The sequence below is a fragment of the Electrophorus electricus genome, chromosome 11, assembly GCF_041902795.1.
Source record: "Electrophorus electricus isolate QZ-2024a chromosome 11, ASM4190279v1, whole genome shotgun sequence".
Lineage (NCBI taxonomy): Eukaryota > Metazoa > Chordata > Actinopteri > Gymnotiformes > Gymnotidae > Electrophorus > Electrophorus electricus.
In genome coordinates, this window is record NC_137507.1 from 14,940,859 (window position 1) to 15,056,859 (window position 116,001).

At 38.2% G+C, this 116,001-nt stretch overlaps 2 protein-coding genes across 9 annotated transcripts; one reads left to right on the top strand and one right to left on the bottom strand.

The window, feature by feature from the left end:
- The first annotated feature begins 48,678 nt into the window (after nt 1-48,678).
- LOC113573532 (xylosyl- and glucuronyltransferase LARGE1) lies at nt 48,679-102,114 on the top strand. Of its 7 annotated transcripts, none has more exons than XM_081722642.1 (17): nt 48,679-49,187; nt 49,330-49,390; nt 51,938-52,019; nt 54,757-54,948; nt 63,206-63,510; nt 65,401-65,483; nt 67,622-67,745; nt 67,880-68,051; nt 87,913-88,017; nt 89,382-89,494; nt 91,347-91,472; nt 91,987-92,142; nt 94,396-94,559; nt 97,859-98,137; nt 98,334-98,480; nt 99,072-99,267; nt 100,155-102,114. In XM_081722642.1, the coding sequence occupies exons 4-17, from the start codon at nt 54,843-54,845 to the stop codon at nt 100,350-100,352; spliced, it is 2,274 nt and encodes a 757-aa protein (XP_081578768.1). In that variant the 5' UTR covers nt 48,679-49,187; nt 49,330-49,390; nt 51,938-52,019; nt 54,757-54,842; the 3' UTR covers nt 100,353-102,114. The 7 variants fall into 7 exon arrangements, with proteins under 7 accessions (XP_081578768.1, XP_026859647.2, XP_026859648.2 ...); XM_081722644.1 differs by having other exon boundaries at nt 48,686-48,811; XM_027003846.3 differs by having other exon boundaries at nt 48,679-49,390.
- On the bottom strand, nt 94,812-114,406 carry LOC113573568 (stimulated by retinoic acid gene 8 protein homolog). 2 transcript variants are annotated; one of them, XM_081722645.1, is made up of 9 exons: nt 114,300-114,406; nt 113,822-113,990; nt 110,388-110,463; nt 110,199-110,277; nt 109,810-109,929; nt 109,381-109,648; nt 108,552-108,613; nt 106,736-106,847; nt 94,812-94,930 (listed from the first exon to the last, which is right to left on the bottom strand). In XM_081722645.1, exons 2-9 carry the CDS (start codon nt 113,978-113,980, stop codon nt 94,889-94,891), a joined length of 918 nt encoding a protein of 305 aa, XP_081578771.1. In that variant the 5' UTR covers nt 113,981-113,990; nt 114,300-114,406; the 3' UTR covers nt 94,812-94,888. The 2 variants fall into 2 exon arrangements, with proteins under 2 accessions (XP_081578771.1, XP_026859709.3); XM_027003908.3 differs by lacking the exon at nt 94,812-94,930 and adding an exon at nt 103,917-104,187.
- Between the last annotated feature and the right edge of the window lie 1,595 nt (nt 114,407-116,001).

Sequence of the window (116,001 nt, forward strand, 5' to 3'; positions counted from 1 at the left end):
GACCTCACCAACACACTGTCTGGTGGACAGCTTGAACAACTACAGCCGTGTAAACAAAACATGGTGAAAATTGTCAAAATGCAAAGCATCTCTTACTGACCTTTAAATCAGTTATTTTCTAGAGAGCAATAATCTTTATGTCAGCACACCAATAATATGGGAAAAAAACGCCTAGTTGTCCATCTCTAATCCTATAGTACAACCCGCAGAATTTATGGTCTTTTCAAGCAGCTGTAGAGACAGATCTGTCATTACTCCTTTTGGAAACAGGTCAAATTTGTCAACTAACTTTGCGAGAAGCTACAGTATGATGCCACTTTAAACATGTAATCAGGGTGAGGGTGTACCTTCAGAATCCTGTCAAAGGGTAGGTTTAGAGTAATGTCACATCTATTCAATCATCTCCATGAAGTAGTTTCTTCTCTAAGAAGTACTGGATGGGAAAGGGAGGTGTGTGCCTTTCTCCATTGCTGGGTACCTCTCTACCTTTTTTTTAAAGCACTTAGAACTGTGTAGTGATGCACAACTGGTAATTTAACAAGATGTGTGATAAATTTCACCTGCCATCCCTCTAACCCATACAGTGTAAGGCCCTTGGCAGTCTACTGAGCACCAGTTCAGGCACTGATACAACAGAGTTGACCTGGATGTCAATGAGCATGCTGACTATGGACATGCTGATACTAAAGGACTTTTATTTGGGCCCTCAAATATTCCTCCGTGGCAGCATAAGCAGTCATTAATCATTTTTGCCATGGATTTACTGAAAAGGTATGTCACTTCATTGTGCACCTTGACAACAGTAACACTACTGCTTGGGTATAAGGATGCAGTCAGACAGCAAAGCTTCAACAGAGGATTGAGGTTTGAGCTCTCAGTTGATCTGTGTCTGAAAGACCTGTCCAGTGCTTGCTTCAATGTTTGCTAGGGCTGTCCTCCCAATCCTCAGCTCTCTGGGGTATGGCAACCAATGACTTATTCACTAATTGTTTAAACATGTATTGTACCAAAATATACATCCACTAGGATATATATTTGTAGTGGAGATGAAGTTTTAGATGAGGAGTTTGAAGTAGCTTCATAGAGCATACCCTCTCTACTAGTTTAGATAGAAACCTTGTATCCAAAAGAGACAGCTAAAGAGTAAAACAAACTGAGGTTGTTGTGAGACCAGTCCGTAGGGACAGAACTGGGCAGATGGGCTTCCTGCTTTCTCGTGAAGCTTCTCACAGGAGAACTGTTTAGATGTTATTGGATGTGACAGAATGAGTGAACCACTGAGACACTAAAGCACACACACAAAGAGCTCAACAGGGTAGAAATCAAGTGTTGCTGACTTGTGCTGTGAATTTTTTCATGTTATCCTGACTTTAAATTCATCTTGATTTTGAGTCTCCTTGCATTAGTGTATGTAATTAATGCAAGTAACTAACAATGCATAGTATTTTCAGATAATTAAATAATGACCTTTTTACCATAACAATGATTTTAAAAGACGTTTTTAGCAGGCCTAGAGGTGACTGAAGAAATCCATTTACAAGTGGTCCCCTTTTAAACCTGATGTTGAATAATGCCCTCTCTACTGAGTAAGCCAAAGCAATTGTTATATCTGTCAATATTAGTGAATTGATTGAATTTACATGGGGAAAAATATACAAAGAGTAGATAAATCTAGAATGGCAGGATCCTAGTGTGAGTCATTTATCATAGGGGATGTAAGTGGTGGAATCACTTTCAGCATCAAAGTAGGAGGAACAAGACAATCTCAGAAAGCAACTGCAGCAAGTTCCAATGTCCACAGCAAGAAGATAAACAGATCACAGTGATGGATGAGGGAGAGAGGAAGGGAGAGAGAGCTAAAAGGATGAGTTTGTGCTTTACCAATGGTTCGGAGGGCACAGCAATGTTAAAACTTGAATCTACATACAGGATATTTACCCTAACAATCATATTGATCTTAGGGATGTTTCTGCACGCCCCCAAAAAACAAACAAAAACATGTCAATAAAATGTGAGAAAATCCATATATTCTAATCACTCTGGTTACCATAGCTTGAAATGTGTGCTGGATACTTATGTACACAAAATGGGTTGTCAGTTGCTATTTTGTGTATATGAATGTTCATTGACATTTTAGAGATTCGTTGCCATGTCTGAAAATATGAGGGAAAAAAGGTTTGTTCCCTGAAAACTTTAAATGTAGCTGCAGCTCAAAGTGCATCCAAGTACACAAGTACACAAAAGCAGGGTGAGTGCTGCTTCCATTAGACAGCCCCAAGGGATCTCAGATTATTTGGCCAATGGTTTTTGTGTGTTGTGTTGTGAGGGTCTGGGGGAGTCTGTGAAATGTTTTTTGGTGGTTTGATTTCTCCAGGAGAACTGTGAGTTTATGAGACAGACACAATGATTGTCTTCTCTCTCTCTCTCTCTCTCTCTCTCTCTCTCTCTCTCTCTCTCTCCCCAAAGTCACAAACAGCCTTTTTTCATGGCTTGTGATATTTGTAGAGGTGAAGAAAAGCCACCTTTTCTTCAGATTAGTGCCTCTGTCAGTAAAACCAGCTTAAGCCTTTCAGTGCTCAGGAAATTGATTGAATAATGTTCACATTCCTCAAGGCATGCTGTGCATCACCACACTGTCCTGACTGTTAATTGGAAAACTCATGCCTGGCCACAGTGGGTTTGATATCGCACCACATTGCTGTTGAAAATGTTGAAAAGCTTCTCAGAGTGGAAAAATTAACCAACATTGCTGGATGTTAATCTACTTTGTACATATGTATCAAGCTACAATGTGGAATACATTTTTTTTGTCAAAGGAAACACAATCCAAGAGTACATTTGTATATTTTTAATACCAAGAAAATATTCACATATGATGCTTTTTCATATTCTATCAATGATTCTATAAAGATCTACTAAGTCTTACAGCATGGTGGCACAGGACAGTGAATGGTATAGCAACAGGAAAGAGAGTGACCTTACAGCATAGTGGCACAGGACAGTACAGCAACAGGGAAGAGAGGAACCTTGAATTTCTATATTCCTAGTGACAGTACAGCCAGTCGTGTCCTTAGGGTACGCTGGCCACAGATAGAAAATAGTACATCTGCAACCTAAGTCTCAACTGTTGGCTGCACTTCTGGACTGCTAAATAGTGCCTGCCCCTGGAGGTGGAATGTTACATGTCTTGATAGGTGTTTCTATGTACCCAACAGGTGTTTGTGATGTGTTGTATCGTAATGGAGTGTTTCATTTTACTGAGACTTCCACTGCATTGAGCACACATTTATGGTCATTCTCCATCCATCATTCAGTCAAGGCAGCACAGTGCTTATCCATGTCCCTGTTAGCATTGCCATCAACCCACTGTGCTCTAGGCTGGAAGGGGAAAGGTCGTGGATCGGTCTTCCAGACACAGCTTAGGCCTTTTAGACTTGAGACTAAAAAGGATTTATAATCCACAATTCCCGATGACAGTGGAATTTAGTCCCAAACATTTCTTGTTCTTGGGACAGCTTTATAGCTTGGGAAACAAAGGAAATGATGGCTCTGAGCAAACTGAGTGGGAAAACATTGAGATTTATGGACACTTCCGTCTCAGCCCTGTGGGACTGGATCAATCTTAATTAAGAGTTCAATTCCTTTTAGCTCCTTATCTCTCATGTGCTTTATCAACCACCCACTAGGGCTTTGGAGTCTCTCTACATGTTCTGTTGTAACTGATACGCAAGAATCATAAGAATTTGGTATTCATTTTATGGAGTTTTGGTGCATATATTGTTTCACATTAAACATTAAAGCCCTGTTTTTAACACAATATTGCAATTTTTTTTATATCATTGAAGGAATGGGGTTTGCTTATTTTTTAAATTTTTGTTTTAGTAATAACTGAGTATTTTAATATGTTTTTGGTTTAGGAGTGAAATATGTACACTTCATTAAAAAATTCCACCAACATCTGTAAACACATGTTGGTTTCAGAAGCAAAGGGCAGCTCAGCAGGTTGGAGATGAGTCATCTCTTCGAGTCATCTCTAAGTTAGGTTTGACAGTCTCCCCTTGCTGTAGAAGACCGCTTGCGTGTTGTGGGCTGCTGGAAAGGCTGCTGCAACCACTGTCCTGCTGGGAAGCTCATGCTGCGGCTGGCTTCAGGAGCCAGATCACAGGGCCCTCTCTCCTCTCTGGGTGCAATGCAGCTGGCACAGGACCACATCTCAGTTCCTCTACATGATCTCTGTGTACTCCTCTCCATTCCCTTCGTGTCTTACTTAGTGCATAGGAAGGAAGGAAACGTGAATGGTGAATTGTATATTTTATAATGTCGGTGTAGAAGAAGTGTCAGAGAATTACATTTTTCTGCAATGAGCACAATGTTTTATTCAGTCAACATAACAGCAAAGAGTCTAAAAAGAGTCTATAGCTTTTCTTACAATAAATGTGTTTAAAATTTCAGATGAAATACAAATAGTAAGGGCACCACTGTTATATTTTACACCCCAAAAGAAAATGACAAAAACCTTCAAAGGCATTTTCTGAGACCCATTACCTCCCCTTCTAAGTCCTGTTCCTTTCTTATGCTTCTTGAACTACTTGAAACGTGTCTGATTTGAAGGAGGAGTTTGCAAAATAAAAGGTGAGTTGAATGCGAAATCAAGTGAGTAGTGGCACATCCCTACCTCCTGAGGTTTGCACAGATTTTTCTGTGCAACAGAAAAGGTGAACTGCTCTTCAGTAGGGACCTGATGACCTAACAGGTAGACATTATAAGCATCTCCTACATATTGGACAAGCATGTACAAGTTATGCTTATAAAAACCCAAAGAGGTTCTCCAGGGCAGTCTATCAATAAGAGTGTGTACCAGGGAACATTAGAGATTGCTGTGGGCTTCAGGGTCTGCTGAACAAAATCGATGAAATATAAGGTTGGGTACGTGTGTGTGTGGTGTGTGGCCAGTTTAATGCATTACTATAAGTGACTTATGGTCTAAAAACCTTTATAGTTGCATGAATAATCTCTATGTATATGCCCTGGGCATTCTTATACTTACAACAGCTTTCATAACACAGCCTAAGGATGCCTATGATTACACCTCCATCCTTTCAGTAATTTAGTATCATATTATTAATGTTTCATTTTTCTCTCTGGCTTTAGGGAGCTGTCTGAGATTGAGGCACAGCCAGTGTTAAGAGATCTTCTATGTCTGTTCACACCTCTGTTTCCTGCACCTACGGCAGTCAGAATGTGTATTAGTTGACAGCGATATTGACCATATATACACACATGAACAATGGATTATGAACTTGGTAAGCTTTGACCAAGGTGCAAATAAAACAAAGACTAAGTATCCATGATGCCCCAGAAAGCTCAAGCAACTCAGAAAGAAGACAAGGCCTAGCCATAATGTAAGGCTAACTGTTATATATGTCTACATACCTTGTGCTTTCTGCAGTTAATGGTTTATTATTAAACATAATTTTAAGTCAAAGCCATCACTTGATCCGTAGGAGAGTCCAACATTTGCCATCAAGCTCAATTCCCCGAACTGAATTTGAAGTGTATCTGTAAATTCTGACATATGGTTAGAGTGTCCAGCAAAATACAGTGTTTTGCATCTGAAATAATTTAATGCAGTTTAAAATACTTTTAAACTGTCTTGTTCTTGATTTGCAGAGTTTGGGGTCAAAGATGTGCTTATCCTGAGTCAAAACTCAAAACATATTCAGTCAAACATAACTTAATATTGAGTGATGTTTTGTACATCTTAAAAGATATTGCTGTTTAGATGGTACAGATTGAGATTATAGTGGCAGTGAAGTGAAAGAGGAGACATCTGCATCCTAATCTGCCCAAGACAGATGTGATTAGCAATAAAACAATAAAAACTGACAGACACAAGGCAGAGTAAGACCACAGCTTTGTTAAGGTCAGTGTGGAAGCAAGGAAGCAAGTTTTACTGGGGGCCCATGTGGGCTTTTTTTTTTTTACTATTTAAAGCAATAGTATTATTGTCCTCTGTGTTATAAAACAAATAGCAATGGAATGATAGTTACGGGATGACAGCAATACTATTTTATGATAGAATTTCAGGTCCTGATGTAAATAACTGGTCAACAAGATTTTGTAAATAAAAATAGTATTTTTGCACAGTGGATCCAAATATATTTTCAGATTTTCTCTATGACCAGTAGTTTCTGTATATCATTTTGTATAGGATAGAAAAGAGGTACCAAGGAAAGTGGAGTTCCTCTATGTTGACAGATTATTGCTCAGCACTGAAGAGGGATGTTCTCACCGAAGAGGCCAAATATCATATACTGTAGATTTTAGAAGTATGTTTATACATAGTTTAAGTGTAATAACATCTGTACTGTATTAATGCATAAGTAATATATACTTATAGTAAAACTTAATTGCCCTGCACATAAAAATGATGTCTGATAGAAAACAAATTGTAGATCAGCATAAAAGTACTATAAGGTCTACCTCAAAGTGTGAAAATATTTAAAAGAGTAATAAGTAGATTTCAGTTTAAACTTTACTAATTTTTAACTTTGAAACTATCTTTATTGAGGGTTATTGATGTTAAATATAATGTGTCGATTAGAAGTAGAGACTCGGTTTTATGACGACTGTGTGTGAATAAGAAGCTTTTCAGATGAAGTAAACACTGGAGCAGATGGTGGTGTGCTAGTGGGATTCTGCTAATCATTGATTATCATTGCTAGCGGGATGCAGAATAATTAGAATTGTTTATCAGGGCCTACTATTCACTAAGATAATAAGCATTGTTTATATGCCACTCAAATAACAGAAAGAAAGAAACAGCTTGTCTTAACTGACAATATTTCCACAGTGCATACTTATTCAAATGAATTGAATGGAATGTCTAAAAAGCATTTACTCACTAAAGATAAAAACTACACCACTTTCTTTTGAATTCAACAAATGCTGGTATTATAGCCTTAAATGTATGCATCATTATTTAGTTATAAAATTTGATTCAGTTACAACAGTGAGCAGACATTTTTCCTGTAACTTGGCTGAGCAAAGATCTATAATAGACCACTATGTTAATTCTGATCATCCACACAATGCATAAGCAGTCTTCCTGAGCACCAACCATGTGCATGATGACAAAGGATGAAATAGCTTACACTTAGTTTAACATATACTGCAGGAAGATTAAGTACTGTAACGTTGTGATACAAGTTAAATATGAAAGCATAAATTATGTATAAAAACTTGATGAATATTAATGGTAATATATGCCCATTGGACACAAATAGCTCGCATTTCATGATCTTCCATTAACTTTAATTAAATTCTTTAACATGCTATAACTGGCCATAGGATGCAATGCCTGGAATGGCCATCTTAAACGAGCCACAGAGCAGTCAGGATGAAAAGGGCCAGAGATCTTTGCACAAGTTTGACATTGCATGCTAAAATATAGTGCAAGCCTAGTAAATAATAATCCACATTGTCACCATCTGTAATGCAACGCTGGTGGGAAGGGATCCATGTGCAAGGTGTATAGAGAGTGAATGGAAACAAAACACTACGCCAAAAGATGGAAACTGAGAGAACAGGTTAGGGTCAAAATTGATGGAAGTGACAGAATGAGGAAAGGTACCAAAATGCTTTTCTAAAAACCTTATGAAAAAGTAAACCAGGTACAGACACATTTGGGAATCCTTAGGACTAGGGACCTTAATGGAAGGCTTGGTATGCAGGCACAAGGCAAATAATACTTCACAATGAGACAAAAGGAAAATCAGCTTTATATGGGGAATTAATCAATGAGGGAACATATGAATATAATTAACATGCAAACAAGGCGGATCGGCGTAAGCATGGTGACTAGCATTCAAGGACTGGGTAACTTGAAAATGTGATACAAAGAAACTAAAATTAAAGTGTTCTAAAAAGCATGTTGTAGCATTTATTCTATTTCTCTGAGCACAACAGAGAAGAAGCACTGTTATCTGACCTATTTGGGGACTTAGTAAACAGAGATACACAAACACACACACACTTACTTGTACCTAAAAACATACCTAGAATATGGGTCTCTAGATCAGGTAGAATGTGAAATGTTAACATTCTGAAGGTTTTTTTTTTTTTTTTTTGTAGGCTATTTCAAGTGGTATCAGAGATGCCTGGCTTCATCTGCCAAAACCACAAGGCATATAAATTATAATTAATGCCATTAGAGGAGAAAACATTAGAATAATATATTGACATTTATGATCAAAAATAATCATTGCTATAGTGGTAATGCTGGTATTTAATGATTTGGTGTTGCAGATATTAAAATTGCACTAAATATTAAGGAAACCTGAAACAGTGTACTGCACTATTATGTATGAAGTGAGCCATATCACGTCCATTCATTCTGTGTTTTGATTGTTTAGCAACATTTTGTAAACCCAGAATTCTAGGCAAAACCTTTTTTTTAATACAGAAAGCTTATTTTACACTTTTTTTGATGCACTGTTTTCATCACTAAGGAAATGTCTAATGACATGTATCTTGCAGGTGCCAAGTAATTGCTAATTATGGCCTAGTTACTTTGAAGTGACGCTGACAGTATAATTGCTCTTCTACTCTAGCGCCTGAAGAGATGGCCTCATTTTGTAAAGAACAAAGGACAACAGTACTTTGCAACATGAGATCAAAAAAAAGGCCTCCAGCTTTTGATGGATTCCATGTGAATAAATGCCTTTAGAAATATGAAAAACCAACATTTGATTATTAAACTGGTGGCTAAGGACTCAGAGAGCACAGTGACTGACATAAATGCTACAGAGAGTTTGTACATGGCCTGTCAATCTGCATGCCATTCCTGAACTGATTCATAAACATGCCACAAATGAACAATGAAGACATCTCTTTAACCCCTCCAATTTAGAGTGATGGCACAATCACAGCAATGGTAGAAGGCAGACTTGGGCGGTAAGAGTCTCTACACAGAAACATGTCTCGTGCACAGTTCTCTCCAACTCTAAAGTGTTTGCAGTAAAGCCATCACACGCCTCCCAGGCTGCTTCAAAGTGCTCCGCAGGGATGCTCACGAGGAGCACTAGACATACGGGTATTATTTGCTTTTGACGTTCAGCTCTGTGACAGCATCTTTCTTTCATGACATGCATGGTTGTTTTGTTCTAAATGGGTCACCAAAGACACCCTCATGATGTCTAATTGCCTAATTGTGCAGATAGATCTATCCACTTACACTCCATCAATGTATCTCCCCTTGGGCTCTTTCACTTAGTGGCCCATAGATGCAATGATCACTCAGAAAGGCTAGTGGTAGTTTATGCTCTAAAACACAATTGTACTGGCTGTCTATATGAAATTCCTTTTTCTATTATGAAAGGGAAACATGTACAGTACAGAATCACTGAGGTGAGAGAGGAGGAATTAGAAGGAGAGAATATATACATATGTTATTTGAAGAAGAAGAAGAAGAAGAAGAAGAAGAAGAAGACTGCTATATCTGTCTGTCTCTCTTTTCTTCCTCTCTCACTCTTTCTTTCTCTCCCCTTCAAGCTCTGAACTAACATCTATGTCATTATATGTCCTTTTAACCAAATATGGGTAACAGCAACAGATCTCATGCTACTTAAGGGATCGTTTACTCTGTCAGCTGCATATTTAGCCACTGATGAAGAGCATGACTGGGTTATTCAAACTAACTGACTTCATTAGAAACATTGATCTCCCTATACTATACCAGATTGTCGTTTATGGAAATCTTATCTATGTGGCGGCCTGGGGAACTGTGGTTCATGACCCCTACTAAAACATGGTAATAATCATCTTATTATTGCTCTCTTTTCATCTAACTATACTTTAATTTAGTTAGGGCTCGCATCACCTCTGCAAGCCTTTTCCACCTCAAAATCTTAAAGCCATAGAGATATGTGTGTATGTGTGTACTACATATAAAGTGCACATACACACATATCCCACCCGCACACACACACCCACACTCACAAAATACATTCAATTTCACAATCCTATTACTTCTGCCCCTTCATCTGATGCCCTTCATGAAATGTGGATGAGGACACTTGGGAACTGGGACTGTGTTTTATGTCCACACTCAAGAGGATCAGTTAGGGCAATATTCATGTAATGTTTGGCTCTGGCTCATCTCAGTGTGATGACTCATCTTTCATCAGGAACTCTGACACTCAAGCACAGCTGCACATATGCATTGTTTCAATCTTTGGCAGTCTGCCAGACACAAATGCTCTCTTTGCCTTTCCCACCATATCTGTAAAAGAAATAACTACACGAAACAAATCCCTTATTGTGTAGTAAAAACCACCCTGGTCTCAGTCATAGTTCAATAGTTTCATAATGTAAGAAAATTGGTCTGTGACTTCTTCAGAGCACGAGGAACATCCTCTTAGCATGAGTTCCTAAACAGCCCTGACTTTAAAGCCTCCCTCCACACAAATCTGCCGGTAAAGGTAATTTTAGTACTCGGTAAATCAGCGCCAGGGTTCCTGACACCACCTGCAGGACATGTAAGAGAGCAGAATTGTTCCTCATTTTGGACATTAGTCTGAGGTTTCACTCCTTAGGAGGTGTGCAATAAAAATGAATGTGTGAATGCATGTTGATCTGCTGCCATAATGCACCCCACAGACATCTTAATAGCCACTGGATTTAAACAGACCGCATTATGCCTCATGGAGAGTGAAAAGTCTTCAGTTATTCAACTGTGAAGTCAGACAGTATCATGGTTTAGAATAAAAGGACAACATTTAAATATTCTCCGCATGGACTGCTACAGACATTTATAGAACCGTTTGTTTGATCAACTACAAGGGAGCGCTCCATGATACTCAGTGATAGTTAAATGCAATGCCCTTTGTAACCTGTTTAGAATGTTTACTCACTACTCAGGTTGATCAGTTCTTAGATTCCTGCATAATTTATGCATACATAATTTTAATTACATCTTTAAATAAAAGTATTTATTAATTTATTTAATTTCTGCACATAAGTGAAATATGTGTAATTGAATATTGTATTCTAAAATAAACAACACTAACTTCATTCTGTCCTGACTGGGTGGCTCTCAGTAAGGTCATTCATTGCCAATTCTAGCAGTTATTCATAAAGGTCCTCATAACATTCTGCATCAAACATTCTCCTCATAGATTTCAAATATAGTCATCTCATCTCCTGCTCTTATTTTTGATAATTCACAGCAGATATCAATATACAGTAATCAGTCAGGAAGAAAATGTTCAGAAACTTAGTCATTTATGTTTGATAGTGATATGAATTACATTTATCAGCTCGTATTGTTCATATAACCTCACAGCAACATCTTGGATGATTCTTAGTGCCAACATGTGGGATTCCTGATAGGTATCCTGTGTTTTATTATTCTTTCCATGTTCCCTTTGCCAACTGTCCAGTGCTGTAAATCCCTGTGTCACAGGGGCAAAGGCTTTTTCATCTTTTCTATTACTTCTGAATCCTACTGTCCAGAGGAGTGAATCATAAGATATTATATTTCATATCCTATATTCCCAACAACTATGACTTATGATGAAGTAATATGCAGACTCAGTCATCCAGTGTTGACAGAGAGGGAGTAGAGAGATGTGTATTGAGCAAAGGCAGCAGTGCTGTCATTGTATATACAGCAGACTGCACTTCAGTGCCAAATCAACCTACTAGACGCTATCATTCACAATACTAACGAAGATTTTATATGCAATATGCAATAGCTTTCTATCTCAGACAGCTTATGTATGAATAGTTCTGCCCTGATACTTGAATGCATATCCTGGTCCTGGTTACTCCTGTTCAGTGCAGCAAGGTGACCTTGTAGACTGGCAGGCAGATGTGAGCAGATCCAGAATTGCTGTTTAATCAGTGGCAACAACAGGCCAGCATTGAATGTTGCTTAACAAGACCCCCTTACATATTTCTAAGGAAGTCCCTTAGCCTAACCTTGAGGATTGGAATCTTTCATTAGCTAAAGCTATCCTTGCACTGTTATTATAGATAAAGAAGCAGGGTTGTTGAGGTTTTCCTGTTGCCTGGTCTGAACCTATTATCCAGTATAGTTGAACAACTATGTTGTGGAAATTGTGCCAGTTGTTCAGCATAGCTTTGAAGTCTTTGCCAGAAGATGATGAGGCAAGAATGTCCAGTGGTCTCATGTTTAATAAGTATTTGGTATCAGTATTGTACACTTGCACTGTTGTACAAGCTCCCCTAGGCAAACAGGCCTCTCATCCATTCACCATAAGATTCATGCTGCACCTGACAGCAGAGCATTTACACAGAGACACTGGTCATAGATTACCTACACTCAAATTATATTCACATTCTTTCATAACTGAATCATTGAATGCATTATGCTGTACGAATAAGAAATTTGAAATTTTGACATTTTGATATTTTTAAATCTTGAGAACTACGCTCTTCTTCGAGTGCATTCTTAATTCCTGTATGAACAGGAACACTGTGAAGTCACTATGGCAATTTATGGCCACAGTCTGATTTGCTTGTGTCTTGTTGATCTGTGCCACAATGAATAGCTCCCAAAACGTAACACTTATACAACAAGGTTCTATAATTGAGCAATTATAAAGGGTGTCTCTGTACTGTGTTTATTTTAATTGTGCCCATAGCCAAGAAAATGACAGATAGGAATTCCAAATAGAAAGGGAGAATTGAGAGGAGGAAATTTGGAAGCCTGTAAGACAAAGAAACCACCTTGGAATTGAGAGTTGAGGATTATCAGCTCATTATCAGAGTGTCGGCCTGGATGCACCATCATCAATCTCCTTATGCCAGCACGCTCTTTCTCCTCTTCTAAATTCCTCCCCCTCAGAAATGGCCTCATCTATCTTGGATGTGTCAACCAGGGTGCAGTAAAATGACCAGGCTCCTGATAGCCCAGGGCATAAGACTGAACACATAGAGACCTTATGGTTTGGGAGTACAGGATGCTGACTTTGACATTATGACTGGCATAATGACCAGAGATTGTTGATACTAATTCTGTCGTATATGTTACTTAAAACCTGAATTAAGTATGTTCTACTGTAGAGTGGATATTTATATCCCTCTACACTGGGTAATATTTCCTGCTGTGGGTGTAAATTGTTCTTATCAACATGCTGGCGTATTGAGGGTGTAACACCAGGGAGCCAAAGCCGATACCACATTTTCATTAGGCTGATTGTGCCTGGTTAGGAGAGAGATTTAGACTTCTTAAAAACAGGATGGGGTGCAATAAAGGTTTTGTGTTTATGCACTGGAGAGCTGCAGTAAGACTATCATTTAAGGTGTTTTATGTTCTGTGTGCTATACACCAATAAAGCTCTGCCTCTTCACCTGCATTGGTCTCTGAGTGCATGTTGCGATTACAGCATTGCAAAAGAAAGAGAAAAGAAAAAGAAGAAAGAAAGAAAAAGAAAGAATGAAAAATAATCAAAGGGCAAAGTGGGGCAAAACAGCACTTGAACTATTTTATACTTTCCTCAGACTAGGCAAAATCTATTTAAGGGCTCAAGCATAGTAAAATATCAATTAGAGCGTATGCTTGTTCTGTAGGTTTTTAGGTAGTACTATTGTGAATGATTTCATGATTTCAAGGATCAAATATTAATCTAAAAATGACCCAGTGGTCACATTTGGAAAAATACTGAATATCTACACTTTCCCAAGCATTGTGTCTCTGTGTGTGTGTGGGTGTGTGTGTGTGGGTGTGTGTGTGTGTGCACGCGTGTGTGTGTGTGTGTGTGTGTGTGTGTGTGTGTTTTTATGCAAGCATGTGTGTGTACATATTGTTGACTCAGTCTACCTTGAAATCTATAGTCTAGGGTTGATCAGCACAGACAGCCTGACTGTGAATTGTGGCTTTAATCAGGTTAAAAGTCTTGTAATGTAACCCCTGGCTTTGGAGAAATAGGCATCTGAAATCTCCTGCTGCTGCTTTTGTTTTTAGCTGCAGTGACATTCACCATGCCTTTGCTTGGTAATTGTAATGTGCAATTCTATTTGCAAAATAAATTATCTTATTGATTCATCTTAATTTTTGTATTTCCCTTGTCCACTTTTCATTGCTTGAACTTTTGGAATAATGTGTTATGTTTTAAACACAGATTCATAGTTTATTTCATTTTACTCAAAAGAATAAAAAGTATATTTGATACTTTATATATATAAAAATGCCTCATTCTTATTTTCTACCGTCTCCTGAGTTTCTCAATCCAGCTCATAGGAACCCTGAGCAAGACCAGGTTTTTATTCTACTTCACCTCCATACACACCATGGCCAGGTAATGAAGAGCTCTGCAGTACTTGGTTCATGTATATGGCAACCTGAAACAGAACAAAAAGCTGTAATGGCTGAAGATCCCTGAGGACTGGATTGAGAACCTTTGGTCTACCTCAGTGTTAATTTATTCCACAAATAACATGCTGCAGACTGTCTGTTTAGATTGATTATCCCATTTCGTTCTAACTCTAATTCCTTGTTATCTCCTGTACTGAGTGGATGCCTGCAGCACAGAAACACTTAATTGTGCTCTAATGGGACAATAACGTCCAAGGAAAATGCTTATGTCTGACAGCAATACAAGAACGCACTCTTCATCTAGGCTCCTCAATTCCTAATTAACATAATAATCACACATACTGACCTTTAAAGATAGCTTTATTCCTACTTGATCTGAGGCTGTATTTACCAACTTTTTACAGCAGATCTGGTACAATGCAGAACAATAAATTTTTCTCTGTTGCACAGTGTAACCCATACAGTTAATGCATTCTCTTCTATTGGGAACCAAGAGCTAGTCTTACTTGTGCCAGGGCCCTGGGTTCCAAAGAGAGCAACTATGTATCTCTGACTTGTCAGAAAGGACAACAGAGCTCCTCATTAATCAGTAAATAATAATAATAATAATAACTTTATTTATATAATGCCTTTCATACTGTAACATGGAACAAGCAGAGGCAGGATGCGAACACTGAGTTGAGTGACATTTATTTAAGGCAAGTAAACAATCCTGTTACAATCCTTAGTGCTACAACAGTCCATGGTGGAAAGGGCAGAGTAGTGAGACACAGAAAAAAAAACAACAGGAATGCATAACAGACACAAAGCTAAACAAAGACGAACATGGAGCAGTGTATTGAGGCACAACAAAGGATGCAGAACACAGGGAGGAAGGAAGAATGATCAGTAAAGATGAGTAGCAAACATGGAGTATATATACACAAAACGATAAGGGCAAACAAGAAACAGGTGGACTGAATCTAAGGTGGGAATGCTTTCCAAGAAAATAGGACAATTTTCAATAAAATCCAAATTTCTCCATCCAACCAGTAAGCTTTATATCCACCAGTTGTACTATGTGTTAAATTGGAGTTGAACAGAGTTAGTGCTCTCTTACAATCTGTTCAAGAGTGTAGCTTAAAAAAGAAATTGTTAGCAGGCTTCACAAATACCAGACAAGTTTGTGTGAGAGCATTCACCCTTATGGACTGTGCTTGCCAGTATAACAGTGGATTTATCTTTAACTAACAAACAAGGAAATTGGCAAATATGAATAAAAAATGGTTCATAAAAACAATATCCTGTTCCACAGATGACTTATAGTACAATGTCTCAAAAGCCAGGGTTTTAAAAAGATTTAAAAGAATATATTTATCCCTCTCTGCAAGCTACTCAGTATGGACTTGTGAGATTCTCTGCTGTCTTCCCAGCAGTCACTTTTCACTTACTGATGCTATGTGGTTTGGTGAGAACCCGTCCTCCTCCAGGGCCAAATGTAAAGAATGGGCCGGTCCATTAAAACTCTGAAGACAGGCACTGCTCACAAAATTGACTAGTCAATTAAGACTTTCTGTCTCAAAATGATAACACACAGACAGGGGAACAGGTGGAGGGAGAGGGGGGACACCTCTATAAGTCTAGGTTGCCCATGAATGCATTACAGGTCTTTTCCTTATTTGAGATTGACACAGAGTAATGTGATGAGAAAGTTTGTCATTTGGATACTCCATGTGGCTGTATTCTATCACTAAACAGCCGGTAAAGCTTATGTTTACCTTGTAGACTTCAGGATCTTTTATGTGCTAAGAATGCTACATGATAAAATGGAGAAAATTGGGGTATAAAAATTTGCCTCTTCTGAATTCTTCATAGTTTAAATGGAGTATTTAAAAATGCCTATTCTGAATTCTACAATTTTTCTTTTCAAATGGATAACAAGTGAAAGGTGACACTGTAACCGCCATGAGTCTTTAGTTATCTCATTTGAATTTCAAAGTGCTGGATTGTAAAAAAAAAAAAAAAAAAAAAAAAAAAAGATCACTGTCCCATTACATTTGGAGCTCTCCACCTTTGACAGTTCTTATAAACTATATTATTGTGACTGAGGATAAGAAATTAACTCCACATTGATTTAGTTAAACTAGAAAAAGGGAAAGTCCCATTAACGTCATTATTGTACACTAGATTATTTTAACAGACCTTAAAGTAGATTTATGGGTTGGATTTACAGTAAGTATGTTTTATGATACCTATAATTCAACTCTAGAAACAGTCATGGTGATGGGAGGTTCATTATTAGATGTTATAGACTCAAGATAACATCACTGGGATTTGGAGTAGTGAGAAGCAGATTATTAGTTTCAGTTGCAAATTGTTACTTTTAAATGTAAAAGTAAAGTGTTCACAGTTCTAGCATGAAGAAAATCTCTGCATAAGCATAAGAGATCGATAATTCCATGCATACAGAATTATCTATATAGGAGAAACAAAGCAATAGAAAACAGGCCTCATCTTAAATCAGGCCTCTTCAATTTCCTTTCAAACCAGATATGCTTGGTTAATTAAATCAGTGCTCTGTTAATTGCTACATGATTCATAGAGCTAGACATCTTCACCTACACACCTATCATGGCGGAATCTTTATGGCCTAGGACATACCTGATGGACTATTGTGTGTAGGGAAGTACAGTATTGTAGGATGTAGGAAGGTACAGTATTGTAGGATGTAGGAAGGTACAGTAATGCTTGACTGGATGCTCAAAAAAAAGTAATGCTGTATAGCATTCTAGATCTTGATAAACACTTCTGCTTTAAGATGTCTTTCTATAATTAGCTTGCCTTAGGTTACAGGAGTTTCTCATATGGGACAGCCCTGTTTTAGGGAAACACATAGCCATTTACACTAATTAGATGTCTTTGTGTAAAGGACCAATTAGACTGTTTAACATCAGTATAATCTCTGCTCTTGCAGGTAAAAGCACAAAAAAGGTCAAACAATAGAATGGCCTGTACCACCATTACTACACAATAGAAAATCTGCATTACTGTGATGCATGGATCCCTTGAAAACAACTGCATTACTGTGAAGCATGGATGTTGTTTCAGCCATTTGAATGCATCCCATGGGATATCTTTCTTCAGCTATCTTTCAATGCCATGACAAGCACGTGAAGGCAGGGAGTAAGGAGGGTGCAGGAGAGGAAGTGTCAAATAGAGTACATAAAATGGCAATGCACATCCTTTTTTTTTTTTTTTTTTTTTTTGCTAATGTCATCCAAATTATTATGGCTGTCACTGCAGATTATGATTCACTAAGGGCTGTTATTGCTGATTTGTTGTGAGAGTGCTTGTAATGTCCCTTTAGTGTTTTCAATAAGTAGTCTTTGCACCTAGGAACTATTCAAACCCTCCCTATTAGACAGACATCATTCAGCCGCATTTCTTGTTACAGACAGGCTGCTGCAGACATGCTCCAGGCTTCAATTCCAGACAGAGGCAATTACCCCTCCCCACTTCAAAGATATTTCTGGGAATAGGCAAAAGGTCTTCAGAAACGGTACCAAGAGTAAAAAAAATACAGAGTGAGAAAGATGCACACAAAGGGATAGACATACATATTCAGAAAGAAGAGTGCAAGTGTCTGAAGAGAAGGTGATAGGAAAGATAAAACATTCTCTATGAATCCAACTGACCGAATTCCTACAGCTCCCAAAGGTCTCACTTAGGAATCTATAGAGTGCAGCATGTGCAATTCAATAAACAGATATTTATGGATGGGCGGATACATTACTGTACAGATAATGCTTGGATTTGGACAAAATCTAACCAATACAATAGCCTATTTGGGTGTTGACTGCCAATGTGCAGCTTTATCTCAGCTAGAAAGTTGGCTGTTCTGCATGACATCATTCATCTCAGGAGAGCTACTGACTAGAACGTGCAGATTTCTCTATTTTCCTTGGAAAACAGCTATATAAACTGATCCAAGAGATAAAACCCCATATCAACACAATTATCGTTTCATTTATTAAAACATACTTGCCACGTACCTGTAAATTTCATATTTTAAAAAAGCTAGCCAGAGAACTTCAGGATCTACAGCTAAAAAACTGCTTTGCCATTGCATTTCATTGATATACAATTGTGTTGTTATTGAGTACCAAACAGCAGGCTTTTGCCATATTCTGTGGTGCCAGCAGCTCTATCCAATTCAATTTTATATGCTCTGGTGAGCTGATATATATTGATTTATTTGGAGACATGGGCATCATGAGGTGGAAGACTTCCAGCCAATCTTCAAGTACAACATGCTCTTTAAGCCCTGCTCTTTACTTTCTTGCCAAACACCTTGTTGGCTCCCCGACTAACTGGCAAACCTTTCTCCGCATTCAAATGCAGTAGCAGTCAGGCACACACTTCGTCCCATCTGCACTCCGCTGATAAGTTCTCTAAATCCATCCATTTCACCATCAAATGACATAATCCCAGATGGCTTGAGAGAAGAGATATTACTTATTGTTTACCATGTGGTGGACTGCAGACAAGCCTTTTTTTTTTTTTTTTCATGAGCTTGAACATGTGTTTAGGGGCATGTTGGAGATCTGGCATGAACGAAAGCTGTTTTAGACCTATGGCCAGATGGTCCTCCCAGCAGTACTTAATAAAAGCATATATATGTCTGTTTCCTGATCGTTAAATAGATAAGTTATGTGTTATGAAAGATGTGGATAATGTATAAATACAATGGTAAATTTAAGGGAGTGACCAAACCTAAATCCCCCTCCTTCTAGTAGATAAGCTTTCTTCTTAAGAAGAAATAGTGTATAATAAAAATGTGTCACAGTAATGTCGCAATAAAACTGTGAATTAAATGACAAATTGTGAAAACTTTTTAATGGATTACCATTATGTAAATATTATATATGTTAGCCATAATCTCAGTTATTTTTAGCATTTTTACAAACTTGGTTAAAGAAGGTGTGGTAGTCATTTTATCTACTCACAACCCATCTTCTCTAATATTTTTTATAATTAAGTTGTTTCATACGTTTAAGGACTACACTGATGACCTACACTGAATACAGAAGACACCAATTATGTTGGTACAGCAGACTGACACCAATTTCCACACATGGCCACCAGAAATATGGTTGCCATATGTCAGAATTATAGTTTAATCTAACATATCACTCTCAAGTACTCAGTGTCTTAACATAACTTTAGCTATTCATTTGCAATTTTAATTAGGGTTCCAACCACAGTGTATGTATGTGTCAAGGGGACACTGTAACTGGTCTTTAATTCCTGAGATGGGAGTCCAAATTATTCTTGATTTGGTCCAAACATGGAAGTATTACAGGATCAGGGCAGAGTCACTAACTTTCCCTATTCAATGGGATTTGCTCACTGATGGATGTACATGTGAAAGTATGGGTCTTGGATGCTAATACCTTCTCAGGGATTAAGGAAGTGCCAGTAATCTGAGTGACAAATGCCATGTGACTAAGAACACTAATAAAATTATGCATAATAGCTCTGCTTTGCTGGTGGTGCTGTGGAAGCTCTATACTCATGCTTAAACTATGACATAATGGAAAGAAATTTGGTTTGGGGTTTTATGCTATTCTATGCAGCCCTTGTAACAAACGATCACTGGAAAATAATTACTATAATAAAAATAAACAATGAGATAATAAAGGTTTTACTGTTAGACCACAAAAAATATTTAGCTCTGAATCGTCAACACTTTTGGCAAATCCTTTCCAAACCTGACACACACACAGCATGTGATTGAGTTGGCATATCGATTTTAAGGAACATTGGCCAATAGGGGGTGGTATAACATGAAACTAAGCATATCAAAACAGAATAAAACTCAAGCACACTATCCCACCCCTGACTTGACATTCATGTGTGGTATATCACTGTGTCAGTGTGTAATTTTTTTTTTTTTTAAAAAGGTCACGTAGCATGTATGTAGCTAACTCTTTCCGAACAGTTCACAACAGTTCATGAACTACCAAGTTAATTATTGCCAGACGTTTCTCACATTTTGGTCCGTGTATTGTGCTCCCTGCAATAGCTTATGAATGTTAAATGTTAACACTGTTAAATGACTTTTATTCCTGCCTCACCATTCATAGAGTTAAGTCTTCTCTTAAGTATCTGTCTATTCCTTCAACGCAGACAGACAGATTAATTTTGATGAGGTAATGCATGTTTTTAACATTTATGTCAAGTCATGTGTTTACTTTATTTTTAAAATGTAGTCTATGTTTTTACTTTAAGAGACATTTCCAGCAATGTCAACACCTACTGGACATGCATGGCTACCTACTGGAGCCTAAAAACATGTCTGAACACACTTCCCATGAACAGTGATTTTGTCACAATTCTGTGTCAATTCTATTTTAAGGTATGATTTGTGGTTTTTTAAGGTATGTTTTGTAAAAATGTTTTCTAGCCTGCCCTTATGTAGACAGCAAAGAGACGTGCTGCATTTAGGAAGGTGTTTGATGCAGATCGAAACAGATTTTTTTCTTTGCTTCAGGATCCTCATGCACGTGAAATGTAAACAGAGACTCTCTCAAGGACGTTCCCTATCTCAAAAGATCCACTTTTGATATGTTGTGTTCACAAAGCATGGAGTGCAATTAGAGGGGATAATATATAATCTTCTTTTAAATTAAAAAAACATTTGTGTAATTAACCAACTGACCCCAGCTAATTTCCTATCTATAACAACTCTGCAATGTAAATTGTGCAGAACTATGTTAACACCGTACTGAGAATGAACCATGCTGAAATGAAAGTAAGAATATTTAATAATTTAATAATTTAAATGTCAGTAGGTTTGTTTGTATTTTAAAATCATAATACATCTAAAACTATACTGATCTGTGCCATGTATATTTTACTTTGACATGACAGTGAATTGCTTGAACCATTTTTTGGAAAAATCTTTTTATCTAAGTTTTCATCTATCTGACAAAGAAACATTGTTAACTGAACCATCATATATTAGAAACAGCTCTACAAAAAGTTTAATGTCTTTGTGAATCCAAAGTACATAAAAATTTCATTACTGTTCCTTAATGGCCTTCAGACTCTCATGAACTTCGTAAGTGAGAACATAAGCATTAGTCAGGAGGAAGTTGGGGAATGGAGTAATTCCAATCAGTATTGTACAGCTTCCTCATCAAGGGTCAGAATAATTACCCTTTATATTAAGACCACTCATGCAAATATCTTCATAGTTATATTATTTATATGTTAAAATGTTTGTTTTTTGTTTTGTTTTGTTTTTTATAGTATATAAAAACAGAGAGAAATAGAACTTTTTGGACAGAGGCCCTTCATCACTTCTGCAAGCAAAGTGTTTCATATATATATATATATATATATATATATATATATATATATATATATATATATATATATATATATATATATATATATATATATATATAGTGTGTGTGTGTGTGTGTGTGTGTGTGTGTGTGTGTGTGTGTGTGTATTCTTAACAGTTTTCTTGTCTTTTAAATTTAATTCAGTATTTGGATGTAAACATGACTCATTGCTTTTTTAATGAGTGGGCTTGAGTGTGGCAGCTGGCTTATCAACAAAAAGTTCATTTTGCGGAGTGAGACAAAGAGAACACAATACACAATGCATATCACTGAAGTCATTTATCATAGACTATATTTATTTAACTTATAACATATTGCCTTGGGTCTCTAATCTCTGGGCACCTCCATCTTCTGAGGTAAGTGAAGAACTCTATTAATCTTTCCTTCCTGGTGGAGAAATGGAAAGGGCAGTACATTTCCAAGTGTGACTCTCTGTCAAGCAGCCAGCAGCATTGATTTTGAGTTGATGGTATTGTCTGAGCATATGCAACACTATATAGAAAGAAGCTAGCTCAGTTTGAAGAAGGGTAAGTATTTTATAAATATAAATCGTTTGCTTCTAGCAAATCAAACACTCATGTGGGAGTAACAAGGTAGAATTTAATGTCGTCAGTCATGCCTTCTGATTTGCTACATATAGCTCCATGGTGAGATTTAACTAGGTCTAGAGAGCAATATGGGATTCCACAAGGAACAAGGTTTGGTGGGTGGTGAGATAGTGGCTGAAAGATGAAAAGTTTCCCCTTAGGACCCCCTACAGCACCTGGAGAAGATTCTCTCTTTCTCAGTCTCTCTTATACTCTCTATCTTTCTCACACTCCAAAGACTGACAGGACCAGCAAGTTAATACAGGAGCCACTTAAGATGAGAAGTGCCCTCAGATGCTCTGCTAGGTCTGTTATCTATCTCTTATATTTTTCTTCTCATTAACTTGCAGCAACTTGACAAACACTACTTGAAGAGAACTTTGAAAGAATTGTAGACTGTACTGGTGGGGAAAAGCAGTTTTTGATGACTTACAAAGATTAGATTATTTGATGCACCTGTCATTTATCACATGGCTAAAGCAAAAGATTAGCAAATGCACTATGAAAAGATTTGCACTACTTATGCTAGCAGATGCTGATATAAAATTATTGTAATGCTCAGAGTGGATTTTATAGTGAGGATCTTACAACTCCAAATTCAGCCTTTTCTGCTCAGGAGTTAAACTGGTCTGTCCATTTTAATATTAATGTCACTGACAGAGGAATCACATCTACAGGGGCAAACACAGAGTGCAACCAAGCATGAACTTTCAGAGAGCATGACAAGTAAGTAAGACTCATGTCACATTGTCATGTGTTCTAGTAGCAGTGGTTTTAGTTCTTTCACAAGCGTGCTTTTTCTACAACTCTCGGTACCTGGAGCATCCGAGTGGTTTGTTCTGCTTGTCACCTCCAATAATGTCTAAATAATTACTTAGTGGGAAACAAGCAGACAAACATAGTGTGTGTGCTTCTCTCTTGGCTTGCTGTCTCACTTTAAAAGGTATCTCTGTGCCCTTGCTCTAATTTTTCAATGCTTGTTAAAGAAACTAGAAAACATATAAATTCAAGAAATTTGTGTGAAAGGAGCTAAATGAGAGTTTGGAGAAAGTGACAGAGGGAGAGAGAAAGCGTGTGAGAGAGAGATCAGCTTCTTCTTGCTGATCATCCCTGTTGATGATAAATTGTGAAGATGTGAAAATCCAAGGTAAGTGATGCACTGGCTGTTTTTTTCAGTGTGAATGTGACACTGGAATAATGTGAAAGCCATCAGAGTAATGAGGTGGCACAGATACTCGGCTCTACCATCATCAGTCTTTATTTAGCTACATTTTCACTAGACATGTGACAAACATGACTCGTTTTTTTCCAACAAAATGGATTAAAAAAACATTTTTAGACTGTCCTTATTGTTTAAAATATGCAGTTAACACTGTCATTATTATATGTTTATGCATTTTCAGTAACATTTTACATAAGGGTTTGTACATAATGCATTCATAACATTCTACATAACACATTCATGAATGTTCAAGTCAACATTCATTAAGTTCAATTCATGAAGTATTTTAGAATGTGTGTCTATGAATGGGAGCAGACAACTTTACCTGAGTGATTTAAATAACATACATTTTAGATAAACATTAAGTAAGCATTTTCAGTACTTCAACAGTACTTTCAAATCTTTTTGAAAATATTACAGTGTATTGAGATTTTAAATCTTCCTAAAAACTGACATTGTATGCCATATTTTTGTCAAGTCATTTCATGTATGCTAATGTTAATATTAATTGATGCATTTGTATGTATTTATAATGTGAATCTGATATGTAAATACACTTAATATGAAATTATAACTGAATTATTCTGTACCTATCATTGAATGGTATATAAATCATCACATAATCCCATGGGAGAGACAAGCATTTAGCATTGCTCTTTGATACTGCAGAGAGAGTTCAAAATACTGAGGTTCTGTTGTAGAGTTAGGATAGGCATGCTGACTGTTCCATTCCCTTACATTTTTCTCATATAATGACAGTATTGCGTCTTCATGGCACAACAATTTTTATTTCCAGAAAGAAATATGAATAATGTTTGTTTCAGACTGTTTGTTTGAAATACCTCTGACTGAAACCATATTTGCAAGTAAAATGTAATAAAGGTAATAAAAGTGAATTAGTTTTATTTTTCACATAATTTTAATTAAACTCTACTTTAATATAATCTTTTCTGCTATGGGTTGCAGTGCTCATTTTAGATTACTAATGTCTATAATCAGAGTAAACTAGATCTTTCTGCTCTTGAAGAGCTCATCCAGTGATCTTCACTTGATATGGTAGAATTACATGTATTTTTACTTATGCATCCATTTAAATATGGCATTTACATTAGCATCAATCATCTGCATGTCATAAATTGCTAAATTAAAATACAGAATAATCAAATTCAAATCAAAATTGTTGTTGCTTTGGCTGCTGAACATAATTTAGCCATTTTGACTTTGAAGGCTACCCCCACTTGCGTTACTGCAGTGCCTAGAAGAATACAGCATGTGGCATGAAACCAATATGCATTGTACACGAGATATATTTCAACAGTAAAGTAAACCTCTGGCTGCTGTCTAAAATTTACAAAATGTTTTAAATCACTTTTTAAGTGCCTAGATTGCTCAAAACAAAAAGCAATTACATGTTAGACTCAGAAGTTTTATCTATTGTAACTTAGATCAGAAGTTTCCCCTGAGGTGTTAATACCTTAACTATTATCAACAATAGCTCAACACTTAAAGTTTCTGAGCTCCTTTAATTGGCCCATTATAAATGTATATAAACTAATTATCCATTAATTTATGTTGCTGGGGTTTAGTGCAGTTCCCGAGGAAATCTATGCAACAATAGATCTGCAATCTAACAGTTCGGTGACAGAGAAGTGAGAATATCTCACCTTGGACCATAAAGCAAAGTCAAAAGGTTAAAAGGTTTACACCACCCTTCTGGTGTTTCCTGTGAAATACCCAACGATCATTGATCAATGATCCTCAAGAGTTTGAAACATAATACAGCAAAGTTAAAGGCTTGACACCATGACATTTGCTGCTAATTATGCTATGTGAAAGGGATGCATGTCAACTGCCACAGTCAAAGTGTTTTGTGGGCTAACTGAATTCTTTGTTGTATATCACAAAATTGGCTTGTAATAAATATTATAAGTCCATAGATGTGCAGATTGAACATCTCATCAAGGAACTACATAAAGAGGAATTCATTTTTGACCTGACACATAACATTATATAGGAATAAGGTGCATCCTCAACTGTAATTGCTTGGACACACACATTGCATTTAAACTAATGAAAAAGCTCCACACACTTAAACTAATAACTAATAGCCATCTTCATTTCCTTTATCTGGACTTCTTAACAGGTAGACCTAGGCCAGTCAGGATCAGTCATTTCACATATATCATATATACCATAAGCAGAGGAGAAGGTAAACACCTTCATCTTACACAGCATGCACATCAGTGAGGATCTCATCTTATCTCAAAAAACTTCACTTCTCATTAGGAAGTCTCAGCAAGTTTCACGCTTCTGAAAAGACTGAAGAGGTTTGGCATGCTGGCAGTTCTTATTATTGAAAGCATACTCAGCAGTGCCCTCAAAGTCTGGTTTGGGAACTACTCAGTACAGGACCACAAGGCTCTTCCCAAACCATCTCATGAGCAGCCTTTCCATCATTGGAAGACATTTATCACACTATGTTCATCAGGAGAGCACATAGTATCATCAGGGACACAGCTCCCTCCAACACAGCCTCTCACACACCTACCATCTGTACAGTACAGTTTGAAATCAGTACAAGACAGTACAAGAGTTTGAAATGAAGAACTACAAGTCTCAGGAACAGCTTTTATCCACAGGCTATCAGACTTCAGAATGAATCTTATTTTTTCCTACTGACATATAATCTAACTACACACATGCACATGCACACACACTCATGCACATACACACAGTCACTACCTTTATGCTGCTACTGAACTGTGAATTTGCACATGAAACTTTCTGGGACTATGGACTTTGCACATATGGGCAATAAGACACATAGCATATTAGAGCATAATCCAATAAGAACAATGTTAAAGTCATTACTGTTTTTATAGCTCACCCTCTACATGTGTACTTTCATGTGTACTCACAAATTTAAGAATTCATTCTTTATTTTCTCTTTTTACATTACTTGTCTGCCACTGTTTGCCACTATTCACCCCATTTACACACTATAAATTACATACACTATATACTGTATTAGTTGTATAATAAGATAATTACAAAGTAGGCTTGGAGAGGGGTGGGTGTGGGACACCAGATCTCACTCTTGAGACTTCTGGATGTGATGTATGATTAATTTAACAAAACACCAGAGAAGGAGGGTGCCTATTTGCATAGTGTATAGGAGGGTGCTAAGTCCATAGTCTCTACAGTATCTTAAGGTTGAATTATGAATTTGCGCATGACACTTTCTGAGAATATAGACTTTGCATAGTCCATAAGTCTCAGAAAGCATCATGTGCAAATTCACAGTTCAACCCTAATGAAAAGCTTGTGATGTGATGGCCTCCAAGGTGGTTTATTATTTATTGTCTATTGTAATGGCAAGTGTGAATAACGGCATGGGGGAAGTAGCTAGGCCTGGTTTATTGTGCAAACCATGAGTGCAATGTTTCAGGGACAGAGACTGAGAGAGAGAGACTAAAAATTGTAGTAAATGACTCTGGAAATATGAAATTCTTTACTACAATTTAAAATATTTATTTTATTACAGTACAATTACTCACCTGGAATTTGCTTTGTATTTCTATATATGAAAATCCCCCTTTTCCTTCAAGCTTGGCCCAGAGGACTAGGAAGTTAAGGGTCCTGTATGGTATCTTAGTGCTTCCCAGGACTGGACAGAGATCTTGTTGCTCCTATCTGCGGGAGTCGCTCACCAAGTTTGGGGGTCACAACCCCTAGTTCTCTGATTACCATGGGAGCCACTGCTACCTTCACCTTCCACATCTTCTTTTAGCTCTTTTTCCAGCCCTTGGTATTTTTTGAGCTTTTTGTGTATTCAGTGCTTGTTCCTGTGCTGCTATAATTAGTACCATTGTGCTGTATGTTAGTCCAGCCTTTTTCAGCGATTGGCAAGATTTTTCCAAATCAGCCACTTCCACCATTTGTCAATGGTACATATTGTGCAGGGGTTTATCCTCCCATGATGGTTACTGCTCCTTCTCATTCTCATCACCCTCAGGTTTCTGCCGTCTGAGGTACTCACTAAGCACTTAATCACTTGGGGCCATCTTCCTTTGTGTACTCCTAGATCTTAGTTTTTCATCCTGGATAGTGGCTCTGATGCTATTTCTCAGCCCCTCTCCTTTCGCTTACTGTACACTCACAGAGTGCTGGATTTGGGATGAAACCTTCTATTCATTGTGAGGAGTTTCCTTGTCTTGATGTCAGTGGCTTCTACCTTTTCCTTTGGCCATCTTATTATGACAGTGGGGTATCTGATGACTGGTAGAGCATAGATGTTGACAGGCCAGATCTTGTTCATCCCATTCAGCTGACTTCTCATGACTTGCCTTACTTTTTGTAAGTATTTGGCTGAAGCTGCTTTCCTTGAGGCCTCTTCATGATTCCCATTTGTCTGTGGGAGTCCAATGTACTTTTAGCTGTCCTCAACATCTATTATGTTATGTTCTTGTAGTATAATCCCCCCAGTACTGGCTACCTTTTCCCTCTTTGTAACCATTCGATCACACTTATCCAGTCCAAAGGACATTCCAATGTCATTGTTGTATATCCTGGTGAGATGGATTAGTGAGTCGATATTTTGTTCACTTCAGACATACAGTTTGATGTCATCCAAGTAAAGGAGGTGGCAGATAGTTGCTCCATTCTACAGCTGGTATCCATAGCCAGTCTTGGTAATGATCTCACTGAAAGGATTCAGGCATATGTAGAACAGCAGCAGGGACACAGCAGGTGCCTACCCGTCTTAGACGCAATGATACCTGACTGGAGCTTCCATGTTGTGCAGATGCAGGTTATCAGCTGGTATTTAAATGGAACAGCCCCTTTCTGGTTGAGTCTTCAACCATTCGGGATGGGTTCCATCCATTAGTAGCTGGTTCATTTGTACTGCCAGGTGCTCATGGAGTGCAAGTATGCTTGCCATGGACCATATCAGGGCCTGGAGATGTCCAGTTCTTCATACCTGAGACCGCATCCTGTGATGGTTACTGGATCCTGTTCACAGCTTTGGTGGGTCTGTTCATAAGTTATTAACCTGCCACCAAGAATACACTTTGGATGGCTCATGGGGGAACAACTTATTTATTCATACTTATTATATTATACTTATATACTTATAGTATATACTTGCTTGTTATACTTCTCATGTATCTCCTTTCTGCAGTTCTGATAGATGGCTAACTTCTCTCGTTGTTTCCCTTATTTTGGCTTCCAGCCAATGAGGATACTGTTCCCTGATGATGTTCATCTTGTAGCCAAGTATCTCAAGTATCAGAGTGGCATTAATCAGCTGGTTGATCTCAGTAAGGGTCAAAGTAGTTTTATCCATAGTGCTGCATTCACATCTTAGAGTAGCCTTCACTTCATCTTGGTAGTCTTCTATGGCTTGTGTCCAGATTAGCCATGATCTTCATTGTCAGGTCAAATACTTGCTCCCATACCATCTATTTTATTAGGTTGGCTAACAGATGGCAGGTCAATACTGGTCATGAATGATGTCAACATGGGCCAAACAATATTCAACTACAAACAATAATCTGCCTGTTTACAAGATTCCCCTGTCAGGAATACTAGCCACCAAGATGAATGAGCATGTGTGTTCAAATATTTGAACAATGCTCAGAAGGGGATTAGTAACCACACCAGTGGCTCAAAGCACTATCTACTGGCATATATAGTGGTCCACCAGGAATCAAAGACCAGACAGACCAACATAAGCTTTGCCTGAATTGACTACAAGAAAGCATGTGATTGAATTCCACACACCTGTATACTAGAATGCCTAACCTTGAATAAAGTCAATAAGTACTTAAGGACCTTCATTCACAACTCAGTGGATCAGCCAATGAAAAACATGAAAGGCAAGTAGAGTAGCAGAGGGGATTGGGAGCGCTTTGGCTGCTGTCGTCACCCCCGACACCACCACACTTGATGAGGTGAGGTGTGAGGAGCTCTGCAACCAGCTTTGTGCTGTGCGCAAACTCGCCCCATACCGCCCTATTGGAAAGGACACAGCCATAGGAGACGACTGGGCACGCCCACTGCTGAGGAGCAGCACACATGCTAGACAGGATGTCAGCTGCAGAGTGGCATTTTTTGTGTTGTGCTCATGTTAAAAATAATTGACAGTCAGGAAGGATCATCTCCTAGAAGAGAAGTTGCTGAATTCAGTTGGACCAATTCATGGTGGAAGTAAAATGCACATGATGGTGTCACATCAAAGCAATCATCAAATGGCTAAGAAAGTAACTGTATAATAGACTGTGCAATACCAAAAAATAAGGAAAAAATGCACAAGAAAAATTAAGTTAACCAACATGAGACCCAATAATCACCCCATCACTACTGTACTCTAGACTTAGCCTTAAGCATTTATTCCCTTGTGTGTATATATATATATATATATATATATATATATATATATATATATATATATATATATATATATATATATATGACTTTTTGACCTCTAGCAACATAATTCACTTCAATTTCACTTCAGCCTTTTATACTACACAGTGATCTCTGCTATGTATGCACACACTTTAATTATCTGCAATAATGCACACTTGTCTATTATTGGACAATTTACTGGATACAAATAAATAAAATTACCTTCAAGTTGACGCTAATTAGCCCCATACTGCACCCTTCTCTGTGAACCCAGTCATATAGTATTGCACATAATAGCCCGAGGTATGGATGTACCTCCAGACAGCATAATCATAATAATGCAGCAGAGCAGATGGCTCACAGATTTGTTTAGGTGGAGACTTTGTTTCACCTACTAATTTGCCTTTCCTAGTAACCCCTATATTGAGACTGCCTTTCTCTCTTGGTCTTTTGTGTTAAAACTAGTGTAAGTGTAATAAAAGGTACTGGAATGAGCATCAAGCCCCTGTCTCTTGCTTTGCCTCCCAGGCACTGCAATAGACTCTCCAACACAATGTAACAAGTCATCTGCCCTCTTGTGCTGTTTTACTGTCTCTCAGAAGCCGTTAAGAATGAGATGGAATGGTCTCTGTGAGGATCAAAGGGATGGATCTTCTTGTGTGAAATAAAACAATGGGTTCTTTTGCAGAGCATAGGAGATAAAATGGCACTGCTCACATCACATAAATAGAGTGGCATTTGAGCTCTGGAGTAAAATTAAAAGCCCCCTCCAGTGAAGAATATTGGATTGTAATATTTAATCTTGAGAACCCCCTACAGATGTCAGGGTGGCGTGACAAGGGGTGACTTTATATTTCTCATCGGTCTAAGTGCATACAAATGTGCAACTGCAGCTCTTTCACACTTCTGTTTACAAGCACTGTTCTGAGGTCAGTGAAATGCTGTCCCTGTGACTATGTTTATATTGGAATATAAAGGGGCACAACTGGTCCCAAACCAGAACCAGAGATCTGCTAAATGCCTTCCTGATGAAATGATGATAAATAAATACAATTCGTGTTTTGCACTTCAAATTTGTATTCCACATGGATAGGTAATTCCAAATGATGTGTATCATATAGAAACGATATTCAAGTATAATAAACCCATATACCCCATTCTCCCTTTGACAAAAGATGTGGGAAAATGTTCTAGCTTGTCAGGATATGCAAAAGGAATTTATCTTATACCTCTTTGTTGGTGCAATTGTCAGTTAACTTTATCAGTGTATGGATTAAAGATCAATAATTAATTTGTCTGCTAGGCCTCTTTGGACTGCTAAATATTCTTGTAATTCTAGATTTTTCTAAAAATCTACTTAATTTCCAAACTTTTGGGGGGTTCATTGGCTTCCATGAGGGGTGTACTCATAGGAGCTAAAAATTAAGAATCGTATGCATCTATGGATATGTTCATATACAGCTACATTTTTTTTGAAGACACAAAAACTTCCACTATTCTTCATAATAAGAACATCAAATTCAAGTGAAGTTGTAAAGTTCACAAGCCTTCTACCTTTCCTCACAAGACTGCCAAACAGTAGATGTTATTGGCTTTAGAAAGCCTATTTAGCTCATCATACTAACCATTCATGGGAGCAATTATGGTAAGTAATCATGACTCATTTTTCCCTGTTGGAGTTTTGTGAGCTTTGCCTTCATTTTCACAGAGATTCATGCTTATTTAGGATGAGCTAGAGCACATTGTATGGGGTTCAATAAGTTTCTTGTTCAAAGTATAGCTGCTATTAATCAAACTATTGTTGACTTGATCTCAGTACAGTGCATCAACTCCAGAACAGCAGACCCACTAAAAAAAAGTCAAGCGGTGCTTTTTTTCACCCTTATCAAACTGGACTCAAAAATGTAAAATGCCTTATTACCTACACCTCTCGTGAGCTCGATTTTCCAGGACCAAAAAAGTACAAATTAAAAATAACAAAGAGACACACTCTATATGGGGTTTTCAATTATGCATTGTTATGCTTTTTCTTTTGTTTACAGTAACAAAAAAACACAAATACAAAAATATACATATAATAACAACATAAACCTAATCTAAATGGGAGTGTTTCTTCAGGGTGGGCTTTATGCCAACACAACAAAAATTAACTAAAGCCACTAACTTCCCTAAAACAAAAGAAAATAAATACATCACTCTTACCTTACCTCCCTACCACAAAAACAGAAATACAACAAAAGCAAAAAGAACATGGCATCCAGCCCTATAACACTAAACAAACAAAAAAAAAAGAAGAAAAAACAATACTCACAATGTTTCTGACAATCGAATATATATAACTCTCAATACTCCTTTTGAAACTGTGTCAACTCGAAACTCCTAATGGAGAAGCATTACCTGGGACAGAAAAAGGGTACAGTCAACCTCAACACCCAATTTCAAAGAGAGCCTACAACTGACAGTGATTGTACAGATTCAAAGAACTACAAAGCTGTGTCTACCATGGCGCGCATAGTGACTACTGACCAAGACACCACATGGCAACCAACACATATGCGATACAGGTATTTAAAGAGAGGTTGATTGTCCCATTGGCCAATCAGGTCATCCGTGATATAATGAAGAGTCATCTCTGCAGCTCACTGTTTTTTTTATAGTGCGCCTGTTATGTTTGCCCATGTGCAGCAGTGCGCAGAACAGAATGCACAGACTCCCTCGACACTGTGAAACATTTATTAACATGAAACATAAAAGACAATGGTGGCACTCACACATAGTACTAACGTTCAACACAAACACACTTAAACAAAACACCGACACTAATAGCAACATAAGGAAACAACATCAACACTAACATTAACATTGACAATGACCAACCAGGAGGTGCACACTGACAGCAGTTTAAATAGACATATAAACACTTAACGCCAAAACACTGTACAGGTGTGCGCCCTCACAGAGGGTGTGGCTGCAAACAAATGAACTCCCTGCACGCAACAGGCTGTACCACGTAACTCGGCCGTTCTGTAACAGCATGCACATGTGGGTAACCTGTAAAACAAATCTTAAAACACCAGTGCACGAAGAACATACTCGTAATGTCACAAGCACATATCACTTTGTATATTGTGTAAATAGAACAGGGCAGTCTGTAAGTAACTGGATAGTGGTACATCGTTTTTGTTTGGCTCAGTATCCCAACACATTGGCTTTAAAATTAACCAGTTACAGTTACTGGTTTCAGCTTTTCATTCATTATGTCCTCATTTCAGGAGATCACAAGTAAATGGACAATTGGTTTTGCTTCAACTCAGTAATTATTTCATTTCAGTACAAATGTGATGAAAGAACCAGTTAAAAAACTATTAAAAACTAAAACTGCACCAATTATCAACTACTTACAGACACTGTAAACAGAGACTAACTTTTTGTCTCATATACATTTCAAATTCCTTTGAATTTGAACTTCTTGAATGTGGAACTTCTTGAATAAAAATTATGCACCAACTAGCCCTAACTTGCTTCCTTATCTGGGTCTTTTCACATTCCCCAGGCATATGTTCCTGAAAAGATCTCAATTAAAAGCCAGTCGTCAAATCTGCAGAGACCCCCAGTGATGCAGGAAGGCTTGGGGGCCAAAACAAAAGGTCAGGAATAGGAAGACATGAATTTTTGTGTGAAGCAGAGGTACCTGACCTCTATTACTGTCAGCTGGTTTTCCAATTATAGCTTTCTGGTTGAATGGGGTAGGCTTGTATCTATTCCTTCACACTATGGGTGCTTAGTAGGATAACACTCATGTGGATAGATATTTTCATTGATATTGACTAATATTGTGACAACATGGATATGGGTTTTAAACATTTCACTGATTCTTGAAGCATGATATCTGCTAAATTTCTATACATTAGGAGAGACCCACTGTGAAAAAGAGATTCAGATAATCCTCTGAAACAATAATGGTCATGCCAGGTCTTAAATAATCATTATCAGTGCTGGCAGTGGAGTAGAAATGTAAGCATATCTCTATTATTCTTTATTCCTATGTGCAATATATGTATATACTTGTACTATATATATATATATATATATATATATATATATATATATATATATATATATATATATATATATTTCTTGTGTATTTACCCTTTATGTATAGTGTATATTGGAGAAACGCAATCTTGTTCAGCTGTGCACTACTTGTTGTATAGTCTGAATGACAATAAAGCTGACTTTGACTTTGACTTTGACTATTAACTGAATTGAACTAATATAATGCCACTTAACATAGACACGTAATATCAACTATTTTTGTTTAGATTAGTTTTGTTGCCCTTGAAGTTCAAGAAGCTTGTGAGGTGTCACAGCTTCAGCCTCTAACCTGCATCCTGTGGACTACATTCCCCAGAATACCTCTGTTTGATCCAAATGCCCTGAATATTAGCAACTCCTGCATCTTGTTTGTTCCCTTGTTTTTATGTGTATATATATATATATATATATATATATATATATATATATATATATATATATATATATATATATATATATATATATATATATATATATATATATATATATATATATATATATATATATATATATATATACACTTCCCTTCCAAACCCTTGATGCGAAGTCTCGTTTTGCCTGCATAACATTTCTAATCTGTTTAATTCTGTTTACATTCTTTGTTACCAACTTCTGCCTGTGTTTTCAGATTACATCTTTTTTTTTTTTTGCCTATTCCCCCTATTGGTTTTTTAGCCTGGATAATAGCTTACATTGTTACCTACTGTTGCCTGATTAACAATGCTAATATTGGACTATCTTTTGTTTAAGAAATTTATTACGTTTAAACTGCAAGCGACTCTATCTTTGCCTCCTAAGCCTGAGATGAGGACTTACCAATGGGCAGACCTGGGACTGTGCTGCTAAAATGTTTTACTTCAGATCACTGATTACCACACTGTAGGTTAATCAGAAATATAACATTGTAACCTTCCACTCCACCAGTACTTTCCAGTATGATTCTTTATTCATTTCATAAAAAATGCATACATAGCATACAATTATACAAGCACCGAATGGAAGAATATTGCTTAAAAATTTGTCACATGTTCCAATCCTTACATGTTTAAATCAATTTATTATAGTTGTTCAAGTACAAATTAATGTTATTATCTCTCAATTTATTTTATTTATTTGTGTAATATATAAATAAAAAGCAGTTTCTAAACCAAATTTCCTATGCCTATATGCAAGAACCCCAGACAAATAAACCCAATCAAATGATAGAAAGCATTCATGCACACTTTAAATTCATGCACACTTTAAATCCTCTGCAGGGAAAAATATAAGCTGCCTCCAAAAATATAATCTTATCACAAAATATCTGATCAAGCATTTATGATACATTTCCTTTGCTCCCTTAGAAATGTTATTGTCATAAAGTAAATAACTTTAGCGAAACACTTTCCTTGATCAACTAACAGACAATCGTGAGCATTAACAAAGTGGTGTGTAATTGAACAAAGATGCGTTGCACAGCCAGATTTGATTAATGCAAGCAACAAAGGAAAAATGTGGTGGATGCAGTTAGCACAGATGTGTTTGTTTTAGCACTATTATCAGTGTCTCCATTTTCTTGGTGTGTAGTGACGCAGGAATGCATATAACACTCCAAAACTTTCATGCTGAGCATTGATCATTCACCAGTGAAATTATGATGCACACTACAATTTTTTGCTCACCTTTTCGCGTAACGACTTTCTGGTTGTGATCTAGTTGACTGCTATTTCCCTCTAAACTGTAGGAATGAGACACATTGTAAGTAATACTTGGTAATTTAGTCTCGTTATGTAAATCACATGATGGTGATTAGCCGGGTTTTAGGAAGAATATTGTGTCTCTAGCTCCGTCAGTGAGGATATGGCCTGCTGAGCCCAGCGCTGTTACTCTGTTACTCTATTCCTTCCTACAGGATTGAAAGAGCTTGAGAGTAAAGAAAACAAAACTTTGTGAAGTCAATATTCCCAAAATAGAAAAGTAAGATCTTAAAGATGTTCCTTGGTAAGACAAGCTGTCGCAGTCTTGAATTCTGAAATACAGTAGTGTGTGCTTTCTTATTCTAATGCAGGTGTTCAGTGTCAGCAAATCAGAAAAGAATCACAGTGACAATATGGTATGTATTGCCCCATATTGCCTTCTGCTCAGGACTGTCATTCGGAAACACACAGTATCTTTAGCATTAGACCTTGTGAGAGAGTCATCCTAATCAAAGTCACCCAAATCAAATCAAAACAAAAATGTTCTGATGCAAAGTCTATGGGTATAAACCTATAGGCTTGTACTGCAAGAGCACCAATTGGAGGAAGTTTGTTTGACTGTATGTTTTGCAATGCTGTGCCTTTTTTAGTTATGTTGATGAAATTCTTTACATAGATATGTAACTTTTCTTATGTAGTTTGAACTTACTTATGTGAGTATGAAGTTGATGAAAAACAGAAGGGAACAACAAATAGGACTAAAGCCATTTCTACTTCTTGTAACATGTCTGGTGTTGGAACACCTTTCTTTTCTGATTTTAGTCCAGAAGTCATCAAACAAGGACAATGACTTATATTGTTCCTCTCCTCGTGTGTCCACCTTTGAGAAGCCTGCTCTTCTGACAGCTCCAATAAATCACTTGCTTTGATACAAGCTGGAGCAGAGTGAGGTCCTGACCTCTGAAACCTGTGTTTTTGCCTGAGATCATTCTGACATGTTCACCCATGCCCCAGGATACATATGCTCATGATAATAACATAGTATCAACTTTTGGGATTGCCTGGAATATTTTAGATTAGTTATATGTTGTACAACTAAAAGTGCTGCTACAAAAAGAAAATACATATGAGAGTTGCTGTCTAGAAAATATTCACCAGTATCACCAACAGCACCATATTAAACCAGTATCGAAAACCTTTTTAATCTTTTCTTTCTTGCACTGCATTTTTGTCCCCTAATAGCACTTTCTATCTTCGAAAACATTCATCAAAAAGTTCAATTTTATAAGGTAAAAGGGGCACATAAACTATTGAGTCAGATAATTACTTGGCATTCATTTGTCTACATGACATCCAACAGAATCCATTCAGAAGCATTGCTACCATAGCAACCACAACTTCAGAACCAAACTTGAGCCTTAATCATAATTAACAAAGCAGTCACCCAAGAATTGTGGCCTTTTCAAACTCCCTAAAACTGCCATTAAAACAGGTGGACTAAATTATTTTGAGGAAGTAATCAGCCTCTGCTAGGCCTGCATGACTAATTAATACAATGCAGACACAGACGGTATAGCCTCTAAGTTTCAAAATTGAGGGATCTTTTTGTTCAGGGTACTAAATTTACTCTGTCCTCCCACTGGTCCTCTGTCACTGTGTTTCCAAAACATTTACTGAATATTTATGAAAAATAGAAAAATGTACAGCACAAGGAATATTTAACATAATATACAGCTAATAATAATAATAATAATAATAATAATAATAATATGAGTTAATCAAATCTTGATTTTACAAAGATAGATGCAGATATGAAACAAATGTAATGAACATCAAATATGATCATAAAAAGTGGCCATTGGTTTCACTTTGTTTATTTATTTATTCCTTGGAACTTGGGCTATGGAATTTGTGCAGGAACCATGAGATTTGCTTCCCTCTTTGTTATGACAATGTTAAAACAAAACACACAATAAAAAGATTTGCTAAAATATATAAAATAAAACAATAAAATAGTTTCTTCAGGTTTGCCATAAATATGAGTAAGTACACCAGAGCAAATCTTCTCCTGGTTTAAACTTAACATGGGTGTCCCAGTGGCCTGGCTCTAGATACTGAAATCATTTTAGAGACTTATAACATCCGTGTCTCTGTGTCTTTCAGGAGGCTTTGCACAATCTGAGTTATATCCCAAATCGGCTTCCTCATCTGTAAAAGCCTGCCATGTTCAAGATCCAACTGCTGTGGTCCAAAATGAACCTAATTTAAATTTCATGGAACTGCCAGCATCAACACTTTTTACTGACGCTATCTCCAGCAAAAGCCCTGAGGGCATTCATTTCTCTTCAGGGTCAAACTGGAGCTCTCAAGATGACAAGAAACAGCTACCGTCCAGTGCCGCTCCACTTCAGTTAGTGCTGGACTGTACCACAGGGGGATTCACTGGAGAGCAGCCTTCTAACCCAAAACCGTGACCCAGTCCATTGGAAAATTGGTTGGCAAAGTGTGGCTGTTTTGACTGTTTGATTGGACTGGCTGTGTATGTTAACAACATTTCAATAATTAATTACTTTTCTTGTGATATCAGTAATAAAGACATGATAGCAAAAACATCTCTAATGTTTAAATTAAATAACTAAATCAAAGAAAAAATTTAAGAAAAAGCAAAGCAAAATGTACAAGAAATCTGGCATGAAATCTCAACCCCTATCTCCCTTTCTCTCTCTCTCTCTCTCTCTCTCTCGTTTTCTCTTTATTTCTATTTCTTTTGCTGTCTCCCCCTTTCACAACAGGGCAATTTCCCATCTTATTCCTCCTAAGAGAAGTGCACAGGGAGTTACCACTGATTTGAATGACAATTTCAAACAGAAAATCCATCCATCTCTTTAGAGCCATCAATACATGCCATAAGACCCTTCTCTGGTCTCCATTCATTTCATGGTTAGCGCCACTTCAAAGGAGACATATGTCTTCTGGATATGATATACTCTCCTTACAAAGAGTGTGTTGACTGCTGAGACTTTTTTTTACACATTTGCTGAACAGTCGCTAGCACACACTTTTGGCACACACTCTTGTCCAGAGTGATGTACATTTAGCATGCATTCTTGTCTAGAGTGATGTACATTTAGCATGCACTCTTGTCTAGAGTGATGTACATTTAGCATGCACTCTTGTCTAGAGTGATGTACATTTAGCATGCACTCTTGTCTAGAGTGAATTACAGCAGTGCTTAGTTGTGTCCATGGAAGAAATTATGCTAGTAAACCAGGCCTGAGCTTAAGGATACATTAAGATAGAATCCTGTCTGAGGGGCTACAAACATGTAAAGCATACTACAAACAGTGAAGGTATATAATAAACAAGGTTTGGTTTTAATAATGTGTATAAAATTGTAAAGAGGTAATTGAAGGTTTGGGGATTATTATTATTAACCAAAACCAAGAATATAAATACTTATGCTGTCACACAGAGATGTAGACAAGGTGGAAGGATACATGTTCAGGAAGGGATTTTAATAAAACAATAAATGCATACAAAATGGGAAAACAAAAAAAAAATTTAAACTTAACTAAAATGGAGCATAGCAAGAGAATGGACATGAGACCTATGTAAAAACCTTGAGCATAAATACAAGAATATGTATAAAAATAAGCAACACAGAGCAAGGGACGAGGGTTATATAGACCCTCGTAAAGGAACTAATAAACTGGAAGATGCATAACTAGAAATAAAAGGCAAAAAAAACAAAAAAAACCCCAATGAAACACCAAAACAATGAAACATGTGGTGCTAGTGCCCACAGGGACCATGATACCGGAGGATGAGAATCATGACATATACAGGCGTGAGTACCACTATATCAGTCATTTAAAGTGTTACAGAATGTGCCTCCCCCCATGAGTCATGTGGTATTGCCCGCCGCATGCAGGGGGATTCACATGTATCGTTTGTAACCACACCCTTCGTAATAGCGCACACCTGCACGGGGTTTAGTGTTTTGTGTCCGTCTGTATATCAACCCCTGCTGTGTGTGCATCATTGTTGGTCATTGTTTACTGATGTCTGTTAATGTTGCTGTAGCCTGTGCCCACTTAATGTGTAGTCATGTCCATCGTTAATGTTGTGTGTGAGTGCCACCGTAGTTGTATACATTCAGTGTTAATAAACGTCTTTCAGTGTAGAGGGAGTCTGTGCGTCCTGCTCCACACCCATCAGCACTCGGACCGTTACATGAAGGTCTTGAGTCAGAGTTTAAGAAGGTTTTACTACTCCATTAACCAGAGAGCTCTATATGGAAGCAAATGTGCATTACTAATCAAATTTCACAGCTAATGCAGGAGTGGTTGCTGAGCCAAGAATAGTAGATACAAGTAATATGTAAGCAGGTATGTACATTTTTGTGCTTGTTGGTTGTACATGTGCATTTGTTTTATGTCTGCCTCGCATGTGGAAGCACTGCATGCTGTCAGGATGAAATATGGATTACCCAAATCGCACTTTATTCCACTGGATCAAAACAACTGCAGTCACTCTGATGAGTAAAAAGGATGTGAAAAGTGATAAGTAAGGTTAAAGCATCTCATTGCCCCTTTTCATCTTGTGAAGAGTCCGGCGGTTACTGAATCACTGTCATGCAAATCCAAAGCTTGGCAGCCTTAGTATTTTGGCAGAAAAAATCGAACATGCTTCTGAAACCATAATAGGCAACACTTAAGCAATAAGGCCTCATTGACCTTTATGTGTTTTTGCTCTCTGCAGTATGTAAATTGTCTGATTTGATGGTGTTTTCAGAGGAGTATTAGCTTGAAAGCAATACTACAAGTGATAGGGGTTTTCGGTCCAGGCCACTCAGTTTGTTGTTTTATTAAGAAAGTATATAAATGAAATGTTTTATAAATTCTATATCTTCTCAGGGAGTATTTTCTAAAGTATAAATCTATACAGTGCCCGCTACAATTACTAGTACCCACAGTAAAGATTATGAAAAGTTTACTTTGTATTTATTAGTTTATTCCAACACTGAAAATATGAGTGAAATGTTAAAATGAGTGAAATGTCTAGAACAACAGAGTTGTGATGAACTTCACTGAAAGAGGACCCCAATTAATTTTACACCTATTTTTCAGCCATGGAAAAATTACAAATACAAGCACCTGAAGTTCACAAAATTTTACTTGAACTTTGTAAGTTGGCACTGCTCAGATGAGGCAACACCCGTTAAAAAGTCCCAAGGTCATGATAAAGTGAGGGACCCTCACAAGTGGGGGAGTTCACAAGTATTTTTTTTTTTCTTTTGCTTAACAAAAAAAATGTAGATATCACATATTGCCAGTGTAGGATTAAACATAAACCAGAAGAACATTTTTCATAGACCTTTTTTGCTTACCTTTGGCAAGGTTTCAATTATTCTCAAGGGGTCTGTATTTCTGTCTTTTCTCACTCACGTACTATTGATTAGAAGGACTATAGGAAGTTGTGTATTAAATAATCTGTGCCGATAGGGACCACTTATAGTAGACAGGAAAGATCTGTTCACAATGTCAATTTATATGAATAGTGTCCTGGGTTGTTGATAAGTTATGAGTGCAAGACTCAAGCTGAGGAGGTGAATACTTTGTGACATGACTGTCATGTTGCTTTTGCTAATTTAGAGTATACTCTCTCTGAAGAAAGGGGCATTCTGAGGACAGAGTGCTAAATCTCCCTTAAAGATGGCCAAGTTTCACAATGTTTACTGCAGGAGTGAATAGTTTATTTCAAAGGAATACATGATTTTAAAATAGGAGCCATCTAAGAATTTCAGGGTAGGTAACTGGTAACTTGAGTACAAGGTTAACTGTTGTATGAAAGTCACAGTAACAATCCACCTCTCAGGCAAATGAACAATGTTTAGTCTAAGATGCTGATGTGAAAACGGCAAATTCAAAACATTTGCTATGAACACTGCAAACTATTTATATATGAGTGCTACTGACTTTAAAGCCAAAATAATAACTTTGAACACATTTGAAGTAATCATAGTAATTACAAAGTAAAAGCCTCCTGTTTCTAATGAGCTATGGTATGTCGGCAATTAAAGGAGTTTAGTAAAATGCAATACAAAAGCTGGAGACAAATTGTAAGGGATTGTACCTAAAGATATTAATATAATTGTTAGTGTTGCATTAGTCTCATTTTAGGCATATTGCTTTCACACAATAATTGGCAGGCACTGCACAGGGAAATTCACCAAAGTTATCCAGCTAGATGATTCCCACTGTGATGTGCTGATTGACTGATGCATTTGCATAATAATTGCTTTTTTGTATTGAATCATTTTCATTGTAAGTTTGGCTGCTGCAGATTCTTCAGCCTTGGGGGAAGCCATTAGCTTTGACAATTGAACTGTTGAAAACAGTGACATCACAATGAATGGTATAAAAGGTTCTGCTCATTTGCAGAATTTATTTCTCTTTGTAAATCCATAAGCCCATTCCTTAACTTTTCTTGCACACTTCCTAGGTTTAACCTTATTGGGCTCAAACCCATTTTTTTTTTGGTTGCCTGGAAAATATGTAAAGAAGTCATACCTGATTTATGACATTAACTAAACTATGTCCACAGTTTCAGAATGAGGAGGTAAAACATTACATTAAACGGCACTCCCTTCGCTGTACAGCACAGGCCATATAAAAGCAATTCAGGAATGGTGTGCATTTATTGAAGTGACTATAAAGATACCAAATTGATTTATTATAATATAGAGATGCTTAGAAACTAGCAGTGAAAGTCTGAGATCGAGAAAAGAAAGTCATGCATCTATATCAGAATAATGATTAATTCCTCTCAGGTACTAAAGAATTTTTCAACTAGAATTTTGTTTACAGTAAGTAACAGGAGTACCGTAGGAGTTAAGTCCTCTGGACCTGAATTCGGCTAATCCTGAACTGTCTGAATAAGCTCTGTTTAAGTGATTAATATAAATATTTATATAGAAACCTGAGCCCAGGGATTTTCAAGCAGTGCAATAGTAGAAGTAAGAGTGAAATGGCCATCTTGGCTTTGTAACAAGCTCAGGATTTTTTTCTTCACTTGCTTTTTAACGTAAGAAATTTCATTTCTATTCCAAACAACCATATTTCAGGCTTCAGAAAGTGTGGTGGGTGGGTGATGACCAGGGTAGAGAGAATGCTCACTTATATGGGCAGCATTTTGTGACCTATTGTTTTACCTTTGGACTCTGACACATGATATAAACATGTCACTCACTGTAGACTTGCGTGAATTCTGGCTCCTTTTTATGTTTAGGTAAAGGACAGGAAGACCTGTTACAGAAACAGATGGCTGTTGAATTGGTGAGTTAATAATGCAGTTACCTCTCACAACTGGATGGCTGAAATATAACTGTTAATGTGAATGATTTTGCTTTCATTAGCCTTGAAATAAGTCTGGTTACCTAATGTAAAAGTGGGCCTTTGTACAATGTCAACAGTGTGATTAAAATGAAACCTATTACAAGAAGCTCATGCAAAAATATTGTATTAGAATGTTTGCAGGTTGTTTATTATGACGATATGGCTAAATAAAACCAGATGGTTAAACATCTGTGGTATCTATTATAGTAATCTCTTTGATGACTTTCAAATTATCCTTGTATCATGCTCATAGAAAATACTTAAGCGAACCTTGCGTGCATATGTTTGAAAAGATGTTATTTAAATATTCACACAGAAATACATCTTTCTTTCTTTCACTCTCTTCCTTTCCCTTCTTATGTCCTTTTCCTATGACAATGCATTCCTATTTAAAGACTCCACAGTTGGTGGTAACCTCATGCAGTTCCAATGATACCTCATCAATAGTTGGTCAAGCAGTAAGGGTCTACATCAACTATAGACACAGCAATAAGAGCCAATATATTCTGCTGCCTTCACTGCTTATGGTAATCTAGTTCCCAGATGTCCTTCTATCTAAATGAAAGCTGTTATCATAGCGACAGCAGCAGGCCGTGAAGATGAGAGCAGGGAGTTGGGTATTGAGTCTGCCTGTTCAACCTTAAAAACACAAAGGGGTTTTAAGTAAATCAAAGTGCATATTATACCCCATTTTGGAGCAACATACCAAGTGCTGAAAAGCACAAAAACAACTGGAAATCATGTTTTTCTTACAGTAAAGTGTATGAGGTCTAAAATTTGAACATATATGACTTTATCACATAAAGTGTAAACGCTTGCTGATTAAAGGTTTATATTGCTTCCAAATTATGAAATTTCTATGTGACACACTAAAGGATGCACTATGTCCTACATGTTATGGTTGAGGCATGCGCTTAAACAACAGCATTGAGAAACATGGCACAACCACATGACATACTGCATATGCTTGTTATTTTTCTTGAAAAACAACGTTAACATGAACTTTAAAAAAAAAAAATCAGTATTATAAACCTTTGAATTCTCTTTGTATTTTTTGTGCCTGTAAACATATTTCATGTTCTGTACCACATCTCAATGGACTGGACTGTTTTGGGATTAAATGTGAAAATTTGGATTTAAAATTAATCCTGGACCACAGTAGAGAATCACAGGGTACCATGAGCAATGTGGAATAACATGGGCCTTGTCCTAAGAAAGATTTCATTACCAAAACAAAGCTGTTTTCATGACCTGGGAATCAGGGACTATATTGTGTACGCTGTCAGTGTTTTCTTAGCTAGTGAAAAATAAACCTGATTTTTAGGATATTTAGTCTTGTGCACACTTTATCTCATTTCTGCTTATGTATTTGAGTGTCATATATAAATTCAATACCTGATCCTGATCTTCATTTAACTGTATTTAATAAACACAAGGTCACTTTTAGTGACTGATATAGTGCTGGAAGCTAACTCTGCAGGCCAGGTAATAACTCAGCACTAGCATTGACACCCTTTGAAATATATGCATCATTTAAAAAGAATAGACATTCCTAGTCTACTAACTGTGTATTGAAGTGTAGAAAACTGATGAGCCAAATTATATCCTGAGTAATTATTTTTTTGTGGTTGGTATCATAAAATCCTAGAACTGAAATCAGCATGTTGTCATTTTAGATGTCTCTTTGGGGTAAATATAATCTTTGTATAAACATTTCTGGGTGCTTGAATTTTTGAAAATAGTAGAATTACTTACACATTTAGAAAACTGTCTCCATTACTATGAATTACTGTGTTAACCTGTGAATAATTTTAGGCATATGCATTCCCTCAAGTGAAGAAATAAAATATATGCATATTGATAGTGTGTGAAGCTGTAGGGAAATCCATGACAGATCAATAGCATGGGCAGCACACAGAGTTATAATATTTATTTTGATGGAGATAAAAACAAAGCAAGAAAAAAGACCTTGGGAAATTCAGAAGGCATATATACTTTGGCAGGATGCGTTCTCTTCAGGAGCTGAGCACAATAACTCCTGTTGTGTCCCACTCCAGAGGAACCCCACTGAGGCACTGGCACGCTCTGAAGAGGAAGCATTTCTGGTAGATCCCAAAGGGGACTCTCACAGCAGACACCTCTGAAGGCTGTTCCCTGTACACTGGGGCTGCTTTGTATTTCACACTGGTCTAAAACAAATGGAGTCCATCAGATTCCTCTGGACAGATGTTACAGATCTCATGATGTAAGGCAGCAAAGGGCAGCAAAACATGACTGATGAGTGTGTATGTTTTTGTTTCTTCATGAGGTAGAGTGTGGTAGATTTATGAAAGTGGAAAGATATCAGCACACAGAATTACAACAGAAGCATGCTAGCCTTACAGCTACCAAATAACCAGAAATGTGAAATATTACAGCATTTAACTAACACCTTTGTGGTTTGCCTCAGTAATCCATAGCCAGTGTTGTATTGCAAAATACCCAGTATAGAATTAACACCAGCAGTGTTTATACAAGTTCAGCAGAATGCAAATGAACAATGTAAAATGTAATTCTATAATGTAGGTGTTAATGCATTGCTGGGAATTTTACTGTGCCTTCATGTGATATTTCCACTGAACCTTTAGTGAGTTACCTAATATTTTACATGGTTTATGGAAAAGTTCATTAGTAATGACCTTAAAAGACATTATACAGAAAATGATTAAATGAAAATATAAAAGACTTCTTTAAATGCAGACTTAATTATGTCTTTAAATGAATTTTTAAAATACATTCAATAGACTTATAAGCAGACCTTATGTAGACAACTGTGAAAACTGTGTAGAGACCTCATATGTTATTTCTTAAAGCTTATTTTGTCAGTGCCTGTTATCTTTTATCTGCACTGCAGATTCAGATGTTTTGCCAAAATCCACTGATCATGTGATGTTTCCCTGTGGGAAACAAATTAGGTCACAAAAACATGAGTCATGTAAGATGAAAACAAGAGTCAAAGTTTTGTTAAGTTTTGAATAATGAGCCTTTGAATTTGCAGTTGAACCATATTGCAGTGCTCCCACTGTCCCTCCATGTCACTCTGGGTTTTCAGCTTGGTTGCATAGCTGGGGGCCTGGATGACTGTACAAAGTCCCTGAGCTGCCCCTCTCTGTTAGAGCTCAGTGACTGACAAGATGTCACACACTGCTGCTGGGTCTCATGGCACTGAGGACACTGCCACTAAGGAGCTCAAACGAGCTGAGCATCTGAGTGCTCCAGCCAATCTGCTTGCACCATAAGTTAAATAGGCAGCCGATTGTTATAACATTTTTATAACCAAACATTAGCGCCCTTTATAACAGTGGTCTGATGACATTGGGATTGTGGCCAGGATTTGAAAAGGATTTGTAAGATCCTGTTTCTAGTGAGGCCTTTGAAGTTCCAATCATGATTTGCTGCTGGCAGGAAAACTTTCAGCTTTGCAGCAACAGAGATTTTTGAATAATATGCATACTAAAATGTTCACTATGTGCATTTACCTTGATCTGTTATTAAACTGACTCTATTTTGTCGATTCCTGCCAGAGACTTCAAGAAATGTGGCAACAACCACAAGCCTGACTTTATGATTCCTTTTCAAAAACCCTTTCCAAAGTTTTTGTAATGTGATTCTGTTCATAACAACAAAAGAAGAACAAACCTTTGTTCAAAACTGTGTAAAAATAAAAATTTCCTGTTCATTTGCCCTGTATCCTCTTTGTGCTTCCCTCCAATTGAACTTAACAAAATTATCCATTCTAATATATATCATTAGGTAACAAGCTCCCTTGATGGATTTCAGCTTGAATAAATTCATTCTGACAAAGGCTTCATAAGCCAGGCCATCAATTTATTACCCAATTCCCAATGACAAGATGTTCATCAGCAAAAAATGCACCAAATTGTCAGTAACACCAAAAAGAGGCACTGATTTAATTTTTCAACACATCGGTAATATATGACACCAATCTCTCCACCAATCTGTGAACACCATGTGCATTGCATAGCTTGTCCAAATAGCCTTAAGTGGATAATCAGGTTCTATCAAGAATAAACAATGTGGTGTGGGCCAGGTAGAAGAGCAGAGAGGAGCATAGCAAGGACTCCCATGATGCTGTGTGCCTCTCCACAGACTTATTTAGTTTAAATTGAATGTTTATTGTTAAATGGTTGATTTGTGTGTGCATGTTAGTATAGTTGTTGCATCTTCTTCTAGTTTATTAGTATATAGAAATGTGTACTATCTTTGTGTAGTGCATGTCATTTAGATACCCTCCTCATTTTCTCCACTGAGCAGTCCTTCCTTGTTCCACTTTTGTGGCTGCGTTTGCTCTGCTGTCACTAATATAGTATTCACTGGAGTCGTAATGTCCTCTGACTCTTCCTTCTTTGAGCTGTCACTACATTGGTGTCAGATGTGAGGTGTCACTGGTGAGCTTGAAGTAAGTGATGCATCTGTGAACTTGAAGGTAGGCTGCAAAGTAGCCTGGGGGAAGGGGTTACTGAAAGCTACGCCTGCACCAACTGGAGGGGTCCACCTAATTGATACCGAAGATGTCTGGGAAGCATACTCTGCACAGCTAGAAATGGTCACCCAGCATTATTGACTGGACAGTACAGATGATACACCTGGGTTTGATGCTGGAGGAGAAAACACTGTGGCTGATAGTTGTTCTACTGCTGGAACAACACAACGCGTTGACCAAAGCCCTCCAGCAATGTACTGGGCAGGTGCTGGTGGAGGTATGGGCAGAGGGCTGCTTTAGGAGATGCACACGCTTTCAAAAAAGTGGATAAGCATGCTGGTAACTTGCGGCACCAGCTAGCCTCCGAATGGCCACTACTGAGGGAGAGAAGTCCAAACCTGTACTCGGCGTGAAGACGCTATGGTGAAGAACACAGTGCTACGTAGCGGAGGAGTTGGATGAGAAGACGACGTGCCAAGCAGCCACCAGTTGTGCAGCAGTGGCGCGACTGGTGTGTCGGCAGTGTAAGAGATGACACTTCAAAGTGATTTCAAAGTCAATTCTGTACTACACATTTGACACAGTATATTATGCTGTGATTAAATTATTTCATCCAGGTCTATCAGATTTAACTCCGAAACATTTTACAGATGCTATTTATCCAGAGCAACTTACATATTTTTCAGTATCGCAGTAGATGTGCTTCATGGGATTTAAAGCCATGAGCTCAATGTTGCTAGCACCTTACTTTGTCTGCTCAGACCTACTTTACACCTGTACCTGTGAAAATGGTTTGACTACTTACTAATTATTCGTTTACGCAAAACCTGTACATAGACAAAGGTGTCTCATTTACATTTTAAATATAACACTCAGAAAGGAGTTTTTTGGGGAACATTTTTATTTCCGTGGAGGTAAAAAGGTTTACTGTCCATTCCAGGTTTCGCCTACAAGAAGAAATCGATCCATAATTGAAACAAACGCTCTCTGTATTGAACCCGATCCGAGTCCTTCCAGGTCTTGGTGAAAACAGCTTTGCAGGGTAAGGAGGGAGCTGAGGAATACGCTCGGCGATTGGACGGCTCGCGGTTGTCAGGACCGGAGTAGGCTAGGAAGAATTTGTGGGGGCCGCCTTGGAAGTACGACGTAAAATCACTGCATTGGAAGTAACTGACTGGGGGAATCCTTGATTTTTATATAACTACAATGTACGAACCCGTTTAAGGGACGTGGGGTAACGATATTTACGGGAACTGTAATTTTATTTTATGTTAAACTCGAAAATACTGTAGTCTTTGTAGAGCGTACACAAGTGCACGCGAGTTCTATGCACAACCAGCAGACCAGAGAATAGAGTATGATGGCATTTGACAGTTTAACGGCGTATCCACAAACTCTAGAAATTGTCCTGTTTCCCTTCCATCTCATATGACTAGAAGAACCATGTTGTGTGAGGAGCGTTATTATCGTCAGAAAGCGTTACTACATGCTAACAAATGAAAATTAATTAGCTAACCGCTAGCTAGCTTGATAGTTTGCTATTTGGACGCGCCAGCAGCTAACCGAGCTAGCCAACCTACCCAGGTTAGATTATCGGCCGGCCGTATTGCGTATATTTGGTGTGCTACACCGTAGACATCACGTAATGGAAACATAATACGCAGTATTTCGGAAATTAAACGGATTTTTTGGCTTCTGGTTGGAGACATTTCATTCGTGTCACCAGGATCTGTAACTTGGTCCAAGATCGTCAGGTCGTCACCTGTTCACTCTTCAATTTCAACCTGGTGAGTGCAAGTTTGCTTAGCTAGCTATCCTGCCCACTTAACAATAGCTAGCCAGACGAAAAACATCCGTTACTTCAGATTGCTAGAGCTAGCCAGCTAGCTAGCTCCTTAGCTAGCTAATACATTCGTTAAGCGAAGCACTCATTCTCTAGCTACTATATTTAGGCTGTTCTAAGAATGTAGGTCACTTTAGTTACACAAGCAACATGTGTGCATTTTAAACTTATTATGTAAAATTGTGAATTTAATGCAATATAAGAAATCTAGCTGCAATCGATTAGCTAATGTCTATTAATCCTTCAGTTGTTTCAGTAATTGTCAGGCGCGATAAAAAATGCCAAGCTGTAACCTAGTGCAGGTACGTACAGAAATTTGTACACGTGCATCAAGTGGTGTACAAGTACAATGATTTATTGATTTCCCTGTACAACTGGTCGATTTTATCAGTTTGCAATCATGAAACAGCAATCGCTGTGGGATGTTTGACTGTAGGTTTTGGGACTAAGACTAGTTCCATCTAAACATTGACTGAACCTTGACCGCTGAGAGGCTTCTCCAGCAAAAACTAAGCACATAAGCAGGCTAGCAATTCGATGGCTATAAATATTTCCAGTGAAAGAGAAAAATACAGCAGTCAGTAACTGTTAGTTTTTCCCCTCCTTTGACTTAAAAATTTTTAATTATTCTGTTTATTGCTGGAACATTAAGAATGTCATGGAGGTTTCACTGAAGGCTACACATACAATATTTTAAGGACGTTTATTAGGTGTGCATTAATAATGTTGATTGTCTCTAATAATGAAAAGTGCTTTAAAATCCTATACCTTTAAAATGTGTCATTTGACACAATAGCCCACTATTGCTGTATTAAATAAGATTTTATTTCTTATTCTTTTAAATTGTGAGTTAGGCTAACTGAGCACAGAGGAGTAACATGTGGTGGTCTCTCATTGCCTATGTTTAGTTGCTTTCTTCACAAGAGACATTGATTATTATCTAAATTTGTTTGTTTGGTGAATGTTAAGCACAAATATTTGTGACATGTTGAGGTAGCCTGTTAGATGCATGTGTTTTATGAAGAAAAGTAGAGTAGCCCAGAGCACACCTGGTGATCATAGTTTTTCACTTACACTGTTGCTGTTTCATTTTAGAGAGCTGTTAGAGTTTACACTGACATTTAGAAACTGGTCTGTGACTTTGTTGCTATGGCAATAGGGCATCAGTTTGATGGCTGTCACAGAGTGTGAGTTAAGAGGATTGTTGATCATGCATATTTGAAATGGAATTCAACGTCTTTCATGTTCTATGATGATTCATGAATTCAGAATGATTTTTCTTGAAATAGTGTGCAGATGTTGTGTTTCTGTGTATTTTATTTATGAAACTTTCCTTTGCAAATGAACCACAATGTGAAAGAAACACTTCAACATAGTAGAAGTTAGTGGTAAGAGATTGTATAAAGGTAAAACGAACATGTAGCAAATCAGAGAAACTAGAAATATGCAGTCAATCAATGTACAAGTCAGGTACTTGGCAAGCATTTAATTTACATTTTTGAGTGAAACTCACTGGCATGCAAACCCACGTGACCAGTGGAAAGAGGAGCAGCCCGGGACAAAAATGAATTATGCACTAGTGTGATCAAACTGTGACACTCTGTTAACTCATGAACTAGTAAATGATACAATTGGAATAAAAGCTACAAATCTCTAATGGAGCTAACCTTTTGTGTGAGTTACATTTCACACTGTTGCAGCTTTTAGTCCTATCCAACCAATAATGTTGGCCATAAATATAATAATAACCATTATTATTCGAATTATTAATGATAACAATATAATAATAATATAATAATAACCAAAAAAAGAATAGCATTAATGTTAATGTACATAAAAAATAATGTATATAAAAAATGAACTTTCCGTTTTTGACTGCTAATACGTGAGAAAAACACTTAATAATAAAAGCTTTACAGTAGTATAACTCGAAAAAACACCTTCTAAACATTTAAAGCATAAGGCAAAATCCAACTCCAGCAGGGCATCTGGAACAACAGCAAACAACCTTAATAATACTCATTTGTCACTTACAGTCTACATACATACATCTCAACACTAGGCCTAAACTGTGGCATTTTAACTGAATCCTCTACATCTGTGGCAGATTTAGGTATGAGCAACATGGTCAGCAGGACAGGTTAGCACGTGGTGCCCACACACAAAAAAATTTGAATGGTGATATTTGCACGATATCATCATGCCAATGTGTAGGCCACTTAGCCTTGTCAGAATATGCAGTCTTTGTCACATTCTCCAGTTATGTTTGGTTTCATGTCAGTCCCTACATGTGCTTTTGTTTGCGTTATAACTCCGCCTTTGTTCATGCCTTGCTCATCACTCAGAGTTTGTTATTAATTATTTTCTATATCTGTTTGTATTTAAAATGTTTAACCTCTGCATTTAGTTGGTTATTAATTATTTTCTATATCTGTTTGTATTTAACATGTTTAACCTCTGCATTTATACAATTTCATGTCTTCCTGTGAAGTATTGCCAGGTTGACCTCAGGACTCCCCAATGGATTTCCAAGGGAGGGTGAAAGGAGCGGGAAATTGTTTCTTAGCAATAGGGTAATAATATAATATTTGGATTCTCTTTTTAATCCGTATTTATATACTAGAATTTGTATAGTTTTAATATTATTTATCTTTCAAAACATATTAATAAAAATTCACATACAAGCTAAAACCACTACTGCTCTCCATTGACAAAAAGACAAAAACATCTAAATACAGATCAAACCTGAAATGAGAAATTCTAGGTATTATTCTTTAATTTCTAAAAGAAAATTAACCAAAAATCTACTTACTTTTAATAGAGACAGTCTTTCAGTGCTGTTTCATATGCATATGTTTTCATATCTGTTTTATTAACATACCTATTTTTTATAAAGGAATGCTTCAGCAAAAAAAAAGTAAAATTAAAAATAATATATATATATATATATATATATATATATATATATATATATATATATATATATATATATATATATATACATATACACACACACACACACACACACACACACACACACACACACACACACACACACACACACAATTTCCACTTACCTCAAATGTAGTTCTTCAAGCCCAGCTTGTTTGATTTTTTTTTAGATTTGCTTTTTTTAGATTTGCACTGGAGCTATGTAGCCAATGTCTCTATTGGAAACTATTTAACCTAAAACCATTCATGCATACATACCCAAAACATCATTTAGGCCTACTACTTTCAAATGACAAGGTCAATTTATGTAATAGCATTTTTAAATAAATGGATTTCTGCAATAGCCTAGGTAGTATGTATTTTAAAAAGGTTGAAGTGGAACTATATTGTCACCTGCACAATGTCCAGCTTCTCAGTACAAGTTTACATTCAGAGCAAAGCAAAAACAAGGAACAAACAAAACTCCCAGCAATTCCATGGCGTGATTTTGTTCATTTTATTCACACAGTATCTTAAACCACATTGTCAAGTCTGCATGCTTAAAAACTGAATGCAGTATAAGGCAATTATGTGAAGATTTGTGCGTGTATTTACAGAAAAGTTTTTGGGTGAAATAGCTTCTAATACTTGCCAGTTATTTTAAACACACGACTACAGTGTGAAACTAGAGGAAGTGTCTTTGCTGATTGACTACATTTAGAGTAAGTAGAAATTTGTGGAACATAGATTTTTTTTTCTTTCAATCTGTAGCTTTAACTAATAATACACAGCCTTGCCACTGTGGTTTAGGTGACAGTATGACTTACAGTAATTTGTAAATATGATCAAAATTACAAAACATACAAAAGGGTTTGGATTATGCTGATAGTTCAATTACAGTGGTTTTAGGTAGATGTAAATATGCAGTTTTATATGCAGTTTATCATAGCCTTCCCAGGTCCTGACAGCATACAGTATAAAAAAGATTATGGACTTGAGTAAAAAAAAAAACAAAAAAAACCTTTCCTCTTGGAAAGTGTCGATCTCAGTCCTGCAACCCTTGTTCAAGTGGTCTTCGGCTGAGCAGGGTTTCATTTTAGGCCCGCTGAATATTTTGGTGCTCGCATGTGTTAGCACAATTGGCTCCTGCTGTAAAACGTGGCCAGAGAGGAGAGGTCTGCCACACGGGACTCGGAGGGCACATTCTTCACTTCTCAGCCTTTCCCTCTGGCTCCTCTGCTCGTCTTTGTAATGGTAATAGGCAGGGTGAGCTTGTTCTTATCACCAGTGCTAGCTCCATGAAAAAGTATGCATATTGTAGAAGCCTCTATTGTCCTCCAACGACTGTTATATGGATGGAAGGATATATTCTTGTGTAATTAATTGCTGATAAGGGTGTGTGTGTGTGTGTGTGTGTGTGTGTGTGTTTTAATCAACTATGATAGTGAACCTTTTACCCATGACCATCATTTTATTGGTACATGTAAGTACAGCAATTCACAAATAAACTATTATAATAATATAGCACTGAAAAATTCAGTAAATCAAATAAATTGTGTTCCCCTTATTTTGCCCTTGTTTCCCTGTATGTCTACTCTCTTGTATTCTTCCTCCTTCCTCAAAACACAATAATTCACTTCCTATATTACCCTATTTATACTTTCATCTTTATGATGATGGCTTCAGTCACCCTTCATCTTACCTTAGATGAATAGTGTTTATAAGTCACTTTCACCTCCTGTTAAACCCACACTGCATTGAAAGAGATGACTGTTCAGAATATTTTACTGTGACAGTAAATGGCAATACTTATTGCCATTGAAACACAAAATTCTGGTGGAATAACCTTGTAAATTCACAAATATTTTCTCATTTCTAAGTTCTCTCTTCTTTTGTCTACGTAATAATTGAGGCACTCTCTAGTAGAGAAAGGAGTATTGTAAGCTGAGCAACCTACAAAACAACAAACAAAAAACAAATCAGAAAAAATCCTTGACTTTAAACAACTTGTCTCCTTTCTGACTAAAGTTACTAAAAGAAGCACTGTGCTTTTCTTTATAAGTTGATGGACAGTGTTGAATTTAACAATAGGGAATAGTAGAATCAAAAAAGTAAGCCATATTGAAACTTTAGCTCTTGAAAGAAAAGTAATCTCTGTTAGAAACTTCAAAAAAGAACTGAAGAGTGATATAAGTAAGTGAATTGAGTGATATTAGTATTTGAAGACTATTAAATTAATGAACTGAAACTTTATACCTTGATTTTTCTTAGCACATCAGTGGTCCTTTTCAGCCCAAGATGTTTACCAGGATGTTCTGCTTTGACAGTCAAGCTTTTATTATGGAGCTGTGCCTTCAATAACTCTCTTTTCCCCTCCAGACAGTGCCATGCATCTGCTGGTGAACAGCTGCTTCCTACACAGAGGTCACTCAGCCTCCTGAACTTCACCTCTCCCGCCCAAGAGAATGCTGGGAATGTGTCGTGGGCGCAGGAAGTTCCTGGCTGCCTCCCTCGCCCTGCTCTTTGTCCCAGCCCTCACCTGGCTCTACCTGTCTGCTGCCAACTTCACAGGTAGTTTTCACTTAATATTACTGAAGCCCTTCACATGAGCTGTGGAGGAAAAAAAATACACATAAGCTTCATCATATAATTTTGGTTTTCAGCTTAATAATGACAAAAAATGAAATCCAAACAAAAAACAATTAAAAAGATGAGTTGTCTCATTCAGAGGTGTGTAAGGTCAAGCTGAAAATGTAAAGGTCTTGCTGTGATTTTGTATCACCTGGCTGAATTCACTGATTAATTGTTGACTGCTGGCTCGAGCTAGTTAGCATATCTAGGCAGGTGGAACAAAATGTTTACTTTCTGAATCTGAATGGCCCACTTCTAACCTCAGCTGAAGAGCTAAAGTTGCTTCACCAAGGTTTATGAGTAAACAAACCTTTCCTAAATCTTTTGAATCCTAAAGAAAGTGATAATGTATCACCTCTTAATTTAAAAAAAATACACTGAAGTACATCCCAGACTCATTTAGATTGTTTATTTTTCCACTCTGCTGAACTGAGTCACTGTACCCTGTCTGAAATTGATTACTTCCTCAAGAAGATTTAGTCCAGAAGGTATTAATGAGTGTGTCCGAAAAATAAATTTGCCTCCTGTCAAATTATTAGTTGTGTGAATTATTTATTATACCTCTGCTATTGGTTCAGTGCACTTGAAAGCCTTAAATAGTGTTCTGTGCAATGGCCTCATCTTCAGAATCTTAACCCATCTTTTACTTCAGTTTGCAATGCTGTTGTGAATGTTTTCGTATTCTGACATTAAAAGGTATAAAAATATTAGGTTAAATGTAGTGCTGGCCTGAACAGTTTAATTATTCAAAATGTTTAATATCTGGACATTCAGAAACACTAATTGGCAATTGAATCCTGTAGCCCTAGTAGCACCAGATATATGAAATGTAGGTCCAACCATATCACTTTTTCCTATACTGTTTATATCCTAAAATCTTTTTTTAATGCAAAGCACCTTATGTTGGGGCGGGGGGGGGGGGGGGGGGGGGGGTGTATGAGAGGTTTGCTGGCTCTCAAGCAGCTTGTGTGCAGGAAACTGGCATGAACCCACACCAGCAGGATTTGAAGAAAAGAAAAGAACTAAATGCATTTGCTTAGAGAGAATTAAATGGTGCAACAACAGCTCTAGAGGACTGTGTATAGTGTTTGTTTATTTGAGCTAAAGTTACTTATGGAGGCCATGCCTCTAAACAGTGTTTGGTCTGTTAGCTGTGAAAACTGAGGATAAAGTCACCAAGCAACATAATTAGATCACTACATTAAAATGCATTAGAATGTAAACTCATATAGAATGCTAATATTTAAATTACTATTTTGTAGAGAGCTTACAAAGCTAATTTTATTAGGATGTTTGCTAGCAGGTAAAGGGCGTTTGCTATTAAGGTTATATTTTCACCTTTCCAAGTGGTGAAAATAGGTTTTGTGTGTCTCGGTATATGTAATTTTAGGCTTTTCATATTTTTTTAAACAGATGAACTACTTGACTTGCTAGCAAGTTAGCCAACCATACTGGACAAGATTGTAATGTTAACACAAACTAGTTTATTGTAAGAGAAACCTAACAAAAGAGTCAGACATACATTTCTTCTTTAGTTTTCAGAGACAAGTGTCTTGACACTTGCATTTTTAACATTGAAATAATGCTAAACTCCAGCAAGACTGCTAAAACTGTGTGTGTCATCATAGCAAAAAACAAAAAATTGTTTGAACTGATAGTTTAACGTGGGTGAACAGGAGTGAACTGGCGAGAGTAACTGAGTTTATAGAAGAAGAGTGGTTTGATTTGCCAGAAAAGGGATACATGACTGGCTCAGTGTTGCTGTATTGCAGCAGTGTGAGTACACGTCACAAGGGTTCGAGAATAATGATTGCCCAAATGGACCAGTTCAAGTTGGAGTGGGAGTTGCAATGTGTTAACAACGTACCTGATGCCAAACTCAGTTCATTTGAATATTTAAACCCCTGGTAATGTAAAAAAAATTCTTATCCATTCATGCATCCAGTCAAAACATACCAATGATATCTGTTGATAAATGACGTCAGAGCAAGGTGTGCTCTGGAAAATGGTGAATTGCGAATACCAAACAAAGCGAGATCGCAGCTTAGTATACTCATGGGTTGATTTTGACCCCTCTGTACCTGATATGCAGTCTGCATGGAATCCTAAGAAGGCAGATAAAAATGGCTCTTTTCTGTCAGAACTACAAATTTTAGAAATTGCTTGACAAATCACAATGCTTATAGCAGCAAAAAAGCTACTACGTCTGGACCACTGGACATGTGCATATTTCAGATGAACAATGAAGCTGATTCCAAGTTGACCAACTTAATCACAACATATCACAGGGTTAAAAGATAAATTTGTATGAAAACGTTGCTTATTTAAAAAAAAGAGAGAAAAGAAGTGAAAGTATATTATTTTTAAAACAAAATTAACCTTAACTAAGTGTGTTAGTTTTAGTGTGCTCCTTCACATATGTGAATAACACGTATGACACGTGTCGCCATGTGTCCTTGTTGCTAAGCCCCCTTGTTTAACATCCTCACCTGTGTCTGGTTTCCCTAGTCATTAGTGTGTTTATATATTCTCCTTTCTTTCATTGCTGGTTGTTTCTTGTGTTTGGAAGTACATCTGTGAATGATCATATGTGATTGATGTTTGTGTTTAATTGACTTTGTCTTCATCATTTTGAGTTGCCTTGTTTAACATCTTTTTTTTTTTTTTTTTTTTGTTAAACAGCTTTGGTATCTTAACCTTGACTAGTGCTTGCATCCTGCCTTGCTCGTCACAACACAGACCAGGATCTTTCCAGCAACCCATGTAACGTCTTTATATTTATGAAATTGACCTTATTTACATCTTTGTATTTATGAAATTTACATGATTATGAACAAGTAGTAGCTTGTTTTTCTAAAGTAATAGTTTCTACATTATTGTTAAGAAAGAAGTTGCTTTATTCCAATATTTATGCTACTTACTTATCAGTTCCTGGTTCTTACAAAATGGCTAAGTTACGAAAAGGGTCTCCACTGCCCTCTACCCAAGGTGATGATTAGAACTGATTAAACTTAAGATAAAGTGCAGGGAAGTCATCGTCTGTCATTTCTAGTGAAGCTTGGTGAACCATCTGAAAATTTAATCATTATTCATATTTAGAATTTTGGGCTTAAATGTGGAAAATATAATCAGCAGAACCACAGTGAAAACCAAGATCTGGAAAATGATTTTGATCAGGATTTTCATATGAGCGCATTTGTGATTCTGGCAGCACCGCTTAGAGTCGTGTATCCAGCTGATATCTCTGATTATTGCTGTGCTACTCTGCGATTTATGAAAATGGAAAAAGACTAGAGATGTTCCCCTTGCTCACTGAAGTGTAAATACACTCTCAAGGACTCTTAACTCCAGCTTTACAAAGTTAATAGGTGTCAAGTAAGATAAATGTAGTGTTCTCCTTCACCACAACACAGTCCTTGGTATTTGCAATTTTCTTACTGTAAAAGAGGAGGGTCAGCTTTATTTAAAAACCCTTTTCTTTTTTTTTTTTCAGGCTTTTGCATATTTTTATTTATTTTATTTTATTTTTGCATTTTCAGGATTATGAAATGGTTTACAAGTCAGAGGAAGTCATGTTCACTCCACAAGTAGCTGTGATACACCAGTATTTTCTAGATTTGTTTTGGGTTTTCCTTTTCTACACTGTATTGCCCCAACATCACACTATTCATGAACAGAAGTGCAACAGGTCAAATGAGAATCATATTAGGTGCTTATACAAAGAAAACAGTTCTGCACACTACTACTGGCACCTGCTTTGTCCCTCACACTAAGCAAATTGGCTGTCATTCTCCATAATGCAGGAATATATCGAGGGGATATTTACCTGATAACGAGAGAAGGTTGGATTAAATTAGGTCCTTGAAAGGAGCACTTACTGTCCAATCTTACTGTTAGCTCAGCCATTTGGATAACTCTTAAGGTTAAGTCTTATGAATATAAAGACTTGCATTTTAACTATCCCTTGGCATATTTTTATTTGTTTTTTTCACTTGAATGAGCTAACATAAATATGAGGAGGGTTTCAAGACTTTCTCAAATTGTTTTATCAATGGGGCAGATATACTGTCTGGCATATAGAGAAATACTAGGATCTCGATTAGACATATCAAGAACTTTTTGGTCTGCCTGCTGCAAAGCATAGTTAAAATAGATGGCAATGACAACTGGGATGTGATGGGGCCCACCGTTAGTAGCCTCTGTTAGACAGTGGTGGCATTGCATGTGACTTTTTGTTTATATTATTGTATTGTTTTACATGTTCTCTCTGTTTTCATTTAGTGCTATGCCTCACTCAGGTGGTATGTGTTTTGCCATACCACTTGTGTGTTATTTTTGTTATTATGGTCTTTTCTTTAAGAGGCCTTTATTTTGTGACCGGTTACTGGTCATGGTATGTTACGTTGGCTTACTTTTGTTCCAGTTAGTGCACTTTTATGTTTGATTTTGTTTGCATTTGTTTCATTAAACTCTTCAGTTGAAACCTCATGTTTGCTTCCTACTTTTTTCCTGCTCGTTCTACGCCTGTGACACAGGGTTTTTCATATATCATTTGCATTTTCCTCATGAATATTTAGTGCACTGGCCAGAGGCAAATCAAGGCAGAATCTCCCCTTCCTTAATAGCACCCATTTGAGAAAACACTCTAGTTTAGCTGTTTCCATGGCAATGCCCTATCAGATGAGTCAATTTGGATTTTGTTATGGGGTGGGGGGGGGGGGGGGGGCTGCTTGTAACATAGAGTAGGGAGTATGTGAAGAAGCTGGAATGATTGAGCGGGCATGCAGGACTGACAGCAGAGGGCCTTGGATGCTTTAATGTGTCTGAATGCACAAATGCACTGCAGTAGGAACTTATGTTAATGGCTTCCGCTTGGCTCTGCCACTGAACTCATTAATGCCCTTGCACCCCTCGCTGCTCTAGCTCCTTACACATTGCACATTGACTGCTTTCCTCACTTGCAAACACACCCTAAGGTAGCCCTCATTAAATATTACTAAGGCAAAAAGCTCTCTCATCTTCATATGAAACCCTGAGGAATTTAGCTTTGCTTTTGAAGCTGGACAGGTGCTCTTGAGTAGAAATTAAGGGGAAAAACAGTGAATATTATATGATGAACAACCCTGCCATACTGGTTTAGTTTTTGGAGCTCATTAAGATTCTATATTTTTTCTTTTCTTTTTTTGTGGTGTCTTCTTTTAAACAGATTGCAGCTTGTGCCTGCTTTAGTTTCACCCTATTTAGCTGTCTCCAATTGAAAGTTGCTAATGTGCTCCTTTCCATATCATGAAGTACTGTAATCTGACAGTACTGTGAATCAGGAACGGGGAAGGATCCAAATTGTGTCAGTGGTGCATGTGATATCTGCTGGGCCATGTTTTTGAATTACAGTATTTCTGGGTGCCTTGTTGTACTCTAGAGCGAGAACTCCCTCATTACCTTGCAACACAAAGATGCAGATATCTCTCTAGGGCAGAACAGAAAATGTCCCCCTGGTGACCGGTTTCCCACCTCATCTCCGCTCCCCCAGCTGCTGCAGTTGGTATTCACTTGAAACTCCTGAGTTAATGGAACAGGATATTTCAGTTGGATGTGTTTGTGCCACTCAGAAAGTGCCTGTAGTCTGCCTGCTGTTTAGTTGTGATGTTGCCAAGTGCAAAGTGACATTTATAGACTCTTGGTAGAAGAAAAGGTAAACAAAAAGAAATGGACACATATTTGTCCTTGAATGTGTTTGTACTGTATGAAAATAATTTTAAAATTCTCATGTCAAAAGAAGGGGGTAGGAAGTCTTTCAGCTGTCTTAAAGTGTACATATATTTCATATGTTCTGATTAGAATCATGGCAAGCTAAGCTTATAATGTTCTTGAACATTTTAGGGCTAACTATCGTGACAGTGACACAGAAATGACAGAGCTGTTGAAGCAGCTTTTACCTTACTTTGTGGAAATATCTTTGCTTCTAGTGGAAGATGAAAGTAATGGAACTTTTCAGATTCCATATGGGAGGCTGTGAATCTTAGGGTTAGTATGAGTTCATATGCAGAAGTGGGAAGCGAATGTTTTGTGCAAAAGTCTTATGGAGCAGCAGTGGCCATTGGCCATTGGGCAAATGCATTTACATTTTCCGTTTACAGTATGTGATAGCCACCTATGTCCAGAGCTTCTTACAAAAGTGCTTTGCAGTCTCTATCGAAACATATCCTTGTGCGAGCATAGATAGGTTAGTGTCAAGAATACCATCAGACTAAAGCCCTGACTAAAATGGGAAAGAAGAAGTTTTTTTAAGTGCATGTTTAAGTGCTCAGTGACACGAAGTGATGACTCTTCAGTCTTCGTTTGGCGACAGTCCGAGGAAGTTCATTCCATCACCAAGGTACCAGGACAGAAGAGTTGATGCATGTTTTGTGTGTCTTGAGGGAATAGTGGATGGTGTTTCAAGTCAGGTTGAATTGCTACAGGGAGCCAGTGAAGACAACATAGCAAGGGGGTAACATTGGAGAGCAAGACGTGGAAGAACAGGAGGTTAAAAATAAGGCATACAGCATCATTCTGGATGAGTTGTAGGGGTCGGATGGCACAGAGGAGCACACATGCCAGGAGAGAGTTGCAGTAGTCTGATCTTAAATAGCAAAGGATTGACCAAGCACCTGAGTGACTCCCATGAAGAGAAATGGCTGAATTTTCCTGATGTTATAGAAGAGGAACCTGTCTGAATATAGTGTGGTATTTATGAGAGGCAACATCACAACAGCCAGTGAGGCATGAGTCAAATGCTACTCAGCCCAAAAATCTCGGCTCTGCATGTTGAGCTGTGGCTCAGCAGACCAGAGGAAGGCTTTTTCATGCAGGGCTTGTTTACAACCTCAGAATAGATGTAATTTGCTTCATATGCCATTGGATACTAGGGCACCATGAACCTCCCAAGTTAGAGTTTAATTCTTGCATATACCCATTTGGAAAGGCTGTCTTCTAAACTTGTAAAGAACCATTCCTGTCAGATACAGCCCTGCTTCAGTGTAGGTTTATTTTGTCATAAAACAGCATTATCTCTGCATCAAGCCAAGGAAAACTAAGAAAATGTGCCATTTCTTCAAATGTAAACATTTACTGCAGTAAAATAGTATTTTGTGGCTGGTTTCCTATGGCTCTATTCAGCAGAAGCTACATTTCTCCTCAAATGAATTTCATCTCATAATCCCATGGCAAATTAATCTCGAGATTTTAATGGGAACAATGAAACGACCTTGGCATAAGTAAGATAGGTTGAGGTGCAAATGTTGCCAAGCAGATGCCAGAGCCAAGGCTAAAATGCCTCTGCCAAACAAGGCTTGTGCCAGTTCAGTGACACAGTTCAGTAATCCCCTCTGCAAATAAAGCACAACCTAGAACGGAGCAGAGGTGTTTCAGCATCCCTGAATATGAGAGCACTATGGGCTTTATAACCACCAGCTACACCTTACTGCTTGGTAGATTAACACTTGTTTTTCCCATTTTAAAAAGATGTTTGCATTTTATCCATCTTTAGCAATTATCAGCTCCTGATATGGAAAGTAATAGCTATGAACATTCTTAGTACTTACCCTGCTCTAAAATACCTATTTCATTTCTGCCAGTTAATTATGATGCCTTTGATAGGTTAGTGCTAACCTGAGCAGTGTTGTGACCTTGCGTTAGATGTTGTCACTCAGGCTCCAGTTGATTCTAGCAGCAGTATACATTTTTTTGGGTTGGTTGAATTTCTTTGACAGGGTGATGTACCCATTCCTGGTTACATAGTTACCCAGAGATGTAGGAGCTTATGAGCTGCTGTTTTTTTCTGTCTTTTTCTCCCCTTTCTTATTCTTGCAAGAGAGTGCACACACATTTCAAGTGCTGATGGGAAATTGCATTTCCCTCAGTTTACCACTTTGATCAGTATAGCTTTTCCTTTCAGTAGCCATGGAACTGATTGAATAACATTCATGTCCCTCAAGGCATGCAGTGCATTATCATGCTGTCCTGCCTGCTAATTGGATATCACTGGCCAGCTACATCAGGTTTTGCTAACTCACCATTTTATTATAGGAAATATTGATGAACATCACCTCTGACCAATCTTAGAACTAGTGTTAGACCATAAGCTGTTTTTTTTTCATGAATGTATTTTTCTGCAGTCCTTAGGTGTTTATAAAGGCCGTCTATTTCCTCTCCTTAGTGAAGCCGCTGCCTCTTTCTCCACTGGAGACTCAGTCCTCCACGCTGGTAGGTGGCGCTGGTGAGCGCCAGGCGCTGGAACTGCGGGTTCGAGAGGTGGAAGAAGAGAATCGTGCGCTCAGGAGAGAGTTGAGTCAGCCACCCAGGAACCCTACCAATAGAAACTACCGTATCAACAATCACCATGGCAATCAGTCACAACCCCACTCCACAGAAGAAGGTACCGGTGACAGTGAAGCTCAGAAATCCTTCTCCACAGGGAACAGCTCCACTTGTGTCCAACACCCTGTTGTGGACAAATGTGAGGTAAGAATTGTTTGAAAATATTCAAGCAAGGCTGAGACAATTTAACCTATTAAGATCCAGACCTATTAGTATTCATAATAACAAATTATTTAGTTATTATTCTTTAAGCATATTGTTCAGTAACTGATGTAAATTATTTAGTATAAATATCAAAACTAATATGAAAAGTATGCAGTTAGGAATAGGAGTAAGTCTGAACTCACTGGCATGTGCTTTTAAGTGTAATGGGTTAAATAGCATAATCTCATAGATGTGGTCTTTTCTTCTTGACCTGCAAATGAATTGATACTCTGTTGATTGACTTAGTTTGTCATTAACATTTGTACAGCTCACTCTTTGAGTTTGAAACACATTAGCCATGACCCCAACCTGTCATAATATTGCTTTAGTGATTATATTGCACCAGCATATTATGACTGTGTTTTCACAGTTGTCTACATACTGTATATACGTGCTCCATGTTATAATTGTCAAAATTACAGCTTGGCCACTGTTTTATAAAAAAATAAAATTATAAAATTGATCTATAAAATCAAAATAGGATGTACTTCTATGGCCAATTGTTTTTTCAGACTTCACCCTAAATCTTAAATCCCAGGAGACTGGCCATGTGTCAGAGCTCAGCCAGACGAGAACTGTCAATCAGTATCAGAGTGTTAAACAGTAGATTAACTTCTGTATCTTTTCTAGGAGCTACAAGTATGATTTCACATTTTCATTTCCTTTTTCTTCCAGGAAAAATATATGTGAACATTTTTCAGGAAAGGACACAATCTGCGTATAATCTGTATATAGCATTCACCAAATTATGATGAAACTGTGAATATGAAAAAGCTTAACTCAAAACCTAATGCCAGTAATATGATATTGGTGGACTGCGACATATTAGGCAAAAGCCAAAAAGACAAAACACTGAAGTATTTCTGTTTAGTATCCTGGATTGGTACAGTTCTGGACAAATTAAAGAGAAGATTGCCCATTGTCCATTGATTTAGGTGTCTTGAACATATATCTTGTTATTTTCTGTCTGCCTCCAAGCAATCACTACATTCAAGAGACAAAGTCTTCCTTTCTTTCTGATGATAACATGACCAGTTGTGCTCTTTGAAACCCTAGATCACAGAGGGGATATGGCTTGAATCCTGAAAGCAGATCTTCCTCTGCACTGCCAAGCAGCGTGACTGATTGGCCTCCATGAAATGTGTTCAATGTGGTCTTTAAAAATGAGATATCAGCCACATAGAACAGTGTAAAAAGGATGGAAAAGTGTGTGTGTGTGCTTGCATATGCGTGTGCGCGAGATAAAAATGCCCTGTGCAATTCTCAAGAGGTTCTGTCTGTGCCCTTACTGTCTCATTTCCTGCTCCCTCGAGCTGAGAGCAAACCTGATTGGATAAGCTAGGCTACAATGTCCCACTGGCAAATAATCTTAGTGAATGGGAGAGTGAGGCCAGATAACCTTCACCTTCAGTTCAGGATCAATTACACCACTCTCTGGCTGCAGGGGAGGGAATGTAATCCTTCCTTGTGCATGTCTCCGCGGTGGAATGAGAGAAAAGAAACATTTCCAAATACAGCTACAGGTGGATAACAGCTTTCATGCTGATATCTGGTGCTGCACCTGTGGCTCTGTGGCTAACACCATAAAGCAACACAACAGGAAACACAAACAAATGTCCAGGTCTTGGAAAAGTGGATTTAACTGCTAATAATTCTAGTGCTGTTCTGCAATTGGAAGCACCAAATGGCAAAGTCCCGTTATAGCATGTTTTGCTGCAGTTTTCTCTTAAGTAACACCATGCGTTAGGAGGTTTTTTTATTTATTTGTTTGAATTTTCAGTTCTTCCTCATTAATAATGTTGACTTATTAATGGTCTTTAAAATCCCCAGAACATCCATGTTGCCATTGTGTGTGCGGGCTACAATGCAAGTCGAGATGTGGTGACGCTGGTCAAGTCTGTGCTGTTTCACAGGTAAGTTAAACATGCATGGTGCATTCATTTTTGCAGAAAAAAAAGAAAAAGCTTACAAGTTGTTCTTTAAAGCAGTGCAGTGTTCCAGCAATGTTGGCTTCTACAGACCTTTATGGCAGCAGTACAGTACTTATTAAAATAAGTGTGAAATCATTACTAGTAAATAGGTCAAGTTAAGGGCTATGACAACCATATTTATTTTCTTTTTGTCTTTTTGTCACAGTATTCCAATTATAAAGTGTTTGCTATGACATGTTACATTATATGAATGTACTGTATACTATATTTTTTGAAAAGCAGTATGAAACAATATAATTGCAGAGTCTCATAATGAGTCTGTGCTGCTTTTATCTGATGCAGTCACTTCAATTAAGCAACTAGGAAGTGTAGCACTCATAATGTTACTTGTGGAGCATCTGCATTATGTAGACCAGGTGATAAAGTGCATGTTCACAGTGCTCTGCAGGGTCCTCATGATCCATCTTGCTGATTCAAAGGATTAAACTTGTTTTTCACATGCATGTCAAAGCCATTCTAATAGATACCTTCAATAAAATATTAAACATTGTTATATATTCATAATTTTAAGAATTTCAGCCATTATGACCTGTGATCTAATTTGACTGAAATATGTTTTGGCTGGTATTGTTCATGTTCAGTGATTCCAAACTGGAATGATAGTTTAGTTTAAATATTAAAGTCTTTGCCAGTATGTGCCAATTTAAACCCCAAAACATGGGATGTCCAGTGTGATGATGTGATTAAAGTCTGTTAAACTCTCAAATTTCTGCATCTGTATGTGCTATCTTTTTGTGATTGATATTGCGTGGCCAGTCACGTTCATTTTAGTTGTACTTTTCCAGTCTCCATGAAGTTTGTCCCGTCAGCACTTTGTTATCCGCTAGCTGCAGTAAATAAAGCCCAGAGTGTATGCTGCGAAGATTAAGTGGCTTTGAATCAGGGAGGTGAAAGTATCTTCTTGCATAAGTAGTACACATGTAGAGTTGTAATGAGATGAGAGGGTAAAAAAAGCAGGAACGTGTCTAGCGTTTGCTGTTCATTAAAGGAGTCTGCTCTTCTCTTTATGGCCTTCTGCTCTGATGGAAACCTGTTCTGACAGTTTGGTCTTCTTAAACCACCTGTGTGTAGCACTGGGCTGCTTATATTCAGATCTCAGCCAGTAAAAAATCTTTGCCTCCTGGCTGTCCTTACAGATTCCGCTGAAGTTAAACAATAGGGCAATTAGCATTATTAGCACAACATGCCAGATCAGAACCACGAAAGCTGCAGCGGTAGTTGCTTGCCAAAGAGTTTGAAGAATTTTTCTTTAATCGCCATGGCAACGAGAACCACAAGTCAGTGTGAGAATAGCTGGAAATCTGCATTTTCTTTGTGATTTACAGTGTGTTTGATAAACAGCCAGGAATTGTTCTTGGGAACTGAATGGTATTAGTATCCTTTTCCTGCAGCTTCTAAACAAATGTCACAAAATCAAGAATGCAAAAATAAATAAATGAACAAACTGGTAGAAAATAGACCTTTATAGAATCACTCATCATGTTTGTGTGCAATGAAAAGTATGGGCCTGTTTGCTCTTGCATATTTGTTACATTGTGCCTGATAGAAAGCAAGGATCCAAACTGAGTTTTTAAAAGGACATGGCATGTAAATAAATTACATTACACGTTTTGACATGTTGACACCCGCACAAGAGAACTGCTGCATCTCTTTGTTGCCATGACAGTTGTTGGGAAAGGCCAGTTTATTCTGTCCAGAGCTTTTACTCACAGTGACAGCTGAGGGCCGCTGGAATGCCCCACTAACTGAAACAGCTGAGCCATGGAAGCATGCGATACGTTTGCAATAAAACATAACACTGCTAATTAAGCATCAAGTTGTGCCACACCTATAGAGACAAAGTAAACAAACAAGGCTAACATCACTGTTGGCTAAAATGACAGTTAGATGAAAAAGGACCTGGAGTAGGGAGGAATGTTAGACTCCTTTTGTGGTAAGGGGGGCAAGTGCTCTTATCGGGAGAGTGAAAGTATTCATTCCCTCTCTAAATGCATGTTTTTTGTGTGTGTGTGTGTGTGTGTGTGTGTGTGTGTGTGTGTGTGTGTGTGTGTGTGTGACAGGCGGAACCCTCTCCACTTCCACTTCATCACGGACTCCATCGCCCAGCAGATCCTGGCCTCCCTCTTCCACACCTGGATGGTTCCAGCTGTCCGGGTGGACTTCTACGATGCTGATGAACTAAAGGTGATCCTCTGCAGTGATACTTGCTCATGTCATGCTACTGCCAATATAGCGGATAAACTTAATCTTCATTATTTTCACATTTGACATCTTTGTGCATTAAAGCAGATCTTTCAATCTTTGTCTGTTTGCATTAGTCTGAGGTTTCATGGATCCCCAACAAGCATTACTCTGGTATCTATGGCCTTATGAAGCTTGTTCTGACCAAGACGCTGCCTTCTGACCTGCAGAAAGTCATTGTTCTGGACACAGACATCACATTTGCCACAGACATCGCTGAGCTCTGGGCTGTTTTTCACAAGTTCAGAGGTATTTGTTACACTTATAACACAGACATACTTGCATATTTTAATTGCTTTACAGGAAGTGCCAACATTTTCCATCATCTGCTGCTTCCCACCCCAATACAGTGCTTTCATTCATTGGTTCTATGCAACAGGTGAGATTCCAGGTAAGCAACTGCAGTGTACTATAAGAGATGTAGAGATATTTAAAATTGTAGTGAAGTACACAGAGTTTACAGAGAAGCAGGACGTTTTGGACAGAGGTCCTTCATCAGCTAAGCAAGCAAAGTGCTAGGAGGTAGAAGGAGCCAGATGCACTGACCTATAAACAATCTGTTGATGAAGACTACAAGAATTCCCTTTGTGCTAACTTATCATCCTACAAATAAAACAGTAGCTGATATTATACTCAAACACAGAGACCACATCCCATTGAAGGATCTCCTACAGGCAATACAAAACATCAAAGACATGCTCAGCCAAGAGTGAGATAAATGATCATTCAAATAATGTCTGTGGTACTGCAACCGCTCTAGATGTGCTACATGCAAATCTATTAACACAACCACTAAAATAACTGGCGCAAAAGGATCAGTTGTTATCACCCATTCTTCCTCTTGCATGGGCGCGGGAGTTGTCTACTGTCTGCCAAATGCCTTAATGTAAATGTAAATATTATTTGCAAGAGAACTTTAGAACCCCATGGAATGAATGTTATGATTTAAACATTTACTTTTTCATATATAAACTGGCTCCTCCTACCACAAATTCAATAGCACTTTGCTTACACTGCTGATGAAAGATCTATGTCCTCTGTCATTATTTTCACCCAGTTGCTTGCATTAATCTACGCAATAAGGGCCCATGTTGGCAAGTGTTTCAAGGCTTCTTGCTTGATTTTTTTATTTACTTCAAATTGCTAGTAAAAAGTTATAGAAGGTGTAGCACAATCTGGACTGTCTTAGGTGTCAGTTGTGTTTGTGTGATGTGATGACACTGTTTAATTGTATTGTTGCCCTGTGCGTTATATAAAATGTGAGCTTGTATGTAAGAATTTAGATGCACAAAGGGATATAGTATTTACTGCACAGATCCTTGTGTGTGTGTGTGTGTATGTGTGTGGCCAGTGCGAACTCACTGCCCCTGTGCTTTTAATTAAAGAAATAATGTGAAAATCTATTTTACTGTCTATTTTACTGCAACGGAATTTTCAAATACCACTCACATACCCAGGAGTACATGCAAATCTTGTTGTCTGTCACAGAAAATGCTACTGTTCTTAGATATTGCTTACCTTAGGTTAAGTTTCAAAAGGCAACAGTGATTATGCCAGTAAAGGATACAAAAGCAGTTTTGACAAATATTTGTACAACAAAGTTGACCTTTGTGTGCTATATTGTGTTGACTCATTATATGAAAAGAGCTCAGTGATCTTATCATTAATACAAGTTTCTGGCGGTTTGGGCAAACATTCAGAACATAATCTGGATCATGTGCAGCTTGTTTTTGATTTGGGAAACGTTTGATCAGACTTGTGATAAAAGGCATCTGAAATATGAACTATCTTCCTATCCATCTCTTTAGATACTCAAAATGGTACTAGTTTATGACAAAATAAAATGGTTTTTAGCTTTGTGTGATCATGTTCCACTTGCTGTCTGGACAACAGAGTCCCTTGCAGTCTTCAAATGCAGACTGAAGACCCATCTATTTGTGGAATATTTAAATGACCACTGATCCTGCTCATATATTGACTAACTGAAACTCTAGTACTTATTGTAGGGTATTGTTTATTGCACTGATTGTTGTATGAGATAGAGCTTTGGTGTTTTTGCACTTCTAGGCATCAGCATTGATGCCTGTATTTCATCAGCAATCTAGTACATTGGTATCTTGGACGCTAACCTACTGTACTGGCTAGGACGTATTCTATAAATAAATGGCAAAGCACTTTTTAAAGTTGCTCTGGATAAGAGCGTCTGCCAGATGCCTTAAATGTAAATGTTCTCTTCGGGACAAAATACATCCATCCACAGCAATAAGATATTGCATTATTTAAATAGGAGATGGTTTTCATTTCATGTAGTGCTCTCGTATGTTTTTAGTCTTATTCAGGCTCTAAAGATTATTCAACCACAAACAACAATATATGTACTTACTGCAAATGTACAGGAAACCCACAAATTTCAGCCCAGTCCTCATTTTCATGCAAGCTGTCTTAAACACCTCCAATTAACCTCATAATAGGATAATATGTTATCATGTGGAAATGTTATTATAGAACAAGCCTAATAAACAATACATGAACATAAGACAGCTTCCAAACAGATAGCAGAGTCTATGCACCTGCCAGCTCTCAGCATGGAAGCTGACAAACATGTTCATTGCAATGCATTGTGGAACTGTGCTACAACATTTAAATACATTTTCTGGGGTGTTAACTATGTATTTTTAAATGAAAGCAGACAAGAAATTATGTGTGTCTCCAAGAGGGAGAGTGGGTGTGCATTATTGGGACATGAAGAATCAGGGGTCATAATGAATTGCAGAGCATGTGTGTGGAAGAGAAAAAGAAGGGGTGAAAAAGAAGGGGTGATTAGGAGTAATTTATTACTTCAGCTCTGTGGTGCATTACTGTTCACTAAGCCCTTGGTCATTCTTAATTGAGAGTTCTCATTTTGTTCTGTGCCTTTTGTGTTTTGTCCCTTTGTAGTACACCACCATTTATAGAGATTCTGTGGCCTTTCTCATTATCAGATCATTCTTTTCAGTGTCCATTGTACCTGGGTGTGTAGCAGGAGCCACTTTAAGTGTTTTTGATTGCTCGCGAAGGATCATTGAGCATTGTTTGACTACACTCGTGATATACACGTGACACAGATTTGACTTTTTAAGCAACAATCTAATTTGTCAAATCATGTTTGGGTCACTTTTACATTTGGTCATATATCTGCATACATCACTGTTGGCTTCTCCTTCACCCACAAATCTCTTTACACAGAATTGCAAAAAGTAGCTGATAAAAGAGCACCTGCAGTGAATCCTTGCATTATTTCATAAACATTTTACTGTTTTATTGAGAGACTGATGTGCAGATATCACATTTGATTGTTTTTTTCTTACATGTATACATTGTGATTCATGCAAGTGACCTATATGTATATGGTTGTTTTCAGGGTAGCTATCTGTTCATGATTATATATGAGTCATTTACAAACATAAGTGTAAACTCTCAAGGCAACAAGATGAGATTTTTAAAAAATGGAATTGAGCAAATTTTCATGTGATCTGAATCTAGCCTTTATTACTGCTATAAACTTAACACTTAATCAGACTTAACTAAATGAAGCGTGTTTTGAAAGACTTAAGAGGGTAATTTTTTATATGACAAAATCAGACATGGTAGATTAGATCGTAACTGTCTTTGGCTGCTTTAACTTAACCCAAAAGCTGAAGGAGGAAAAAAGGGGTGACTGGTGACGTTCTTTGTGCTGGCACCCTCCTGCTGAGGCGTTTGCTGCTGTCATCCTTTCACAGGATTTATCGTAGCATGCTTTTCTCTCCAAATATGGACTGTTGTGCACATACAGTAAATACTTCACACAAAATTGGTTCTCTTTTGTCAGACATCCATCAGTGCATTTTGGGGCAGTTGCTATGTAAAGTTTTGTCTTGAAAATCAGGTTTCATTGTTTTGACAAATGACATATCTCCTTACCTCCTTTTTTAAAAAAAATGCATAGTGTAAATTATTAATAATTAATAATTAACTGCCATGGCTTGAAATAAAATAATGCTTTGTTTTTATAGCTTTCGAGAGATTTACAGAGAAGGCAACAATAGGATGATTGAGCATGGGTGTGTTGCTAATTCAGACGATGAACACAATTATTAAATTCCACATCACAATTACTGTATTTGACTGTAGAATTTTGCAGAACTTTTTCTGTGGGTTGTGAGGGCAGGTACATATAAACAAATGAAGAGAAGTCACACTGACAAAGTGTTCATTTTTATTGATATTGGTAGCACGGGTTTTCATTGCTGATATAGAGAAGAGGGCAGTTCAGATCACTGTTCAGTTCAGCACAACTGTTCAGCACAATCTTAAATATAATGGCTTGTTGTAAAATTTAAATGTATTTTTTTCTGTTTTATAGGCTAGGTGGGAGCTACTGTGGCTGTGTAATATTAAATGGTGTAATTCTGTTATGTGTCGATTGCTAATATCAGTGGGATTTTATTATGCATGTTATACCCAAACATACTACTATTGATTTGATCACAATTCAAATTTGAGGCCAAGATTATGCTAGTGATCTAGTGATCTAGTGTGGCAGTGCTGAGAGTGTTGCACTTAGCAGAATGCGAGTTCAACAGGTGAGAAATACCCCCCCCCCCCCCCCCCCAACAACATGCATGGCCCTGTCACCCTGTCATATCTTTCAGTACCTTGCATCCCTATCAAACACCTGTTAAAGATGCCTCACCACTTCTGTGGCTTCTGGACAATGGCAAGCTTCTGAATGAGTTCGTCTCATGAAAAAGAATTTATCATGTGGTGTCACGCCTCGTGTACTCTGTTCTAATTCCTTTCTTTCACTCTCTCTGTTGTTCAGTCTCTCATCTTCTGTCACTTTCTTTTGCTCTGTCTGTTCCAATTTTTCCCTTCCTCTGGTCCAACTTTCTTCATTTTTCCTACTTACTTGCACTTACTTGCTTTCTGAGCTCCTCACAATATGTCCAAAAGCCATTATGCCTTTCCCCAATCATGGAGGACCATTAAGACTTGGTTAAGAAAACAAACACTGAAGACAGGGGACGAATCCCCACTGGGTGATGATTTACATGTAGATGCTAATAAAAAATATGTGTGTGTATATGGGTGTGTGTCCTGTAAGCTCTGTAAGAGCGAGCAACAGACAAAAAAAATAAATATAATTCACTTTCACATTTGTAACCATTATTTCTGTCAAAGTGCCTTGTTAAAGGATTTTGAAAGGATAATCATGTAAATTTGTCCTGTGTGCCTCCTGAGCCTATTGTCTTATTCATGTTTGGGTAATGTTAGTTTGTTTGTATATATGCTCCTCTGTGCTTACTCCTTGCCACATTGTTTCTCTCTCCCGCATTCTGTCTGTCAACAGCATTCTGTCCGCATTCTGTCTGCATGTCAACATATTCTTCCCATTACCGAATGCAACTGCAATTCCACATCAACTTACATTTACATTTAAGGCATTTGGCAGACGCTCTTATCCAGAGCGACTTACAAAAGTGCTTTGTCATTTACTCATAGAACACATGATAGTACAGTAGATTAGACCAAGATACCAATGAACTAGAATGCTGTTGAAATACAGGGATCAATGCTGATGCCTAGAAGTGCAAAATACATAAGCTCTACCTCAGACAACAATCAGTGCAATAATCAATAAGTACTAGAGTTTCAGTTAGTCAACACAGGACCTGTCAACATCAGTACAATAAACAATGCCCTACAATAATTACTAGTGTTTCAGTTAGTCAATATGGGAGCAGGGCCAGTGGTCATTTAAATATTCCACAAATAGATGAGTCTTCTGTCTGCATTTGAAGACTGCAAGGGACTCTGCTGTCCGGACAGCAAGCGGAAGTTCGTTTCACCATTTAGGAGCCAGGACATAGAGTAGTGTCAATGCTTGTTTTCCATGACACTTGAAGCATGGTAATTCAAGCCGAGCCGTACTTGAGGTTCGAAGTACTCGAGGTACGGATCGGACTTTGACCATTGACATCATGTATGGAGGGGCTGGTCCATTTTTGGCTTTGAAGGCAAGCATAAAAGTTTTAAGTCTGCTGCAGGCAGCTACTGGAAGCCAATTAAGGAAGTGCAGAAGTGGAGTGACATGTGAACTTCGGAAGATTGAAGACCAGTCATGCTGCTGCATTGTGGACAAATTGCAGAGGTCTGATGGTCCTTAGAGGAAAACCAGCAAGTAGCGAGTTGCGGTAGTCTATCTTTGTAGTTGCAGTAGTCTAGCTTATAAGAGACTGCACAAGTATCTGGACAGCTTCCTGCAAGACAAAGGGCCAAATCCTTCATATGTTACAAAGGAGAAATCTGCAAGACCATGTCAGGTTTGAAACATGAGTTGAGAATGACAACTGGTTGTCCAAAGTTATGCCCAGGCTACAAGCAGCTTCAGATGGTGATACCAGGGAGTTCTTGAAGGAAACTTTGAGGAAGGAAACTTTGTAAGGGCTGGGAGTTCCTTGGATGTACAGAAGCTTGGTTTTACTAGGGTTGAGTTTCATGTTGTGGAATGTCATCCATGATGCAATGTCAGTCAAACATGCTGAGATACGTCTGGAGGCCTGCATGTTGGAGGGTCGGAAAGAAAGAAAGAATTGGGTGTCATCAGCATAGCAGTGGTAGGAGAAACCATGAGAAGATATTACATCACCAAGAATATACAAAGAAAAGAGGGCTTAATACTGAGCCCTGGGGGACTCCGGTGGAGAGTCTACATAGGTTGGATGTGGATCCTCTCCATGTTACCTGACGTCCCTCTGGATAGGACTGAATCCATTTCTATGCAGAGCCAGTCACACCAAGGCTAGAGACAACAGAGAGGAGAATGATGTGGTTTACTGTGCCAAAGGCTGCCGAAAGGTCCAGAAGAATCAAGACAGATGACAGTTTGGCAGCTTTAGCAGCATGAGGTTTCTCTGTCACTGCTGTGAGGGCTGTTTCTGTTGAATGTGCTGGTTTGTAGCCAGACTGATAGGGATCTTGCAGCTGGTTCTGGGTGAGGAAAAGAGATAATTGATTGTAAGCTGCTCGTTCAAGGGCTTTTGAGAGGAAAGAGAGAAGTGATATTGGTGTGTAATTGGTTATGCTGGAGTCATCAAGTGTGGCCTTCTTGAGGATTGGTACCACCCTGGCAGTTTTGAACGCAGTTGGTACATGTCCAGAGGATAAGGAGTTGTTGATAATGACAGATGAAAAGAAGCAGATCTCTTGAAACTGTCTGGAACAGTGTGGAAAGAATGGGATCCAGTGGACATGGAGTCAGATTGCTGGAAGTCAGGAGTTGAATAATTTCACCTGAGGAGAGACAGGAAAAAGAAGCCAGAGAGTTGGATATAGGGGAATGAACACTGCAAGGTTTTCCTCAAAGAAGGTGATGAAATCCTGAGGATTAAGAGAGGAGGAAGGGGGGGGGGGAGGGGGAGGGTTAAGGAGAGAAGAAAAATACTTAATACCTGACCTCATAATTCTCCTTTTTGTGAATTTCAGTGCTAAATCACTGTTCTACCTGCTAAACACCCTTTACTGAGTGTCTCTTCACTCAACTTCAGTTTAAAACCAATGGAAAGTTAATCTACTAACAATCACAAGAATAAGATTTTTATTCTTTCTATCTGAAAAAAAAAATCTATAGACAAAGTTAGCTGAAGTTATCTTATTCTCCAGCTTCTGATTAGAATTTCCAGTCCACCTTAAAACTCAGCAGGCTAATGGCAAACCCATTAGCTCTTCCAATTTTTCATGTGATTTGAATATACTAAAGCCATAGAGTAATTAACTTCATGAATTTAGTAGAGCATGCTTGTTGGGTTATTATTTCTCTTCTCCAGCTCTGTTTCTGTCAGATTTCTGCTGCTCTTTCTCTTTTTCCAAACTAAGCTGGCTGTTATCATGTGACCTGCTAAAACTAACCTGGCTGTTAATCATGTGACCTGCAGTGCTCTGCTGGAAAGCATTGCTGTATAATTTTCAGGGTGGATTGTGACTATCGCTTTCCTTAAAGATTTCCCCCCATATCTGATCAAGCATTTTTTCTGATATCAACCTGATTCAGATATGTGGGATAGAATCGGTGCCATCTGTAGTTAGTCTACATGTTTTCCACAGGAGTTTGTATGAAGAGGAAGTGTTAATGTATTCTGAAATTGATGGGTTGAGGTTGATGCATTTTTTGATTGATTTTTAAACATATGATGGATGTAAGTTTCAGATATTGGAGCAAATTTTAAAAAAAAAATGCTTAAATTGAATCAAGTTCTTACTATCCACTTGGAGAAATATGGTATTTTACTGGTATTTCTGTTTTTTATTTGTTTTTTAGTGGTCTGAATGCCTTTTATATCTGTATTTTAGCTAATGATTCTTTAAACATTGAGACCACAAAGGGTGAGAGCAGGTATCCCTGCCTAGCACCTCTGTACAGTGTCAATTCGTGACATTAGTTTGTTAGTATTAACTGTAGCCTTAGGTAAGTATATATCCATTTGATAAAAGATTTGTTACATTTTAATGTGTTTTAATGTGGTAAATAGAAACTTCTAGTTAGCTTTATTGTCGGCCTTTCTGCCTCCAGTGTAACTGCTGCTGTTTGAGATTTATAGAATGAAGTGTACAACAGCATCTATCAGGTTAAGGAGTTTGTGAATGTTAGTTGTTGAATGCATATCTCTCATGAAACCTGTTTGAGTGTACAAGTATAAATTCTCATGGCAAAGGTCTTATATTTATTGTGCTTGTGCTTATTTGCGATAATGGGCAGTGGATGGAGGAGAAAGTGGGATCTTTATTGGGTTTTCGGTGAAGTGAGATAGTGGTATTATTCATTTTAATGGGTTGTTACATGTTTTGTTTTATTTCATCTACCAGGCTATTAAAAAAATGGGGTTATAGAGCTCCGCTGTGCTGGAACATTCTGTTGTCAATTTTGGATTGGTGGAAGAAGCAAGACCTGTACTCTTGAACTATATCAGTTACCCTCTATGTATTTTCTAGACTTTGAGGCAGTGATCCCTCAAGTGTTAATTCTAAAAGTTAAAATGTTCAACTCCCTCGGAAGTAAAAATTGTACACTATGCAAATGAATACAACTCCTGTTTGACTGTATGAAGTGTGTACAATTTGAATATCTGCACAAAGAGTTATGACTGAACAGACATGCACTAAGAGCATTCTTTTTTACCACTTCATGATACACATCTCTGACAAGTATGACAGTAATAGAAGAGCATGTTTGTGCTGGCAAGAGGCTAGTGAGAGGCTACTGAGGCAGAGAGGCAATGGAGCAATCTGTTCTGCATAGTATATCAATCCCAGATCTTAGACAAAAATGCTTATTAAACACCACTACAGGTTGTGAGGGATTATTTCAATAATCTCCAATCTAAAATTTGTTCTGATGCTGCATATACTTCAACGTCTACTTCTGGGAAGGCCTAGCAGAACAGGGTTGCCTCTATGTGGGTTTGACTGGGGAAGATGGATGCATGGAATAACATGTCATGTGCACCCCATGAGGACTGTTTGCTGATGCACCTGTTCACTTACTGCAGGTCTGTCCAGACACAGAAAGCACTGTGACCATGCAGTTGCTTGTTATTGAAGATCAGTACATATGAATGCAGAAAAAGAAATTGGACACATAGGACCACTGCATTAAATGCATGTAGAAAAGAGATAACGCAAAAATTGTGTGTGTATTCAGACCTCAAAGTGTTTGGCCAAAATGGAGGTGTATTTCAGTTATCTTCTATTCACACACTGAGCCTAAGTGCTTTTCTCTTATCACCACTCCCATGAGGGGTAGTATGAAGTCTAATGCCACAGTCCTTTAGTGTTTACCACTGCTCTCTTATTTTCTTTCTACCTTCAAAGCCTGTCTTTTTTTTCGCAACACTTTAATTCTTCTTCTCAGTCCAGCTGATGATTCTGCAACATTTTTTGCATGCTTGTGTGTGGGCATTTTTGGCTTCTACAACTACCTTGGGTATGAGAAAAAGTGTGTGTTAAATTTATTATTATTCCAGTTTCTGGTAGCTTCTGGTGTAAATCAAGTATGATGGTCAGCCAAAGATGTAGCTTCTGGATTTTTATCATTGTTTTTGTAAGGGTTTTGTTTTGTTTTGTTGGCAAATAATAGCGTGAATGTGGCTCCAGATAGCACTTGTATCTCTGCAATCTGCAGCAATGACAGTAAGATCATTGAACGCAAAAGGAGATACATTTCCAGTAGATGAATGACCAGAAACTGAGAATACTGCAATAATTCCAGTATGTTAATGGAGATCTACAAACCTTTTGTGGCATCATAAACCCTATTTTAACATGAAAAATTGAGTGCTGTGATTTACTGTATCACAACAATGCAGAAAGAAAAACATTCACAAAACAACTGCCTTTATTGTGCTAGTCATAACCAGATTAATAAGATAAGCCTACATTTCCCTCGCTATAAACAAAATTAGATTGGGAGCAAAAAATTATTAGTTATAAATAGTTACATATTTAAGATGGGCACCATTTCCACCTTATCAAAAATCATACCACATACCACAGTATTTTGTTATATTCAAAGTAAATGCAAAATCATGTGTTCTCAGTGGGACCTAACTGCTCTCTTCCTGCTGCTTTCCTTTTGCTTGTCTGCTTGGACAAAAAATTGAACATATAAAAGTAACATAAAGAGTATATGATAGCATCTGAGGAGTTTATCGTGGTGTTTTCTCTCTCTCTCTCTGCTCTGCTCTGCCCTGCCCCTCTAAAATGTTTGCATGTCTACCTTTCTGTGTTTGTTCAGAGAATAAAGGCTGAATGTAAATGTGTAACCTAAAGAGAATATAATCATAGTGTCTAATGAAGCAGGAATTTGCACATGCTCTCCCTCCCTCTCTGGTGCTATATCTGTCACCCTGCCCCAGATTTTGTGTGTCTGTGTGCCTAAGTGTAAAGACTCAAAATGAAAAAATAGTTGCCTTAGGAGAATTAAACTGTATAAAGTATATTTATCCCTGAGGTTTAATTACAAACAAAAAATGAATTTACCAACAAAGTAAATGTTTAAAGGCACAAACAAAACAATAATGATTCTAATAGTTAAAGAAAATAAATGATAATAAAACCAAAATAATTAAGCAAATAAGTTTTTTAACACTGAAAACAGAGCATTAAGGAATTTTCTCCATGTAAGTTATTTGATGTCCACCACCTAGCAGTATGGAGACTCTCATGCTGAAACTGTTATAGTCCAGAAAGAGGTCCCTAACCATGCAGGAATATGGTGCCAGTTCAGTGTTTCCTTGACCAGCTTGTGGGGTATGTTTCCATAGGCATTGTTTGAGAGATCCAGGCATAGCACTACCAGGTCCCTCTTATTTTCATGAGCTTCAAATGTTCAAGAATATCTTCCCTGCCACTGTGAGCAGCATGATCATTCTGAATTGATCAATGTTCATCAACTCTTCCTCCTTCGGAATCCACACACCTTCTGCATACTTCCACTTAGCTAAATTTTCGCTCCTCCAGGTCATCGTCAGAATCCTGCAGAGCCTGTGAAGTAACCTTGGGCAGTTCTTCTAAACCTTCTTATAAGGTTTTTATAAGGTATCCCACTGAGCTTGGGGCTGAGCTGGCTCTTGTCTCCTTGACCACCTCCTTTCTATCAAATTCCAGCATTGATGCAGGTGGGTTGACCAAATCTTGCTGCTTCAATTCATCACTGATAGTGATGTCACTGAGTTGGCGCTCCATCTCTGCTTTGGAGCAGGTGAGCTGGCTCCTGCGCTTCTGCCATGATCTGTTTTGTAAACCCAAATGGGTTAGAATTGCTAGAAAAGCCCTCTCCTTCCTCTGCCTCTTATGGCACCCTGTCCTCCTCAGGATTGTAATCTTCAGAAGAATGATGTAAGAATGATGAAGCTCTGTGAGAGGTCCCCTTTCCTCCTCCCTCACCTCCTCAAACTTGTTCCTCAGGCTCTTCAGCTCCTGACTCAGCTAGTGGATCTTTCGTTCTCTGTTGTTCATGGTATAGGGGCATTTTGCTGATTTCTTCTCCTCCAATCTGAGCCTCTCTGTTGCTAGGCTGATGGTAATGGTGATCGTGGCCTTGAGGCATTAGTCAGCTTCGCCTTTTGTCATCAATACCAAAATGACATCTGCATCTTTGATGAACTGGAGCCACTTCTTCAATTGGTGAAAAAAATTGCACTTTGTGAAGAAGATTTGGAACTGAACCAGATGTGGCTGGAGTTTTTTGTTTGTTTGTTTGTGTTATGGCCCTATTGTACTGGCTCAGTGGTCTGATCTGAGGCCAAAAGCTCACAAGATAAAGAAAACACATGAAGACCCAAAAATCGCAGTAACCACTTTTATCATTACATACACACAATCACAAAATCATGAGCATAACGTCAGCGTGGGCTTAAGACAACATAAACAAAAATCCTAAACCACCCTCTGGTGGTTTACACATTCCCTAAACAAAAGTAAAAAGAAAAGTACAACATAACTTCCCTAGCTCCCTACCAAGAAAACAGGACAAAAGGGCAAAAGAAAATGGCACCCACCCCTACAACTCCAAAGAAATAAAATAAATATAATAAAAACACACTCAGCTTAGTGCGCAAACAACGATTTGTATGAAACCAATACTTCTCGTAGCACTCTAGATAAAGCTTAAGCATAACTTCTCAAGGCTTCAGTACCTTCTCACAAGGCCCTACTGACAGTACCTACTATAGAATATTTGGTACAATCTCATAAGGCCCTATTAAAGAATCTACAACAAGACTTGAGTCTACCATGACATCATGGAGTCTACCTCTCAAGACACGACAGTGCAAAAACACATTCTCGATGCTTATATTTAAGCAGTAGCTGAGACCATCGGCCAGTCTAAAAAAATACAAAAATACACAAGTTACATGTTCAATGAGATTACTATAAAGCTTTCTGGATTTCACAAGCTTAAGTGTTTTACCAAAGAAAGTCAATTCTTTAAGTATTTGGGGGGTCAGAATTTTTCACTCATATTAAATATTTAGCCAAAATAACATTATTAAGCATAAAGTTACACTCTTTGTTGGTTACAACAAATTTAATAGGCTACTGTAGAGAATCATTGAAAAGGGATGTATTGCTCCTTTAAACAAAACACTTAACTGCATTAGTAATATTGTTAATATTACACATCTAAACCTGTATAAAGTTTAAAGTTACTGTTTTTAAATTATAAGGCTATTGTCCTTAAATGGTGAAGAGACAAGGGCACACTGTGTATCAGTGACAGAGTGGGACAGGGCCACTAGAGTCTCAGAGACAGCAACGTGAACAATGCAGTGGGGGTATACTATGAGTGCCAAGGCAAACAAATGAGATTAATGCACCAGGTAGTTCAACGTCAGTTATATTATTTGTTTTCGTGGTATGTATTTTTGAAGCTCAGGAATTTGGCTTCTCTCTTACGGCAATATTACAAGAAAGGACAGGCTATTATTTATTGAGCACATCCAGGGAGACAAACCTCAGAGATACAAAAGAAAAGAAAAAAAACAAGACAAGTGAAACCCAGAACAATGCTATCTAAAGGGAAAACAAAATATAAAAAGAAATTACTACATTATACTAAAGCATAAATACATGGGGTGGTCCCATCCACTAACCTTGTGATTCAGAATGTCAATTTTCTGTGAGTTCTTAATGTATGTGTACACTTCCCTGAGATGTACTTTCATTTTAATACTGTAATACATGTATTAAGCCTTGAAAAAAACAGTGATAAGCAAGAGCTGATACCAAATCTAGGCACAAATCTAGCATTGGTTCTGAATAGTATCAAGTAATACCCTTCCCCCAAGACCACGAGAAGCCATGAAAGAGCTGAAAAGAGAGAAATACCACAGCAAGGAGTGCGTTGTATAATGCTTGGACATACAGTTATGTGCAAAATAATAGCAGTGTGTTTAAAACAACTGAAAAAAAGCTCAATCCTCATAATAGCATTCATTTCCATAGACACAAAGGCACTGGGAGCACTGCACATTCAATTCCAAATGAAAACATGAACGAAACACCAATTTTTAAACTGAAAATGAAGAAAAAAGAGTAATGGGCTGTTAAAAAAAATAGCAGTGTCTTCATTTTCATTTACAAACTCGAATATTTAAAGTATAAACAAAGTTGTTTACAGAGTTAGCTTTTCTGTTGATCACTGTGTGGCATGGAGTCAGCTAACATTTGACACCTGTGAACAGATATTCCAGCCCAAGATGACTGGACTACATTCCACAGTTCTTCTGCATTCTTGGGTTTTGCATCAAAAATAGCATTTTTGATGTCACTCCACAAATTCTCAATCGGATTGAGGTCTGGGGATTGGGCTGGCCACTTCATAACATCAATCTTGTTGGTCTGGAACCAGGATGTTGCCCGATTGCTTGTGTGTTTGGGGTCATTGTCCTGCTAAAACACCCATTTCAAGGGCATTTCTTCTTCAGCATAAGGTAACATGGCCGTATTTTGATATATTCAAACTGGTCCATGGTGCCTGGTATGCAATAAATGGGTCCGACTCCAAAGTATGAGAAACGTCTCCAAACCATTATGCTTGCACCTCCATGTTTTACAGACTTCACAGTGCACTGTTGCTTGAATTCAGTGTTTATGGGTCATCTCACAAACTGTCTGTGGCCTTTAGACCCAATAAGAATAATCTTGCTCTCATCTGTCCATAGAATGTTGCGCCACTTCTCTTTAGGCCAGTCAATGTGTTCTTTGGCAAACTGTAACCTTTTCAACACATGTCTTTTTTTCAGCATAGTTTGGCTTCACATCTTCTGATTGTTGCAGTACTCACAGGTAACTGAAGATCTTCTTTGATTTCCCTGGGGCTGATCATTGTATGCTTCTTTGCCATTCTTCTTGTTCTATGTTCTACGTGGATGGTAGTATTTTTTTTCCTACCACATGTTTTGAGTCATTTTAATGCATTTGAGATCATTTTAGCTGAGCAGCCAATTATTTTCTGCACTTTTTATATGTTTTCCCCTCTCTAATCAACTTCTTGATCAAAGTTCTTTCTCCTTCGGTACAATGTCTGGAACGACCCATTTTACTCACTGAGCAAGGGCTAAAACCAGCAGGTACAACATTTGCTGCCCTCCTTCTTTAAATAAGGGCCATAATTGGCACCTGATTCTTCATAGAATGAATGACCTCACTAACTGAACGCCACACTGCTATTAATCTGAACACGCCCCTTTCATTAAATGAGTCAATTACACCCAATTAGCAGCGTGCATGTCATGACTGTTGATTCTGTTGGTTGCCCATTACTCGGCTACACCTAGTCATGAATTTTTTCCCCATGTTGTATTATCTTCTCTGCCAAAATCAATAATTAAATGCATTAGCGATATTAGACTGCTATTATTTTGCACATAACTGTGAGAAACCACCAGTGTTAATAGATGTGGCAGTTCAAAGTGCTGGAAACATCCAAAGGAATGAATATGAAAATATATATATATCCACACACAACCTTTTTTACATTATTGAAATGCAATGCAAGAATGCAACAAGTCCCTTTAGTTTGTCCCTGTATAATCCACAATTATAATCAGCCAAGGAAAATATTACTTATTGAACTGATACACTTTTAAGATTTACTTTAGCAAGATTTGTCTGATTGTGGTATTTTATTAAAGGTGCATTATTCAAAATTCAAGAAACACCACCTCTAGCAGTTAAATAGTTGAACAATGGAACAAATTTTTTCTCTCTGTATCCACCTTCCATGAACACACCCACTATGAAATTTAGCTTTGATAGTGAAATTATAAACTTATAAACACTTAGAATTTGACTTGTAACAATTGATTGTTGTGATAATAGTTGTATTTTTGCTGTGCAATATTTCTTTGTAATGACCTCCCATCAGTTTAACGGTCTCCACCTATGTTAGCTAGTTAGTATTATTAGCTGCAATAGAGTTTAATGGAGTTAACCAGCAATACATATATATCTCTCTGTAGGTGGTTTACCCAAACCATTATTAAGTGGCAAATATTCATCTACTTGATTCATTTGTAAAGTCTGTTACTCAAACAGTTCAACATGTTATACAGACTGTTTAAATACCTGTCAAGGAAGAACATCACTAATTCTGCATCCAACTTTGCATTCCCTCTGCATGTAATAATTCTTAACATTTTGGAAAAGTACTTCCAGAGTTAACTCTGATTTTAGCATGTTTCTTATTGTGACGTATTTTGGCAGCACAACGTGTTTTTTTTTATTACCCACATTACAAGTACGTGGCAATGCAGGGTGCTTACTGGATTCCACCATGTTTTCTTAACCAAACAGACAGATACGGGTGGAGTATTGTAGCATTTAGGGAGTCTCCGAAAGTTTTTCAAACAGGTTTTCTCAGACACCTAATACATGTGCTGATTATATTTTTATTATGTTCTGCATATTGAGGGGGGCGGCTGCAGTCAACTAGTGCACCTTTTAAAGCATGTAATATATCAGCTATTTCTCTTTGCAGTTAATTTAAGGTGCTGCTTCATGAGGTGTAATTCAGTTAGAAAAAAATCTATCAGTACTGTTGGATCGTTAGACCAGTTAATGCTGGTTTCTGATAGAGATAAATGCTGGTGGTCAGGCCCAAGTAATTCTGGTAGATAATATCAGTGCTGATCAGACTATTTGCCAAGTTTCAAAGCAAAGCCAAGGTGTTCAAGCTGGATTTTTCAACAGGGAATTCAGTTAGGGGCAGAGATGGGCATTAGATCAAGGTTACGACAGCCAGATGCCTTAATTAACTTGGAGCACAAAGCTGCCACAGTGCTGTTGAGTTTCAGTGAATATTTTGAATGGGACCCAACCAGAATGGAGACATGAAGTCATTAATATCAGGGCTAAATTCCCATTGATAGTATTATTTGTCTTAATGGCAGATGATAAAAGAAGTAGCACTACTGGTGTGTAGAGAGAAAATGAAGAAAAGCAGTAATAATGATGGGTAAACGGGTCTCTGTGAAGGACAGCTGAGGAAAACTAGGAACACATTTGTATATTTTTGCTGCAGAACCAGCACAAATGTAACCTAGTGCATGCGTTTGCAGTGACCTTGTGACTGATCTTGTATGAACATCAGCAGCAGAGAATCTTCAGAAACCTTGATCAAGATCTTGTCCTGCTTTTAATTACATCCTTGTGTGATAAGTTGCCCTATAGCCTGACTTAACTGCCTTGCAGATTGAATGAAAATCTTGCTTACCCAGCTGATAACAAAAGAAGACCTGTTACGGATTAATAGAATTCATCAAAAGTTTACTATTAAAAGTGTCCAACTAAAGCAAGTGCTCGCTTATCTTAGTTAACCACCGGGGTGCTTAAGGTGGATTAAATGTCTGTGGTTCTTTTGTGCAGATGGACATGGATATAAATGTAGCTTTGTTTTGTAGAGTCACTCTAATTATTGGTTTCTTTTTATATTCTTTCTTCACTCCTTCTCTTGCTTTCTGTCTCTTACTCTCATTTTCTGAAATTGTTGTATGAAGCCCTTTTATTGTAAGTATAAATGATTCACTGCTGATTTGGGTCTCTAGATGTTCTTTATATAATCTCAGTAGAGCAACTGAACCTGCTAGTGTCTGTGGGAGTCGGTGTTCGTACTAATAAAGGAGAAGCTTTGTGAGACTCCTGTTTTTTTCTTGTCCCTCTCTAAGGGTCATGCTGTGCAGTGTGTGTGTGTGTGTGTGTGTGTGTGTGTGTGTTGTTTACATGGACCTGCTGCTCAGATACACTCATTAATCTTGCTCACAGCCTTCATTAAATCTGCATTGTGATGTTTATACTCTGAGTAATGGACACACACATTCACACACTGAAGTATGTGTCCAACTCCTGACAATTACTGTTCTCCTGTTCCTTTCAGCACAATTATTTTCCAGTATCCCGTAGTTTCTTGCTGCCTTAGACCCACAGTTCTCTTCTATTGCGTTCAATAGACGGGCCCCTAAAGCAAGGCCTGTTCCTTGGTCTGGTTTCCTCACTGAGCCAAAGTCAGTTTGTCAACAACCAAAGTGTTGCACTTCCTGTGTGTGTGCATGCAAAAAAAAAAAAAAAAAAAGAATATATATATATATATATATATATATATATATATATATAGAGAGAGAGAGAGAGAGAGAGAGAGAGAGAGAGAGAGAGAGAGAGAGTGAGTTTGGACACACCTACTCTTTATTTTTACTATTTTCTTTATTGTACAAAAAAGTCAAGAATAACAACAATGAAATAACATAGATGTGATAATGCTTTATTAAATACTCTAAGTATAATGTAAGTAGCCACCCTTTACTTTGATAACAACTTTGTGTGTGCTTGATGATCTCTTAAACAGCTTCATGAGGCACCTATGATGTCTTAAAGAATTTTCTCACATATGCATAGTGTGAAATGCCTAAAGTTCTAAAACTATATGATGAGGGACATTTAAAATGAATGATCTTTTTAATTGTATTGTTATTTATTTATTATTTTATTTTATATAAATATATATTTTGTTTTGAGACTCAATTCATATATAGGTTATCAAATAAATTTAGGCATAAACCATTAAAGTACATTGCCTGGCCAAAAAAAAGGTCACCATCCGGATTTAACTAAGCAAATAGGTAAGAGCCTCCCATTGGATAATTGCTGCATGGGTGATTATGTTTCAACTGGCAACAAGTTATTTAACCCTAATTGATGCAGTGAATAGCTTCTGATTTGTTAAACAACCATGTCGAAAGACACATCCTGTGGTCGTGGAAAAGATGTTAATCTGTTTCAGAAGGGGCAAATTATTGGAATGCATCAAACAGAGAAAACATCTAAGGAGATTGCTGAAACTACTAAATTTGGGTTAAGAACTGTCCAACGCATTATTAAAAAGTGGAAGGACAGTGGGGAAACATCATCTTTGAGGAAGGAATATGGAAAAAATCTTGAATGATCGTGATCGGCAATTACTTAAACGTGTGGTGAAATCAAATCGTGGAAAAACAACAGTAGAACTCAGGAATATGTTTAATAGTGAAAGTAAGAGCATTTCCACATGCACAATGTGAAGGGAACTCAAGGGATTGGGACTAAACAGCTGTGTAGCCTTAAGAAAACCATTTGTCAGTGAGGCTAACCGGCTAAAAACGGCTTCAATTTGCTAGGGAGCATAAAGATTGGAATCTGGAGCAATGAAAGAAGGTCATGTGGTCTGATGAGTCCAGATTTACCCTTTTCCAGAGTGATGGGCGCATTAGGGTAAGAAGAGAGGTGGCTGAAGTGATGCACCCATCATGCCTAGTGCCTACTGTACAAGCCTGTGGGTGCAGTGCTATGATCTGGGGTTGCTGCAGTTGGTCAGGTCTAGGTTCAGCAATGTTATGTGCCCAAAGAATGAGGTTAGCTGACTACCTGAATATACTGAACGACCAGGTTATTCCATCAGTGGATTTTTTCTTCCCTGATGGCACGGGCATCTTCCAAGATGACAATGCCAGGATTCATCGGCCTCAAATTGTGAAAGAGTGTTTCAGGGAGCATGAGACATCATCTTCACACATGGATTGGCCACCACAGAGTCCAGACTTGAACCCCATTGAGAATCTTTGGGATGTGCTAGAGAAGACTGCGCAGTGGTCCAAATCTCCCCTCATCAATACAAGATCTTGGGGAAAAATTAATGCAACTCTGGACAGAAATAAATGACATTGCAGAAGCTTATGGAAACGATGCCACAGCAAACGCATGCCGTAATCAAAGCTAAAGGTGACCTTTTTTTTTGGCCAGGTAGTGTATAATGCCTTTAAGACCTAACAATCAATCAGGGATGTCCAATTTTTTTTGACTGGTGTGTGTGTGTGTGTGTGTGTGTGTGTGTACACACACACACACACACACACACACACACACAGTATAACCTTTATGGCAGTGTTTCCCAGGATGAAAATAAAAGGTAGTCATTTATACTACACAGTATGATGTCTTTGTGTAACAACCGTAACCAAACCCCCCCCCCCCCCCCCCCCCTCTCTCTCTCTCTCTCTCTCAGGTCAGCAGGTTCTGGGGCTGGTGGAGAACCAGAGTGACTGGTATTTGGGAAACCTGTGGAAGAACCATCGGCCATGGCCTGCTCTCGGCAGAGGCTTCAACACTGGTAAGTCAAAGCCAGATTGCATTTTCACCTATCTTGGAGAACATCTCGTAACAGCACAGTTGATCTAGTCTTTTTCTAAAGCAGAGAACTGAAGTTCCTTGGAAGGATTTCTCAAAGGTTTCTTTCGCAGCACATGTTGACAAATCAGTTTTATATAGAGGGGCTTTACACTCTCTGAAGTACAGAGATATGGAAGTATTTGTGTGAGCTATGTAAAAACAACTCTCTAAAGCACACACTATGTTGAGGTAGCCGGCTATAGGAGCATGCTGAATTGAGCAGCTAATGAATCTGATTAGATTCGATCTCAAATTATTTGCTTCCTCTTTTTCATTTTCCCCTCAAGTCTTTTCTACTGGTCCAAAGAGCCTTTTGTAGTGCTGTTATCACAAGAGCCACAGAGGATGGCTTTCATTCTCCTTTTGATTATAGAAAGTACTGACTCAACAGTACAGAAGACTGGTCATGCTGGTCTTTGGAGTTTATGGACCTAGTACACAGGACATTTCCTCAGCAGCAATAGTACAGTGTTATAAACATTTACTAGTTCATTCATAAATGTTTCACTGACTTAAATAAGATCATCTAAGGCAGCTCTAACAATCATGGAGCCATCATGGAAGCCTGTTTTATTGATATACTGGAGGCATTTCACTCTAGCTCTCCTCCAGTTGTTCTGCTAGCAGATGGAACACAGTCAGGTATAAAATTTTTGTTCGGTAAGAAGTTTCCCTTGGAGAGAAAACTACCACAAGAAGTGCTCATTTCTTTCTCTGTATTATGTACTTATTTACTGATTGATTTCTGACAATTACTTTTTATTTCTGAGTTATTTTTGATAGTTTGCTCTTGAATTAGCCATGTGTTTGTAAAGTTTTACCAGTTTAAAAGGGAATTTTCATGATCAAATCACAAGTCCTCAAGATCTTACCCTACTCTCTGAAATATCAACTTTTGTTCAAAGATATGATATGGGCCTCTTCCCAACATATCCAACATAGACCTATGGTCAGATAACAATGTCTGGATGTCATGATTCACTCAATCCAGTATGATTGCTGCCTACCCAGTCAAGTGACATTGCTCTCATTACTTTGCTGTTACAATATTCAGTCCTCTGTCACACTTTCATAATGCATCCAGTCTGCATAACATAATCAGGCTCTCAACACCATATGGTCATGTTAGTAATGTGAATTTTTACTGTAACGGTGTGGCTGGCAGCTGTGTGAAAGTATTTTAGCTCTAAGCTGTGTAGAGAATGGTATGAAGGTCATGGTTAAAGAAAGTGCATCCCAGTGGCTCATCTTGATTATGCCTAACATCTTTGTCCTTCTGTATGTGCGTGCGTGTGTGTGTTACAGGTGTGATTCTTCTGCTGCTGGATCGTTTAAGGAAACTCAGATGGGAGCAGATGTGGAGACTGACAGCAGAGAGAGAGCTGATGAGCATGCTGTCAACATCACTAGCAGATCAGGTACACAGACGGTATTGTAAAGGTTACTTTCAAACTGTATTTCAATACAGATTACAGAATACATGTCCGTAAATGTTTAATGTTTTCGGTTACTCAATGAGAAACACATTTTAAATATGTTGGATTACTTAAACAGTAAGTAATCCAAAATATTTAAAATATGTTACTCACTTTGAGTAATCTGACAGAATATGTTACAAAATTAAGGGCATGTAATCTGTAGTGAAATACATTTTAAAATGAACCTTCCCAATAATGCACACATACATGCCCACTGTTTCTGGCATTCCTGTTTTTGTTTTATTTGAAGGTCCTTTTTGTGTCAGGTTTCATTCCTTGCAGCTGCTCAGACTTAGGGCATTTACAAACTGAACAGGAGATGTTATTTTCTATATTAACCTTGCTCATGAAAATATATATATATAAACCAAAATACATAAAATACATTAAGCAAACATTAAAACACTGATATTTAAAAACTAGACAGACAAAGGCATTTGAAAGATAGTGTGAATATACATTTTGCTGCACATAAAATGCTTGATGTTCTTGTAAAATGGAACAAGCCATTTTTGGAATATGTCAAAAAATATAAATAACCATAAATATTCGTGGAAAATTACTCTTTCATTTCCATTTTCTTAAACTTGTTTAATTAGAGAATGAGGCCAGATGAGATTTGACCTATTGCATATGTATAGCTCCAGCCTCCAAAGTTTTGTGTACCACTGTGAACAGGATTGACAGCTGTGTATTCCAAACTATGACACCAAAGTTTCTTAGCTTGCTTTAATGCAGCTCTTTGTCCTTACTGTCTCCTGCCAAATGAAGGAGTAAGTTTCTACAGCCTCAGGCATTTGGTTTTCCTCCATCATCTATGCTCACGATCAGATTGTTTCATCCCAGCCTCAAAGGCCTCCTATCTCTGTCTTTTTCATTCTCTCACCCTCTCTTGCTCACTTTTTCCTGAGACTTGTCTCTCTGAAACTCTTAGGCACCTCAGCAGGTTCTGATGTTTCACAGCCTTTGGTTTTAGCTGATTTTTAGCTGTTTTTTTTTTTTGTTTTTTTTTAGTTGGTTTTCTTCTTTTCAGCTCCTTTTTCAGGCCCTGACAGTGTTCTTCTCCATCTCCATTTGCCTGGCTACCATTCCACTTCATGTTCTAGTGCCCGTCTATGATGAGGCTCACACTGCTTACCTCGAGTCAGCATAAATGCCTTTTCTAAGTAAAAGGTTGAGATTGGAGAAGACATTAAGGAACAGTTTGGTGAATCAAATGTTAATCAAATATGTTTTTACCATTAAACAGTGTTTCCGCATCAGTGGGTTGTGGTTAACAGAGAACCACTGATCTGATGGGAAAAATTGATGGTTTTGTCATAAACCATGGTGATCAGAACAGACAACATACTTTTCTGCTTACATGCTCAGTGTAATGTTATTCGCTGGGATGTTTTAGTTCTGATCTATTTCTCTCTTGGGACCTAAGTTTACTTCTGCAGTCAGTTATCTGATTACAGTTTAGTTTCTTAATTGGGCAACACAGACATGATGGGCAGTGGTAGCTTTGTGGTAAAGGTACTTGACTTGTAATCAGAAGGTTGCTGGTTCAAGCCCCACCACTGCCAAGTTTCCACTGTTGTGCCCCTGAGCAAGGCCCTTAACCCTCAAGTTGTACTTAGTTGTAACTATAAGTCACTTTGGAGAAAAGTGTCAGCTAAATGCCATAATGATGGGGTACTGTACACTTGAATTGTCTTTTTGTGTGATGTGAGAAGGGGCTCCATAAGAGTGCAAGGATCTGTTTGCATCTGATGTAATGGAATGTAAGGTGTGGTGGTGTGCTTTGCAGGATATCTTCAATGCTGTGATCAAACAGAACCCCTTCCTGGTACACCAGCTGCCTTGCTTCTGGAACGTCCAGCTGTCCGATCACACCCGGTCTGAGAAGTGCTACAGGGATGTGTCTGACCTCAAGGTGAGTGTTTGACAGAGGCCTTTGTACTTACCGCAGAGAGAGTGAGAGGCCTAGCAAATGCATATGGGAAAAAGTTTGATGCGAGTGCCTGGGACTGACGAAAGAGAGGCGGATGAAGAAAAAGAAGTGGCATGTCTCTGATGCTGCATGTCCGCTTGCCATCCTGCTGACTGTGACCATCTGCTCGGAGAGCGGGCGCTTGTTCCAAGAAGCTGAGTGACAGTAGCGGAATAACTGCCTGGTGCCCCCTGGTCCTCCCCTGTCTGCAACTGCTGTTCTTTTTAGCTGCCTTGGCTCTAGCACACTGACCTTTATACGAATACACACCTGGGTTTGGTGCAAAAGTTGATGCACCTCATCCCCACATGACAGCGTGATTGACTGGCCCTCTTTTCCACCTCTCTCTCTGGCACACCTTCACACTCGCCCACTGGCTGTATAAACACAGCTACCATATGCATGACTTTTAAAGATATTTCATTCTCTCAGTAAGCCTCTCTGCCTGATGACACAGGTTATCCACTGGAACTCTCCTAAGAAACTGCGGGTGAAGAACAAGCATGTGGAGTTCTTCAGGAACCTTTACCTGACCTTTCTGGAGTATGATGGCAACCTGTTGAGGAGGGAGCTTTTTGGCTGCCCCAGTGAGACCGACCACAACAGTGAGAATGTAGGTAAACCACAGTGGGGAAACACAATAAATTATGACAAGGCATATTCTCATTATACTGATCAATAAGAATATGAAACCAGGCTCATAGAGCAGAACAGTGCAACCGCAAATAGCATGTCAGAGCAGAGCAGAATACAGCCATAGTTACTAACAATGGGAGAGTGATTTTAGTCATTCAGACTTTGGCTCACAAAAAGCCACACAGGTCTAGAACAAGGGGGAGGCAGGGGGTTTTTTCTATTATTTCCATAACATCATACCCGCTGAGAGCATGAAGTGCTTTCCAACCATAGCACTAGGGAAGCATTGTTTGTTTGGATATCTGCGATTCAGTGCATATGCAGGTGACCATAAAGAATAAATGAGGTTTTGAGTTCATTGTGCCTCCTGGTTTCCCCTACTGAGGGAACAAGAAGGATGAAATTATACATCCTCTCCACTCCAGCACATATAGTTGTGTGACAGCGATTTTATTTTTTTAAAAAATCACTCACCCTTCTTCTGTATTGTGGCAAAGGTCAAATGTTTCCATAGGGTACAGTGCAAGACAAGATGATGAAGTCTCTTACATTCGCTCCTTCTGCCTGTCTCCCACTTTCTGTTATTGTCCTTCTCTTTCTCCCCCACTCAGCACTGAGATGACAGATGCCTCTGTGTGTAAGGGACACAGATGGGTCTTTCATATGACTCTGAGTGTGTGTGTGTATATGTGTGTGCACGTCTGTGTGTGTGCATACTGTGTGCGTTCATTCTGGGTCATTCTCTCCCCTCATAACAAGAACACCAGGTGGTCTTTATAATGAGACACTTTTTTGTAAGGCATGTTGAGAAAGAGTGAGTTTGTGTGTAGAAAGATCACAGGAGCAATACAGGCTGCATCCCTGTGGAAGGAACATTAGCATTACTCCCTGTTTCACCCATGTATCCCAGTCTTAATTTCCTAACTCAGAAATACCTGCTGTTGAATTCCACTTCACACACGTTTATTAAATGGAGGAGATGAAGAAAATATCTCTAAATATCTGTAAACAGATATGCAAAGGAGATGAAAAATCTCTGGTTGTCTGGTCCTAAATGCAGATTTGTCTTACAGAATCCAAGTGTCTGAAGAATCCAGTACATCTCCAGGTTCCTTAATTAATCAAGCTGTTCTCAGTTTGACATTTTCAGAGATGGTTTAGGCATGGCTTTTGTCATGCTAATCAATTTAATGGGTTCCTTTTAAGACCAGAAATATGCAGTTTGCTCGATTTTGCTGACTTTGAAGAGCTATTTAAATCACATTAATGGTATGCTTGGACTAATTTAGTTACTGAGCAGTTAGTTGGTGCAGCTTTCCTCACATATGGCTACAGTTCCAGCCACAAACATTCAACCTCACAAGACCTCATGTGCTTATATTAGGACACTTTTATTTGGAAAATAAATACACCATCCTCATATGAGGCCTTTTCTCTTTCTTCTTTCTGCTCAGAGTTATCAGGTAACTTTCCAGTTATCAGGTACAACTAGTTACTTACATTAAGAAGAAATTTTTTTTAAATGTACATAAAATTGCTGGGGTCTCAGGAGCTTCTAGCAGTCTGATAAATTATAGCAGACAACTTTATTTGTTTTGAAAGAACAAACAGGTTACTTCTGGTGATATTTATAGTATTGTTAATATATCTTCACATTATATATAAATGCTGTAAAGCTCAGCAGATCACAATTTCCTCTGATGATGCACCCATTAAAAAGCACTTCTTAGTGCTTTTATGAATCCCTGCTTCTGGGATTCATGTTTGCAAAGAACTGAAAAACTGTTAAGCATCAGAGTACTTTTCTTCTCTCTCTCTCTCTCTCTCTCTCTCTCTCTCAACCTCTCTCAAATATGCATATTGCGCATGGTGTGATATTACTTTGCATTGCATTGTTGTGTTGACTCTCCACCATAATGGAAATTGTTGCATTAAGTAATGTAGAATTTTATTCTCCGGTATCTATTATTCATTCTACTTCTGCAGTTCCAGTTATGGTGTATAGCTGATTGTTATAAAGGTGCAGCCAAGATGGATTCTAAGGGTACAACTGACCCATTTAGAGAAGGCTGGAACACCACCCCTTTACTGATGTGGTTAAATCTGACCAATGTGTCTGATGTTGCCTCAGCTAAGAGAATCTTTAAGCAGGGGGTAGAGTCTGCAGAGTATGTTGCTTTAATGCAATCTTTCATGCAGCCTCACATATGTGTGTCTGATGGTGCCTCAGCTCCAGAAGACTCTGCTGGAGCTTGATGAGGATGACCCATGTTATGAGTTCCGGCGAGAGCGATTCACTGTGCACCGCACACACCTCTACTTCCTGCATTACGAGTACCAGCCCAGTGCAGACCAGACTGATGTTACCCTGGTGGCCCAGCTCTCAATGGACAGGTATGAGAGAACCTGCTGAAATTGTATGCTGGAAATCTCTCTATTGACATGTACATTGATACTTAATGGTTCAGGTGATTCTAGGTCATTCATTCCCTTCCTCAAAAGAATACCAGGTGGTCTTTATAATGAGATATACAGAAATCCAACCATTTATAATTGAAGATATTTATGATTAATATTTCTTCACAAAAGCAACTTCAGGCAAAACAAAGTAGTTTGATTTATGTAGTGCAATGTAAGACAAATACAATAATTATAACCTTGGCATAAAACAGTAAAAGAGAAATTCATTTAAAACAAAAAAGAAAAACAAGATGTTAATGTCATCACCTGAGAAGTAATGCACCAATCAGGAATTCTGGATGAACCTTGGACAAAAAAACACAAAAAAGATGTTTGACCCTTAAAAAATTTATCGATCACTCCTCACCATAGCATGGGGCTTCTGGGGGTTTTGGGGCTCCTGAGGTAAATGTTCTAGCAACCATAACAATATTAAAAATCTACTTCCAAAATTTCAAATCTTCAAAAGGCAACAAGCTCACTAAATAATAGGTAAACCATGTAGTGATTTGTATATTAACAGCATTCCATAGAATGCTAAATTTAACTGGTAGCTAGTATATGGTGCTATGGTCAGTATGGGTAATATGTTCAGTCTAGTGAGAACTCATACAAACACAAGCTTATTCAAAGCCTCATTAAAGCAACCAACCAGTCAGGCATAGCAGTAGTCCAGCCTTGAGGTAATGAAGGCATGGACTGGTATAGCAAACAAGTTCAGCGCTCCAAAATATGTTTGAGTTACTGTATATTTGTACTCGCATCAAGAACACTGTCTTTAAATTTGATTGGGTTGACAACAACTGTCTCATCCCTTTAAGCTTTATCAAAAGAGGTTCCCAGTTTCTTGTTACAAATTCACAGATTGTATTTCTAAAGCTTAAATGCAGATCCTTGCAGACTTTTGCCTCATTTGAGTAGTTGGTTAGGCTATAAATTGACAGTGTCTAAGTTTGTTTTTGTGAAAACTTGTTAGTTGATACATGTAGCTGCTGATACATATGTTTATAACATTTTTTTGAGTAAAGAGAGGAGCATTAAACTAAACCACGTGGTCTGTATTTGGCATCAGTTGGTACTTCTGGATTGCTCACTCTTATCATCTCTCAGTTAGGAGGCAAATGAGGACTAATAGAGCTGCTTAGTAATTTAACACAGCCAATGCATGTGAAATGCTGTGAGTATTGTTTGCTCTCAGTAAACAAGGTCTTTGGTGTTCCAGCCATAGTCTGGAAAGGGACTGTTTTCTATTCACGTAACCATCCATGTCTAAAGTATTTCTGCTACTCAAATAAAAATGGAAATGCATTTATTGTTGCATCCCTGTGAATAGTGTATTTGTTGAAATCAGCTTATACAAAATGTAATAGTGTCAGGATAGTATTTTTTAAATAACCACATTGATTTCTGCCTCTGATAATGTTCATAATTTTGGATAAGCTTAATTAAAGTGGAGGCTGTCTACTTATCAGTATCAACAGATTGCTCATGATCATGTGACATGTTTTTTCATTTTTCGATTTTGGCTCACGGTTTCAGTTTTATTATTTTGAGAATAATGAGAGCACCCTGGTCCACATTGATAAGAGTGAGGAAGGCAGCTGGGAAAGCCCTCAACCCTTCACTCTAAATTGGTATTCACCTCTGTCCACCAGCCCTCAATAACAACCCACTGGCTCATTAGATTTCCAAATGCTGGGACAGGTCAGCTACAGACCGAGGCGCTGACTACTGACAGATCTGATTGAGCTGGAATCAGGGAGAAAGGTCAGGTGTTGGGTAATTCCTGCCATCCCTATTTAAAGAAATCAGAGATAAGAGTGTTTTGGCTGCAGAGGCTAAGGCGGCAAAAAGAAAGGGAATCGCCTTTTGCTTTCTGTCAAATGGCTGCCCTCTTTGGACAAGGACAAATCAAGTGTTAGGATCAATTTGTTTAAATTTAGAATGTTAGATAAATATTTTCTTCACAGTTGGTGTTTGAATCGACATGTTAATAATGATCTTAAGATTCAGAAAGGAGGCCATCTATAAAGAAATCTATGCTTATCCTCACTGATGTTGAACCACAAATTGGCTCAAGAGGAAACAGTACCAACTTGAATTGATAGAGTGCTCTTGAAGGATGTTCTGTGAAGGAATAATCAGCTTGTGTGCGCAGCCTGAACCACTTTAATTCAAACCCAGTTTTGTCTGTCTCAAACTAATTACCATGAATGTTGGGGTAAATGTCTGAAGTGAATTGGTTGATTTTGAGCATTTAAAGTCAACTGCACGGTCCATGTGAACAATGCCCCCCCACTTATTTCCATTTAACCCTCCACTTGGCCATGAACATGAGTACTAGATACTGATTGGGCCTATTCTTCTTTAAATAATCACTAGTTAGTTCTACACTATACTAACACTAGTTAGGTCTACACTAGTTCATTTTCTAAATATTTCCAACTTAAATGCAGCAAATGAAAAGTATTATTTGCTCTCCAGTTACTGTGGTTTTAACAGGTTACTATGGAATAAAGGTCTTTTGCTTAATGTTATGACTTGTCTGTGGGTGTATAGTTCAGCCTACGTTGCTTTTCTCTCACATGCAGACTTGATTGCTTGCCTGTTTCTCTGATACCTCTGAAAGTCAGCTAGAGCATAGGACATTGGCATTGATTTCAGATGGCAAAGTGTTAGGACCCACTTTAGATTTACTGTTTATTTCTTTCCTGCAATCAGTGCCAGCAAAGCAGTTGATAGAACTAGACAAACTGACAGCTACATTTGAGAGTACTGTGACAAAGATCTGTGGAGAAATCATGTCCTAATGCCCCACAAAATTGATGCTGTCAGCAATTAGAGTCAAGTTAATTCGCTTGTCCATCTTTTTGTGCTATTTTGTTCTTACAGACTTGATAAGGTGAGAATGATGTCACCCTTTACTGACTCCACATAGCAGAAAAGGTCAGGGTGGTCAGAAAGGCTAAAACCTTTGCTTTTCATTTGGGGCAATGAATCTACTTCCATCTCCTTTTGTATATGAACAACCTCACTGACTGGGGATGTATAACCTTTGTCAAGTAAACCAATTCAGAATGAGACCCCAGATCCAGATGATTAATCCAGAGTGGTCTAACATCAGTAATATGGATGTGCATGCCATATTTTTTTTCCCTCCAGTGTTTAATTATTATCATGTTATTGAATGGCTGTTAGTACACTGAGTGTAAGGTAATGTTGGTGTGGTGCAGGCTGCAGATGCTGGAGGCCATCTGTAAACACTGGGAGGGCCCCATCAGTCTGGCTCTCTACCTGTCTGACGCCGAGGCCCAGCAATTCCTGCGCTATGCTCAGGGCTCTGAGGTGCTCATGAGTAGAAGCAACGTGGGATACCACATTGTCTACAAGGAGGGCCAGTTTTACCCTGTCAACCTGCTGCGCAACGTCGCCATGAGGCAGGTCAGCACACCCTATATGTTCCTGTCAGACATCGACTTCCTGCCCATGTATGGACTCTACGAGTACCTCAGGTAAGGTTGACTCCTACAGGACTGGAACACATTAAACTGTGACTAGAAATATTCAAGAGTTCTGGATCTTAGCAATGTTGGGAAAACTAAGGTCTTCCAAAAAGAATTTCCGGAAGCTCAGGAACAGGCGGATACAGACTATGGGCACAAGCTTGTATTGCCAATACCTGAACCACTTATAATGATTTTCCTGCAGGAAGTCAGTGGTTCAGCTGGACATGACTATCACCAAGAAGGCTCTGGTGGTACCTGCGTTTGAGACACTGCGTTACCGGCTGTCCTACCCTAAATCCAAGGCTGAACTTCTGTCCCAGCTGGACATGGGCACCCTCTTCACATTCAGGTTTCCAAAAAATTCCACACACTACAGTGCATGTCTTATGAAGTACTTTTACATAAATTATCAAGAGCTTTAAATTTAGGGGTAGACACATTGCCTACCTTACCACAGCCTACATAGACATCTTACTTGTTGGAGTCTTTTAATCTAAAAAAAGAGCATTTTATTCATGGAATGTGAAGTATCAGCATATGGCTGGAAGACTAATTCAGTCTAAGTCCAAGTTTGTTCTCCATGGAAAATATAGTCTCTACACTGCAATGGGACAGTCTGTGAACATTTCAGAATACAAACACACACACCCACAGCCCCCAGGTTTTCCAAAATTTTATGGAGCTCTTCACCTGGCCAATAGATATATTGGATTGTCAGGACTGCTAAGGATATGTGTTGCTACCTTTTAAAGAATACGTGATTTAACACTCAGTTTATAATGATTGTTAAAGAAGACACAATCTATGTTAATAAATACCATAATTCATGTTATTGCACGTACAATTTTAGAACGCAGTTTGAAGTTGTTTGTTCTCAGTTAATGTTACTGTTTGTATTTGCTTGCCCACATAAATTCTCAATCTGTTCATATTTACTCAGGTACCATGTATGGACAAAAGGCCATGCTCCAACTAACTTTGCTAAATGGCGGACAGCCACGACTCCATACAGAGTGCAGTGGGAGGCAGACTTTGAACCGTATGTAATGGTACGGAGGGACAGTCCTGAGTATGACCGCAGGTTTGTGGGATTCGGATGGAACAAAGTGGCCCACATTATGGAGCTGGATGCACAGGTATTACAGCAATCATGAACTTTGTCAGCAAAAAGCAGCAACAGAGAGTTCCCCTTCATCTCGGAAACCAGAATCTTGGTGATTCTCAAGATGCAAAATTTATTTATAAACTCTGGGAACAAAGTGCTGATTATGTGGGTAGGAAACTACTTGGTAATTCAACTTCTTCTCATAGGAGGAAAAGTGGAATTTGGAGAGTTATACTTGCAAATAAAAATGGAACTGCCTGAGGATGTAATTTTGTAATTTCTTGACATTTATTTATTAAAAGCCACTGTAGCATTATTGTTATTAGGATATGTTTTGGAATGTCTAATGAACAGCTTTATTAAGTATGGCCAAGTTTGTGCTCATTTTGGTGAACTATGCAAAAGGCGTTTTCAGCAGTCATTATTGGTGAAGTTAAACTTCCTGCTGAAATCCCTGCCCTCATGAAAATATAATTCTTGATTCATTCTCCTGAACAGTGTCATTTGCAAAGGTCTTTTCAGTCCAAACTTTTGCATCACTTGCAGTCTTGACATTTTTCTCCCACAGACACTTATAGTTTCCCCCTTAATTACATAATTCAAAACTTCAGATTTTTGACCTTTCTAAATAAAGTTGAACTGTATGTTATTAAGTGGGATGATATAAATATAATACAAATATAAATCAATTTTTTTATTACAACTACAACTATTTTTATATTTAGTAAAATACTAATTAAATACTGACATGAAATGGAAAGACATCTAAGCAGTGTATCCGGAAAAGGTGCTTAAATTTTAAGATGACCTGATGTATGACAGCAGACATATTTTTGATTAGTCTGTACCATCTGTTTGATTTTTTAGATGGTTCTCTTTGGGTGTGTCTGACAGTCATTTTATGATTCTTGTTCACAGGAATACGAGTTTCTTGTGTTACCCAACGCCTTTATGATCCACATGCCTCATGCACCCAGCTTCGACATCACCAAGTTCCGCTCCAATAAACAGTACCGCGTTTGTCTCAAGACTCTCAAAGAGGAGTTTCAGCAGAACATGTCCCGTCGCTATGGTTTTGCGGCCCTTAAGTACATGACTGCAAACAATAGTGGCTAGCAAAGCCACCACATACTTAAACTACTCTGCTGATGCCATTTGCTATCAGATTGGTAGGTGGCATGATTGGCCTGTACTGGACCTCGTCGGCCAATATTAAACTCAGAGGGCACCAGGCTTGCTTCCACATTCTGTCAGTGAGGGAGCTGCCGTGACCACTGAGACTGTTTTTGTGCTTTGGAAATAGCAATAATGCAATGTTTCATACAATCTGCTGGATGCCATAATGTTGAAAGGTCAGTGGAGGAAGGCGATCTACCAAGTTATCCAGGTTTCACCTACTCCATGAAAGGGATATTATTAATCATTAAGCAGAAAAATGTTGATTTCTACCATGGTAAGCTGTGTATTACTGGGTAACCACAGCATGTGTCACTGTAGACTCAGCTGTGCTTTGCTGGACTAAATCTACTGATGCCTTGAAAAAAATAGAGTAATGCCTTGAAGGCAGTATTGTTTGGTTATACTTTTTGCAGTATTAGTTCTCAGAGTAAGTAACATGGACATATAGCAGGAGAGCCCCAATCAATCATTTACCTAGTAAAACTAGGAAAGGTGATTGCTAGTGTGTATAAACAAAATGTTGGTAATGTGTTAAGGACATGATGTTTAGATCTCGCCTACAAGAAGAAAAAATGTAATTATTCACCAATACTGTTTAACAGAGGGTCTTGGGTTTTAAAGCAATGGACTTACAGGGAAGCATTGTTTGCAATAAGAACCTGCGAGATTCCAGGGTTTTTCATTCTTAAAAGAATTGGGCCTGGAGAATTGGACCTGAGTTTACAGTAGCTCAATTTCAAGGAAGTTAAAAATAAATAAAACAAGGCAAACATATATAGAAAAGCCACAAACCATGCCCAAGTAAATCCTTAATATTGACACCCTCCTGTTTTTCTTTCTAATTATTTTTGTTTTCATGAGATTATAATGTTTGTTTTTGTCATTATCAGTAATGTGTTTACATTTCTTGCAGATGTATAAGCAAGCTAACAAAAATGCACTAACTCCATGGAGGAGTAAATAAGAAAGCATGAACATCTGTGTGTGTATGGTGGGTGGGGTGAGACACTCAGAAGCAGCTAAATACACGTGGCAGCATTTGAAATGCAAGACAACTAAGTACAATTATCTGATGTGCAGCAATTGTGCAGCAGCTGATGAAGAGTTAACACTTTTTCCACCCCAACCCACCATCCCCATCCTAGTTTAAGTTTGCATCTCACATTACACCATGTTATGAAGTTGACATGTCAGGTTACTTCAGGTCATTTACATTGTGTTCAAAAAGAAATAATTCATAACACCATAAACTCTAGAGTGAACAACAATAATGGGATTGACCCCAATAAATAAAAACAAATCAAAACTAGCATTGCCTTATTGAGGGTAAACTCAAGGCTAACCCCCCTCTTGTATCTGAGCACATAAGGAAATGATTTGATGAGGTGTCCTTATCATGTCAATCATGGCATGTGAATTTGTCAGTACTTGAGTGTTGTTATTGGCAGCATAGGCTCAAGGGCTTTCATTTTGTTCAGAACTTTATATTAAAACAAACCATCCACATTTAGATAGCAGGGATGAGCATGGCTGCTGCGAACTGTAAAGATGTCTATTTCAGCTTTGTTGCGTGAAGACAGGGTTGGTGTGTATGTGTTTTTCAAACTGCTTTGTATATGAAAGACGGTGTGTGTGCGCAGGATAGCGCTGACAGATTTTTGGCAACCTGAATAAAAAAAAAAGTACTGGAAAAAAATTATTTTCTTTTGTTACTGGTATATGTTAGGGAATAGTGTACCAGCTGCACCTGCGATTTGCCTAAGGCAATGCTCTCTGATATTTTAGAATATCCCAAGATTGCTGGATAACCATAAATAATAAAATATGAATAAATAACAGACTATGATACAAACCATTAACAAACAACATTAAAATGTGTCCTGTTTTTGGATGTCGACAGTATGGTATTAAAGAGATGGGTGTGGTGAGAGTGTAACGGCTTCAAGGCTAGACATACACTATATTGGCATAAATATTCACTCACCCATCCAAATCATTGAATTCAGGCGTTCAATCACTTCCATGGTCACAGGTGTATAAAACCATGCACATAGCCATGCAGACTGCTTCTACAAACATTTGTGAAAGAATGGGTTGCTCTCAGTAGCTCAGTGAATTCCAGTGTGGTACCATGATAGGCTGCCACCTGTGCAACAAGTCCAGTCGTGAAATTTCCTCGCTACTAAATATTCCACAGACAACTGTCAGTGGTATTATAACAAAGTGGAAGTGACTGGGAATGACAGCAACTCAGCCACAAAGTGGTAGGCCATGTAAAATGACAGCGGATGCTGAGGCGCAAAGGTCCCTTTCTGCAGAGTCAATCGCTACAGACCTCCAAACTTCATATGGCCTTCAGGTTAGCTCAAGAACTGTGCGGAGAGAGCTTCATGGAATGGGTTTCCATGGCCGAGCTGCTGCAACCAAGACTTACATCACCAAGCGCAGTTCAAAGTGTCGGATGCAACGGTGTAAAGCACGTCTCCACTAGAGCAGTAGAGATGTGTCCTCTGGAGTGATGAATCACACTTCTCCATCTGGCAATCCGATGGACGAGTCTGGGTTTGGTGGTTGCCAAGAGAATGGTACTTGTCTGACTGCATTGTGCCAAGTGTAAAGTTTGATGGAGGGGGGATTATGGTATGGGGTTGTGTTTCAGGAGTTGGGCTCGGCCCTTTAGTTCCAGTGAAAGGAACTGTTAATACTTCAGCATACCAAGAGATTTTGGACAATTTCATGCTCCCAACTTTCTGGGAACAGTTTGGGGATGGCCCCTTCCAATTTCAACATGACTGCGCACCAGTGCACAAAGCAAGGTCCATAAAGACATGGATGAGCAAGTTTGGTGTGGAAAAACTTGACTGGCCTGCACAGAGTCCAGACCTCAACCCGATACAACACCTTTGGGATGAATTGGAGCGGACACTGTGAGCCAGGCCTTCTCATCCAACATTGTCTGATCTGACAAATGCGCTTCTGGAAGAATGGTCAAAAATTCCCATAAACACACTCCTAAACCATATGGAAAGCCTTCCCAGAAGAGTTGAAGCTGTTATGGATGCAAACGGTGGGCCAACATCATATTAAAACCTATGGATTAAGATTGGGATGTCATTCAAGTTCATATGCGTGCGAAGGCAGACGAGCGAATACATTTGGCAATATAGTGTAACAAGTTCTAACTGCATTGCAGGTACACTTTGGAGATGCTGCCTGCACGTTATCCGTCCACTGGAAATGGCTTGCAGGACGGGGGAAGAGTCTCTCTAAGACACTGGAACACATGCAGTCCCGGAGCTGGGTTGGTCATGATGCCATATATGATGATTGTTTATGGAGAAGGCTGTATTAGTGACAAAGGCGATCATCACAGGCAGATCATCACTGTGTCTCTCGTACATGCCAGGCAGCAGTGAAAATACTGATCAACGAGGCAAGCCACTGAGAAATCAAAGACAAGCTGACTTAGCACTCACTTATAATGTGGTACTGGTCATTTTGGCCTAAAGTCATTTATTTAGAACATTTAAATGATCAGAGCATGACCAATGACCACAACATCATCATTAAACAACAAACATGGTCTGAACAAAATATTTTGAAAGAAGAAACAAGTTTTATGAACTTTCTGAAAATGCAGTTTAAACAGCAAAAAAATTTAGTGTGTAAAAAAATGAAATCTGACAGCTACAAAGGCAGACTAAAAGTCTTCATCAAAGCTTTCTGAACACCTCAGGAAAAGCTCTTCATTTTCAACACCTGGGTACCAATCCTGAAACATATTGAGGCAAGAATAAGTGTACTGGGTGGCACCTTCCATAAAATATGGATAACCAATAAGCTGTATACAGTATCACAGGAAAAAAAGTAGGAACTTGGGCCAAGACACAGGGTCAAAACCTTTCTTCTTTCTAGGGCAGGGCCTGAAGATGAAGCTTAAGTACTGTGACAGTTGTATGTTATTTTCAGGGAGCCAAAAAAAGATTCTTATTATTTTGGCCCATGCTGTAATTACAGACAAACGACACATTACTGTTTTATTATTTTCTCACATTAGAGCTGCAGTGTGTGCTGTTAAGAGTCCATTATGCATATTGGCTTCCATACATTCAATGCTACTCATTTCTTCACGCTATGATTTAAAAGAGCATTTTCATTAGCTTCTCAGTCCACAGAGGAAAGCGTAAGTACTTCTCCATTCTTATTGAACATGCCATGATTAAATATGATTAAATATATTCTGCCCTGCAATGTGCCATAACCTCTCCCCTGCATCAATAACACCAAGCAATATTAATAGTGCAAATTCAAACTGCCCCAAGACATATGCTATTCATCTTTTAGAGAGCCAGTAATGATTATACATTACACAGGCAGTACTGAAATACCTTCAGTGCCCTCACCCTCATTTTGTTTACTTACAGTACGTTAATGTCAATGACTGCTACATATCACACTGGGTCATAATTGAGAACTAAAGCCAACACGAACAGCAAGTTCTACAATGTTTGCATGCCTAGGTGGAAATAAATAGGCAGCCTTTATAAACTGGTATATTGAAGTCTGAAACTCAGTCTCTTCTGAAGGTCTGTATAAGGTTTTGTGAGAGGCAGTGCAGGTTTCTGTATTATTGCTCAGCTGTCATTTTTATAAAATCAATTGTTTACAGCAGTGTGTTTGGAGCCTAACATCTATGTATAGTCATGGGCAAAAGTTTTGAGACTGACACAAATTTTGGTTTTCACAGTTTACTGCCTCAGTTATTTTAGATCCTTTTGTAAGATGTTTATATGGTATAGTGAATTACAATTATAAGCATTTCATATGTTTTTTTTACTTTTTATTGACAAATAAATCCAGTTTAATCAAAGACTTGGCAGTGAGCGCTACCATGAGTCCCGTGTCATGCCAACAGTGAGGCATCCTAAGACCATTCATGTGTGGGGTTGCTTCTCATCCAAGGGAGTGGCTTTGCTCAAATCTTTGCCTAAGAACACTGCCATGAATAAGTAATGGTATCAAAACATCCTCCAAAAGCAACTTCTCCCAACAATCCAGGAGCGATTTGGTGATGAACAATGCTTTTTCCAGCATGACAGAGCACCATGTTACAAAGCAAAGGGGATAACCAGGTGGCTTGGTGAAAAAACATTGAAGTTTTGGGTCCATGGCCAGGAAACTCCCCAGATCTGAATCCCATTGAGAACACAGAAACTGTGATCAACTCCAAGCACTGATCAGGCAAGAATGGGTTGCCATCAGTCAAGATTTTGCACAGAAGCTGATATCTAGCATGCCAAGGCGAATTGTAGCAGTTTTAAGAAAGAAGGGTCAACACTGTTAATATTGTCTTTGCTTAAACTGGATGTATTTGTCAATAAAAAGTTTAAAAACCTATGAAATGCTTATAATTGTACTTCACTATACCATATAAACATCTGCCAAAAAAACAGGCAGTAAACGTTGTGAAAACCAAAATGTGTCAGTATCAAAACTATTGGCCACGACTGTAGAATGTAAATAGACCCCCATGGAATTAGTAAATAGTACATAAAGTTATAGTACATAAAGTATCAACAAACATACTGAACCTGAAAATGCTTGCACCATTACACTACTAGTAGGAATGCATGATTAGAACAATTGCTCTGCTTATGTGAAAACTGTCAATGTTTTGCAACTAATTGTTTGAAATAGCACACAAGTTTGTATTTATATGCTTATTTTCTACTTGCAATAACCTGGTCATTGCAACCGTGACATCACTGTCTTCCCCTGAAATTTATAATTCTGCTTTATAAATCTTCTACAAACACTAGATTATTTATCCACTTTGGAGGGTGTTGGTCATTCCAGTTTTTTTTTCCTTTCATAGTGCTCTCAAATCTTTACTTTGGTTTATGTCTTATGACTTCAAAGGCAGACATCAAAGCACAAGCTGTCAGTTTGTTGCAGAGTAAAAACAGTCATTGTACACTGAGGATCTGTGATGAAATGCTAACTTTTATAACACTAAAATTCAGGTTTATTTGTACTTTTTGTTGTCTATTTGTAGTGCCTTTTACTGATTTTTACTCACAAATACTATAAAAAAGGGGACATTCTATGCCCCTCCTATAAAGAATCATTTTGACCTCACTGTGAAACTGGCCGGCAGAGAAAACAGTATTCTCCACGAACACAAAACACTTGGACCATACTGACAAATTAACAGAGGCACAGCTCATAAAGCAGTCCAACTAGTAAAAGCAGATAGATCTATTTGGGCATGCATCTCTGCTGCAAAACATTCCCTTTGTAAACCTGACCATGTCAGCTACCTGGCTGAGCTCCTCCTCCTCAGATGTGTGGCTCTGGACGAAGCCCTTGATGTCCTTGTAGATCTCCCTCAGCCTCTTATAGTCATCACTCTGTAATGGCAGGAGTGCAGACCTGTGGAATGGACAATGGTGCAGACAACCATTAGTCAACAAGAATTCAACATCCAAAACCAAAAACATCAAACCACACTGACAAGGAGGACTCTTCAGCCAAAATCTTGAAAGATGTAATGACATGTGCTGCCCAAATGATTACTGTCATCTTCGACCAAGTGTGGACAAGTCACCCTACACACCAGCAGCAAACAAAGGAGGATATGGTACAATAAATCATTCATCTCATGTCTAAGTAGCACTTATAAAAAGAGCATGAGTTACACACAACCAGTCTCATTTACTGTGCATGTGATTATAAACTCTGAAATAAGAGCACTACTCCCAAGATGCATGGCACTGAATATTGTATACTATACATATTTAGCTGGCCTATTATAATGAATTATTATGAAATAAGCCATTTTAATTGTAAATAACTTGATGTACATACTTCCCTTTAGAGGACTGATTAACATTTCTCATGCTACTTTGTTTTAGTGCATAATGAAATGTATTACAATGGACATGTATCCACCAGTTAGCGCAACTATGTCTTCACATATCACCAATGAATTCACAATGTGTGTTTGTGTTTTCTTATGTCTATGCATGTCTCCCATTATGATGTTATGACTGTAAACTGCCTTCCTTCCCACTGAACTTTTCCTGGTGGCACTATTTATGCCCACATGTTCATCTCCGTCTCTATCGTATGTAAACCTCTGTGTCTTGTCAGAGCTTATTGCTGTGCACATGCACTTCAGATACAACCTTGGGTGCGTGTTCGTGAGCTTGGTGCATGTCCTACAGGGAGCATCAGCCTGCTCCCGACTGTGACTGATTGCTTCAGCCAGGACGTAGAAAACATCCAGGATTAGAGAGCTACGTGAGGAGACTGTTCTCCCTCTGAGGATCCACTCATATGCCTGCTTCTGTCATCGCCCCCCCCCCTTCCCGTTCTCCATGGAGTTGCTTCTCTAGCAGCATTTTCTCCACTGGAACCAGAGAACATTTCTAAGTACCCCTTTCAACGGCTATTACTTGTGCTTTCGATTCTGTGACACCTCAACATAGGGCTCCTGAGGCTTTTTAATCAGACCTGGTTAAACGGGTTATGTTACCACTGTGTTACCATTAATGCTGTTTCGCTTCTGATCACAATTTTACTGCCATATAAAGTGGACAAGTAGGAAAAATAGGTAAGCATACATAATGATCATCTAGAGAGCACACACCTGTTTCAATAGATAGTTGTACAAGCTCCAGCTACAAAGGCCATTATTTTACTGTGACTGGGGTGTGAAGCACAGTTACAGACATGACTGATTACAACAGGTTGGAGGGCTACATGTGAATTGGGAAGAGTTTTCCTACAGAAGTACATAAGACTGCACTGCTTACTTTCTTGATTCTGTAGCTACCAGTGTGACAAATAACAGAATTTAAAGGCATAGAAATATGTATCCAGAAAGACATTATAGGTAACTGGCCTTATGATATATACCTATCCAACTGTATTAGATGCAAAATTATTTTGATCATGGCAATGTCACGGAAAATAGGTAGCACTATAGCAAAATATGTAGCAAAAAGGAATAAATTAATACATTTATTGTATAGCTTGTTTAATAATATTAACAATGACATTGTATAAGCTTATTCAGTAGCTAAATTCAATGGATATTTCTGGTATTCATGCATAGCAAGTATGGATCAGTACCTGTTTGCAGAAGTGGCATCCATGTCTCTCTGCACCACATCATAGACATCCTGGAGTAGATCCTACCAATGAGATATGAACTTTCCGTCAACAATGTTTCAACTATTTCAGAACTTATGTGCCCCAACAGTTAAGGGAGAAATCTCAAAAGCTGCTGGTTCCAAGGATAAGCTAACTCTATAGTGGCTACAGTATTAAAGACATCTTTTGTGTTTTGAGAAGTGAACAATTTCCTGGCGTGACGTTATCGGAGCATAACGGCAACTTGGTAACAGGACCTGGCTGCGATAAGGCCACACTGTTCATTTTAAACGCCTCATCTGCTCCTGCCTCAGCCGCATGGGTCCACGGGCGAGCAGACACGATTGTCCTGGTGCAAGGAGAGCCTGGGGCTCCCGCCCAGAGACCTTTCGTCTGTTTGCAGTCTGGGAAAGAGGGATTAAGCGATGGCATCTGTCCTAAGAGAAGCCCATGTGGCAGAGATCGCTGGAAATCACGCCTCATCCGGAGCGCACCCTTGTGCAGTTGTGTGATAAAGGATCTCGCCCCGAGGTCTTCCAGACAGTGATAAACAGCTTTCATATGGGATGTGGCCCTGGAGAAAGGATCCTGCTTGTGTAGCGGGCTCCGCTGTGCACATATTACGAAATTTAATGCGGCTAAAGGAAATCTGGGCTCCTGGGGTAAAGAAGAATATCAGCTGGGGGAAAGAGTTCTGCTGGTGAAAGCTAGAAGAGGGAGTATTACTTGTAACTAAGCATGAAAAATCAGAAACTGTAAGGAAATGACTAATGATTGAAAAACAAAAATTTGCACCATCGCTACTTACTGCCTCAAAAGCAGAAGTTCCATATGTGTTTACGCTGGCGAGCTGGGAGGAGTCGACTGGGCTAAAGGAGGGTTTATCAGCTGGCCTTGCCCTAGGGACAGAGCCCTCATCCAGTGTGTGCCGCTGGACTGCAGTCTTTTGTTCAGGAGGAAGGATATTCCATAAGCCTGAGATTGCCTGAGAGACAACAGGCAGGCTAGTCTGGTATGAAGCAAGGACCCTGCTGTGTAGGAGGAGTTCAAGAGTCTGCCTATAGAAACAGAGATACCTGCACAAAAGAGAGAGGAGTTTTGACCCTCACTTGGATCAAAAACATATGCAGTTCTCTAGTTTTTATTTCTGGTTCATTTTCACTTCAAGCGCTGGACTGTTTTTATAGTCAGTGTTTAGGATCCTCATCAGAGAAGGCATTAATTTTGAAGAACCCACCCCTCAAACTCCTGAAAGTTGGGGACAGACAGACCAGTTGACTGTGGCGACTCATCCATTTCTTCATTATCCTCACTGCTATCTGAACCCTCATCCACATGAGGCACATGTGCTCTATAGCTGGGGAAAGTGTATTAACAGTGTGATCAACAATAGAATTGAGCGCCACAGTAAAAACTTAAAGCCCTTATTTCAGAGTAAATTTGCCAAATTCAGTGAATACAGGATCAAAATGCTGCCAGCAGAAATATAAGAATGAAGCATATTAAAATACTATACAAATTAATGGTGCAGAACCTAAATGTGTACAACAGATTTCAAATCATCTACAATGTAAAAAATCATTTGCTGCCATCTAGTGGTTGTTATAATAATGGAGACCTTCCAACCATTTTGAATAGAGTTTCCTGTATTCTTCTCGCACCTCTTCCAAAGTCTTGGGCCCTTCATTATCATTCAGAACAACTTCTATGAAAGTCAAAAGTTCAGTCATGATAAATAGCACAGAAGATATTTTTATATATATATATATATATATATATAAATAAAGTTATTTGTATACTTATACTTAACAGTACCCTTCAGTGCAAGTAATTTGCTGAGGTAAGCTTCCTTCTCAAGCAGAAATCCCTTGGCGTGATCAAGGATCTTCCACTGCAAAAACCATCATGAGTGACCGCATTTTAGCATAACTTGCACCAGAGAATCCGAACAAGTCTGCCCTACACTAAATGACTTTGAAAAGACTTTGAAAAGACTAGTCTGTCAATCTCTCACTCTAAATGCCATATGTAATTAATCAAAGAGTTTTTACAGACTATTTGCAAGACTGATTAGACTGATTGCTTTTTAGATTATTTCCCATCATGCACTGCTGGAAATGTACAAGAAGGGAATCTACTGAACAATGGAGCAGAAACAGAAACAGCTTTTGGCCACAGCTGCCCCTATGTGCAAAGTGGTTTATTCTGAAACAGCCAAAAGCTGTGATTGAAAAACGGTGTTATTCCCCTGAATATTGATTTCTGAACTCTTCCCAAGTTAAAACATTACCACTGTGTTGTTTAAAAATGAATAGGATTTTTTCTTTTGATTATTTGATGTGTACAAACACTGTATCTCTCTTTATTTTGAACAGTTGTCATGTTCTGCCAATAAAATGGATATTTTTAATTTGGAATTTGGGAGAAATATTGTCAGTGATTTGTTTTCTTTCTTGGGCTATCCTCTGCTTGGTTAAGGTAGTGTCTGAGTTTAATTACTTTTTCCTTGGATTCTGTTAAGTTCAAGGCTTGTCTGGACCTACTCCTTGTAAGCTGTTGTTGGATGTAATTACTCATTCCACATGTGATTTCCACTTGTCCCTAGGTTTGAACTGGGGTTGGGCACAGCCCTTACAGGACTGATAAATTAGGATGACTCCCCTACAGATGTGTATGTCTGCAGCAGTTAGGAAGAATTTCTTTCTGCAGTAGTTCATCACCTACACAGAGTGGACTCCTGAAACTCGTCTAAGTATAATTATTTTCTACATTTTATCTCAAATGTGTCTCATTTAATGCATCCTTCCAGTTTGAAATGTTTCTCAGTTCCTGTCTGCTTACCCCACAGATCTCAGAGACTATCACCATTGCAAGCACAATAATACCATTAAACCTATCTACCCCGAATGGTCATCAGTCACAGTACACTTTGTTCCAGGCAGTCTGGAATTGCTGATCTGCTGTCCAGAAAGCTGACTTCATCCCAGGCACTGACAGAGACCTGGATTACCCCTGAAAACTCAGTGACTCTGGCTGCCTTGTCCTCTGCCTTCATGCTTACTCATTCTCCCTGGCAGTTTGGCATGGGTGATGACACAGGTTTGCTGTTGCCTCAAAATTGGTGTTTCACCTGACTCTCCCTTCTCTACTCTTTCTCTTTCCTCATTTTGTGTTCATGGTTTTAGTGTCTTTCACCACTAAACTTCACATCATGCTGCAAACTGTGCCCTATCCCTCCCTCTACCCTTGCTTCTACCATCCTACATACCCTTCCTCTCCCTCACTCTTCTCCCTCTCCTAGATAAATCTATCTAGGAGATAATTTCCTCTCTACACTCTCTTTGTCAATTAACCTTTTGTGCCCTCTCTCCAGACTTGCAAGAGCTGCTTCTATTCATCGCTGCCATCAATAACTCCTTATCCTTGGGACATGTGCCTACTGCACTCAAGACTGCCAGTGTGGTGCCAAACCTAAAAAAGGCCACTCTTGACAGCTGACATATGCAACTACAGGCATATCACTCCTCTTTTTCCTCTCAGAAGTTCTTTTTTAAGCAGTCTATGATCAATTGTCTGTTTCTTGCCCAGAACCACACCAGGATCCCAAGCAGCGTGGCTTCAAGCTAGTGCATTCCACAGAAACTGCCATCATAGCAGTGACTGAGAAGGGTCATGCTGTCAGAGCAGCCAAACTGTCATCTGCCCTGATTTCTCTGAATCTTTCTGCAGTCTTTGATACAGTAAACCACAATATCATCTCAGTTTTCTCCTACCTCAGAATCACTGGTTCTGCACTTAAATGGTTCCAGTACGATCGGGAAACATGGAAAGGATCGACATCCACTCCATATAGATCCTCTACTAGTGTCCCTCAGGGCTTAGTGCTGGGTCCTCTTCTCTCATTACACTCGCTCGCTTGATCTTCCCCTGGTTTCTCATGCTACTACTATGCTGATGACACTCAACTAACTTTTGTTCTTCCCACTGTCACCCAGGTTTCCAGTTGTATCTCAGAGTGCCTGGCTAACATCACTTCATGAATGACAGCTCATCACTTAGAGTTTCATCGCTCAACCCCAGCAAAACTGAGCTTCTGTACATCGCAGGAAGTCCTGATTCTCACTGTTTCCATTGATAACTCCCTGGTCACTCTGTCTGAAGCTGCATGCAGCCCTGGTATCACTTTTGATAATCAATTATCACTCTACTCATGTTTCAGACCTGGCCCAGTAGTTATGTTTTCACCTCTGTGACTTGAAAGATTTGATCCTTTCTCTCTCAGCAGGCTACCCAGGTGCCTGTTCAGTCTCCTCATTTCAAGGCTTGACTACTACAACTTTACTGGTATTACTGTACAGGTCATCAGGCCCCTATAATTGATCAAGTAATAGCACGGCTGATCTTCAGTCTTCCGAAGATGACTCATGTTACTTCACTGCTGTGTTCCTTTCACTGGCTTCTAGTAGCTGTTCGAATCAGGTATAAAAACCCTGATGTTTGCCTACAAAGTCAAGAATACACCACCTCTTCCCTATATGATGGCAATGATCAAAGCCCAATCTGTACCTCAAGTGCTTAGAGCTTCAAGTGCAGGTCAGCTTGAAATGCCATCCTTTAAGTCTCATAGAAGATAAGCATCAAGACTCTTCTGTCCTGGCTTCTGTCTCTGCTTCCCACTGGTGGAACCAATTTTAACTGGTTGTCTAAATAGCAAAGTCCCTCGTTGTCTTCAAACACAGACTGAAGACTCCTCCATTGGTGTACTATTTTAAATTATCACTAACCCTGAACTTGATATGTCTTATTGTCTCAAAACTGAATTGTTCTGAATTCTACTGTTTCTTATTTCCAAGTATCAGTGCTTATTGTTTTGGTACTGCATTGTTTATTTCTAGGTATGAGCAATGACTCATGTATCTTAGATCAATGGTATTTTTGCACTAACCTATTTATACTAGCTAGTTCAATGAAAATTAGGCCTCCCCACTCACTTGTCCCTAGACCATTCTCTATGACCATGAAGACTCTTGCTTAGTGAGCACCTGATAACATAAACCCTCACCTTGTTAAGGAATGCTCAAACACATGACTATAATTAGTAAACCCAGAAAACAGTATAATTTTGCAGTGTTTTTTTCAGAAAGGTATGTCATAGTGTTTTGAGTCTGGATTTTTAAAATATAAGATTCTGATTTGAATTACCTAACATTTATTAACGTTGTGGGATGCGACTTGACTGTTTTGCTTACCTTAGCAGGAGTTTTTTGAGTTGTAGGACACACAACATTTTTAAGGGATTCGAAAAGACCCGCTAAAGTCGCTCGGTGGTGGGACTGTAGCGTTACCGCTCTCCTCCGCGCTTTCCGATGCTCGTTAGCGTCCCTTTTCTTTTCCCTACTCGAAAACATATCTTTCGTCCTGATGAAAAACGAAAAACAGCCTGCGTTAGCAAGCTGTCAACAAATATAGATATGTACCTAATCAAGAATATAGTGTTTTTTACATTGTCTTACATTTATTAAAATCATCGTGTGGCAGTTCTTTAACGATAATGTAGCTAGCTAGCTACTTAACAGAACTAACATTAGCTAGCGTTAGCTATCTAACAGGAGTGAAATAGCTGGCTAACAAACTACATAGGTATCGCTAACATATCACTCCAAAACCAAGAAAGTAACAATAAAGTCAGTATAGCAGCATAACTCTGTTGCGGTTAAGTGCACTTACCTTTCAAGTTTTTTCGTAAGACTCTCTAAGTTAGCTCTCAATTGTTAATTTAGCTAGGTAATATTATATGTCCTGTACATGAAGTTGCCTAAACTGTCCAGTGTGACCTGCATCCTAACTTTATCTAGAGACAGCAATGACAACTCGTTATAAGCATCAATCTTGACAGCAGATTTCGCTGTTGCATTTCGATCTTTTACAATTTCTTTTACACAAGTTTGTATTTTAAAATAAAAATGAATTAACCATACCTTTATTAAATATCTAATTTAATGAACAAAAATAAATTATATTTAGGGCTACATTCATCACTGCAACCAATGAACTGATTCATGCGTACAGATGCACATCTTCACACAAAAATCATGGCCAGCTACATTTTCAGTATGTCTTTTGTAACTTTGTCGTTTTTGTTTCTTATTGTTTGCCATTATTGCTACTGTTGCTGTCTTTTTCCTAATGAAGAGATCCAGTTTCTTTATGTTGTTAACACATTTCAGATATGGATGGAAAGTGTATTTATTCTTAATGCACGTTTTTTTTTTTTTGGGGGGGGGGTGCCTTGCAAAAGTATTCCACCACCATAAATCATTACATTAATCTGGATTATAAATGACACGGATTGTTCCATACAGTATTTTTACTGCAAATCAGTATCAGCTGATCTTTAAATAAATACATCAAAAAAAGATGCTTGGACAAGTATTCAACCCCTTCATAATAGTCATACTAGTACATCATTTACTGCTTTTAAATCTGTTGGGGGTAAGTTACTTACAGCTTTGCACTCACTTTGTGAGTGATTTTCACCTATTATTCTTTGCTTCAGTTTGTTCAGATTTCATGGGTGAGTTTTCTTGGGCACTTGTGGAGTAAGATCTGGTCTTGGCCATTATAGAACACTGGTCTTTTTGTTGTTTAACCAGTCCTGTGTTGCACTGACCTTGTGCTTGGCATCATTGTTCTGCTGAGAAGTGATGTTTCCTTTAGCAGAGCTACATTGGGTGTCATGGATGCCATGCACCAATGGCCAATTATGTAGAGAACCCGCCATATTAAACCATATATTTTTTTGGATTTAAGTAATAAGTTATACATAATTTCTCTTGTACATTTCTACTTTTGCTCAGTACAAATAGCTGTGAATGTACTGCTTCCAAAAATCCAAGCTCTTCTTATGCTAAATGGGCTGCTACAGCGCATTTTCAAGAGTCAATCAGAATACATGTGACACATTAAACACGTCATTAAACTACTGCTTGCTCTTGCATTAAACACATTTTTGGATGAACAACAAAAAAGAAATAAACACATATAGCCACATTGTTGCTTTTTACAAAGTAGCTACAATTTTCACTGCAATATTGCTCAGGTTTGTAGTCTATTTATTTATTTATTTTTACTGGATTACATTTACAGCTCTATATATTTGGTTAGTGTAGGGTTTATGTTATTTGTGTGTGTGTGTGTGTGTGTGTATATATATATATATATATATATATATATATATATATATATATATATATATATATATTTTTTTTTTTTTTTTTTTTTTTTTTTTTTTTTTTTGCACCCAAATACTGGAAAAACCATGCCCATGAGTGTCTCCCAGCATTTTGCTTCATCCAACTCCAAGTTTTAACAAGATGCTCAGTCCTTGGTGAGGAGAAGCATCCCCCCCAACATGATGCTGCCACCCCCA

Coding starts and splice junctions, on each gene's coding strand:
- LOC113573568 (XM_027003908.3), bottom strand. CDS start 113,980: ATGTTTTCGAGTAGGGAAAAGAAAAGGGACGCTAACGAGCATCGGAAA. Junction 110,278..110,387: donor CAAATTACTTGCACTGAAGG/GTACTGTTAAGT, acceptor TGACTTTCATAG/AAGTTGTTCTGAATGATAAT. Junction 104,188..106,735: donor AGGAGGAGGAGCTCAGCCAG/GTAGCTGACATG, acceptor AATATGTTTCAG/GATTGGTACCCAGGTGTTGA.
- LOC113573532 (XM_027003846.3), top strand. CDS start 54,843: ATGCTGGGAATGTGTCGTGGGCGCAGGAAGTTCCTGGCTGCCTCCCTC. Junction 63,511..65,400: donor CTGTTGTGGACAAATGTGAG/GTAAGAATTGTT, acceptor TAAAATCCCCAG/AACATCCATGTTGCCATTGT. Junction 98,138..98,333: donor GGACTCTACGAGTACCTCAG/GTAAGGTTGACT, acceptor ATTTTCCTGCAG/GAAGTCAGTGGTTCAGCTGG.